The 144,179-nt window shown below is 36.3% G+C and overlaps 2 long non-coding RNA genes and 2 pseudogenes across 5 annotated transcripts; 2 read left to right on the forward strand and 2 right to left on the reverse strand.

Moving 5' to 3' along the window:
• The first annotated feature begins 3,887 nt into the window (after nt 1–3,887).
• Nucleotides 3,888–112,393, forward strand: LOC112653831 (uncharacterized). Of its 4 annotated transcripts, XR_007409692.1 has the most exons (8): nt 3,903–3,968; nt 45,987–46,201; nt 96,348–96,449; nt 97,432–97,530; nt 99,990–100,144; nt 101,642–101,792; nt 109,999–110,076; nt 110,790–112,393. It is a non-coding gene; the product is annotated as an uncharacterized LOC112653831 (long non-coding RNA). The 4 variants fall into 4 exon arrangements; XR_003132562.2 differs by lacking the exon at nt 45,987–46,201 and having other exon boundaries at nt 3,888–3,968; XR_003132563.2 differs by lacking the exons at nt 3,903–3,968; nt 45,987–46,201 and adding an exon at nt 85,648–85,864.
• On the forward strand, nt 52,654–59,095 carry LOC125754827 (uncharacterized). Its single transcript, XR_007409693.1, has 3 exons — nt 52,654–53,127; nt 58,074–58,115; nt 58,296–59,095. It is a non-coding gene; the product is annotated as an uncharacterized LOC125754827 (long non-coding RNA).
• LOC112654188 (U6 spliceosomal RNA) lies at nt 77,675–77,772 on the reverse strand (annotated as a pseudogene).
• Nucleotides 112,394–113,325: 932 nt separating the features above from the next.
• On the reverse strand, nt 113,326–113,480 carry LOC112654232 (U4 spliceosomal RNA; annotated as a pseudogene).
• Nucleotides 113,481–144,179: the final 30,699 nt, after the last annotated feature.

The following is a 144,179-nucleotide window of genomic DNA, read 5'->3' on the forward strand; positions in this document are numbered from 1 at the left end:
ATGGACTACTGGGACATCATCAAGATAAGAAGCTTTTGCACAGCAAAGGATACAGTCAACAAAGCTACAAGACAACCTACAGAATGGGAGAAGATATTTGCAAATGACGTATCAGATAAAGGGCCTAGTTCCAAGATCTATAAAGAACTTATTAAACTCAACACCAAAGAAACAAACAATCCAATCATGAAATGGGCAAAAGACATGAACAGAAATCTCACAGAGGAAGACATAGACGCGGCCAACACGCACATGAGAAAATCCTCTGCATCACTTGCCATCAGGGAAATACAAATCAAAACCACAATGAGATACCACCTCACACCAGTGAGAATGGGGCAAATTAACAAGGCAGGAAACCACAAATGTTGGAGAGGATGTGGAGAAAAGGGAACCCTCTTACACTGTTGGGGGGAATGTGAGCTGGTGCAGCCACTCTGGAAAACTGTGTGGAGGTTCCTCAAAGAGTTAAAAATAGACCTGCCCTATGACCCAGCAATTGCACTGTTGGGGATTTACCCCAAAGATACAGATGCAATGAAACGCCGGGACACCTGCACCCCGATGTTTATAGCAGCAATGGCCACGATAGCCAAACTGTGGAAGGAGCCTTGGTGTCCATCGAAAGATGAATGGATAAAGAAGCTGTGGTTTATGTATACAATGGAATATTACTCAGCTATTAGAAATGACAAATACCCACCATTTGCTTCAATGTGGATGGAACTGGAGGGTATTATGCTGAGTGAAATAAGTCAATCGGAGAAGGACATTTTATGTTCTCATTCATTTGGGGAATATAAATAATAGTGAAAGGGAATAGAAGGGAAGGGAGAAGAAATGGGTAGGAAATACCAGAAAGGGAGACAGAACATGAAGATTCCTAACTCTGGGAAACGAACTAGGGGTGGTAGAAGGGGAGGAGGGTGGGGGGTGGGGGTGAATGGGTGACAGGCACTGAGGGGGGCACTTGACGGGATGAGCACTGGGTGTTCTATATGTTGGCAAATTGAACACCAATAAAAAATTTATTATAAAAAAATTGCGTGCATTTTTTAAATAAAAAAATGACTTTTCTGCAACCAGTATTAGAAAAGTCTTGGCCAGGAGCTTTTGCAATAAATAGAACACATAAACAGGAAGTATAAAGTTGTTTGAACTATTATATAGGGTCTGTTCTGGAATTGCCTTGAGACTAAAATCTCAGATAATGGGAAAAATTTGGAAGCCCTATAGCTTGGCAAATGTACTCTGAATCAGAAAAAAGCAGTCAAGCAAAAAACGGTACCTTACTGTACAAAAATATTAAACTCTGCCTTTTTACCCAAAAAATCAAGCAAATTTAGTTGAAAGGCCAAGATTAATCCAAATATTTTTATGAGAATTGGATAAATGTATCCTAAGGATACTGCTTATTATACTGCCTAACTAAGGATACTGCTAATTTATCTTTTTAAGCCATGTTAATGATAATGTGTATGAATCTATGCTAATTTTCAAAGTAATTGGCGATAAGTCACATTTTTGAGAAAGAACATTTATTTGTGAGAACAGTCCTGATTATTAGGGAAAAATTGCAAATTGGCAGGATAGAGGAGCTTAACCTCAAGGTCACTGAGCACCATCTATGCGACCACTGGCACCAGATATTTAGCAATATTTCAAAAAGTTTCATAATGGCTTTTTTGGAATTCTCATGAGTTGTAAAATGCTAAATTAATTTTTAAAATTATGTTTGAATATACAATTTTTATAAATATCTAATGAGATATGCATTAGTAAGCTTACTTTATTGAACAGATAAAGTCTGTTTTAGGGAAATTGCTATTCAGAATTTTATGAACCAAATAAATTGCTTGTTTTAAAATTTTTCATATAGGTACAAATGATATGACAAACTGAAAATTTTGACGCAGTGAATAAGGGCAGTCATCTTTTTAATGATAAAAAATGACCTATGAAGTGACTCAATTTTCATAGGTATTTTCAAGGCTAGACACACGTGAGTGTCAACTGCAATGCAAGACTAAGTATTTCAATGTCTCATGACAAGGTTGTTTTAGAGAAAATAAAATCTAAGGGCTATTTAAAAAGAGGACAGATATACCTCTTTTTAGAAACATAGGTCATTGATATTAGGAAAATGACAGTATCATGGTTAAAAAATATTAATATCAGGTACCTGATTCATGAAAGAATTTATCAAAATGCATGCAAAGAGGGACAGGTGAATCAGCAACATTTCAGTATTCCACAAGATACAAAATAACTTGATCTCTCAACACAAATAAGATTCAAAATTTCCACAAATCAGTATGGAAGCGTTGAATTAAAACTCCATTTTTAATAGTGTCTTCTGGCCTTTTGCTCCTTGTCTGCTCTGAAATAGGCCATCCATGTGATAAGTATAGAACTATTGATGCATGTGGATACACTTGCCCTTTGTATACATGATCCTGTTTTGGAAAACACTATGACATGGAGGAAAAATAAGATCCTGAACTAAGCTAGTATCTTTGTTGCTCCTCAGTTCAGTACAGATTTCTAGAAATTGAGAAACTAAGTTTTTACTCTCCTAGAGAGTGATAATAGAAGAATTATCACTAAAAGGCATGCATTTGGAGTAGAATGTGAAACCTCTTTGAACTTGTAAAATGAACCCTAATCTCGAAAAGAAATTCGAGCTTCTGAAAAGATGCTTGGGGTAATGCTTTTAGGCTTTGGAAGGCAAGTTTGTGCTCTCTTCTGCCGGGAAGATGAATCTCCTCGGAAAGTAGGAGAGATGCATGAAGTCCAGACATCTTACAGTCTCTTAGCTTTTTGATTGTGTAATTAGTAATGAGATTTATTTGGTGGGACTTATTTAAGTAGAGACTAGATCGCTATTTTGATAAGGTACTATAGGGAGAAATCAAGTAGATTTTTATCTGAATTCAGTAGGATTGGAATTCTCTCCAGCTTCCAAAATTAAATAAAACTAGGTCATCTTCCTGTCACTCCTTTAAAGAAATGAAATGTTACATGCATTTTCAGTACTTGGATCTTGGTTTTCTTTTATTCCCTTACCTGACAACCAAAAATCCTTAAAACTTCCATTTTTCACATTAGTATTTCAGAATTTAGCATGGAAAAGTAACTTCTTTTTTTTTTTTTAAGTTTTGTAAGTGTTGATGAAATTCCTTTAATACTAATACGTATATGGATAATGATACAGACACATTTATATACATATAACAGACATATGTACACTGATTTTCTTTTTCATTTCAGCAATATATTTTGAAAAGCAAATAACAGTAGGTTTCATGGTAGCGGTAGTTCTATAATTTCTGCAGTGTTTGAATTTATTAACCATAGCATAAAATTCATTAAATTAAAAACTGATTTTCTAACATATTTTACTGATAGAGAAAAACTAGCTGTTTTTCTTTTCTATCTTTTTCATAGATTCTTCCGTATTTGTGAGGAATAGAAAAGTGTATGTGTAGTATAACCTGCAATTAAAGATATGTGAATGCCTATCACCTCTTACACTCTCTCAGGTAATACATATTCAGAGTTGCATGTAGAGTGTTTAGGGGCTCCAGGATCCTTTTGAATGCTTTGAGCCTTCTGATCACTGGAAATTAGTCATTAATAGCTCAGTTGTCCTCTAACAAGTATTTTTAAAAAGCTGAGAATAAACAGAAATCTCAATGGAAACAATGATTGTTTCCAACATTTAGGGAACCTGACATCTTTGAATTGTGGCCATTACTGATTATTAAAACCCTTTTTGTCTAGTTCTCCTGCTGTGCGTGGCATCTTACTGTGAAAAGCAGGTCCAGTGTGGCACAGCTGGAAACCACACATAACAGGATTCCAGAACCCAAAGCCTCAGAATTTAGAAAACTTTTGTTCCACAGAATTTAAAGTGCAGTGGTGAGTCTGGTTGTGTAGGTAAATTCTCTCACTGATTGGAGTTGAAGGTATGTTAACTATTTCAGGACATGAGTCATTTTTCTTAACAGGAAAATGCAGGCTATGCTAAGATCTCAGGTCTCAGACTGTACCTTATGTCTTCAAGTTTCTGAATTTATAGGTCCTTTTGTGATTGTTAACAGAAAATATTTCTTACTTTGTCTTATTTGAAAACCATAAATATTGAGTTCCTGTCTCTTCACTATTTGGTTTCCTCTAGAATAAGATAGTAAAAGCAGGCTCATTATTTATTTGGGGTCTTTAATATATTCAGAACTTACTGTAAGTATCTGATGTGGTATAAGTATGAAGGGAGTTAAAAATACATTGGGCCATACTGAAAATATTTGTCAGTGCGTGGAAAGAATATGTAAAATGCCAAGGTTATTGCTGTGCCTCTTCTATTTTGGAAATGATTATGTTAAAATAATGAAATTTATAATTTATTTTAAAATTTTTGAAGTCATGAATTTTTTTTTTCAGGGGATATGGGGTGCAAACTAGTAAAACTTAAACCTTAGGAAAAAATTTGACCCACTTTTTACAAACTAAGACACTAGATACTAGATCTAATCCCCCTGAGGCTATAAAAAAGAACATACCTAAACCAATTAATGCTAAAACCTATGCTAATTAAATGAACAATCAATCTCATGCAACATGGACAGAGAATTGTGAAGATGTGGGATACAGAAATGGACAAAAACATAAATAACTCCTGATCATTAAATTATTATTAGGAAATAATAAAATGTTTGAGAACGCTCAATAGCTTTACATAGCATACTGCTACTAACAATAACGATTTTATCTAATGCTCTTAAGCACCTATTTTGTGTTGGGCACAATGTTTTAAATATTTTAGGAAAAAATTTACATAAAACCCAGTGAGAAAGACACTATTTCTGTCTCCATTATACAAAGATAAAGTGAAGCACGAGAGAGTAGGTGATTTGCACTTTGTTTCACAGTTGGAAAATGGCAAGAGCTTCAGGGACGTACGAGTGGGAAACATTTATAAGCTGCAGAGGCTAGTTGGGAAGCCATTTTTGTTACTGAATCTATTGCTGCACTAAATTTAGAAGTCACTATTTGTCCCATCTTAGCTTAAAAGCCTAGTCCTGTTGGCCATCCCTTGCTTTTTAATATAAAATTAGCTTTTTAAAAAAAAATTTACCTTGGGCAAGATAGGTTTGTTTTGTTTTGTTTTACATTAAAGGGAAGATTGTTCAGCTTCCATGGAAGGTCAGAGAAAAGACAGCATCTATTGTTTGTTTCTAAACTATGGTTAAAACCATGGAACTTCAGCTTTTAAGGAAGTATATTGGGTTTGCTAAGTGAGGTTCCTTTGGAGACTTGATTGTTTTGAATTATATGGGATCCCATCATGGCTTTTTTCTGTCTGTCTCCCTTTCCCTCTCTCTGGCCATCTCTCAGTTTCTCTCCACATATATACATACACACACACATACACACACATGAGGTTAATTTCATCTGAATCTTTTACAATTCTGCTTATCTCTAAAGAATGGAGTGAAAACATGGTGCAAACCATGACCAAATCTGAATAGAATATTCTAACTAGTGATTGGGGTATTTCTCGGTTAAGGTACAGAATACACCAGGGATCAATCTATACACCAAGGAGCAGCTGTCAGCAACTTTTAAATAGAAAATAGAAGACTGATGGATCATATTTGGTTCTTGTTTGTAGTCTTAGTTTCTGTTATTGAAACTGGTCATGCACACTTGTTTTGCCTACCTAATTAGAAGGGTATAAAATACTTTTCTGAGGATGACACTTATTTTTTTATTGAGATCAATGTATCTCACTCAGATCTTGTTGGTTTGTGGACTGAAGATGTAGTGCTTCCCGTGGGATGGAGGCAAGACTCTGAAAACTATTGGGCGGTATGAGACTTCTCCAATGTTTTCTTGTGGTTTCTTCAATTGTATTTTTTAACTTTTAAATTTTGGCAAGGATGTGGAGAAAAGGGAACCCCTGTGTACTGTTGATGGTAATGTGCATGGTATAGCCACTATGGAAAACAGTAGAGGTTCTCCAAAACAGTAAAAAAAAAAAAAAAAAAAAAAAAAAAATAGAACTGTCATATCATTCATCAATCCCACTCCTGCGTATTACCTGAAGGAAATGAAATCACAATCTCTAAGAGATATCATCTGCACTCTGTGTTCATTGCAGCATTTTTTCTCAATAACCAAGGCATGGAAATGACTACGTATCCATTGACAGATATATGGATAAAGAAAATGAAGTATATACACACGGTGGAATATTATTCAGCCATAAAAAGGGAAATCTGCCATTTGTGACAATATGGATGGACGTTAAGGCCATCATGTTAAATAAGTCAGAGAAAGACAGATACTCTATGATCTTATATGTGAAATCTAAAAACAAAACTCAGAAACAGAGACTAGAATCATGGTTGTCTGGGGACTGAGGGAAATGGGGACTTGTTGGTCAAAGAATACGAACTTGAAGTTATAAGATGGTTAAGTTCTGGGCATATAATGTACAGCATGGTGATTACCTTTAATAATACTGTATTATATTCTTGAAAGATAATCTTAAATGTTATCACCACATAAAATATTATGTGAGGTGATAGATGTGTCAACTAACTTTATTGTGTTAAATTTTTCACGATACATACGTGAAATCATCATGTTGTACATCATGAACTTACACAATGTTATGTGTCAATTTTATCTCAACAAACCTTGGGGGAAAGTTTTAGGAGTTTTTTAAAAGACCAGAATTGGCATAATTAACACAACTATGATATATAAAGATATGCATATATATGCATATATACACATGCTCATATGTATACATAGTCACAAACATATCTGCTTCATTTTATTATATAATTAGTGAGATATTAAATTCAATATTGAAAAAACGGTGCAACACAAGCAAAATGTGATTCTGCCCTGAGATACTCAAACTTTTTTTTTTTTTTTTTTTAGTATTTTAAAGTAAACTGATAATTATGATATCATGTGATTAGTTTTTTTGGTGACTCAAAAAAAAAAAGTCCACATATTTAGAATAGGGTTATAAAGAAAAATAAATATGATTTGGTCACATAATAATTGAATATAATAAAATGATCCTTCATAACTTACCATCAGATGGTTGAACCAAGGTTTGTTTTTATGCTGTGTTTTCACCCCAGCGGTTTGCAAGTTCTGAGTCCAACCACTTGCTGTGCCTAATCTCACTGTACATTAGGCTTCAACCATTTCCTTCTACAATAATGATCCTCAAAGCCATTTCTCTCATCTTAATCTCTTTTGAAGCTCCATAGTGAAAATTTTCAGATATTGACTGATTTAAGCCAATTGGTCACAACTATTTAAACTAGGGGAGGGTCCCAACAACCCTACTGTCAGGTTACAGTAAAAGTTATTTCCAGACCAACACATAGAGAAATATTATCAAGCAAGTACAAAGTAGTTCATATGATCCATTGTCTATCCTAGAAGTTTTGATTCTCTAGCATTTAAGATGATCTGACTCCTCCTTCCAGTGAAAAGGTCCTTGTAGGCAGGTGTTTTTCAACATATTTGTGGTAAGAGAGCATTCTGTTTGTATTTCTAATTTATCCCAGACAAATGCTCTTGCAAAATATATCAGTGTTTTTACAGGGTAAAAATATATACTATTGATTTGTAACAATGAGTGTCCTTTTATTCAGACAACTACTGGTCTAATTCAAGGATTTACTTTCATCAATGAAAACACATTTCTAAGATTTATTATTCAAATACCAAACCAGCCACTCACTGAAAGAGAGAGAAGATGCTGAAGCATCTGTAGTAGCCTCTAGGACAGCTCTTTCTGTTGAAAAATATTTGACTATCCCTGAAGAATGAATCATAAGTCATGATCAATGACTAGCCTAGCTTGTTAGCCAAAACATAATACTATCTAACATGAACTGTTTAGAAGTAAATTGTAGTTACCATCATCCATGGTCTAATACCTGAAACTTAGTCTTATACTCAATTCTTCATATCTTATAAATTTTGTCCTCTTTCTGTATTTTGTGTATATAGCTCTAAGCTCATGTATAGTATTATTGACTAGTCATGTATTGACTATACTCTCCTCTGTTGCCTGTCCTTGACCTGTTTATTCCATTTTGAAAACACAGAATGAGGTGAAAATAAAGCAAGCTGACCTTAGCTTCTAAGTATGTATTTGGTCCTCATACCTAAATCTCTAAAAATATTCTTGGGTTGAGTCTCCAGTAAACAGATGTAGATTTCTAGCTCAGAAATGAATTAAACCATGTTCTGAGTTGATCAGAATTTTGGTTTGTTTGTTGATTCCTGCCCCCCCACCCAACTTGCACCAAGTCAATTGGTTCTTTTTTTTTTTATCTACTTCTTGACTTTTTTTTTAAATTTATTTTTTATTGGTGTTCAATTTACCAACATACAGAATGACCCCCAGTGCCCATCACCCATTCACTCCCACCCCCCGCCCTCCTCCCCTTCTACCACCCTTAGTTCATTTCCCAGAGTTAGCAGTCTTTATGTTCTGTCTCCCTTTCTGATATTTCCCACACATTTCTTCTCCCTTCCCTTATATTCGCTTTCACTATTATTTATATTCCCCAAATGAATGAGAACATATAATGTTTGTCCTTCTCCGACTGACTTACTTCACTCAGCATAATACCCTCCAGTTCCATCCACGTTGAAGCAAATGGTGGGTATTGGTCATTTCTAATGGCTGAGTAATATTCCATTGTATACATAAACCACATCTTCTTTATCCACTCATCTTTCGATGGACACCGAGGCTCCTTCCACAGCTTGGTTATCGTGGCCATTGCTGCTAGAAACATCGGGGTGCAGGTGTCCCTGCGTTTCATTGCATCTGTATCTTTGGGGTAAATCCCCAACAGTGCAATTGCTGGGTTGTAGGGCAGGTCTATTTTTAACTCTTTGAGGAACCTCCACACAATTTTCCAGAGTGGCTGCACCAGTTCACATTCCCACCAACAGTGTAAGAGGGTCCCCTTTTCTCCGCATCCTCTCCAACATTTGTGGTTTCCTGCCTTGTTAATTTTCCCCATTCTCACTGGTGTGAGGTGGGATCTCATTGTGGTTTTGATTTGTATTTCCCTGATGGCAAGTGATGCGGAGCATTTTCTCATGTGCATGTTGGCCATGTCTATGTCTTCCTCTGTGAGATTTCTCTTCATGTCTTTTGCCCATTTCATGATTGGATTGTTTGTTTCTTTGGTGTTGAGTTTAATAAGTTCTTTATAGATCTTGGAATCTGGCCCTTTATCTGATATGTCATTTGCAAATATCTTCTCCCATTCTGTAGGTTGTCAATTGGTTCTTAATGGGATTTTGATTACTCTCACTATGCCAAATGGCTATAGGTGTTAAAAAAGCTCAAGATTCAATTGCTATTTCTGTCCGGGCTGTCCAATGAAAATGCTAGTGAATATGGAGAGATATTTAGGGGAGAATTCATCTGTGTGTTAGAGATCGGACATCTCTACCTTCTGATGTCTGTTAATAACTCTAGGTTACTGATAACACTGCACTTCACTTCCCTAATGCAAAAATTATGCTACCTTCTACTCATCTCTGGACATTTGCTAATTTATCTACTGCATGGACTAAAAACCCATGTTAAGTCCTTTCCTGATCTGCTTTCAGACATAAATTGTGTTGTTAAGCTTACCAGTATTTGACATTCTTTCCATCTATATAAACACTACTAGTTTGATTACTATTAAAAATGGTACTTGTCTTGGCTTTTATCTTGTTTAGGGTTTAAACTGAATGTTCAGTGCATTAGTTCCTATTTATTGATTAAAATAGTTAAAAGCTATACGTTTCATTCAGAGTATACCTTTCTGAAGTAGTATATATAAAGATATAAAGTATATATAAAGTAGTATATATAAAGTTAGTATATGTATATAATGAAGTATAAAGACACCATAAGAAATCATGTATTAAATACATATTAAACACTGTATTAAGGTAAGCACATGTATATACTTACAAATAGTCATTAATGTCTAAGTGGTCTCCATTCAATTTATTATTTTTTAAAAGATTTTATTCATGAGTGACACAGAGGGGCAGAGACACAGGCAGAGGGAGAAGCTGTCTCCCTGTGGGGAGCTCTATGCAGAGCTCGATCCCAGGACCCCAGGATCATGACCTGAGCCAAAGGCAGATGCTCAACTACTGAGGTACCCAGATGTCCCAGTCTCCGTTCAATTTAGATGGAGTTAATTTGTGTGTCATTTAGCACTTTTAAAACATTTTCAATGTTTTGGATTATTTGAGGTTGATTTTATTTGACTAGGATGCAATTAAGATTTTTTTCCCAATGTGTTTACTCTTGTATTATGTTTTTCTTTGGGTGTTTATGGAGATTTTATAGATTTTATTTTAAAGAGAGAAAATGCATGAGGCCACATAGGTGGAAGGATGGAGGCAGGGGCAGGGAGGCAGGCAGAAAGAGAATCTCAAGCAGACTGCACCTTGAGCACAGAGCCAGAGGGCAGAGTTCGATCTCAAGACCTTGAGCCTGACTGACTGAGCCACCCAGGCACCGCTGAGACTTTCTTTACATACCAATGTAGAAACAATTTTAGTAAATAGTTCTTGAACATTAGGAAAAAAAAAGATCTCTTTATTTGTAGGTCACAAAACTAAATAAACATAAATACACAAATATATACACAAACATTTAAAATCAGCCTCTGTAATACAGCAGTCCTCAATAGATGGCCCATGGCCACCTGTGGGACCTAACACTCTTCCAAGAAGTTCACAAGGTCAAGATTATTTTCATTATTACCAAATCTCATCAGAAAAGTCCTTAAGCATTAGGAAACTCAAGCTCTGGGTAACAGGTTCAAGTTTTCCCAATTCCAGCTTTCCCCTGAAAAATAAAAATTTGATTTTTGACTATAATACTGTCAGTTATTTTCTCTTTTAGTAACAGGCTCACTTTATTCTCCTTGGAAATCATATTTACAGCTTCAACAAAACATTCTTAATGGACTTTTTTTTTTAAAACCATGTGTGATGGTAAAGATTATATAAACCTCAGCACTTATGACATTTGGTGGTGATATTAACAAATGTAATTTTTGATGGTACTAAAAGTGCTTAATTGTCATCACAAATGTTAATTATGTGATACTTTATATTAACTATTGAAAGAAAATAGCTTACTCTGATTTATGAAACAATAGTAGGCAAATATGAACAAACATTATAAGATATTTAAAATATTATAAAAACTAGTGAATATACAAGTATCATTGTCACAATATATTCTTTAACAAATTTACATGTATATAATGTGCAAATAAATCTGTGATGGAACTAATTTTCTAAACAAAATGCACAGTTCAATGAACAGTTTTGTTTTCCTTTGGGAAAACTCTAGATAGGTTATAGATGAAAATGAAAAGAGTCAATCTATCAAGGATGACATTATAATTATGGCAAATGTCTTAGTAGAAAACATCAATTGATTCTTATACTTAGGATCTATTTTCCCTTTGGTACAATTTATCAGCTTGGCAAGTGTGAATAACCTTCATGGCTTTTTAGTTTTGTTACCTCTTTAAACAAGAAGAAATTTTATATTTTATTTTTTTGAACAAGACATTTAGCAAATCCATTCCAGGAAGTGAAGAAGGCCACAAATATAAACAAAATAGTATACATTAAAGCTATCTTTCCAAGGGATGTCAAACTTTGAGCCAACTTTCCACAGTAAGACGATGATTAAATAATCAAATCTGTTCACACTTATACCTGGCTCTTCAGGTGAAATACATAAATAGTGATACTCATGTGTTACTTGAATTGCACACTTATTCTCTACTAGATGCCAACGTGGTTAACTTTAGGTGTGGTAATTATATTTACCAAGCATGTGTGTACGTGTAATTGAGCCTCATGTTCTCAAATTTCAAATTCAGATAACTGTGGGTGATCATGTGTGCCACGGACATGTAGATTTGTGTCTTCAGAAAAATTTCTAAAGAGCCTCCCACTGTCCCATAGGCTGGATAACATATAACAAAAATTGAATGGATACACGTGTCTCAGTACTAGATGAAGTAAAATAAACATATTTATTGCATAGCACATGGTAATCCTTACTTAGGGTTGCAAATGGGAGACTCCATGCAAGACTCAAGGAGGGATACAAAATATATATATGGCGCAGTTCATGCTCCCTAAATTTACAACTTAGTTGAGAAAGATCTTGTCTTTGAAACTTCTGTATAACAATGATTAGGTGTCAGTCCAAGTGTTACCAGGAAAAAAACCCAATGAGCATGTGGTGAACATGCTAAAGAAAACCTAGCTCCTAAGAAATGATTCTTAGCTAAGTAATAAACTCAGCTAAGTTCAACAGACTTTTCCAAATGCTACTGTGAGTATTCCTGAAGGTGACTACAGGAGACATTTTATACAGTTGCTTTTAGAAGATTTTATTAAGGCCACCTTTAACAATTTGTCCTACTCAGAAATCTCAAAAAATAGTACTGAGTAGTAACATATTTTTGTCCTTTTAATCAACACCATAGGTATCACTGTATGTGCCAAATTTGTTGATATTTCTTTTTTCCCCTCAAGTTTTTATTTAAATTCCAGCTAACACAGTGTAATATTAGCCTCAGGTGTTGAATTCAGTGATTTGACACCTACATACAACACCCAGTGCTCATGACAAGTACCCTCCTTAATCCCCACACCCATTCAGCTCGTTTCATAAGGTCCTGAAATCTACCATAGGACACACATATTATACTTGCTAACTCTGTGAAAATGACTGCTGCTTATTTTATACACCTTTATATAAATTATAAGACATCCTCTCAAAATGTTTATTAGTTGAGGGAGGTAGAGTAATGCCCTCCCCCCACAAGGTGTCTATGTTCTAAACCCAGGAACTTGTGAATATTACCTTACATGGCAAAAAGGACTTTGCAGATGTGATTAGGGTACTGACCTGGAGATGGAGGAGATAATCTTGGATTATATAGGTGGTCCCAGTTAAATCACTTAAACCCTTAAAGCAGAGAGCATCTTTCCTGATGGATACGTTACAGAGATGAGAGGGGAAAAGGAAGAGAATTTTCAAGCATGAGAGACTTGATCTGCCATTATGAGCTTTGAAAATGTAAAAGGGAATCATCAGCTAAAAAACACGGGCAGTTTCTTAAAGCTGGGAAGTCCCTCAACTAGTAACTAGCAAGGAAAGGAGGATCTCAGTCCTATAACTTCAAGGGACTAGATTCTATAAATGGCCCAAATGAACAGGAAGTGGATCCTCCTCTAGGATCTCTAGAAAGGGACACAGCCCTGCCAAGAACTTGATATTGCTCCATGAGACCCACATCGGATTTTTGACCTGCAGAACTGTAAGATAATAAATTCCCGTTGCTTTAGCCTCTAAGTTTGTTGCAATTTGATACAACAGCAATAGAGCACTACTACCTTTTACTGCCCCGGTACTCCTGAGGGACATGAGCCTGTCTCATCAGTCGTAGTTTGCTATAGAACTGCTGCCATCACTTGTGCAGCTTAATGTTTTTCATCTTTGCCCAGATGTGTGAAAAGCTAACTAAACCATCTCAATTTTTAATGATTAAGTATGAGTTGTCATTTAAAAAGTTGTCATTGTTCTTATATTTCAGCCATGCCTGGTGGCTTACCAAAGTCCCAACCTTGTTCACATTCATTCACACAGTTAAGTGATTGCAGTCAAGATTTACACTACGGTCATTGCCTTTTGATATCTTTGCTCGTACTAGAAAAAAAACATGTGTTCTGAAGATTTGGTGTTTTGTTTTGTTTTGTTTTGTTTTGTTTTGTTTTTCTCTCCCAAAGGTTCTCATGAAGGTTCTGGACTTTGCATTAAAAAGTTTGTCTTGTCAGGTAAAGTCCTTACTTGGTTGAGCACAGTAGAGTCTTAAATAGTACTTTTTATTAAAAGAAAATACAATGAATTTGAATTATAGGCATATCAAAATTCCAGACATAATACTTTACGTGCACAGTTATGCTGATAAGTCTTTGAAGAGACCTTCTCCACTCATAAATGTGGACAATTACAATAATCACTATTGTGAAAACAACCCATTGTTATTGCCATAAATAAGACATGTGAAAAATAGTTTTCTAATTTGTCTAATATTCTAGCAGTATATTTTATTATTTTAATCAGTAATAAAAAGATACAAAAAAGAAACTTATGAAAAAAAAGAAAGTCTATATTTTAAATGAAATATCTGGTCTTAAGAAACAATTTTTAGAACTCTATGTGGCCTGTGTCTTCCTCTTGATTTCAGCTCAGGTCATGTTCTCAGAGTCTTGAGATTAGACCCCACTTTGGGCTCCACTGTCAATGCATTCTACTTGAGATTCTTTCCCCCTTTCTCTGCCTGCACTTGTGTGCACACACTCTCTCAAATAAATAAGACCTTTAAAATACAACAATAAAAGTACAATTTTTCTCCCATCTGGAAGGTGGTAAAGATCTATCTTTAATTGTAGATAACACGTATAACTAATTTTGTACTATCAGAGGAATTCATTTGTAAGGAGTGTGTTCAATGGCCCCTGCTAATTCTCAATTTTTACACTTTTTAAGTTACATCATGAAAACATAGACCATTAGTATCATGGGTCTTTCTTTGCCATTTTCTATTTCTTAAAAAATGCATTATAAACACATGATGAGAACATGCATGCTTTTTCATTTGGTAGTTTACTGGATTCCAAGAATATACAGTAACATCTGTGATCTATGGTTTGGTTCTTCTGCTTATCTCTTAAGATTGTGCCAACTACTCTTTTCTCTTGTGAATAACATTCCCTGGTATGATTTGGTTGGGATTTAGTATAATTAATTTGAATTTAATAAGTTGACTACTTATTGACATTATGAAATGAGCAAAGTGATGTGGGATGCAGAGTACTGAACAGTATGAGTTTTGAGCATATATGACCTCAAAAAATGTCCAGTGATACTAGCTCTACAGGTGATGGTCATGGTGGTGGTAAATATTTTGGATAGCTAATTGTTTTTTTTCTTTTTAGTAAGAGTTATTGCAAAAGGTATATTCAGTATGTAGAATGCTACTCACGTTTTTGAGAGTGTTTTTATAACCTCTTGATGCTAAGAAAGGCACTATGATGGTCATCATATACCACAAGAAATGATGGCCCTTTTCTTTGCTATTGTTTTTAAATCTACCCTTATGTATCCTTACCTCCAACTTTTTATTTGTATTAGTAACCCAAATACGTTATAATTGCCACAAAAACCAACAAAATGGATTATTTTTCTGTCTTAATGAATCTTCACCATACACAGATCTTGTAGTGATCATAATCCCGCAGGAATGTTTTCCCAAGTCATTTTAAATGCTTTAGGAGTCGAGCATCTAGCTTTCAAATGTCTTTATACAAGTGTATACAGCTCCTGTTTCTGCTTAGGAAAATGCCTTTTTGAATGTATAGATGAGGTTTCCTGTATTTTTCAGTATACGTGCAATAGTCTTGGGATGCCAGGGTGGCCCAGGGGTTGGGTGTCTTCCTTCAGCTCAGGGCGTGATTCAGGGATCCTGGATCAAGTCCCACATCGGGCTCCCAGTGAAGAGCCTGCTTCTCCCTCTGCCTGTCTCTATCTCTCTCTCTGTGTCTGTCTCTCATGAATAAATAAATAAATCTTTTTAAAAAGTGTAATAGTTTTGTATAATAGAGTCATGTCACTTTCACTTCCATCTTCCCACTAATTGAGAGTTGCTAGGTAAAAATACAGGACAACCAGTCAAATTTAAATTTCAGTTAAACAATGATTTTAGTATATTTCACACAATATTTGGGTATATTCTTTTATTAAAAATGCTTTATCTGAAACTCAAATTTGACTTGGATAAATCATACCCTAATTGCTATTTCTAAGTGAGTGATGGAATACTTTACCTTTCGTTCACTTCAGGATAAAGTGGTTAATTTTGTCACACTGTATAATTAATTTTTTAATAAAATGTTAGAGAAATAATTGAACATTAGGAGATAACATGGCATAATTGTTAGCTTTTTTACTTGACATGCAAGCCATATAATAAACCTATTATGTTCTGCAGGAAGTTTCTAAAATACTTTTAGAACCACCACTACCACTAGTCATCCTGGACTTCATCCCATTTCACTGAGTTTGCGTGTGTGTATGTGTATGTTAGGAGGGTTGTGTCTAAGTTGGGAAGGAACTGAAGAAAGTGCTGGAGTATGGAAAGTATGTCATGCTTGTGGATGATTTTACCAAGTGAAGAACTAGACTCTGAGAAACTATAAATCTCACTAAAAGTTGATCAACATGTCAACAACGTTGAGCAATGGGTCTTGGGGATGAGGGGTGCCAACTCAACTGGATATTAAGTATTCTGTGGGCAAGGGCTCAGATCTGTGAGGCTCTGGATTGTGAGAAAATACTCCTTATTTTGGACATCTGTTTCAAAACTGGGATTTCTTTCCAGTTTGAGGTACAGTTGGCATACCGCACTGTTTTAGTTGAAGCTGTACAGCCTGTGACTTACAAATATGGTGAATGGTTACCACAATAAGTTGAGCTAACAACCATCATCTTATATAGATAAAAAAAAGAGAAATTAGAAAAAAAGTTCACCTCTAAGATTTTATTACCTGAGAGAATAAGCATAGCATTAAGGCGTAGGATTTAAGCAGATGCCCTCCATCATCTGACTCATATTTTTTGGTCGTTGGACTGTCAAAAATCATGCATCAATTCTATAAAGTTATAATTTACAGAATTTGGGGGAAATTCAGTGGTGAATTTTTACAATCATTTAATTTTCTAAAAGACTAGTACTTTGGCTTGAATTTTATTACACCTTTGATTTTTATGGCCTGATATTTTTTTTTATTCGTGTCTTCATACCTAATGGTTTTCTCTGGCTTTTGCTCTAACTTATAAATGATTCCATGAGTTCTAAAGTTTTTATTTAATTTTAAAAAGTGACATACATGTATTTTTAATAGCACATTTTAATGTTGCTGCATGCCAAGTTTGTTGACTTCGGTGATTAAAATATGGAGATGGTATTAGAGGCCTGGATTTGGATACCTCAAGAGTCTGGGATGTGCACTGGTGGCAGGAAGGGCAATGCTAGGAGGTGCCAGCCCTCTTTAGAGACAGATAATGAGTTTTTAAAAGGTCATGAGTTTATATTGAGATCTGTTATTTTAACCTAAATTATAGTGTTCCCATCCTCTGCGGTTACAAACTTCAATCCATTTCTCCTTTTTTGAGGTACCAGCTCTCTCCTCTGTTTATAACTTTGCTTTACAAACAGTAACAGATCATGCTTTTCTTTGTGTATCAAGCTACATTTTTCCAATAATAGTTCATTTTCCTATGTTCTATCAAGACTCCGATGCCTAAACACATGTGAAATATTGAGTACCAATAATTGAATTTCTAACATATATTTTGAAGTATAGGAAATAACTTATTAATCAGCCACCTCCTTTTAAAAAACAGATGCTAAAATACAGCCTGAATGTAAGCCTTTGATTTACTGCTCCAACTTAAGTCTATTAGCACAAAGCTGCAGGGAGGCACTGTGACCTCAGGCAGCTCAACTTCTTGAAGGGGCAGGCTAGCAATAGAGCCGGGCAACTCTTGCTCTGTGAAATACATGGTTGAGTCACAACTACCAGAAGCAGATGGCTGGGGAAGTTCTATTTTAAGCAATGATGAATAGTCCATTTCTCTCCCTAATCATAAGGTGAAGGAAAGGAGCAGAGGCATGAAAAATAAATAGATAAAATGAAGGACCCTAGTGGAGTACAAGGACCTTTGAAACAAATGGAAGGGAGATGGATTAAAAGTAATTCACACATTTGTGTGCGGATAGCTCTTGGTACAAGCATTCGGGAGCACTAGAAAGTATAATAACAGACTAGGTATTAACCAGAGAAGGATGCATGCTGAATGATGAGGAGGCTCCTCTCTCAACATTGATTCAGTCAAGAATGAATGAATCAGTGATTAAATGAACAAAGGAACGCTTTAATGAATCACCGAAATGATTTTAATTGACTTGAATACTGTCAAGATTTAAAATAGTGGAGGTGTAGCCGAGAAGTCACAGGTGATTCAGTCATGGATATGGATATGCTAGGCCTTACAATTATGCTGAACGTTTAATCTTAAGCTGTATCCTTTTTGTCCAGCAACAGGAGTGACGACAGGTGTGACAATGAAAATGCAACACCATGTACTTCTCAAGCACTTTTTTTCCTTTTTTCTTTTCCTGTCCAGAATTCATGGTTATTTAAAAGCAGAGCAATATATGACCTAAGTAATGGATTAGACCTATGTGCTAACGCCCTGAAGCTACCTCTGCATGGTATACAAGAATTAGTCTATAAAATTTTTTTTTTCAAAAAAAAATCTGATTTGATTTTAGCAAGTGCCAGGACACCATACTAGGTGGTAGAAAACCTTGGTGAATCTAGGATACATGATTTTTACATCTTAGAATTTACATGTTAATGAGAATTACAGTCAGCACATAAGTTAATAGAAAAGAAAATGCAATAATTAGTAATAGCTGATATGAAGAAAAAAAAAGTTACCATATTAGAAAACAACAGGTACGTGTTGTATGTGAGCACTTGATGACTTGGTCAGAGAGGTTTATGGCAAGCTGAGTTTAGACAGAAATCTTTCGTTCTCATATCTATAGATCCCTGATCAAAATGAACTCAGATATCCCAGAAAAAGTTTACTGAAGAGGACATGGCAATTCTAGTTCAATAACAAATGATCATAACATACTTGGATATCTTGCATGTTTTTGCTGTGCTGAGACCAAACTGAGTCATGATAACAATTCATAGGAAATGCCAAGTAATAATATTAATAAATTATTTTATGTTGGGTTTATCTAATGGTTTGACATGCCATAAATTTCAAGTGCAAAATCATCAGATTTTTTCAGTGCATGGTAAGAATGTAAAGCAAGGTATCTAATTTCCTAGAGGAACATAAATCTTTGCTTTTAAATGACCTGATTTCTTTGTTATTATTTACTTATTTATTACAAGTTGCTCTGCGAAGTGGCTGCTTAGTTTTAAAATGGCAGTGTGTAATTTTCTTGGTAGGGTTTAGACTTTGTCCCCAGGAAATGGTTGGAAATATTTCCATTAATTTTAAGCTTTGCATTTGCTTCATCAGTTTTCAATTCCATGTCAGCAATAACCTTGTCTCTGTGCTACATGAAAGAGGGAAACAGCTATTAAAAGACTTGATTATGTCCCAGAATTGCTGCAAATATAGAAAAGTCTTTTACTGATTGATAGCAAGCTTTATATCAATGCAAGAAGCTGTCATTTGTAGGCTTAATATCATTATTGATAACAACATGCAGTTTGAGTTAAAGAAAAACATCAGAAGTGATTCTAGATACATACAAAAACGTTGGTAGCTTTGTAGGCTAAAGAAAATGTCATCTTTGAAGACAATCTGCAAAAAATAGGAGTAAACATGTTACCAAAAAGCAGAAGTTGGCAGCACAAGCATAGGCCTAAAACACTGTTTACTTTCGACTATAAAATTATGTATATTTTAATGGAAAAAAGTGCCAACCTCAAGAAGAGATAAAAATCACCCTTGAGAATAAAACACAAAAAAAGCATCTTTTCTTAAATTTTGTTGGTAAGGAGCCTGCATTTATGGAAAATATATTTTTTAAAGATTTTATTTATTTGAGAGAGAGTGTGTAAGCGGGGGTATGGGAAAGAATATCAAGCCAACTTTGTGCTGAGCCTGGAGCCTGACATGGGACTGATCCCAAGGCTCTGATTTCATGACCTGAACTAAAACCAAGAATCAAATGCTTAACTGACTGAGCCACCCAAGTCCCCTATGAGAAGAATCTTTAAATGCATTACAAATATCAGTAGCAATAGCATGTGTTGTGCAGGGACAACATGGCAAATTCATGCTAATCACTTTACACACATCCTTTACCATGAGACAACCGACCCCTAGGCAGGATAGGTAAGTTGACTTAACGTCATTAAGCTATTATGTGCTGACCTCTCTAAGTAGTGTTGCGTGCTTTCCCTGTGTACATGATATCCGTAAAATGTGTTTGGTTTTGCTATTAGGATGGCCAAAATGCATCCTCTTTGCTCATAGACACACTTATTTGACGTAAGCATATGCTCTAATTATCCTACAGAATCTGGTTCTCGCAATTGCCTTCCTATGTTAAGAGCCATTGGTGAATCTTCTCTGATATGCATTAATATTATTCATTAAGCTTTCTACCCTGGGAGGTATTATGCTAATGCTTAATTAGTTGTTTTTCCCCAGCTTTACAGAGATACAATTGAAATAAAATGTTGTGTAAGTTTTTAAGGGGAACGAAGTGACTATTCGATATATATATATATATATTGGAAATGAATACAATAAGGTTATTTAACACATCCTTCACCTTGCATAAACCTCTAATAGCAGCACCTTAATCCCATCCCCCTCTTCGATGGTCTCCTGAGTCCTTCCAGGCAGCAGTGAGTCTATACCCACATTTATTTGTTCAGAGCCTGTCACTTTGCCCTTTCATTCCATCTTGTCTCTCTACAACTGAGAGTATTTGCAAAGCATTCGGGCATGCACACAACAAAATAACTTAAAGATCTTTTGTTTTTTTTTCTGAGTATAATTTTTGGAAAATTAATTTTGAATTGCAAAATCAGTAATGGAAAAAGTCTTTTATTTTTTTTCCCCTCCCAGAAAATGAAACATTATGGAGAAGACTAGGTTTACTTTTGTTGCCCTTTCCCCAAGCCCAATCCACTGTCTCCTGAGTGGTCTAGAGAGAGATCAATTTGTCATACATCCTTTCAGACCTTTCATGTGTGTGTGTGTGTGTGTGTAAAATTCATTACAGTTTAATATAACTATATATATATATATATATATATATATATATATATATATATATATATATAGTCAATTGCTTTTTACTCAGTGCGCCTTAGGGTTCCTTCTTTCTGAGTGGCTAACATGGTATAGTTTACTGGGCTCACCCCTCTGGGGACATTTATATAAACATTTACGAATATGACCAGTAGTGCTGAAGTTGCCTTTCAGAGTCTACACCAAAGCCTTGAGGGGTGCGATAGGCCTAGTGATCCTTATTTCCTCTTTTTTGATGGCTACATCATACTCCATCATTTGCATGTGCCATAATTTATCTAAACATTTCCCCCATTGATGGGTGTTTATATAGTTTTGGGCCTTTGGCTACAATAAACATTGTGTACTGAGCATTTGAGCTGTCAAGTGCCCTGACTTCTGCTGACATGCAGCCGTCTCTCCAGGACAAATCCCTGCAGTAGTGCTGCTAAATCAAAGACTATTCAAATTTGCGATTTAACAGCTTTTGGCAAATTGACTCCTACAAACAGATTTTAAGAGTGCCATTTTCCTCGTATCCTCACTGACAGTATGTAATATGGAACTTAAAAAGTTTGCCAGTCTAATCGGTGAAATATAATCTGTTATCTTGATGCATATCACCTTAAGTGTGGCTAAATTCATGCACTCTTTTCACCTGTTGCTCAGTCATGCGTATTTCTTTTACTGTAAAGTGTCAATTGGTATAATTTGTCCTTTTCACTTTTTTCTTAGTGATTTGTAAGAACTCTTTAAATGTAAAGAAAATTAGCTCTTTTTCTGTTAAGCAAAAAAAAAAAAAAAAAAAAAATCTTCCCAGATTCTTTTTATTCCCCCAGTTTTAATGCTAAATATTTTACATATACTATTTTATCACATAAACTCTGCAGAGTTAATGTAATTTCCAGTTTGAGATGAAGAAACTGAAGCATGAGTGAGTTCCTTACTCAAAGTTAAAGAATAATTAGGTGGTAGAGAGGCTGAAAAGTGAAAATCAGCCATCACATGTTAAAAGTCTCATGTGTTGACATATAATGATGATGGTGTTCTGGTGGCCAAATCAGTCCACTAGTATTCTTCTCACCTGGGAAAGAAAAGCAATATAGAAATAAAAGGCAATAATAATATTTCCTGGAACAAAGCTACATCTTGTCAAATATATAACATTCATCAAGTGGCATCCATCAATACAATAATTATGTCAAGCAAGAAAAATCTTGATGCTGTAATTGTGGTTGAATATTTAATGATGAAGAGATCGTATATACAATTATAAAATATCTCCTACCAATTACGTATCAATTACAAAGAGGGAAACAGTAAATTTATGGTGAATAGATTGGGGAACCACCAATCTTTGGACAAACTAACAGTCCTACCTGTCTCCTGATAAAACCTGCTGACAAGGATGCACATTACCTCTCTGTTTTCCTGCCAAATACACAATCTCAGTCTCAGTAAGAGGAAATAGCACTCATGTCCAAATCGAGGGACACTTAATAAAATGGTTAGTTTTTACTTTAAAAAAATAGTAAGGTCATTAACTATAAAAAATAAATAAGAAACCATTCTAGATAAAGCAGACTAAAGAAATAGGATAACTACATTGAATGCATAATCCAGGGAGAAAATAGTTATAATACACATTTTTTTGCAACATCTATGAAAATTTTATGTGGACTGAGGATTAGATAATAGCATTGTATCAATGTTAAATTTTCTGATTTTGGTTATTACACTAGGGTTGTAATGTAATGTAAAGAGTATCATCATTCTTTTTTTTTTTTTTTTGAGTATCATCATTCTTAAAACACACAAGTATTTAAAGGTATGATGATATGATACCTGTAATGTGTTTTGAAATAGTTACAAAAGTATCTATGTAATTGACTTGTTATGTGTACATTTTGGGTACATTTATTTATATAAATATACATATATATATAAATATATATATATACACACACACACACACATACATACATACATACATGATGCCCTGTGGCTTATTGGTCATTTGATTAGATAAGAAATTATTTATACTTATTTAACAATACTATATTTATTAGTTAAAATATACTCACTACAATTATCTCAATAAATATTTGTTTTCATTTTCACATAATAGTGTTAATCAACTTTTAAGTTAATATGTTTCTGTATTCACCTAAAGGATATTTTATAGTACTATGTATGCATTTTGCCTCAAAAGCTTTCTAGAAGATCCAGTTGACTTTACATCTGTATATTTTTTGCCTAGACTGCTCAGTGTTTACTACACATTAGAATCCTTAGGAACTTATTAAAGTGAAGGTCTTGATTGAGAAAGTCAGAGTTGGAGCCTAGGATTCCTCATTTCTTCGGAGCTCGGTCATTATGCCTTTGTAAAGACCTTTCTCTCTAGACTTTACAGATTTCCTTCCTCTGAATGAACCCTCTTTAGTCCTCCTAACAAGTTGCATGAGAAAATGTGATAGAGCCCAACATAGGCACAACTAGATTTACTTCAGAAAATATTAACTAGGGAATAATTTCCTTTGGAGTAAGTTTGGATGAGGAAAATGACTGGATTAGAATGGAAGAGCAAAATGAAGTTGCTGAATAGAATTGTAGGAAAGTTTGGAGAAGAAACTTGTCTGTTTAGCAACTACAGTGATAAAATGTGTGCAGAAATTTCTCAGGGAATGTGACCCAGATTGTTGCACTCCAGTAGCCAGAAACTTAATTTCTTGCTTATGAGAGGTCTTTGCAGGGTTCCAAACCTCAAAGAAAAGCATCCAGTGTCCAGCAGTTCCTGAGGAATTATAGCACGTTCAAGAAAATCTTTTTGTCTAAAAGTCGCCTTTGGGGGGCACCTGGGTGGCTCAGTCAGTTAGGTGTTGGCGTTGCCTTTGGCTCAGGTCATGCGGGGATCGAGCCCTGCATCGGGCTCCCTGGAGTCTGCTTCTCCCTCTCCCACTCCCCCTTCTTGTGCACACATGCACACATGTTCTGTCAAATGAAATACATAAAATCTTAAAGTAAAAATTGCCCTTATTTAATTGGACTTTCCTTATATTGACCTGCTGCATTTGCAACTCTATAGTTATTTGCTACCTAAGTGCATAGGATTCTTTGGTTTACTTAATTTTCTCTTTATCTCATATTTAGAAAAGAAGTAAACCCTGGGTTATCTGTGGTTTGTTGGCTAACTTGGAAATATAACAGTGGGATCTGTGTTCCAGCATATAGTGTGCAGAAGATAAAAGCTGAAGACACAAATAGACACCTTAGGTACTTCATAAAACTGTCTAGAAGTTTGTTTTGCATTATGGATATTTTTGTCAGTCATTTGTGTTCGGTTGATTTGGAGTCTTGACTCCTTTGTGATATTGCTGATGACAGGCTACTCTTAACAACAGAAAAATAATTGAATTCCATTCTGCTCTTCAGGTTCTCCTTTCTTCCCTTGGATATTTATAGGTGTGTTATTTACAGCACCATTTCATCTATTAGTTATTTGTGTGGCTTCAGATCTCCACCAGACAAAAGCAGTACACCATGAAAATATCTAGATTACATGAGATACATATCACTTGATAAATTAGAATGTTTCTTCCTTTTTGTTTTGACAAGGCCACAGATATTTTATCATGAATTCCTCCTAATAGTGAAAACACCTATAAAATGACTCTGGTAAAACTGGAGGTAAATATATGTCTTTTGATACATCTAATAAAATAATGAATAAAATCGCCACTAGTGCCTTCAGGATACCATATCATCCTTATTAAAATGAGAGCTTTTAAAGTACTTTTGCTACTATCAAATTGATTGCTGATTTTAGGAGAATGTGTTTTGAAGTCACTTGAATGTTTAGACATTTGCATAATATGTTTCGTAATATTAAATTTCACCTCACTGATTTATCTCAGTATGTGCAGTTTAATTAAATTAATAGGTGCACGATTCCATTTCAGAGAATAAAAACTAATGTTCTGCTTAATAAAAAAATTAAATAGAACATCTCAGGTTTTTGGACACGTATATCATGAGAAGAACAACTGTTGTTGGGGGTGCTGCTAAGATATTTATCTGGCCAAAGAAAGAGAAAATATTGAATGTCAAAAAGAACCAAGACATAATAATAATAAATTAATGTTAAGCTAAGAAAGGGGAAAAAAAACAGGCATAGTTAACTATAAATTAGGCAAGAGATGTAAAATAACTTTGGTTCCTGACTACCAATTCTGTAGGGCTCCACTGATTGCAGTGAGTTTTCTAGAACTCTGGAGAGGACCCAACCCTGACCTCACCCTGTGCTTTCCCATACAGCTTGTGGTATGAAATAGGAGAAACACACATTCACTCATCTTCTCAGAGACTTTTTTTTTCCTAATGAGTTAAGCTAGCCCATTAATGAGTCTTTTGTCAGAATATCATGTCGAGTAAAAATTTCGCATGCAAGTTGATCGTAGAACTGATGGAATTTCAGGGAGGGGGAAAGGGAGAGAGATGTAGCATGGGAGAAAATTAAGTTGGAAAGAAGAGTTTTTATCTACTTCAAATAAATGCTTGTTTGGGGAAAGAATTTATTGACCTTAGATGATAAATGAATTGGAAGAGAAAAAATCATAATGTCAATAGCAATTGAAGGATCTCTTGATTTTTCCTGCAGCTACTTAATTAATTTCTCTTTTCCCTTATACAGAAATTAAAAAAAAACACACAAAACACACACACACACACATTGCAGCATCTTGTATTCTAGGATTTGAAAGCTTGAAGAATGATTACAATGCAAAATTATTTTTTTTATTATTTGAGCAAATTGAGAAAAATTTTCTCCTGTTTGAGACTTAAGGTGATATTGAAAAACTACAGATTGTTATATTTAATAATCAAGATACTATTTTAGAAGTTTATTTTTTTATCAATCTGTTTAAGTTTTATTGTGCTGTTTATTAATTTTCATATCACTGAAGTCAGTTGTTGCAAGTGTACAACCTCCTGATTACAGTAAATTAACACTGAAAGTACCACATCCCAGGAAACACTTTCATCTGAGGCAAATCCAAGTGGTTGTTTCCTCTTTACACTTCCATCATCCTGAATGGCGCCCCCTCTCTGTTTACAGTTAATCACTCCCATTCTCAGCCTTACAAAGCTACTCCTCGGTATTTATTTCTGTAAATTTGCCTTTTCTAAGCATTTCATTCAAAAAGAAACCTATAATACATGTTCTTTTGTATATTTTCAGCTCTTTCACTTAGAATAATATTTTTGAGACGCATCCATGTTGTAGCATTGATCAGTATTTCTTGGAATTATTGAATATTATTCCATTTTGTGAATTATACTCCCTTTTATTTTTCTCTAAATCATTACTAGAGGTTTTTAGATGGTTTCCTGCTTGGTCTCTTATGAGTGATTAATATTGCTGTGAATCTGCATACATGTCTTTGTGGACTTAGAAAAATTTTTCTTGGATAGAGTCCTAGAAATAAAAATTTCTGGCTTTATGATCCTTTCTGAATTAAGTTTTGTATATGGTATGCATAGGGGTCTTTTTCCTTCCTTTTCCTCCTCTTTTTTTTCTCTTGCAAGTGTACATCCAACTGTCCCAGCACCATTTATTAAAAAAAATACACTTCCCTTATTAAATTGTACTGACATCTTTGTCGAAAATAATTTACCTTAAAGTGAGGATCTTTTTAAGAACTCCCAACTCTCTGGGATGCATGGGTGGCTCAGTGGTTGAGCACCTCCCTTTGGTCCAGGGAATGATCCTGGAGTCCCGGGATTGAGTCCCATATCCGGCTCCCTGAATGGAGCCTGCTTCTCTCTGCCTGTGTCTCTGCCTCTCTCTATGTGTCTTCATGAATTAATAAATAAAATCAAAAAAAAAAAAAGAATTCCCAATTCTGGTCCATTTACCTATATGCTTATCAGTGCTCTGACTGTCCTCTGTCTTCATTACTTTAAAGTAAATTGAAAACAAATACTATAATCCACCAAATGTGTCCCCCCCCCCTTTTTCTTTCAATGTGTCCTAGGTATGCTCGTTCCTTTGTTTTTCTATATAAATTTTGGAATAAACTTTTCAATTTCTATAAATTAGCCTGCTGAGATTTTGATAAAGATTGTATTGAATTTATAGATCAATTTGGTGGTAATTGCCATTGTGACAATATTGAGCCTTCCAATCAATGAACATAAAACATCTCTCCACTTATTTAGATCTTAAATTTTCTTAACGTTTTGTTGTTTTCAGTATATAAGACTTATGCTTCTTTTGTTAAATTCATTGCAAAGTAGTTTACTCTTTCTGATGCATTGTGTATAAAACTGTTTTCTAATTTTCTTTCAGATTGCTGCTAGTATGTAGAGATAAATAGCAGTTGAATATCCAACTTGTATTCTGTGAGTTTGTGAACTCATTTATTAGTTCTAGTCATTTTTTCCCCTTAGGATTTTCTACATATAGGATCATGTCTCCTGCAAATGAAAACACTTTTACTTTTCCTTTCTGATCTGTATGCCTCTGGTATATTAATTTCTTTCAAAAAAATCTTCTGCTATCTAAGACCTTTAATACAGTGTTTATAGAAGTTGACAAAATGGATATCCTTGCTTTGCTCCAGAAACTAGAGGGAAAGCATCCCAGTGTCTTTGTGCCTACACTCTCTCTTGTGGGATTTCGGCCATTTCTTATGCAAGGTCAACCATTTATCTTATTGATGCTCCATAAATTGGTCCATTAAACATACATTTTCAAATTTTTTGGCATCATGTTTTTGTATTTTCACAATAGAAAAATGAATCCTGAAACAGCTTAGGCTTGAAAATAAGCAAGTTTGAATAAGATATAACGAATTTACATTTTAAGAGAAAAGATGATATGAGGGAGAAAGAAGGATTAATACAAAGGGTAGCAAGTTTAGGACAATTAAGCATTACAAAAGCCAGAGAGATGGCAGGGATGCAGAATAAAATTTAATACTGAAAGTTGTAAATTCAGTTATAAGGATAGGGCAGGTACATTAGGTATGTGGTACATTAGGAAAAAGAAAGTGATCTTTTGAATGTCTGAAAATATATGCCTTATTTCATAGAAATTAATTAGGGGCTTGAATAAGAAAGACTGTGTGTGTGTGTATAAATTATAAATTAAGCCAAATATAGTATTTTAAGCCAAATAAAATATTTTTGGTTAAGGACATAAACTGTTGATACTGAAGGCATTAAAAGTTAAAATTCTTTGATTTTTGTTTCATTTTAAAACTTTATATCTTATGCATATGAAGTCTAGAACATGTATATCATATATGTGATATATATAATTATACATGTTACGTGTATCCTTTATGTAAATTACACCTTTGAATGTCTAAATGTCTACCATTTGATATATTCTAGAACCCAGCATCTCCAAGTGTGGGTGAGGACCAGCAGTAGCATCATCACCTGAGCTCTTATGAAAAATGCAGAATCTGAAACTTAACCAAGAATCTGCATTTTCAAAGATCCCTATGTGATCTGTGTTGACATTAAAGTTTGAGAAGTCCTGATTTAAAATAATATGCTTTCTGGGGACACCTGGGTGGCTCAGTGGTTGAGCATCTGACTTTAGCTCAGGTCATGCCCCCGGGTGCTGGGATGGAGTCCCACATCAGGCTCCTGCATGGAGGAGCCTGCTTCTCCCTCTGCCTAGGTCTCTGCCTCTTTCTCTGTGTCTCTAATGAATGAATAAATAAAATCTTTTAAAAAAAATAAAACTGTATGCTTTCAACTAGCAATTACATCATCTTCCTGAGATGATATATATGCCATGCTAGACACAGTGAGTATTAAATTATTCCTTCGTGGAGGAGTCTCACAGTCTAGTAGGAAACCAGGCACGCACGCATAGTGATAGAGGGCTAAGGAAACACGACTCCTTTGTGATTGTCAGAGAAGATAGAAAGATCGACATTTTAACTGGGCTTTCAAAGATGGGAGTTTTCCCCAAGCCTTCAACTCTTCATCAGCAGAGGGTATGTGGGAATTCTGCTTGAGAAAGACCAGCTTTTTTTTTTTTTTTTTTTTTTTTTTTTTTTTGAGAAAGACCAGCTTCTGACAAAGCTTTCAGTTCCAACTATACAGTCCTAGCCATTGTCTGCACAGCCTCTGACAAGATCTTTATTCTTGCATGTTGGGATCCTCACTGCTTCACATCCTGCAGGGACCACATTTTTGCTAAAACTGTAGAACTTGATTCCACCAGGATTGAACTCAGGTTATTTCTGTAGTTGCCACAGGAAGCCTCAGGGTTTCTCATTCCTCCTGAGTGGTCTCCTGCTTATCATTTAACCCTGAAAAAGCCAATCCCCTTCTCACCATCTCTCTTTTGAATTTATCAGTAGCAAAATCTCCTATATTGTCAACTTCCTTTTTTTGAGCATTTACTTTACCATTTTACTTTGAAAGAAACCTGAATCTCCACTGATGATATCCTTTCTCCTGAAGCTCTTCCAAAGACCACTCATTTTTCTCACACCCCAATACCCTCTGGGCTTAAAAGTGGAGTACTTTTTCTTTGGTTCCTCATTGAATTCCATTTCCCTCTCCTTCTATTTTCCTTACAACCATCTTAATATTTTTTAAATTATTACAATTCATCACTACTATTCCCCATAGTGTTAACATCTACAAGTATCTGAGCATTTGCTTCATCTCTCAATGCTTTTTCACCCTTTCACCATTATGGTGGTTTCCTCCAAACCTACTGATGTCTTATTTCTTAGTGATTTGAATATATGAAGAGAGGATCCTGCTAATTCTGGCCTCTCAGCTTCTTTAATCCCCTGCAAAGAGTGTAGCCATCACTTACCACAGCCAGTCATTCCTTTGGTTATACCCTAGGCCACATCAATCCCTACACCTGCGACCTTTCCATATCTCATTTTTATATAGCTAGTTATTGATTATTCCTTCCTCCCTTCCAGTTCATTCCTCTAGAATTGTATGCCCAACAAGCTTTTGTTTTACTGCAACTTCTTGTCCACTGAGCCTACCAGTTTCATTGCTGAACCTTCCTCTTCTTTTCATCACCACTTGTGCCTTTTTTTCCTCTATCTACCCTTATTCCCTTGGTGATCTCATTTCATCTCATGCATTTAAATATGATCTCTATGTTGATGATACCCAAATTCATATCTCCAGCCTATATTTTTCTGTTGAGCTCCTAATGTGCTCCTTGGAGGCAATTATTTTTGCTTTCATTTTGTTAATTTGTATATCTCACCTGCTAGAACAGTGTCTGGAACATGGTAGGCCTTCAATAGATCCATGAACATATTTTTTTTTGGCCAACTACAGCAAAGAACTTAGAATATATGGTTTACTGAAATAACTTTGGGCAGGTAGTCTTTGGCTGAAATGAAAAGTGCCTGTGTGTGTATAGGGATGAGGAGTTTGCACTTGACCGTTCAGAGAGAGCAAGATGTCAGATGACTTTGTGTCTGAGTTTTCTATCTTCTGTCAGTGAATAGATGGTGACACTGTCAACACAGATGGTAACAGAGTAGGTGAGGTAATGTTTGTCAGGTGAGAAGAATGTACTTGTTATAACTTGAATTTGAGATTTCTATGAGATGACCAAAAGATGAGCCAGGGTGTCAGCTGTAGATCAAACTGGGCAAGGAAGATTCAGATTTACATTTTGTGAATAATTTTCACTAGAGTATGAATTTTCTTCTCATAGAGTGTATCTTTCTATCCATTTACTCATGTGATTCACTGAAACACTTTTCTTCTGAATAGATATCAAACAAAAGTAGAGTTTTATGGCAAGTGTAACAAATCTTTGAAAGTATGCAAAATTAATTTATTTTTAAGAAAATCAACTATGGCTATAAAATAAGATCCTTTGTTCTTGGCTAGTTTGAGTTCATTGAACAAAATTATTCAATTGTTTTTAATGGATATGTAAATGTAGATAGACATGGACACCCATTCATCGACTCCTACCCCCCATATTTTTGTATGTATGTGTGTATATATATATATATATTCAGACCATGTCTATATTTGTTCACATTCATAAGGGTTTCATGAATCAAAAGAGTAAGCCTCTTACTTAGATCATAGTATTTTAGGGTTTTATAGACTCATAGAGTCATACATCATCTTCAGAAGAGAATTCATAGCCTGAATTCTGCATGATCTCTGGTTATCAGGCATGTCATGTGTATCTCTGTGAATTTAGTAAGCAAATAACCTGACAGACTATAACTGCAAAAAGCAATATAGTAGGCAACAAATACATGGAAAGATATAAAATGTGCATGGACAGATGTATATAAAATGAGTATCATCTTTTAATTATTATAAAAATTTTAAATTATTGGCAGGAGAAAATTCACATTTGTGTGTGCTTCAAGGGAAGCACTTCCTAGATTTTAAAAAGTATATCATACTTTATGCAGTTTTATTCCAGTATGAAAATGTTCCCCTATGGCTCTAATGAATGGCCCATTTTGTTACCAAGTAGAGATGAATGTGCAACAATTGAGCAGGTTTTATTGTCAGAACCCCATGTTTTCTGGTTTAGAACATCATCATAATACCACCCTGAACTGCCATTTCCCTTCCTAACAGTGTATCCACAGAAATTATAATTGCCCATAGGTGGGGGGGGTAATTAATAAAATTTCTTGGATGTGGGCTACAGGTAGAGAGCTGTGCCTCACTGAAGCAGGCATATCTGTCTTTACACATCCCAGCACTTGGTGCACAGTCAATAGAGCAGCAGAATTATGTTGATCAGATTTCAATTTTTATCCGGTTCCTCTTAAAAATATGTGTCTAGATATTACTAACTGCAGAGTATCCTTGGAAAAGTAGTTAATGGTTAGTCTGTGAATATCGTGTTCTTTTATATACAAACTCACTGTGTTTATTACATGTGTGTTCGCTTTCTACTACCAGACTACTTTAAAAATGTTCCAGTACGTTTCTTGTTTAATGTAATTTCAGTTAATATACTAAGTGGAATTATAATTCTTTTGTTTATAGTTAAAATAACACCATTCTTTGAAAATGGAGACAGAATAAATCCTCATAGTCATATCACCAATATCATAAAGGGATATTCTCATCATCTTTATGCAAAAATTGACAATGATGAAAAGGACAGAAATAAATGATAAAACCTTATCTTCTATCTAGAGGGGGCTCTGACTGCACCAGTCTTTGAGTCTGGATTGGTCACGTGATTGATTAGGTCAATGGAACTTTAGTCAAAGTGGCAGATGCAGGTGCTTGAAATATGCTGGACATTGAAGCTCTTTTGCTGTTGTTTCCACAAGTAGAAATCTTAGCCACCAGGTGAATAATCTGGGTCCTGTGAGAGGATGGGAGGATGTGCAGAGGGAATCCAGAAGGATTCCAGCACATGTATGGAGACAGTTTGCCAACCTCCATACATGTGAATGAGGACATCCTAGATCATCCAGCCACCTCAGGGCTGGGGAGCTGACAACAGAAACACGAGAGGGCTATAATAGAACCCTCCCACAACCATCTAGATTGTAAAAATCACACAGTTAAATTCAGAATTATGAGATAACTTAAATATTTATTTTAAACCACTGAGTTTTGAGATGATTTGGTGTGAAGAAATAGCTAACTGACAAAGCAATGTATTTTTCTTATTTGATACTCTCTTTACTATAAAAATAAGAAAAAAAAGAATTGTTCTTTGCTTGTAAATTATTGTCACAGGCCGATTTAATTAATATACTGATATAACATCCTTTCCCCATTTCCAGCTGGAAGATGAGGGAGCTGAAATGGAGGTGGAATGAGGTTCTAGATGTAGGGTTAAGGATCAAAAGAATGAAAATGCAAACCACATTTTTTACTAATTCAGCAAGAAATAGAAAGACATCACCGATCTTTATGTATAAAATTACCCAGTTGGAACTGTGTTTAAGAATGTGTTTAGGATGAAAAAAAAAAAAAAGAATGTGTTTAGGATGAACATGCACGTGTAGAGAGAGATTAGTAGAGGGAGAAGGGATAGAGACTGTATATGGGGATGTAGTAAAGGGGATATAAAGGTTGGAGGACAAGTCATAAGGCCCTTGCACTAATGTGAGCAAGAAAATAATGCATTATTCTAAAGGAAAGTCTGCATTAAAATGGACAAGGAGAATTAGAGGTCCATGACTGCTTCAAAAAGGTTGTGTATGGACTATGAGCTTATCAAAAAATTGCTATAAGGGCACCTGGGTTGCTTAGTGGTCAAGTGTCTGCTTTCGGCTCAGGGCGTGATCCTGGAGTCCTGGGATCAAATCCCACATCGGGATTCCCGCAGGGAGCCTGCTTCTCTCTCTCTCCCTATGTCTCTGCTTCTCTCTCTGTGTCTCATGAATAAATAAATACAATCTTTAAAAAAATTGCTGTAACTCAGAATCTGGTATTACCAGTGGTGAGCTGAATGAAGCAAATTTTTTTTCTGGGAGAAAATAGCAAAGATTAAAATTAAAATTAAAATTAAATTAAATCTAGAAAAATAATTTTCATACATATTAAAAGCTATAACTGTACATTTTATATTAGCTTATATTTATATTAAACTCCATTAAAATCATACATCTAAGTAGTTGTAATAGCATTTGTTTTATCAATATATTTTTTCTTTACTTCTTGGGTCTCCTGTTACTTTCCCTTTACTACCTCTTTTTCCTCCTCCTCCTTATTTTTATTTTGCATAATTTTTGGTTGTAATGTGGACTTGCCCCCATCTGTTTGCACTAAGCTGTGGGATACAGTGACCATAGTGGTGAAGAGAATGGACCCAGTGTTCATGCCTACATCCAACACCTACTAATTTGGTAAACTTGGACATGTGACTGAAGTTCTCTGCAGCTATTTCCTTTCTCTTTTTCAAATTTTTATTTAAATTCCAGTTAACATAATGTGCAGGGTTGATTTCAGGAGTAGAATTCAGTGATTCATCACTTACCTACAACACTCGGTTTTGTATATGTTTTCTTATTCATATATATGGAGTATTATTGGAGCTCACTTTGCTATGTTATATTAAATATTATGTAAGTTAGTACATCTAAAGCACTATATGTAATGTTCTTGGGGCTGTAATCACTCAATGTTATTGATTAATTGGCTCTATCACTATACTTCATGGAAAGTGCTGGAATAAATGATAGAACTTCATCAGTGTCTGCCAAACAAATATACTCAGAACCATAAAAACATTGTTAAGTATTTTATTTCAGTTTTCAAGTACCACACCAAAACAACAATGAAAAAAACCAAAATCCACTTAAATTCTACCATCCTGACTCATCACATATCTTCAGTTTTTCCAAATTTGTTTTCATTTTTTCTATAGCCATACAATTACATATTTTGCTTAATTCTGACTTATTTACTCTAAAGGAGCTCTGTATGTTCCATTAAGTTTTCATGATTATGATTTTAATAAATAGGCTTTATCCAATAGTCATAATTTACTTGACTCTATTTAATTTTTTCATAATTTTAAATGTGTAAATGAAGATATTTATGCTGAGCTTTTTTAAAATACTGAGCAGATTTTTTTTTTTACTAAGTTTACACCTACAATAAGAATTGTCCCTTCCAAAAAAAAAAAAAATTACAAAATGAACGGCAACACATTTAGCTGAACAACCTATGTTGGAAGCAGCAAATTCAAATAGAAATATATGCCAATAATAAAATTTTATCATAATTTGTTTCATAAAAGAAGAAATATTAGAATACTAAATAATGGATGCATCATTAAAATGAAACAATCTAACTTAAATTTGAGTACTTGGATCTGGTTAAATATTTTTAAGACAGAATGGTAATTCATCACCTAAAATATAATAGAAATACCTCCAATCTCATGCAGGGAAGAACACCAGTACTTACTAACATTTAATTTTCCTCTCCTTCTGGATCTATCGGGAAGACTATAAACCAGAGATAGATAATTAATTCTGTCCAATTGGCTGTGAGAAGTGTGATGAGTTTTGCCTCTGGGATAAAGCTTTTGCTTTATAAGATTTGTTTCCTTTTGGTGAAATAAAGAAGGTGAATTCATGATCTAGATAAAAAATAATAACAAAAGACAGCATAGCTTCCATTAGCCTTGGTCTCTTGTGTTTGTGAAAGGCAGAGCCATCTAAGACATGCATTACATGGGTAGGGTAAATGCAAAATAAACAAATGTTTACATAACCCTCTGTTGTTTGGAAGTTTTTGGAACTTTTACAGGTTCCAGGCTCTCATTGGTTGAGCAATACAATACAATATCTGATGTGTTTACGTATTTAATCAAATAATTCTCTCTCAGAATTTTCTCCATTTTCCTTCAAGCCTAAATTACTTAGTTTAATCCTCTTTGAATTAATATTATGTAGTAATAGTTTATGCTCCCTTTCCTGGTACTCTTTGAATATGTGATCTTTTCTCAGTTTAGTTCCTTAACATTTTCCTATTTGAAAATGTTACACATAATAAAAATTACACAGCTTTACAAAAAAACACACAAGATTTTCAATAATAGAATAACTTTACAATATTATGATTCCAGATTGATGGAGTGAATGATCCCCCTTTTTAGACATTTCTGAATATTTATATTAATTGCATAATAAGGATTATTCCTATCCATGAGAAAGTGTGATAACATATTTAATTAGTTTATCCATAAAATATTTTCCTTTTAGTAAAAAAAAAGAAAAATTTCCTTGCACCTTGCAGCAAAGTAACGGGTTAAACCTGTGACACACTCTAAAGTTTGAAATGGACGTGTTGTTGAACTACAGATTATGAAAATATTTCAGAGCAAGAATATATTCCCATAACTTGATAAAAATTGCAAGCCAATTACCTGCAAAAATAAGAAAGGGATTAAGTTTGATAATTTAGAAATATAAATGTCAGGAAATATGTAATTGTTTTCAATTTCATCTCTCATAACCATATAGACTCAATGATAGTTTTCCATTATAGAAGACTAATTAGTTTTGCAAAAACTGGCATGTTTGCAATGCAAGGTATCATAATTAGGATTTCATGTTTTAACTTATAAGTGTGTATCATTGATTTACTGCTGTGTGCTGTCTTCTTTTAGATACATCTTTTGAACAGCTATTTCTGAAATAGTCATTTTTGCTCTTTCCTTGAACCATATTTGTGTTTAATCAGAAAGCAAAGGTGCTATTTTTCAGAGGAATATTTAAAAATTCAAAAATAAAGAAAATCTTCGAAGATCAAGAACAATTTTAAAAATTCCATCCTATATATTTTCAGTCATTTGTGCTGTTTTTTATTGTCCCAGAAACCTTCCTACTAAATTACAATTTCATCTCCATTTTGAAGAAAGATTATTAGAAAATAAAACATATAAAACAAGAGAAATGAATGAAATAAAACACATGGCATTGCAGAATGAGTGAAGAGGAAGATAATGTGTTGATGAATGTTTCATTAGGCAATATCTTACCTCCCAAATTGCTGCATTGCTAAATTGGATATTATTAATGTGAGTAAAGTGTGTCTAATGGGATATTAAAGCATACAAATACTTTCTTGAATTGACATAGGTTTAAATCTAGTTTAGAAGAGGATGAGGAGATAAGAAAACAGCTAGTAAATGTAAGCAGTAACTGATAATGCTACTATAAGAAAGAAGCCATCAGTAGAGGGAGAAATAATTGTGATATGAACTGGGTTAGTTCGTGTATGCCCTTTTCCTGCAGCTGATGAAAAAAAATTAGCTCTTTCATAAATAATCAGGAATTTAAGTGTCAATATAAATATCCTTTTTTCTGAATCTGGATATTTGATGCTTGTGTGTAAGAGTCAATGTATGCTCATGGTAAATGGATATGATATTTGACCTAAGATAGGTTCAATTTTGGAGTGTCTGGGTGGCGTGGTTGGTTGTGCATCTGACTCCTCATTTGGCTCAGGTCATGACATGAGAGGCTCCATGCTCAGCAGGGAGTCCACTTGAGGATTCTCTCCCCCTCCTCCCTTTACCCCCTCCTACTCACACCCTCTTTTGCACTCCTCTCTTTCTCTAAAATAAATACATCTCTAAAAAATATATAGGTTCACCTTTTCTAAGATAATATACACCTGAAAACACTTAGTTTTATACTGTAATTAAATCTCTTGGAGTATTCCTTTCTGAATAAATTAATCAGAACACATATATAAGAATTAGTGTAATGTCATCAGAGCTTAACTTTGTGCTAATGAAACTGAACTTAGTGTTTCTAATCATTTGAACCTAACTCAGCAGTTTAAGTTTAGGGCAAGTATCACATTCTCACAGAGTGAAAACAAAATATCAAAAACAATAATCTTAACAGTGAGAAAATAAAGCTCCAAGATTAAAAAGATAGCAAATACTTGAATATAATTTCTAAAACATTGAAAAATATATCTTGGATTTTAAATACTACTCTGCTGAATTTACACTGCAACAGTGGTGGTTTATTTGATTTTTAATTTTTAAAATTTATATTGAAAATGGCAAGAAAATAGGCCATTGTTAAGAAGATCTTCTAGTGCATGTTTTGTGGAAATTAACAGTAACCTAGATAAAAAAAAGAAAGAGAAAGGAAAAAAAGGGACTCCTGGGTGGCTCAGTGCTTGAGCGTCTGCTTTTGGCTCAAATCATGATCCTGGGGTCCTGGGATAGAGTCCCACAGTGGGGTCCCTGCAGGGAGCCTGCTTCTCCCTCTGCCTATGTCTCTGCCTCTCTCCTGTCTCTCATGAATTAATAAATAAAATATTTTAAAAATAGGTAAAAATAGTTTGAGTTTTTAACACACAGCTGGCTACATAACACAACTGTTTACTTTGGATTGTTTACTGTTCAAAAGCTAATATTTTATATTTTCTATACAATTTGAAAGAAAATTAGAATCTAAAGTTTTTTTGCTTCTGGCTACTATTTTCAGAACTGCACAAGAAGCAGATCTTCAATAGAACGGGGGAAATTCTGGGCAGCAAGGATTGCATATATGTGATCAGTTCAGTTAGATCAGTTTAGTTTGATTAGTAGCCAAATGTGAAAGGAAATAAAACCATGGATCTTATTTGACTGATTTGACCATATGATTCTTTTGAAATGCTTAATCTGGAGTTCCCACAAGTAAAAAAGAAAAAAAGAAACCCAGTATGTTTCCATAATGATATTTTCTTAAACTTTATCTGGGTCAACTTAATTATTTTCAGAATTTAGGAGAATCCTTTCAGTTCCTAATCTCAGTTGTGAAGTTGTCTTCCATTTAACAATGGAAGTATCCTTCCCTTGATTATCTTTCAAAAATGCATGAATATATATTCTTAGATATTCTATATTATATAAGAATATATAATATAGTAAAAGGCGAAAGATTTATTCGATCTGAAGAGATAGCCAAACTGTGGAAGGAGCCTCGGTGTCCAACGAAAGATGAATGGATAAAGAAGATGTGGTCTATGTATACAATGGAATATTACTCAGCTATTAGAAATGACAAATACCCACCATTTGCTTCAACGTGGATGGAACTGGAGGGTATTATGCTGAGTGAAGTAAGTCAGTCGGAGAAGGACAAACATTATATGTTCTCATTCATTTGGGGAATATAAATAATAGTGAAAGGGAAAATAAGGGAAGGGAGAAGAAATGTGTGGGAAATATCAGAAAGGGAGACAGAACGTAAAGACTCCTAACTCTGGGAAACGAACTAGGGGTGGTGGAAGGGGAGGAGGGCGGAGGGTGGGGGTGACTGGGTGACGGGCACTGGGTGTTATTCTGTATGTTAGTAAATTGAACACCAATAAAATATATAAAAAAAAAAAAGAATATATAATATATAAAAAGGCATTTTTTTTCAAAAAATTAATATATTTCTAATGATTGTCAATAAACTCATTCCTATCATAACAGAAATGTATTTCCTCAATATAAGTAGTTTTATTTTGGTCAGTAGATCATCATTTCTGTTCTTGATAGTCGTGGAATCACAGTGTTTTGAACTATGCATTTTATAAATCATATTTATTTATTTATATAAAATGTCCTTGGGAAATTAATCTTTCCTTGTTATTCTCATGTAGTACTTCACCTTAAAAGGGCTTTTATTTTCCCTTTCTTGAGAATTACTAGAAAATGGATTTTTCCCCTAGAATTCTTGCATACTTCTAACATGGCACATCAGTGGAACTTATAGCATGCCCAGTCCTTCTGTTTAAAATTCTTTGTACATAAAGTTGCCACTGGGTTGCATTTTTGTATGTAAAACATAAATGATGGGGAGAGACTACTGATTTGACATTATAATATAGTATAGCATGATATGTTTTTGTGGAACATAAAAACCTCCCTTTTGTTTTTGTGATGTAGAGTCACATGTGCCAACTCTAGGGATAAAAGTCGCATGATTGGTAGACCAATGGAATCCATGAGTGCCAAAGTCCTTCACAGCTAAGAAATCTATGATAATTTGTAATTTAAGATAATGGACATTCTTTGTAACTTTTTAGCACGTTGTTCTATTTTCTTTTCCTGGAATGCCCTCTTTAATGCCATGGAAGTTTCTTCAGAACCTATCCTTCAAATCCAAGGTCAGTTCCCTTTTCCCAGAAAACTTCATTGTCCTCCAGTGAAAATTTGTCTCTATAGTCCTTATGCTTCTCTAATCAAAATTGTAATCAAAATTGGCTATATCATGAAATGTTTGCATAATTGAATTGTGGAGAGAGGAAACCAGGAATAGATCAAAATCAAAACTTTGATTAAAGTCCTTGTTACTGGAAGAATCAGGTGACACGAAGAGTACAGAAAGAAGGCTTTAACATCCACTAAATTTGCTCTGTGTTACACATTTTAATCACCAAATCCTTCACGAACAGTTGGCCTTCGAAACCCCTGTTGTCAGTAACAAACTCTACTTGATGTTATACCATTTATGTCATACTTTATTTTTTTGGTAGTAGAAAAAATACATCAGATGGCTTTTTAATGTAGTACTTCAAGTTTCATGGACTGCTCCAAGTCAGATGACATCTTAGGCCTCAAAGAAAGAAGCAGCAAAGACTTCACTGCAGAGAGGTGCCTTTCTGCATTAAGCCATCGGCTTTATCAAGAAAATACATGCCTCAGCAATGTGAATTGGAATGAAGGTCTAAATCTTTACAACATCTTATTTTATCTGTTTACTTCTTGCTACCAGATAGCCTTGGACATTTGAACATGCTTTAATTCCTTGGGCTTATTTGTCTAAAATCTGTATTATAAAGAAATTCTGCCTAAAGGAAACCCGGAATTTGCCTGAGGGCTCTGTGATATGGTAGGAAAAAGATATGCTAGCCGAGTCCAGAAATGCATTTTTTATTCAGCTGCATTACAGTAAGGAAAGTAAGAAAACTATTAACATGGGGCAACACAATTGATGTGCTTACCTCATGAAACAAGCATGATATCACAGTTACATCTATCTTGAATACTCATTGTGTTTTGGCATGGTAAATATCAATACGGTGTGGACATAAAAGACTTCCAAATGTTGAGTAGATAAATCCCAACCTGATTTATCTTTAAGGAATCTAACAATGCTAGCAAGTAAATAGTGGAGATTTCCATTAAAGATAATGGAGGACTTGCAATTTAGCACAAAAAGAGTATTTTTTCTTATTAGAGAAAAAGGGATATGTATCGCATTCATGGATTTATGTTGTTTTATATGTTTATCAAGATTGAAAGGGAAATGGTTTTGCTCTGGGGAAGAGGGTTCCACGTTTTAAAAATAATATCTCTCAATTATTCATCCACACATGCTGAAATAAAAAAATGGTTGTCTCTGAGTCAATCATATAAAAAACAAACTTACTATAAGACTTAAACCTGTAAGAGCCAATAACAAAATATAGAAGCAAATCTTATGACTTTGGCATGTAAGATTCCTCAAATAGAACTCCAAAAACAGAATTCATAAGAAAGAGTTGATAAGCTGAACTATAGCAAAATTAAAAACTTCTGTTCTTCAAAAGACACTGTAAGAGAGAAAGTGGTTGCAAAACACGTATCTATTCAAGGACTTGTTTTCAGAATAGAAGAGTAAACAAACACAATCTCTCCAGAAAGTCTCATGATGCAATAGTAAACAACACCAAATCAATATTGGGCAAAAGATTTGAACACACATATTAACAAAGGAGTTTTAATTTGTATTTCCCTAATGCCTAGTGCTGTGGAACACCTTTTCATGTGCTTATTGTTCATCTGTGTGTCCTCTTTGGTGAAACATCTGTTCACATCTTTTGCTCCTTTTCTAATTGAATTGATTGTTTTTTAAATGTGAGTTTTGAGAGGTCTTTATATACTCCAGATGCTAGTTCTTTATTGGATATGTGGTTTGTAAACTTTTTCCACCAGTTTGTAGCTTGTCTTTTCATCTTCTTCAGCCAAAGTTTTAACTTCTTTAAGTCCATTGGATCATTTTTTTTTCCATTAATGGACTGTGCTTTTTTTTTTTTTTTTTTTTTGTCAAGCCCTGGATCTTGAAGATTTTCTTTTATTAGAGACACAGACTGCTAGAGTAGGGTAGGTATTGTCAAAAAGGTTGTTTTTGTTTTTTGTTTTTTGGCGTGAAGGAACAGGGTTTTCCTATGGGTTTTCTTTCTATGCCTTATGGCTGTTCCAGGTTTGATGTCACGCACATGCTCTGGCTGGTGCATATGGGAGGCAATAAGAAAAGCGAAGGGATTCAACACCATCAAGTCTTTCCTTAAGTCCTGTAGTCCCTCAGCAGCCCACTCCTACTTCCTACCTTTGGGAGACTTTGTATGGGATTCCTTGAGTCCTTGAGGGCCTTCTATGACATTTGCCTGGAGCAGCCATTAGCCATTCTATTGGAAAATCTGAATCTAAACTTTCCTCTCATTCTCAATAGACTTTTTAATAGTGCAATTTTTATTCTCATTAAAGCATCATATGTTGAAGATCTGTGGGTATGCAATGTGTGTCAGTATCTCGAGGGTGGATGGATGCCCAGTATACCATAACATAGCTTGGGCTGTCAAACTGTATTTTTTACGTAATAGCTCAAGAGAAACTTTAATTTCTAAGACCTCTACTTTGTTGAAAGAAATCATGATTACCTCTACTCATTTCTTAATTAATATATCTCAGCCAAATTTCCTTTCAAATTGCCCTTTCAGTCTCCTTATTAGTGGGATTGTTATTCCAAACTCCCTTCAATTTGTCTCTGACCTAATGTACAGACATACTCAAATAATAATCTAATGCATCTTAATTGCACTCTGCAGGATAGGGCACCTTTTACAAGGCTCTGTAGACAAGACATGCCCAGTATCTGCATCACAATTCACGGTTCTCGGAGAGCCATCAAACACGGATGGATACTAGGATCTGCACTAAACACATGAAAGCACCATTTAATGATTATATACAGTGATGCAATTAACGTAGCAATGACCTTAAATACACTTGAGTATTTCTTGAATGTTAAAAAAAAAAAAAAAGGTAACCGATAATATATCATTTAAAAATAAGTTTCAGAGGGTAGGACTTTCGGTGATGACCAAGTGATAAATATTCTCTCAGTAAATACTCTATGAAAGCAACTATCAACTTTTACCAAATGAACAGTAACAATTAGGTCAATACACTAGAATTTGACTAGATATGTAGAAAAACCTGAGGAGGTTTGTCTTTGAAGATATGCTGAACATTAGAGTACAATAGGGAAGCCGATGACAAAGCAGAACTGTGCTTTACAGAGGAGTATGACAAAATCAGAGCAACTTTTTGGCTTGAGAACAATATCTACATAATTCTACATCTCAAGCTACGCAAGGTTAACAGCAACTGAAAAGCACAATCCACTTATGATAGTATTGATGGCAAAGTTTTCTTCTTCCCAAATCAAGGGGAACCCAGTTACCTGTGTGTGCATATGCAGTAAATACAGGGTTGGAAACATGATAGAAATATTTATAGAAACAAAAAGGCCCAGAAGAAGAAAACGTATATTTTCTAGGAAGCCTCAAGAATGGGAAGAAAGACTTCCTGGACATGATACTTGTAAAAATCCTGAAGTGGGGAAGGTGGATGGCTGTGGTGATATGTGTGGGCTCTTTCAGGTAAAGAGCCACAAGAGCAAGAGGGTGGGGTATACAAGTAGCTGGAGGGGAGTTGTCCTGAATTTTAGAGGCAGTCAGGCACTAGATCAGGATGGTTTTTAAACCTTGTCACCAACCTGGAGTTTTCCCCTACAGGGATAGAAAGCCATTATTGAAAGGTTGCTTACTGGGAAGTGTTGTATCAGATGCGTGCATTAGAGATACCAATCTGGTCGCTGGCTGCATGGGTTAGAATTAGGGAGACCACTTGAGGAGTTTGTTAGCATAGTCAGTTGGTGTAGGAGGAAAGGATGGACTTAGAGCAACCCTTCTGAAGCTGTTTGGTCTTGGACCCCACTACACTATTAAGAATTATTGTGGGCAAAGAACTTTTGCTTTTTTTCCTTCAAATTGCCATAGCAGAAAGTAATACCGATTTTTAAATTACTATTTTAATTATCGGTTACGAAACCACTACAGAGATGTTCTTTTTTATGGAAACATAAAACGTTACAAAAAAAATAATTCCAAATTAAAAATCTGTGAAAAGAGTGATATTATTTTATAGTTTTAAAAAACTCTTCAGCGTCAGACTTAGTAAAACAACTGGGTTCTCATATCTGCTTCTGCATTCAGAGCAATCTTATTTTAGTTGATGTATATTAAAAAATGTGATCTTAGACATGAGATGGAAGAGGAAGGAATGCTTTAATAACCTTTTCAGATAACTTTGGATATTCTTCTTTAATACTCCATTAAAATTTAACTAAAGGTAGTTTATAAACTTGAGCTCCAGTGTAAAATCGGAAACTATATCAATAAATTTACACGTGTTGTTACATTAAAATCCCTCTGGTGTCTTGCACTTTGAATGGATCTTCTCCCCGTGAATGATCTTGTAAAAAAAAAAAAAAAATTGTTTGGAAAATACTGGCTCATACCACATTAGTCATAACTTTCAAATTTTGACACATTTTATCGTATGGTATTTTAGGAAATCATACTTGTTATTACCTCTGATCTCATCAGAATATCCTTTAAAGAATCTAGAAGCAGTCAAGCTAATAGCAATAAATACTAGTTTTCCCAAATTCTAATTTTCAGTTGAAGGAAAGCTCAAATGTTATCAAGAGCAGTATATATTGTCATTTGGCTTACTTGAAGTTATAGGCTCACATTGTATATTTTTGAGAAAATGATTGACAAATACTCAAGTCTGAATGACTGTTGTTTTGTCATTCTAACAAATAGGCATCTTGTTCTATGAAAAGTGACTCAAAACTCAATCACAGAGAGGTTTTCTTCTAGATAACCATTGTACTGAAGTATACGACAGACATGTCTTGTGTGTATTTTCCATCTTCTCACACAGAAGATTGGAAAGAAATGTACTCATTGTTAAGATTTAATTAAATTTTACTCTTTTATCAAGGACAGTCAAGGCATGAAAGTGACGAATGAAATGATTGCTAATGTGCTTGGGTGTTACCAACCGCATCATTTATAAGCAGTCGGCATCTTAACCACTGCTGCTTTTGCACCATTAGTTAAAATACCAATATGGTGGGAAAAGCACATAACATCATAAAATTACTGAGAATGTTTTTTTGGTCTTCGTAATCCCTGGAAATGTATCAGAGATTCCTAGGAGACCATAGACAATACTTTGAAAACCGCTGACTTAAAAAAGATCAGAAAAAAATCAGGGTAGAATGGATGTAAGAGATTTGGATAAATAAAATGTGTAAGAATTGTCTTTTTAAAAAAATCTCTCTCAAAATGCCTATGCAGTGTATTAGAATAACACAGTGCAGCCTTTTTTGTGTGTGTGGTTTTGTCTTGTCTTCTTTTCAGGTGACTTTTCTGTATCATTTGTCTAACTGATCAACTTAATGCTTTGTGAAACTGTACCTGCCTTTTCTATACTCACTCAGGATCTCCTGAGATATTATTACCATGTAATAATTAAGCACACAATCAATAAGACTCGATTAGTGGATTGGTTTCTAGCTTTTGAAACAGACTGAAAAAAAAATGGGCAGTAGACCTGCACTCTTCTGCAACCTAACATTATTATATTAAGCACAACTCATATTATTTTTAAATTAGTCTAAAATTGAGATGTATTCAAATACTAAAGTTATTGGCATCCTAATTCCTTTTCCACTTAATTATAATAAAATACCACAGAACAAATGGGAGGGTTTGCACAGTAAACAAAGCCTGGAGGGATAATATCTGCCTCACCTTTTCAGTTATTACCTTAAACATCTGTCTCTATGTTTGTGACCTACTTAGGGTTATAGGTTTTGCATAGTACTATATTTTGAGCCAACTTGGAAGATGGTAAGAACATAACAAAAGACATAATTGCTGATAGGCATAAGGCTTTATTCTACCACAATTTATTAAAAAGAGGAAAAGGCCATTTATCTCTGTTCTAGGTATAGTTTTGTTCTGATCTTGAGTCCATGACTGTGGACATATCAGTTAGTTGCTATGTGCTTTAACTGACTCATCTATAAAAAAGGTAAAGCTAGATAATTTGCCAACCCCTCTCTTCTTTATTATTTAAATGAGCTACAATCATCAATCTCTGACCATAGTGACCAAAATGATTACTTTATTATGTATTGAAGAACAGTCCATGAGCTGTTACAAAATGGAAAAAAAATGAATCAGTTTGGTCACCTCTGTAATGCTGTGGTAATCTTTAAATTTCTTCCAGATTTTTAATATGTGCGATTCAATCCTACATGAAATTATTAGATGTATCTATTTTATCTCTTTTTAGCAAATGTAAATTTTCAGACTACATTTCTTTCCTTATCCCTATTAGAAAATGGTGGCTTTATTTCTACGCTTGTCCGTCACTGTTGATTGAGCTGCATAAATACAAAATTGATTTTGTAAAGGAATAAATGAAGCTTATTGAGTCAACATATGATGTTTTGGAACCCCACACTGTCCTCCAAACTTAATTCTTTGAGCCCTTAATTATACAGTGTTGACTAAAATTTAGAGTTGGAATACAGCAACAACAAAAAATAACAGGTAAGTATAAATAACTAAGAAAATAAAAAGTCATAGTCTCTATTTCTGCATAAGGAAGGGCCTACCTTAGTGGCTCTGGATGATAATTAGATAAATTAACTAACTCTCCTTCTAGAGTGGTTAAAGGGTCTTCCAGGAGCACGGAGAATAACTTTTAGAATAGGTTGGTAGACCTGCTCTGAGTTACTTGATGATTTAATTCTGTTTTATAATCTTCTTTTTAAGTGTGTGATTTGTGACCAAAAAACCATGAGAGTGGTGAGCACAGGGGAGGAGCCCCTCTCTCTTTCCTGTCTCCTTCCCTTCTCCCTCTCCGTCCCCTGCTGCTTCCACCGATCCTTAACCATTTGGCTTCTATTACAATAGGCAGCTGTGTGTGGTAAAAATTAGGCTCTCTTTCCAAACATAAAGCAAACCAATGCTAGAGACATTCAAAATAGGCATTTCTCATCCTGATCAAAACGGAACATTGTGAACCACACAATAAAGCTTACCTGCACTTGCTTATAAAGTGACCCCCATCAAGTTACTTTATCACTAATAGCATAGGAATTGAATGTATAGCACTTTTTGAAATAGCAGTGAGTAGTTACTGTTTCCTCTTTGTCACACAAAGAAATCCTGATTTTATTTTGAAGGAGCCACCTTTCCTACTCTGAGCCCAGTGTCACTGGTAGAGTTGACTCTATCCAGCATCATTGTGTGTTGCCACCAGAACCCAACCAACTGGTGCATCTCCTAGGCAGAGTGATTGTTTCAGAGAGGGTTTCTCACCTACTTTGGGCCAGCTTCCCCCAAAGCCCTACTTTGTTTTTAAATTTAAGTTCAATTAATTAATATATCATATATTAGTTTCAGAGTAGAGGTCAGTGATTCATCAGTCATATATAACTCCCAGTGCTCATTACATCACATGCCCTGCTTAATGCCCATCACCCAGTTACCCCTTCCCCCTACCCCCCTCTCCTCCAGCAATCCTGTTTGTTTCCTATGATTAAGAGTCTCTTACGGTTTGTGTCTCTCTCTCTAATAACATCTTGTTTTATTTTTCCTTCCCTTCCTCTCTGCTCCTCTGTTTTGTCTTAAATACCACATATGAGTGAGATCATATGATTGTCTTTCTCTGATTGACAAAGCCCTACTTCTTATACTTGCTTTGAAGACAGCATCTCTCCTGCTGTGATTATAACTGAGAGAGACAGAATCCTTGAGCTACGTAGTAGACATCTTTTCCTATAGGGGAGCCAGCCTGTAATGTTTGATGGATGGGAGGAACAGTATAAAATAGTTCAGTCATAACAGAACTCACAACGAAAAGTAAAATTTTCTTTAAGCCACTTCAAGTAGGGCATCTTATTTTACATTTGAAATTTCTGCTCTAATAAACATAACATCCTACAACTCTGTGTTTTATTTACCTTTGTATTTCTTTGTGCATTACCTTAATAGGATTTTTTTTTTACTTCTATTAAAAGTAAAATTTGTCCAGTGTCCCTATGAACTGAGGACACACAAAATATTTATATACATAAAACAGATCACAAAAAGTCACTGTGGGTCTCTTGAATAATTCATTTAGTTACAAACACAGCCAAAAGAAATCGAATAGTTTATTTTTAGTCTATGATAGAAATTTGGTCTTTTAGAAGATTTTAGCTGTATGTTATCAAATTCTAATTGTAATATTGAGTTTCAAGGAGTATTCTGTATGCAATTATTTTTAATTTTTTTTCCGCATAGCTCATACTCTAAATGAATAGTTTTAAAAAGTGAATTTAAAAAATGGTAAAGACTTAGTATGCACACAGAAGTCCCATGAGGAGAATTTAATTTGGTCTTTTCTCCTGTCTTGAAAAATAATTTTTGATTATAATAAATGTAGCTTATGTAATAGCTAATAGAGTAAAAGCTAATTATATCAAAACTTCTAGCTATGTGGAACCTTTACTTAACGTTGACCTTGAAATAGTTTTTCTAGACTTTGCCAAGAGAAGATCTACCCATACTTTAAGTGCTGTAGCTTTCTGAACCTTGAAGGTTTGAAACAAACCCTCTGAAACCTCCATTATGCTATTTTCCTTGGAATGGAGCAATATTTTCTGACAGAGTAATTCAAGTTGTAGTTATGTGTTGATACTGAATAGCCTGAGGCTTAAAAGTTAGTGCTAGGCAAATTCTTATTATCTGCACTCACCAAAAAATAGGTATGACAGCAAAAAATTAATCTTATGCCTTATATCAGGAAGATGAAGGAAGCAAAAATGAAGAAGTTGAACCTTCTTATTTCAGATTTGGGAACAAAAGTTAAAACCTTCCCATCATGTCAATATGCTTGACTTTACAGAAAGGTGGGAAAATAGTGCGTGGAGAAAATGTATGTATTTCTAAAACAAAAGATGAGCTGACAGTCCTGTGAGCGTACCGTGATGATTTTTTTCACTTAGACAAGCATTTCTCAACATGGTTCTCAGACCAATTACACCAGAATCACCTAAGGAGCTTGTTCAAAAGACTGCTTTTTGAACTATTCTTGAGCTGCTAGATTTTCTGGGTTGGGAGTGAAGGGTCTGAAGTTTTAATAGGAATCTCCAGGGTATTGTAAACTGCTGGCTGAGAGTTTGGGGATGCCTGGGCCACAGTTATCTTTATATCATGATAGGAGTTTTGTTCCCCAATTTTGCACCTTCTTTGAGATAGGATTTTATACAGTTCACACTCACATATTTACTATTCTATAAAACTTCCTTTGTGCACCAGACTTGGACTTACCTATATCAGCCGGTAAAATCCATTATATTAGAATTGCCTTTCAGCCAACAGTTCTGCTTCACCAGAGTCACTTGCTTTGTCTTGACAGCGTTGCTGGCGTCCTTACAGGAGTATTACTGCCTTCATCCCATATGTAGCAAAAAGAATGTAAAACAAAAAAAGATTAAAAGTGAGGATTCTCAGAGGAGTAATGCCTATGAGGAAAAAAAGATTATTACAAGTACTTTAAATAATGACTTTTAATATTATCCTGACATAAATGTACTCTATTAAATTTGCAGGAAAAAATAAAATGAAGTATGTATATGACCTGTTAGAAATACATTTTTCAAAATAGTGTCTAAGAGACACCTTGTAATTAGAGATTTTTAAAGAACATTTTTTTCTCTTTGGGATTGGACTCTGCCTACCTACCTGTCGTGCATATATACATATGTGTCATTCTAACTGCATCTCTTGCGGGAAGTTATTATGCATGAAATTAAGAGATTGCCTCTGTAAGCATTGGGTTTTTATTTAACAAATATTCCTCAAGCACCTATTATATTGCAGGCAATATTCTAGAAGCAGTATATAATGTAGGGAAAAACCCGGAAGTAATAAGCCTGAGGCCTTCTAATGTAGAAGAGCAAGTGTAGAAATAGAAATATTGTTCCAGGCTTTTAGAATAGTCTCAGTTAAAGGGAATATTGTCTTGGTCCAGGGCAGTTGCAGCGGAAGTAGGGGGAAATGGCTGGCTTCCAGTTATATTTTTTAAACATGTGATTTGCTGTTAAATAAACTGGGAATGCAAGAGAAGGGGAAAAGAGGACTCAAAAGTTCTTGTTCTGCAAGATTGGGGTTGTTCCTTGCTGAAGTGAGGAAGACAGAGGAACATATGAGGTTTGGAGAGGGGAATGTGGGATAAACTGTTTCATTTGGAACATGGCAAGCTTAAGGTGCCTGTTGGTCAAAAAGTGGAAATACCAGGTAGGCTGATGGTTATATAGGACTGGAGTTCAGGGGAAAGGTCGGCTAAGGATATAAATTTGGAGTGATCAAATATAAAGTCTAGTCAAAGCCAAACAACTGCTGTGACCACCTAAGGGGCACCTTTAGACAGAGAACATACCCAAGAACTGAGCCCCCCTCCCCGCCCCAGCATACTTCAATGTTTAGAGATGCAGGAGATGAAATCCATAAAAGAAATCTGGAAGAAACCAAGAGTGTAGGGGAGCAAAACAGATAGTAAGACACCTGAGCAGACAAATGCATGGTTGATAAGGAAGGACTGAAAGCCTGAGGTTGCCAAGGTGGTTTGTCAGTGTTCAAAAAGCCAGTCAGGGAAGTATGTAAAAGTGGATTAAGAGAGGGTGATTTTACCAACCATTCCTGAAAAATGAAATTCAAATGCTATCACTACCTTGAGGTGCACAAAATGTGTTAATTGCACATGCCAATGTAATCTAACAGAGAATAGCCATTGTTTATACAAAACAAATTGCTGAAAACCCAAATATCAGTAGCTGATGTGTGATGTAATTTATGATAGCTTTTCATTATAATTCTTGGGGCAGATAGATAATAAATAGTAGTATACTGGTTAATATTATAAAGATATTTGTTTTCCTGTTTTGAAGAATCCAGTACTCTGGTTTTCTGTCTCATCGTCTGGCCTTCTCATTTTTGTATGTGTTGTACAAAGGTAAATAAGGTTAGTACTGTTTTTCCATTCCAGGTTAGAATGCCTTTTGTACAGGTTGTCATATGGATAAAAGGAGGTGAAATGAAGTAAATATTCGAATTTTTAAAATATGGGTTATTTAAAGGATAAAACAAATCTATAAATTCTTAATATATGTTTTGAAATTTGTATTTTGACAGAGGCTGATGAATTTGATTGATAACCAGCTCATATGCTTCACTGTCCTCTATTAGACTGTGACTGATCTGTTGGGGTAATTAGTAGGTTCAGCTCTACTCCAGTATGTAATATTGACATTCTGAGGAGGGTAAATTTAGGTCAGGAAATCTCTGGATAGAGATGTCATGTTCCCCTCAGGCTTCTCCTCATAGGCACAGAACACCAGGGATTTCCAAATTTTTCACTTAGCAAATTTAAAAATGTGCTTGTATGCCTTCTTATAATTTCCAAATTTATAAGAATTTCATTTAGGATGGTCAGGCTTTTGTGCTTTCCACAGAGGAATAAAAATTCTCGCAAAAAACACCAAGTTAGAATTCCTAATTCCCTCTTGGCTAGAGATGGCATTTTTGCAAACCCAGGCCTCTGAGAGTTGCCCAACACCATGCATTTTCAAAACACGTGGTAATGCTTTCTAGATTAACATCTTAATTGAGCCTTGGGAAAACAGTATAATTAATGAGCTCTTTAATTATTTAGGCTTTAAAAAAATCACCCATTCATTCTTGGTCCCCACTTACAGTAAACAATAAATTAATTGGATCTCGTGGAATTTCATACGGACAGAGTAGGAATGTGATAGTTCAGAATGCTTCCTGAAAATCAGAACTATGAGAAGGTAAAGTGATAGTGTCGTCCTGTAAAACACACAATATTTGTTGTAATAATTACTCGTATACTTTTGTGTTACTGGGCATTTTCTCTTCTTTTTTAGAATAAATACATCTTTATACCATGCCAGAATAGATCGGTCTTTTTATAGGAAATAGGTTCTCTTTTTATTTGCTTAATTACACTTATTTATACATCACTCTTGAAGATTTACATTTAAAGCTAAGTCAGAAATTTTAGCATAAAGAATATAAAATTATAGTGTAATTTTTAGGCCATTTACCTGGCCATAACTGGATCATAACTTTTAATATGGCTTTTGGTAGACTAATTTTCTCATTATATTTCTGTTTAAGAATATCGTCTTACCAAGTGGACTTTTTCCATTCTGTAGGGTAGGTGATGAAAGCAGTGAAATCAGTGACCTTATCATTTAAGAAACTGGGACAGCCTTCCCTGACTACCTGGGTAATAGCAAATTATTTTTTGTAGCTGTTAGCTACAGTTCATGTTATTTCACCCAAAAAATAAATTCCAAACAGATATCCCACAATTGGCTTTGCTTTTAAAATCCTGTATGTCACTATATATTCATGTATCTTCCTTCCCCAGCTACCTCCTACAAACATTAGAAACGGTGACTTAAGGAAATACCTCCTCACTTATACTAGCATGTTGTTTATCAACTTTCCAGATATAAGTTAAGAGGGAGAATATAGTTGGTCTACAAGGGATTAAAAAAAGAAAGGTGGTGGTACAGACATGGCCCCAGGTTGGAGCAGAGTCACTTTGAGCCTCAGCCCATGGAGTGAGCAAGTGTTCAGAGAGGACCCAACCTCAGGGTCCTGTGGTGTGTCTTTCCCTGGTGGAAGGTTCCTCAGTCCCTAGCTGTGTCCAAGAAGAGAAGAGACACATTCCTAAGTCACTTCTGATTCGTCCCTCTCCCACACCCATATATATTTTCTTTTATTTTGTTTGGTTACCTTTGAAGGATGAACCATTACAGCCACTGAATTATGCGAGGGTACTGAAAGATGTGGTAGATTCTTTTTTTTTTTTTTTAGTTTTTATTTATTTATGATAGTCACAGAGAGAGAGAGAGAGAGAGGCAGAGACACAGGCAGAGGGAGAAGCAGGCTCCATGCAGGGAGCCCGACGTGGGATTCGATCTCGGGTCTCCAGGATCGCGCCCTGGACCAAAGGCAGGCGCCAAACCGCTGCGCCACCCAGGGATCCCAGATGTGGTAGATTCTAACAAATAATTACAGCAACTGCCTGGCATTGCTGTAAATTTTTCCTTCCACTTAAATTATGGCAAAAGAAGGAGAATCAGGTGGCAAACCTGGAGAAACAAGTATTTAAGGAAAAATAAGACTCATCGTAGCTTTAAGCAATTGTTTCCAAACCTTCATTTTCAGCCTCAGAAATCTTTGTAGATGTGAACTTCTTGCAGAAATTCGTTATGTGTCTCATAGTGGCGCATGTGGGTAGCCCACCCAACATTCCTCTTTCCTGACAAGTCTGCTTTGTGTGAATATAGCAGCCAAAGAACCTGCGACACATTTTAAAAAGCAGTGCCTTATGGTGTTAAATTTTTAATATCCATTTTGACGATGATGATTATGAAATCTTTCTAACACAAGTAAGTATTTTGTTCACTTCAATTTAACAGGTGTTATTGTCCGCTCACTATGTTTTAGGCCTGTTGCTGTGGCCCTAAGAGTACTCTTCTTCTAGTATTACCATTTTTTTACAAAAGTGTTGCATTGTATGGAAGTTTGCAGCTCTAAAAGCTTTTAATTGAACTTCTTGGTTTACTCCTCCAGATTAATGGGTTGTTTCTTCTGTTATTCTCCTTGTGATTTTTATGTGGGCTTGTGAAAGAGATCACAGTTGTCTTAGCTCAGGCTGTGGTAACAAATTCCCAGACACTGGGTGGCTTGAGCAACAAATATTTATTTCTCACAATTCTGGAAGCTGGAAGCCTGAGGTCAGGGTGCCAGCAGAGTGGGGCTCTTGGTGAGTGCCTGTTGCAGGTTTATAGATGGCTATCTTAATTGCTGTGTCCTCAGAGAGTAGAAAGAGAACTAGCTAGCTCTCTGGCCTCTTTAGGAGGGCTAACCTGGTTCGGGAAGGCTCCACTCTCAAGACCTAATTACCTCCCAGCCTCGAAATAAATACCATCACTTTGGGATTAGGGTTTTAATACATGAATTGTGGGACACGTATTCAGTCCACTGCAATAATGTTTTGAGTGCTTTGAATAATTTGAATGATGAACTGGTTGCAGACCGGAGGAGACGAAAGGTGTACACAACATTGATGTGTGCAAAAATTCCCCCAATTTAGCTAAACATGGAAACATAATCTCTTCAGTGGCCTGTTTATCAGTGGTGTGAATCCTGGCATTAGAAGATAAGAATTCAAGTCCCAGCTCTAAGCTGGACTTCCAGTCCTTCAGCCCACCCTTTCCCTAGTCTTCACAAGTCAGTGGGCAAACCCAGCCTCCCAGCTGCTCAGTTTCTAGCAGCAACCTTAATTACTCTTGCTTGCACCTCCCACCCTGTGCCACCTATCCACATTCCTATTGACTCTCAAGCCAAATCACATCTTCGTTGCTCATCATTGCTGCCATCGTCATCCAAGACTGGAGCACATTCCTCTGAGCCTACTGCAGTGAGGTCTCAATTGCTTTCTGCATTTGTTACTCTTGCTCTTGTACAATCTGTTCCCTGCAACACAGTGATTTTTAAAGATCATTGTATCACATCCGCACCATAGCATCCCTCTCAACCTTTACAATTCACATGAAATCTCAGCCTTTACCCCCAATTTTTTTTATAAAGATTTTCATTTATTTATTCATAAGAGACACAGAGAGAAAGAGAGGCAGAGACAAAGGCAGAGGGAGAAGCAAGCTCCATGCAGGGAGCCCGATGTGGGATTCGATCCTAGGTCTCCAGGATCATGCCCTGGGCCAAAGGCAGGCGCTAAACCGCTGAGCCAACTAGGGCTACACCTACCCCAAATTTTTAAGCCCTAAATGACTAGTCCATCTACTGCTCTATCCTCTTCCCATTCCTTCCTTCCCTTTGCCACTCCAGCCACGCCGGCCTTTCTTCTCTTCATCCAAGGTGGCAGTCCTGCCTCCCAGCCTTTTCCTTTGCTCATTTCTCCCTCTGGAATGTAAGTTCTCCTGATCTCAGCAGATCTTACTTTATCTAGTCAATCACATACCAGTTAAAAAGCCACTTGTTCGAAGAAATCTCACTCTTTGGTCAATTAGGTTAATTGCATAGTTTGATTCTTTGTATAGTACTCGTGCTATGACTTTGTTAAATTAAACTTATTAAGTAGAGCCCCATGGTACCGGAGGGGGAGCAACCATTCAACAGAAGACCATCAGAGAAACAGAGATAGAGAGGTTTATTACTCACAGGTCCTGGAGGAAATATACCACCCCACCCCTCTGGATACCTGGGTGGCTCAGCGGTTGAGCACCTGCCTTTGGCCCAGGTGTGATCCTGGAGTCCCGGGATCAAGTGCCACATCGGGGTCCCTGCATGGAGCCTGCTTCTCCCTCTGCCTGTGTCTCTATCTCTGTGTGTGTGTGTCTCTCATGAATAAATAAATAAAATCTTTAAAAAAATTTCCATTTACTTGTGACTGTGGGTTGTCATTTAGGGCATGTGCTTGGACGAGGGGGCTGGTCTTAGTTTAAAGGTTCTGCAGGCCAAACACAACGAATGCTGAGCAACAGCAACATGGACTAGCTTAGCTAAACTCTCTACAACTTGACTTAATTTGTTATTTGATTTCTTGGCTTGCATATTTGCTTATTTATATTATCTGTCCTCCCTACTAAAAAATAAGCTTCATGAAAGGAAGTTGTGCATCTTAATCACTGTAGGATCTCTAGCCTTCTAAAAGAGTCCATAGTAGTCTGTCAATTATTATTTACTATGAAAAGGAAGAAATTCCTCACATACAAAAAGGCCAACACAGTGTATTTATAGTTTTAGGGATCTCATTGGTATTCTATGATAGCCTTATAGACTTCAGCAAAACCTGGCAAATATGAGGAGGTTAGAAAAAGTTAGCATCGTTATTGTGTCGTTATCAAATGGATCAAGAGTTCTAGGGCTAGTTGGTCACTTCCTGGAACCGGGTTTCTCTAGGTTAGTTCTTTCTAAAATGACCTGATGGCTACACAGAACTACCATTGATCATTCTAATGCTCTGGAAAACCAGTTTCAATACATAATTTACAGCTTTAAAAAAAGAGCTTCATGGGTGACGGGCACTGGGTGTTATTCTGTATGTTAGTAAATTGAACACCAATAAAAAATAAATTAAAAAAAAAAAGAGCTTCAAAAAAATAAAAAAATAAAAGAGCTTCATTTTCAATGGTCCCTCAAAATTTCAGTGGAAATGTCAGCCTTTTGTAAGTTTTTCAGAAGGCTTCTGTACTGCACTTTATTCACAGGTCTTTATTCACAACCTCCCCCCCCGCCCCCACTACCACCAATTCCATTTCTTGAGGAAATGAAATACAGGGTCATAATTTTAAAGGGATTTGCATTAGCATCCTGTCAGCCTTCTCAGTGTTTGCAAGTTAGGATTACTTTTCTAGAACTCTGTTTCTTGAGGCCAATGCCCTTTGAACTCCATCATTCTTAAAATCAGTGACACTAAGTTTTTTTTTTTCATCATTGTAGTTTTATTTATTTATTTATTTTTTTTTAATTTATTTTTTATTGGTGTTCAATTTACTAACATACAGAATAACCCCCAGTGCCCGTCACCCATTCACTCCCACCCCCCGCCCTTCTCCCCTTCCACCACCCCTAGTTCGTTTCCCAGAGTTAGCAGTCTTTACGTTCTGTCTCCCTTTCTGATATTTCCCACACATTTCTTCTCCCTTCCCTTATATTCCCTTTCACTATTATTTATATTCCCCAAATGAATGAGAACATATAAAACTGTGTGGAGGTTCCTCAAAGAGTTAAAAATAGACCTGCCCTACGACCCCGCAATTGCACTGTTGGGGATTTACCCCAAAGATACAGATGCAATGAAACGCTGGGACACCTGCACCCCGATGTTTATAGCAGCAATGGCCACGATAGCCAAACTGTGGAAGGAGCCTCGGTGTCCATCGAAAGATGAATGGATAAAGAAGATGTGGTTTATGTATACAATGGAATATTCCTCAGCCATTAGAAATGACAAATACCCACCATTTGCTTCTAAGTATATTTTTTTTAATGATTGCCTTTTAAGTCAATGGCTTCAGGAGATAGTTGTTGAACAGTCCATAAGGTGCGCCTGCCAGTCATTTGACTGAGCTTTGAGCACAGATCTTCATGCCAGTACTTCTAAGGCGATGGGGTTAGTGGGTGGATGTGGCCATAGTTTACCAAAGAAATAAAAAAGAAAATGAGATCTTGTTCATAGAAGAAGCTGAAATTAATCAGGGTAAATAAGGCTGGAATACATAAGTAAATACTGTGAGATCAAAAACTTTGTGATGAAGAAGATTCACTAAGAAAAAAACATAGTTTAGGAAACTCACTTAAAATACATGCAAAGAATTAATTTGATATCATTAAGCTTCAAAAGTAGTATAACTTAGCTATGTATATGCAAATGTCAAGCGATCATTTTATTTTATTTTATTTTTTATTATTATTTTATTTATTTTATTTTATTTATTTTTTTTAATTTTATTTTATTTATTTTATTTTATTTTAATTATTTTATTTTATTTTATGATAGTCACACAGAGAGAGAGGCAGAGACATAGGCAGAGGGAGAAGCAGGTTCCATGCACCGGGAGCCCGTCGTGGGATTCCATCCCGGGTCTCCAGGATCGCGCCCTGGGCCAAAGGCACGCGCCATACTGCTGCGCCACCCAGGGATCCCATAACTAGAAATTTCTAATAGGACTTTCCCAGTGGCCCTTGTGATTAAAAAAAAAAAAAAAAAAAAAAAAGTCTCTCCTGCCTTCCAGCCTTCTACCTATGGGTTCCCTTGCATATGACCACCACAGAGTTTACCAAAAACTTGCTCTCTGTGGCTTGAATTAGCCTATCCAGTGTTAGCCCAGGACTCCAAAAACATTGCATCTAGGACCCTAATAAAGGCATGTGCCCCAGCTCCTACCTCTCTATGCCTACATTCTGCTTCTACCTCCCCATTTATTTATTTATTTTTTTCTACCTCCCCATTTAGTAGAGTGACGCAGTGCCGAATTTCATGTCCATGTTCCTATTATAAAACGTTATTAAAAATGTCTCATTTTGGGGGTGCCTGGGTGGCTCCTTTGGTTAAGCATCCGACTCATGATTTTGGCTCTGGTCATATTCTCAGGGTCATGAGATCGAACCCCGTGTCAGGCTCTGCACTGGGCGTGAAGCCTTCTATTGAGATTCTCTTTCTCCTTCTCCCTCTGCTTGCATTCTCTCTCTCTTAAAAAAAATCTCATCTGAACACTCTCTTCCTCATGTTTGGTACCCCAAATGCTGGTGAGGGATTGGCTCTTAGATCCACGATCTGGATCCATTTAATTTCTTCTCTGATTCTTAGGGCTTTGTGATGAAAGAACCCAGAAGAATTAAATGTGCAGAGGTAGGTGCCAGGCATCCCTTAGCACATTAGTGTTTGGTGGGGCAAAGAGGCAGATAAACAACCAACCTCAACCCACTCTATGCTATCTTTGCACTTGATATTTATAAAAAAGTAGCAAATGAACCTCGAAATTCCTGCTTTGTCTTTAGTGCTCACCAATATTCTTGGCCTTTGTCTTAGCTCACCAGTATCACCTCCAGGATGCCTGAGCTTATGGCTCCCTCCACACTCCCTAATGGCACCCTGAAGAACTGCCTGGACCCCAGGACTCATGGATTCCCAAATCTGTGTCTGCTACATAAACTGAAGGCTCTGTCAGGAATGTTAACTGAAGGCTCTGTTCAGTTCAATACTATTCTTATTTGTTGGGTACCTAGTACATACCAAACTGTCCCCTAAAGGAGAGTTCAGGTAAAAACACCACATAAGAAAACACTTCTTCTTTGAAAGAGTTTACAACCAAGTGGAGGCCAATACGCACACAAACACATGGTTTCAAATTGAAGTAAAAGGGATAATCCAGAGCAGTTGTTTTTAATTTTGTCTACATTTTGGAATCCCTAGAGAGCTTTTAAAAATACCAATATCCAGGCTTCATACTTACCAATTAAATAAAAATCTTTAGTGCTTTCAAACACCCCCCATCTTCCCGTGATTCCAGGTGTATCTAAGACTGAGAAGTATATCCAGTTGCTAGTAGGAACATGAGAAAAATATGGAAGGCTTTTATTTTTTCATTTTTTATTTTTTTAAGGTCATGTTGGAACTAACTCTCATGGAATGGGTGAGAGTTATGCGAGACTGGGAAGGTGAAATGCTGGAGTGTACACTCCCAGGAGAGAAAATGGCATGAAAAACTGCCACAAACCCACTGGCTTACTTGAAATCTTGATATTTGTGTGAATGAACTTTGTAGACCTCTTTCATTCTAGCTCTTATTAGTGTTTCTCCAGCCTGGGTACCTGGATATATTACATAAGTTTGGGGAAGATAAAACACAAATATTTCTGAAAATATGAATATTTCATATTTTTCATATTTTTCAAAATATTCTGAAAAAAAAACTATGAAATCTGAAGATCTTTAACCTATTGCTTTAAGAAAGTTTCACTCTGTTGACATATACCTAACTTACCTAGACTTCACAAAATAGGTATTGTTAACTTTAAATCCAATTTATAAAATGAATAATCTTATCCAAGTTTTTATTGTGGGCCTATGTGTAAAATACGATAATTTTTTACTATGAATATAGTTTTTCCATTTATACATATGGTTGGGTAGCTGATACCTAAGCCAGGCTGTTTTGCTAGCGTGAACTAAAAACCAAGTAATTACAGAGTTGAATTTGTTTTCTTTGTAAATGTAGCCAGATTTCCTATAAAATGAAATTTTTTTCTGATTTTCCTTTCTTTTTTTCTTCTTATCCCTCTTTGTAATATAAATTGACCAAAATGGGTACTTTTCCTGAATGGAGTTCTCTGTATGAGATATAATTCTATTTATTTTGCATATAAACTTGTTTTATATATAGTGGTCATATTCTTACAAAGTTTAAAACAAGTGCCATAATTAGTCCTTTATAACAAATAATCATATTTTTAAACTATTAAAAGCACTTTTTTGTTTTTTTTTTTTCATTTAAGTTTCATCTGCTGTCATATAACACCCAGTGTACATTTTAATACAAATCTCTCAAATACACAACTTATGCACACACACAAAACAGATTTTCACTCCAAGGTTTATAACTGGAATGTTGTATCCTACCAAAATCTGTCATTTTTTTTTTTTTTAATTGGAAATTGAGCAAGAGTATGGATTGTTTGAATTTGAAATATGACCACTAGATGGTGCTCCGTATCATGAATATCTGAGAAATGACTGGCTTTAAAAGAACAAAAGTCTTGAACCTAGTGTTACCAAGGCAACCTGTGCAGCTTGGTCTGGTAGCTTTCCCTTGTGTTCCCCCCCACCCACCCCACCTTCTCTCCCTCCTCTATCCATGGATTTTCCTTATGCCTGCTAGGAAAAAAAAAAAATGCATGATATACCATTTTGGAGTAACCACTATGCGCTATTTGATTTGAGGATAATCCAATGGAAGTTTTGGGCACAATCTCAAGTAGCTTGTAAGCTTATTTAGGATATAAATCGTAAAGGAAAAAAATACAGAAGCATAAAATATCCTGTTACGGTTTGCTTAAGGAGGCATCATATCATGAATTAGCAGAAAACCCATATGGAACTCTAATATCAGTAACACGGGACAATTTACTTAATCTCCCTAGCGTTCATTTTCTCAGATGTCTGGGTTAAACTAGGTGACCCCTATGACTCCATCCAACATGATACGACATTTCTAATCTCTAGAATTATATGAAAGGTTATGTTGGGCCACAGTCATCAAAAAAACCTGTGAATGGATAGAAAGTTACAGCACATATTTCAAAAGGCAAAGTCTGAAGAAGAGGATTGAGAGGAATCTGATATTGACTAATACCCGGACATGTGTAGACCTGAAGTGTGTTTGTTCAGCTGAGAGGTTTCAGGTGCTCACATAGGAAAGTGTACTGTGTACACTGGGGAGATTTATGCTCCCTCCCAAGTACTTGGAGATGAAGCATGACCTTAAGATTTACAGCAATAAAATAAAAATATAAATGTTTAGATGAACTTTCCACTAAAGTCCTTTAAAATTGTGGTGTCTGCTAAACTAAAATGGCAAAAGTGTAATTATGGTGTATATTCAGATGAAAAAGGGTAGAACTCGTCTTTATCAATGTGGTTTCTGACGATGCCCTGCATCAGAATCACCTGTGTGGTTTGTGGAAACGGTATATACTCAAAACCTACTAAATTAGAACCTCTGGGCGAGTTCTGAAAATTTTCTTTTTTGACGAGGTCTTTAGAAAATTCTCAGGGGCATCATAAATTGAGAAGCACCTGCTGTTACATACAAGAAGGCATTAATAATTTGAATAAAAAATGTATAATGGGTAGAAGAAGGGTCTGAAAACAGGATGTTCTGTTTCTAAAGAGAAGATAGAGCCTTGAAAAGACCATCCACTGAGACAATAAGACAAAGGACTCATGGCTCTTTTGTCTCTATATGTCATTAAATTTCAGAAAAGTAGAATTTGATTAAATTTTTGTCCTCCAGTATGTGGCCCAAATCAGTATTGTATCCTGTTTAGGCTATTGTTTAGTAAGTATTTAAATGACTTAATGAAGAAGGAGAAATGTACTACACAGAATTTATAACAAAAAAAGAAGGGAACCTCATGGGAAGCCATTATAATAGCTCACTTTAAGTTCAAATGTCACATTCTCAGATAGTAACCTCCTCTATAACAATCTACACTCCAGCCTTCCCTCGTATATCTGTTACTTTAAAAAAAAAAACAAAACTTATTTACTCATGAGAGACACAAAAAGAGAGGCAGAGACACAGGCAAAGGGAGGAGCAGGCTCCATGCAGGGAGCCGGAAGTGGGACGCGATCCGGGATCCTGGGATCACACCCTGAGCCGAAGGCAGACACTCAATTGCTGAACCACCCAGGTGTCCCGATAGATGCAAATTTCTAATAAAATTTTAGCAAGTCAGGTCTAACAAAAGAAGGGCACCTGGGTGGCTCAGTGGGTTAAGGCTCTGCTTTGGGCTCAGGTCATGATCTCAGGGCCCTGGGTTGGAGCTCTGCATCAGGCTCCTGGCTCAGGGGGAGGCTGCTTCTCCCTCTCCCTTCCCCTGCTTTTCGCTCTCTCTCCTCTTGCTCATTTTCTCAAATAAATTTAAAAAATCAAAAAAAAAAAAAAAAAGAAAAGAAAAGAAAAAATATCTAACAAAAGAATAGGATATGATGATGGCAAATAGGATTTATCTTTGGGAAACCAGATTGATTTAACATTTAAAAAAATCAATGTAAACTTCAGGGTGCCTGGCTTGCTCAGTCCAAAGACCATGTGACTTGATCTTGGGGTGGTGTTTCAACCCTACTTTGGAAGTAGAGCTCACACACAAACATACACACACGCAGTATCGATGTAAATTATTATGTCAAAATGCCAAAAAAGAAAAATCGTATGTTTGACTTAATAGAACCAAAAAAAAGAAAAAAAAGCACTTGATCAAATAGAACATCCTTACCTGACAAAAATTGTTAGCAAATGAGGAATAAAAGGAAACCTTTCCATCTTAATAAAGAACATCTGCAAAATCCTAGAACTACCATCTCACTGATGAGTAAAAGATGAATGTTTTCTTCCAAAGATCAGAAAAGAGAAAAAGGTGTCTGTTTGCACTATTTATTTTAAACATTGTATTGAAGCTTTTGTCCAGTGCAACAAGGCAAGGAAACAAAAAGTCATCTAGGTTGGAAAGTAAGAAAAAATGATTTTTTTTCTATTTTTCCATTTTTTGTATATTCATCTATATACAAAAGCAATTTTTCCAAAAAGAAAAGACAAAACAACCTAAGTGTTCAGTAAGTTTATTAGCAAGTTTTCAGCTTCAGTATACAAACACCAAATGTGTTTCTGTATGCTAGGAAGGAATAACGAGAAATTGAAACAAAAAGTCTTAAAATAGCATCAGGAAATAAGAGATAAATCTACAAAAAATAAACTTGTATCCTGAATACTATAAAACATTGCTGAAAGAATTAAAGATTTAATTGATTGATTTATATACCATTTTCTTAGGTCAGAAGACTTCCAGCAAAGCCCTAGAGATCTAGTGTATGGCAAATACACTACAGTTACCCAGACTATATTATATACATCATTTTTTTTAATTTTTTTTAATTTATTTATGATAGTCACAGAGAGAGAGAGAGAGAGAGAGAGGGGCAGAGACACAGGTAGAGGGAGAAGCAGGCTCCATGCACCGGGAGCCCAACGTGGCACTTGATCCTGGGTCTCCAGGATCGCACCCTGGGCCAAAGGCAGGCGCTAAACCACTGCGCCACCCAGGGATCCCATATACATCATTTTTTTTTTTTAAAGATTTTATTTATTTATTCATGAGAGACATACAGGGGGGCGGGGGAAGAGTCACAGGCAGAGGGAGAAGCAGGCTCCGTGCAGGAAGCCCAACGTGGGACTTGATCCTGGGATTCCAGGATCACACTCTGGGCCGAAGGCAGGCGCTAAACCATTGAGCCACCCAGGAATCTCCATATATATTCATTTTTAAATCACTTTTATTTTTAGAAGAGTTTTAGCAAGATATAAAAATTGAGATGATACCGAGTTCTGATACACCCACACTCAGACTTTCTTCTTGTTAACGTGTTATAGTATATATATATATATATAACCTAAAATGAGCCAATACTGATAAATTATTAACTAAAATCCATACATTATTCAGGTTTCCTTAGTTTTTACCTAACAACATTCAAAATGACAATTCCATCCAGGATGTCACGTTACTGTTAGTACTTGTGTCTCGTCTCCTTGGTCTCCTCTAGATTGAAAGCTTTTAGACTTGCCTTGTTTTTGATGACATTGGCAGTTTTGAGGAGTACCGGCCAGATAATGTAGGAAGCCTTCCCTAGGGATTTGTCAATGTCTTTTTAGGATTAGACTGAGTTTATGGGTTTTTATGAGAAAGATTACAGAAGCATAGTGCCGTTTTCAATCCTATCATAAGAAGAGCACATCCTAATAACATGCTTTATCACTGTTGATGTTAGCATTCATTATCTAGCCGGGATAATGTGTGTCATGTTTCTCCAATGTAAGTTTACTCAGCTCCTTCTCCTTTATCACTGTAATCTTTGGGGGAAAAAAAAAAAAAACAAAGTCACTGTGTTCAGGCTCCACTTAAGGAATAAGGAGTTGTGTTTCCACTTCCTTCAGGGATAAGTAACTGCATAAATTATTTGGAATTCCATGCAAAGTTCTCTTCTCTCCACTTACTTGTTTATGCAATCATTTATTTTGGTTTTGACTCATGGCTATATGTTCTATACATGGGGTCATAATTTAACACTACTTCATTAATTTTGTTGCACAAATTGTTTTGGCTTTGGCTACTGGGAGCTCTTTCATTTGGACCCGGCCTCCTTTGATACTCCCTCATTATTGCAGCATTTACTTTCTTTTTTTTTTTTTTTTTTGGCACTTCCATATTTTATGCTGCTGGAAGATGTTCAGGCTTTATCTTATATATTCTCTGTCTCAGTCCTAGACTGAGCCATTTCTCCAATAACCATGGTTTCTTTTCGTGGAGAATAGTATTAGAAACCAAGATATAAACATTAGGTACACTTAGTGCTACTTGTATATCATTACTTCTATACCTTGCAGCTCACAGAGCAAAGAAATAAATGCATATTTTAACCTGTACATGTATTTCTACATGTATTCATTTGTTTCTACATTAAGTTAAACATGAGTTCATATTGATGTTTCTAACTCTATCAGCGCCATTTGGACTATTCTTTCCTTTTTCTCTTGTCTGTAACTTCCCATTGTAGTGGGAACCTGGTTCCCACCATCCTCTAAGTTAGATTTCAATTCATATACATGTATAGTACTTTCACAATTGTTAAACCATAGTGCAGGGGAAACAACTTTATAAACTGCAGGACATTGCTTTTATACAGTTCCTTTGTCTTTGGTCTTGCAGTCACCAATAATTCCCAAAGTTTCTTTAGAAACCCATCCCTTCAGTGAGGCTGTTGCCTAGACTTGTAATATCGTTAGATTTTATTGTCACAGTCTGAATTTCATCCTGAGGTTCTCCAACCTTCTAAATGATTTTTAAAATTTGCATAATTTGGGTTCATTTTTTAAAATTAATTTATGTTTTTAATTTGTTTTTTGAAGTAAAGTTCCATGGGTTTTCACAAATACAGTGTCATGCATCCATCATTAGAGTAGCATACAGAAAGTTTTGCTACTTCAGAAAGTCCCCTTTCATCTACTCAACCTCCCCTCTCTCAAAACCCCTGGTAAAAACTATTTACTATTACTATAGTTTTAGCTTTTCCAGGATGTCATACAAATGGAATTATATAACATAGAACCTTTAACTTCTTTCACTTAGCAATATGCATTTAAGATTTATATATGTTTCGGCATTTGATAGTTCATTAACTTTAATAATAATATTTCATTGTTTATTTTCTCACTTATTGAAGGATATCTTGGTTGTTTCCAATTTGAGAGGATTATGAATAAAGTTAAATGTAATTTTGCAATGCATGTTATTCTGTAGACATAAATTTTCAAAAAGTTGGGTAAATATCTGAAAGCACAATTGCTGGATTACATGTTAAGATTATGTCTATCTTTGTCAGAAACTGCTAAACTGTCTTCGAGTGCCTACACCATTTTGTATTCCAACTAGCAAATAATGAGAATTTCTATTGCCCCATTGTTTTTTTTTTTTTTTTTTTTTGGATTTTAGTTACACCTACAGGTGTGTAGTGGTATTCATAATGTCTCTAATTTGATATTTTCCTGATGAAAAAGAACCATAAGTATCTTTTCATATACCTACTTGCCATCTATATATCTTTTATGGTGAACGGTCTTTTCAGTTCTCTTGTCCATTTTTTTTTTCTTTTTTTTTTTCTTGTCCATTTTTTAATTAGGTTTTTGTTATTGTTGAGTTTCAAGCACTCTGCATATTTTGGATACAAATCATTACTCTAATAGATGATTTGCATGTATCTTTCCCCCAGAGTGTGGCTTATCTTTGCCTTCTCTTAACAGTGTCTTTTTGTATAACAATTTCTTCTTAAAGTTTTCATAAAGTTCAACTTGTCAGTGTTTCCTTTCATGGATGAAGGTCTGGCTAGGAGTTAGGCAGTGTTTAATGTTCATTTTAGTTATAGATACCAGAGTCTTCAAATTGCTTGAATGTCCTTGTTTTGGCTTCCTCTATTTTCTTTGAGACTTTGCTATGTACTGTTAGTGAAAAAGACCACATCTTACAACTCTTTCATTTGTAATACACTGTTGTTTTACTGGAGGCTTGTTGGCACAGTGGTAGGACATAGGCGAGGTTGAACATTCTAAAGTATTCTGGTTTGGTGGGTCTGTGTGTTGGGGCTGTAGCCTTCACAAATGTTTCTGTTACTTCTCCAGGGATAAATAACTTTTCTCTCCTATCATGTTCCAAATGCAGTTTTTGGAAGGCCTGTTCTCTTTTTGGTTTTTATTTTATTTTATTTTATTTTATTTTATTTTATTTTATTTTTTATTTTATTTTATTTTATTAGTTAATTAATTTATTTATTTATTGCCCTTTTAAGTAAGACATGAAGTCTGGAAGGGGCTGGAGTGAGGAAGAATTATCATCCTATACCTGGGATGGTTTTCAGAAATCTGTTCCCATGAAGTCCTTTTGTTATGGACAAGTCTGCTTGTGCTTCACAGTAGTCACTCTTGAATCCTTGAATCCTAACTGTGAAACCATGGTGAGGTCCTAAACGGAAAGCCCAGGTTAAGTGTGGACACATCTTCTCACCCCCAGTAAGAATGGAGACCCTAGAAATGTTTCACTCTCGTTGAGTTCTGGTAACTTTCCAAAATCATTATTTAAATATCCCTAGCAGTTCAAGGCCTAAGTGGCTTCTGCTGAGTGGATCTTGGTTAGATGTGCATCTTTCTGGCTGTCCACGTCCCTCTGGATAGAGGTGGCCTTAGGCTCTATGATCTGTTTTCTGATGGATCCACAAAGCCATTGATTTTCAGCTTCTGCAGCTTTTTTTGATTTAAGGATGAGACTAATAATTCCAAACTCTTTACAGTTGGAGCTGAAACTGGAACTTCTCCTTTTATTCCTTTTTCAATAAATATTTTTTTAAAACCTTTTTTGTGCATAAAACTCTTAAGCACTGAGAATACAAAGGCAAACAATTGTACTTTCATAGACCCTGGTTAAAAAAAAAAGTCACACGTATCTAATCTTTATATTTATAATAATAAATAACAAAGATAAATATAATGAAGGAAAGACAAGGGATGCTTTGAAAATGCATATTAAGGTAACCTGCATAACAGCTATGCTATAGTATCAAGAAATTCAATCAAATTGTTACTGAATTGCCATAATTATAAGATACATACATGTATCTAAGAATTTTTTTTTAGCAGCAATTAGGTGAGAGAAGAAAGGATTTGATATCTGTATTTATTCAAGATAATTTCTTTAATGAGTATTAGGCTCATTAAATTCTTGCAATTTTTGGAATATAAAATAATATAGGAGAACAATGTCAAATGCTCAGTTAAAAACATCTAATTTACTGTAAAGAGTATATCAGCTTAATTCTTTTTAAGGAATCAAAATGAACATTTTTGAGTTGAGAACTGCTAATGGAGATGAGGTAAAACGTGTTTTCTTTAAGGACAAAGCAGTTTTATGTAAACAGGTTTTAGCAGTAGCTTTTAAAAAGCCTGTTATGCATTAGAAAAGTAAATTGCATTATTCAAAAATGTTAGGCATTTCCCAGAACAACTGAGCACAAAACCATAATCAACAATTTCATCTACAATTATTCATAAAAATAGATTTTAATAGATGGCAGGATTCTTGGGTGGGTCTGGATATAGAATGCTCTATTTAAAGGTTAAACTGGAATTTTTAAAGCAGCATTTGGTCCTTGACTATTAAGCTACTGACAATGGAGCCAGCATTTCTTCACTAGGTTTACAAGTATTTACTGAGTCCTCACTATTTGCTTAGCCCCAAGGTGGTCATTTTGGCATATACCAGAAAACAAGTTTATGGTTCCTATGTTCTAATAAAAGACTGTATTTGGAGAAAATATGTACAATTCAGGAAATTCAGTAATAAATACTTAAATGCTAAATTGTTGGAGATAATAAGTTCAAAATGAGTTTAGAGAATAATTAATGAAGGATGGCTTCAAGACTAGAATTGTCAAAAAGGTTTGATTGAGGAGGGAGGACGTGTGCCCATTTCACTTGAAATTGCTTGGATCACCAGAAGAGAAGAAAAGACGTTATTTAAGGCAAGGATCCATTCTGTCTGGATGTTGAGCTAAGATAAATGATCTCTGAAACCATTAGGCTAGGACCTGGGAGGGCCTGAATGGTCTGCATCACGGAACAGGGAATCACTCCAAGGCTTTATTTTGTTTCCCAGGCTAGAAACTACTCCGAGGAGACATGTGTAGACTCATTGATCATTTTGACTCTAGCAGATAAGTCTAATCCAAAACATTGCCAAGAACAGTGACCCGGCTGGTTGATGACATTTACTTGGGTGATTTAGTTTCTTATGTTTAAGTAAATAGACATTTCAATAAATAAAATGTTTGTAATCCCAGAGGCAAGGAATCTTTATCTCATCTTTAATTAGATCACATAGCCCTACTTTTGTTTGTTTTTTACTCTTTTGGTGGCCCCCCAAAATGGAGTATCAAAACAAGTTATTGACTGAATTTTAGCATGGGAATTATTATTTTTTTTTTGTAGATTTATGTTTTATTGTTGTTCAATTTGCCAACATATAGAATAACACCCAGTGCTCATCCCATCAAGTGCCCCCTTCAGTGCCTGTTACCCAGTCACCCCACCCCCCGCCCACCTCCCCTTCTCCCACCCCTAGTTCCTTTCCCAGAGTTAGGAGTAGCATGGGAATTATAAGGAAGGGCACTGGTTCTCATAAACCCCTTAGGCAAATTATTGGTAAATAATTCGTAAAATGTTTAGTCTGTGCCAGCCTTTGTGAGAGAATGGCAGTGTTCTGGTAGATTATGTGAAGTAAGAGCCTCTTTTTTATTCCCTCCAGAGTGCTACAGACCTGTGTGAACCACAGGCATTTAAGCACACTATATGTTAACCACAAAAGAACACACATCCCTACAGAAATGCAATTTAGGTTTGAAAACTAACACAAATATCCAGCTCAAACTCTCCATGGAGTCCTTTTCTGGTTTTTGGTACAAAGTCTCTGAGTACAGAATGAAACAGAAAGCCATGCTGAGAGGGGGACCGGAAGATCAAGCTGCCAGCAGAAAAGGATATTTGAGCACCTCATGGAAGGGAGAAGATTAAAACTCCAGCTTTCTCATGGGTGACAAGGGTGCACATTGCTGCCTCACCCACCGCTCAGTGTTGTTGGGGGCTGATAACAAGGCAGGATAAAGCCAATGTAATAAAGCCTTTTCTCCAAGTTGCTCACAAAACCAGCTGGGCCCAAAGAGCTGGCCACAGAGCTGTGCTACTTAGGGCTTGTTTCCTTTTGTTGCTTTTCTTTAAATTTCAGTTGTCAGCGAAGCAGACCTTTGACCTTTGGCCCTGCAAGCCATCCCGGAGAATGCAGGAATGGGCATGGACCAGTGGGCTCCTCTTCCTTAATCTTAAGCATAATACATATGTCCTCACTAGAGGTGACATAAAAATACCACGTAACTCTTCCAGAGGCCTCATATCAAGGAGCAGAATTGACATTACACATGAATCAGATTTTCCTGGTGTCACCTGGTTCCCTGCAAAATGGAGTCTACGATTCTTTTTTAAAAACTAGGATTCATGTGTAAAGTTCCTGTAATTGATATGATACTTTGCGGGCATTCAAATGAAGCAGCTCTCCTTATCCTGGAATATAGTAGTACTTTCTGAGATTTACTAAGTAAGCAAAGATACAGAACAGAACTCCTAGTGATCCGGGCCAGGTCCAGGGACCTGGAGAGGAATCCCAAGGCGGTTCTTGGTTTCATGCAGAAAGGAAATCAAATGTGAGCTAGTAGGGAGGTGAAAACAGAATTTATTGAAAATAGAGATACAGACTTGGAAAGGAACAGGAGTCTTGTCTTTGGGGGTGGTGGTGGTGGTGGTGGGGTTTATTGAGGACAGTAGTCTGATGTACCTGTCCCCTCTGGCATCCAGGAACCAGTTAGAACAAACACAGGGCCCACGTGTTATTCTTTGGAGCCAGAGGGCCTTGGTCTGGAATACTCCAAGGTGATAGCTTCCTCAGGTCATTCTCACCTGGTCCATCCTTATATGAGATTCTAGAGAAATCATTAACTCCTTATCCTTTACTAGGAAGACCTATGCTATTTGCATTACAAAGCACGTGTAAAGTGGGGTGGAGTACAGCTCCTAGCAAGAATCCAAGCAGAAAAAGGAGCAAAAGCAAAACCTTCAGGTTCCCTGTCTCAATAGTAAGGAATATTTGTGTGGCAAAATGATAGATAATGCACGTATCTTATCTATATCTGGAATGATAATAAAAGTGATTCTCTACTATGTTCTGGTACAGGCAGACAGGGGAACCAAAAAGTGTGTGGGCAAGATGCTCAGCTCGCAGTTCTGTGAGTCCCGACTTTGAACAGTGGCATCAAGAATTTTCATATATAAATTTCTTAAATGCTAATTTTTTTTTTACAATGTGACACATGCATATGGAAAAACTTCAGGGAATACCAGGGAAATATAATACAAATATTAACATTTAATTAATTATCTAAATTGCAAATGCCGAGGCTGATTTTTCTCCTGTCTATATTTATAAAATGGTACCGTACTCTACATAAGCTCCTAGGGAAGTTCATGAATCATCATGAAGTTTCAAGAAAAGCAAACATCATGTCCTTAAAATTTCACATATGTTATAGGAGTCAACATTATTTGTTCAGGAGGAGTTCATGGACTCCAATATATGCAAAACAGAAAAATAATAAATACTGAGAGAAGGAAGATATAATGCTAGGTAGATATCGATGGCTGTAGGTTTATTGTGTTTTTTTTTTTTTTTACTTCTGTCCTCTGTAATACCTCCTTAAACTCTCTTCCCATTTTAAATTCCCCCCTTTCCTTCCCCAAAAGCATAGAAGTTAGGAGTATGGTACTGTTTAATCATATGTAGTCTTCTGTGTGCTGCTGATAGTGAATATGAAAGTCATATTTAAGATAGGTTGAATATTTCATGATCACCTACTACTAGTTGATACTAGCAAATATCTCTACCTTCAGATCGTAACTGTTTTCTTTCCTCTTGCTGCCTTTAAAATTCTCTTGATCACTGCTTTTTGCCATTTTAATTACTGTGTGACTTGGTGTGGACCTCCTTGGGTTGATTTTGTTGGGGGTTATCTGCCTCCTGGACCTGGTTTGTTTCCTTCCCTGGATTAAGGGAGTGTCCGGCTATTATTTCAAGTAAATTTTCTGCCCCCTTTTCCCCTTCTGGAATGTCTACAGTGTGAATGTTATTAGGCTTGATGGTGTTGCTGAGTTGCCTTCATCTGTTCTGTTTTTCTCATTCTTTTATTTTTCTCCTGGTCAGTGTGAACGCTCTCCATCACTCTGTCCTCCAAGTTGCTGGTCTCTTCTGCTTCCTCTAAACTGGAGATTCCCTCTAGTGTATATTTTATTTCAGTTACTGAGTTCTTCATCTCTGTTTGGTTCTTTTTTACCTCCTCTATCTCTTTGTTGAAGGTCTCACTGAGGTCCTCCACTTTTTTTCTCAAGTGCAATGAGTATCTTTATGACCATCACTTTAAATTCTCTATCAGGCATATTGAACTTAAAAATATTTTGTTTTTTTGCTTAAACCAGGTCATACAGCCATAACCTTAGTAGCTGACAAAATAGTATTGTTATCCAAGAGGTGACTTCTCTGACTTTGCAAATAATGGAATAAGAGACAGTATAATTTAACTTGAATTTTTTTTACCTATTTGTATTTCTTTACTGTTTGCCTTATATAAGAATAATAGCTTTTCAAAAAGAGAAAATAGTTCTGAATTTATACTTGCTATATCTACAGTTGTCTTTGATCTTGCAGGTAAATCTATATAAAACCCTGTAAAGAGAAAAATAACTTTTGGTTTTAATGAGCCTAAAATATAACTCATATATTAAAATAACACATGAATGATTATAAATGTTATTTATTTAAGAATGTTTATGGTTTTGTCTATTTCATCCTGGATTAATAATAAAATCTGGTTGGACTGATACTACTTTTCTCCGTATAATTGTGAGGTTTCTGTATTAGTGCTTTCAGTATACAAAAGAAAATACTTAACAACCAGAGTCTAAGTTGTAGGCCACAGGAGCTACTCTAGAGCTTTTAAATAGAAACAGATTTAGCAGAGGGAGAATTAATGTCTTACAAAATTATTGGAGGGGCTGTGTGAATGGCTCTGGATACCAGGAATGTCTTTTTAAACAAGATCACTGAAGTGCTTACGGTAAAAATGCTGCCTCTGGTAAGGTGGAGAATCAGGGGATTGCCTTGGAAATTGTTAGATCCAAGAAGTCACTGTCTTAGTTTCGATCTAGGATGGGAACTCATCTCCCAACCCTGCCCTCTCCACTGCATCTGCTTCTTGAAACTCACGATGCCCACGTAGAAACAACTATCTGTCATTACAAACCACTGGACTGCCTCCGCAATATCACCTGGGAGCAGCAATCACCAGAGAGAAAAAGATGGTCTCTGCTCAATTCTGCCTTCTAAATGGAGCTGCAAGGAAGTGCGGACGTTTAGTTTTTAGCCTTACAGATTCTTTAGTACAGGAAAATGCACTAGAGGAAATTGAAATGGTTGTTGAATGCCCTGCCATACCCACGGCTTACATATTTGCCAGTCTCTGCTAACATTTTAATATGTTAGGGCCTCCAAGAGAGCACATAGTAATAAGGTCAAACTGTTATTCTGATGCAGTGTGAATTCCTTAAGCGAAGTGATTTTATGTTGTTTGTGGAGCCTTAGAATGTCCAGTGGGACTTGGTAGCGTAATGGCAAATACAAATTAAAAATAGAAGGGTTAGTTTTCCTTTTGGAAAATAAAGAGAGGGTGCCTGAGTCATTGAAGCATCCAACTCTGGATTTTGGCTCAGGTCATCATCTCAGGGTTGTGAGGTCAGGCCCTGCATTGCCCTCCATGCTGGGCGTGGAGCCTGGTTACGATGCTCTCTCTTCCTCTCCCTTTGCTCCTCCCCCACTCTAAAAAAAAAGAAAAAAAGAAAAGAATGGGAAGGACTTCTCTTTCCTCCCTTTTCCCAGAGCATTTACTTTAAAAAACCTGTAATTTTAAGTTCTTTTTCTGTCTCTTCAAAATGTATATATATTTTTTCAAAAGCAAAATAAGCTCCTTGTCAGTTTAATAATACAAAAATGTATTTTTCAAGGACCTGAGAACTAGCTCTTTAGAAAGTAAACACTTAAGAAAGATAGCACCTCTATCTCTTAGTTTCTGTGGGAATATATTTTTTTAATTTAGTTGTACATTCTTCATATAGTACTCCCAATACGTTTTCTTATAAATTGTGTTTGTTCCGTGAGCATTTAAATAGTAATCCCCAAGCTCTGTTCAAATTAATTTAATTCAAATCACTCCATTTTATTTCACTTTTACCTTACTTTTACTAATTGGTTGCACATTTTGTTATTTCCATGCCATGCCCCTTACCCTAAGTATTAAAGTTAAATTTCCTGAACCTGAATCCCTACCTGGTTAACAATTCTCCACTCATCTCAAGGCAATCTCACTAACTAAAACTATTTGCTTTCCTGTATTTATGTATGTATGATTGTTCCCAGGGGTCATCACATAATACTTTCTAACCCCATAGATTCACCTTTTGTGTGTTGTATGCTTTTGAAAAAGATGTCAGATCTAAGACTAGTATGTTCACGAATTGGTTTTGGTCAAGCTGATGATATTGCTAAAGAACCAACCAATGAAGGGCTCCTGGGTGGCTCAGTCCAGTAAGCCTCTGCCTTCAGCTCAGGTCATGATCCTGGGGGTCCTGGGATCCAGCTCCATGTTGGGAATCCTTGCTCACCAGGAAGTCTGCTTCTCCCTCACCCTTTGCCCCTCCACCCACTTGTGTGTGCTCTCTCTTTCAAATAAATAAAATCTTAAAAAAAAAAAAAAAAAAGAAATATAGTCAGTTCACTAGAAATTATGGTTTGGATCCTGGAAAGATCATTGACTTTAAAAAGAAAATATCAGTTTCTCAAGGAAATAGGAGATCAAACTGTGTTCTGACAAAGGGTCTAGGGAGGATTAGCAAATAGGTCAGGGATGGAACCAGTAACACGAAGAGGTGAGACTGTTCTAGAGACATTTCTAGCTTTTGGTAAGAAAGGTTCTTAAAAGTATTTGCTTTCTTTTTGATCCACAGATAGTGTAGGTCTTCCATAATTAGTTCCATTCCCAGAGTTATATTCTTAGGAAAACTTTATGAATTACATTCTTCCCGAGTCTCCTTGATAGAGATGAATGCAATTTCTGTGAGATTGAGAAGGTCAAACCCCTGTGGTAAGACTGTTTAGAAGGTTAAGAAGGTCCAACACTACCCTAGTCCCCTCCAGGTGCTGGGTAGAACTGGGAGCATTTTCACATTAGAAACGAAGCTACTCTGGAAAACTGTGTGGAGGTTCCTCAAAGAGTTAAAAATAGAGCTCCCCTATGACCCAGCAATTGCACTGCTGGGGATTTACCCCAAAGATACAGGTGCAGTGAAATCCCGGGACACCTGCACCCCAATGTTGACAGCAGCAATGTCCACAATAGCCAAACTGTGGAAGGAGCCTCGGTGTCCATCGACAGATGAAGGGATAAAGAAGATGTGGTCTATGTATACAATGGAATATTCCTCAGCCATTAGAAACAACACATACCCACCATTTGCTTCGACATGAATGGAACTGGAGAGTATTATGCTGAGTGAAGTAAGTCAATCGGAGAAGGACAATCATCCTATGGTTTCACTCACACGGGAAATATAAGAAAGGGTGAAAGGGATTATAGGGGAAAGGAGAGAAAATGAGTGGGAAAAATCAGAGTAACAAAACATGAGAGATTCCTAACTCTGGGAAACGAAAAGAGGGAGGTGGGCAGGAGGATGTGGTGACTGGGTGATGGGCTCTGAGGGGGGGCACTTGATGGGATAAGCACTGGGTGTTATAATACTATGTGTTGGCAACTAGAACTCCAAAAAAAAAATATATATATATATATACACACACACACACACACAAAAACCCAAAACACTGGAAATCAAGGAAGTCCTTTGTGGAATATAGCCTGGAAATTGGTTTCTCTTGGTCTTCTTAAGGCTGCAGAGTACTTTTATTTTTAATACAGCAAGAATATCTTGACGGTGAAATATGAACTAGTGTCTCATGGGAAGAGAAAGACAAAGAGAAGGAAGGGAAATAAGAAATACAGACAAGTTGCTCCTGAGGCCCTGCCAATCTTTGCGTTCAGTGTTTGACTAACTCAAGACTCCATCACAGAACAGGATCTATACACTCTGAGGCAGGTAGTGGTTCTTTTTTGTGGGTTTGTGTGTGTGTGTGTGTTTTAACAATTCTCTTGTCTGCATTTAATTTGTAAGCATTCTAGTATGTCTGATCATTACCAAGGAAATCAGGAGAAAGTATTTTGCATCCAATTTGGGTTAGAGTATGAAAGAATGACACTGTTTGGGTTCTTACAATTTGCATGAAAGGGTGTGATGCTAAGTTTAATCAGGCTAAGTAGATATGTAAAGACTTTAATCCATTTTGAGTTTATTTTTGTGTGTGTGTGTATGGTGTGAGATAAGTGTCCAGTTTCCCAATAGCATTTATTGAAGAAAGTGTCCTTTCACCATTTTATTTTTTGTCTCCTTTGTCCTCAGTTAATTGATCATATATATGTGGGTTTATTCATGGGACTCTGTTCTGTTAATATATGCATTTTTTAAATAAATTACACATGTATAGTATTTGTATAGTCATATATATGACTGGCATTGTGGTAATATTTATGACATTACATAATAATGGTATAATAATCTATATTCATTATAGTGTGTGTTATATCTCTATGGCTTATTTGCTACTCATTATGTTTATACCTTTAAACACTATCAATCTTATCTCTCCAGTCTCCGTCTTCTGGTAACCATAATTTTACTCTATTTTTTGAAGGTTTTATTTTTTTTCAGATTCCATATATGAGTGATATCACACAGTACTTCCTTTTCTCTGACTTACCTTAACAATGTGATCAAGGCAAATGGCAAGATACCCACCTTTCTTATGGCTGAGTAATATTCCATTGTGTGTGTGTTGTGTGTGTATATATAAATGTATACACACACATATTTTTGATGCACTGATGGGTTATTTTCATATCTCAGCTGGGAATAATGCTGTAATAAACATGAAGGTGCAAATATCTTTTTGAAATCCTGTTTTCATTTTTTTTAGCTATATACCCAAAAGTGGAATTGCCAGATCATATGGTAGACTTACTTTTATTTTTTTGAAGAATGTGCATATTGTTTTCCATGGTGTTTAGGTCAATTTACATTCCCACTAATATGTGTAAGCCTTGCTTTTCACCATTTCCTCACCAGCACCGGTTGTTCTTGACTTCTTGATGATAGACGCTCTAACTGGTGTGAGGTGAAAATCTCATTATGGTATTGATTGACATTTTCCTGATGATTAGAGATAGTGAGCATCTGTTCATATGTCTTTTGGCCTTTTAGAGGTCCTCTTTGGGAAAATGTTTTGTTTTTTTTGCCTATTTTTCTTTTTTTTTTTAAGATTTTACTTATTTATTTCAGAGACACAGAGTGAGAGAGAGAGAGAGAGTGCATAAGCCAGGGGGACAGGAAGAGGGAAAAGCAGACTCCCCTCTGATCACAGAGCCCAATGTCCCAATGTAATATGGGGACTTGATCCCAGGATGCTGGAATCAGGATCACAACTTGAGCTGAAGGCACTTAACTGAGCCACTCAGGTGCCCTGTCTGCTGCCATTTTTTTATTTTTCTGCCATTTTAAAAATCAGATGCCTTTTAAGTTCCATGAGTTTTCCACATATTTTGGACATTAACCCCTTATGTGATATATCATTTGGGAAAATTTTCTTTTATTTGGTAGGTTATCTTCCCCGCCAAATTGTTTTTCTGTGCAGAAGTTTTTGAGTTTGATGTATTCCCAATTTGTTGATTTTTTTTTGCTTTCATTATTTGTACTTTTGGTGTCATGTCCAAAAAGAATCATTGCTGAGACCAGTACTGATGAGCTTTTTTCTTTTCTTTTCTCCTAGGAGTTTTATCATTTTTTATGTTACCTTTTTGATCCATTTTAAGTTAATATTTATGAGTGGTCTGAGATGGGGTCCAATTTCATTGTTCTGTATGTGTTTCTTCTGTTTTCTCAGAACCATTTGTAGGAGAGATTATCCTTTCATCCTTGGGTCCCTAATCACTTAATAGTTGACCTCATGTGCTACAATTTAATTCTGGGCTTCTGTTCTGTTAATCTATAGGTCTATTCTTGTGCCAGGACCTTATAACTATGTTTTTGTAACTATGACTTTGTAATGTAGCTTGAGATCAGGAACTGTGATACCTCCAGCTTTGTTCTTTTTTCTTAGGATTGTATTTACTCTTCAGGGTCGTCTCTAGTTCCATACAAATTTTAGAATTGTTTCTTCGATTTCTATAAAGAATGACTTTGACATTTTGATGGGGATTGTATTGAATCTGCAGATGGCTTTGGGTAGTATGGCCATTTTTACAAATGGATTCTTATTGTCATGAACAAAGGATGTAAAAATACGGAATTTTCCACAAATTTGCATGTCCTTCTTGCACATGCTAATTTCTCTGTATCATTCCAATTTTATGTATGTGCTGCCAAAGCAAGCACTGGGGATCTTATATAAAGCATACTTCTTATAGTATGTCCAGTAATGGAGGCTCTAAAAATTACGGCTGTCGTTAGTCCATAAGGAATCTTTATCCGAATTTAACAAAGCTCATGGACAAGGCCCTAAGCCAAGATGCCTGGTTCTGCATGTGGAAAGTGAGCTGTATTTTACATTTACATATTCATTTTTCCAGGTAGTTGAGTACAATGCATAACCTAAAAAATGCCAGGTATAATCCTTACTAATTCTTCTATTTTTATTCAACTCCAGGCCAAATATAAAAGGTTGGCAATATAATTTTAACAGAATGGGCTATAGATACACTCCTTTTGGTATTGTCCCAAAATCTTGCCTTGTTTAAAAATCATGGCTCATTTGCATAAGGAAAAATAATTCATAGGAAAATCATAACCTTTGTTGTAATCTGCACACCTTCAAAAGCAATAAAAATAAGTTGCTATGAAACAGGATAAGTGGAAGCTCTAAGAGAGAAGTATTAAGGCTTTTGTATATTTCTTACATACCTACTTAATAATTACTCTCTTGAACTGGAATGATGTATGTAATTTCCTGCTTACTCCCAAACACTATCTTAAAAGGCAAGGAAAATATGTTTCATCCTTGAATTCCAAGCAAAAAAACACAGCGCCACATAGTTGGCATTTAATGAATGCATAATGCTTATTCTTCACTGTTTTACTTCCTTTAGGAATACAAGTACAAAGGATCTGAGATAAAAATTTTGAAATAGCAACATGTTGATTCTTTCTAATGAGACAAACATAGAAGGATGGTTTTCTGTATTTATCCATTTCTTTCTAAGACTGCTATAGCTTGGTAGCATACCTTTATAAAAAATTACACCTTACAATACTGGTATTAACTATTTTAACTAATAATTCAATTTTAAAACCCAAGCTCTTTTGCTTTACGTTTTTTCCTATTATACTCCTAGACTTTGAAGAAATATTGTCAAGTTTTGTCAGTCATTACTAATTACAGTTGATCCTTGAACAACACGATGGTTAGGGGCTTTGACCCCCCTGAGAGGTCATGTATACCTTTGACTTCTCAAAAACTTATAATAGCTTATGTTGACCAGAAGCCTTACCTATAACATAAATAGTTGATTGACATGTATTTTGTATATGTATAACATCCTGTTTTCCTTCAATAAGGTTAGTGAGAGAATAGAAAATGTTATTAAGAAAATCATAAGGAGAAAATACATTTACAGTACTGTACTATATTAAAAACAAGCTGAGTGTAACTGGGCCCATGCAGTTCAAACCCATGTTGTTCAAGGGTCAACCGTATATGATATTAATTTGGTACTTAAGGACTCTGAGCTTAGATTTGTATTTCTTTATGTTGGAAATATAGGAGAATATACTTTGACTTGCAATTGCATTGCACTTGTTGATCTTCTACATAAATGCAATGCATAATTATTCGTTGTACTAGTATTCACTAAATATCTCTGGTAACCTAGCTCTAAGATAAAATACAACCTGACAAGTTGTAGCTTGGTTTGGAAATAGGAAAATGGACTTGAAATTGTCTAGCATAGAATTAAACATTGGAAGAAACAGACCGTATTCAAAGTATGATTGTATTCAGCACATATTTCACATAATTGCACTTTGTCCAGTGTTGCCCTTAACATTTACATAATGTAGGTGGTGGTCATTTGTTTTCCTTTTGAATTCATTAAAATATTCTTCTGTGAACTACCTCATAGGAACTTTAAAAAAAAATACAATATAGTAAAAATAGACTGTAAAATGCTTAATCTTATTTTATTCCAGAAGTACCATGATCTCAAGGCAACAATTTGAAGTGATCCAATAAAATAAAACTCATTCCTCCTCTTCTATTTAGGTTTAGTGCCTATAATAGGAAGACACTTTTTGTAGCATTGCCATTGAAATCTACCGGGTTTAGATTCTTTCTACTTGCAAGAGAGCTTCGTTGTGGGTGATAAAGAATCAAGTAGAAAATACGGAGGCTTGGATAAGAAGCTCTCTGGTGATTTAGCACAAGTGAGCATTTTTGTTTTGGGACTGAAGTAAACTCCTTTTATCAATTTTGAAGAAATGCTTATAGTGTAAATAGGTCATTCGCAATTCTTCAAACATGAGCTTTCCAAAATGAGCTTGGAAATGGTCTATATTTAAATCTAAAAAGAACCCATGACGAAATGATACTAACTATAGAGTTTCCAATGTTTTATGTCATTTATAAAGAAAAATATAAAGCTGTCCCTGACTTCCTCTGGTAATTAGTGCCTCTTTTATGGTAGCATAAAATGCTCTAATGGTAATGTTGTGTGAAGTCATTTGGTTTTTATCAACTACTGAAATTAAATGTTGTCACTAAAAATAGTGAGATATATAGGTGTGTCAGACTTTCAGGGTGCAGCAGTTTGGCATATGACTGCCTGAACCAGGCTTTCTTTTGAGGTTCAGACTGAAGGCCTGCCCTGGTAGTTTCATCCCTCATACTACGGGAAAGTTATTGACTGCTATTCATTCAGTTGCTTTTGCGGAGGTAACAGAGAATGTCTGAAAGAAAGGAGATCAAAGTCAAGGAATGAGGAAGGGAGTAGGGAGACACTTGAATATTTTTTATTTATTCTACATTACTTTTACCTTGCAACAAAGATTAATCTAGTACATTTTTCCTAAATGTAATAGCTGAATCCATCCTTTTAATAAGCTTTTCCTAAGGAAGAGAATTTTCAATTCTATTTTTACATGATGGTGAAAAAGACCAATGCCAGAAAAGAACAACAAAGCAAACTAAAGGACAAGAGGGAAAGAAAAGAGAAATAGAGTGAAGAGTTTTCTTCAAGCTTCTGTGTTGTTGGAGACGGTGAGGTTCTCTCTGCTGTTTTTCAGCACAGGTTGTCTGTTAACTTCTTTTACTGCCACTGTTCTTGTCTTTGTTCATTCCTATCTTTTCACTTGCCTTTTTAAACTTTCATGATTGCAAAGGCCCTCATGTTACACTTTACAATTATAATGATGACTGATAGAACTTTTCCCTTTATTCCTGTTTCCATTGGACAATTATGGCTAATGAATCTGTGGACACCATTCCCTTTCTACATCTGGACATGGCAGCCCTGCCCAAAGAAAAGGAGTTTCCTAGAGTTCTTGCCTGAGAGCAAATATTGAAGTCGAGCTAAATGTCACATGATGATGGCCAGTTAGCTAATCTATTTCTGGGAACAGTTAAAACTTTGCCATTGTCCCATGATTATTCAGTGGGTGACATGTAGAGAAAGTACTCCAGATAAAAGTCTGAGATGGTTTGCAAATAGGAGCCCTAAGAGTAAGTTCATAGAAATGAAAATGATTTCAAAGGAAACATTTTATTCATTTAGTAGAGGCAGTTCTAACTGTTCAATGGACTATTCTCATTTTCTGGGAAGAAAGGATGACAACATGCGTAAGCCTAATTCAGAGTGGAGGACTGGGGGGACTGTGCTCTGGCAAATGAGAATGTGAGAGGAAGTGATGTGTCACATCCAGTCTGAGCATTTAAGGGTTAGTGTGTTTCTTCTTTCTTCTCTCTCTTGCCCTGCCTCATCAATCCTGGAAACCATAAATAGCAGACATCAGGAAATGGAGGGAAATCCCTGACTTACTACAAAGAATTTTTCATAAATGAGAAATTTTTATAGTAGTAAGGCTTTGATATTTTAGGATTTAAGATAGCAGAACCTATCTGCTCCTGACAATTACTTTTAATACAGTTCTGTGGCACCTAGTGTCCATTAAATGATAATTATCATTATTATTATAGTAGTACGGGAACCTAGTTGGAGATTAAATTAGTAACTCTTTCACTGATCATGATCTGTTGAAATGAATTAAGACATATTGGCCAAATATCATGGAATACACAGTAAGTTCTTTTGGCTCATTCTGTGGTATATTTAAGGATGAGAGCAATGGAATCATTTTCATTTAAGTATACTATGCCTTTTTATTTATGCAATCTTACGTAAGCAGCAATATCTATAGTATAATTTTCTGAACTATGACCTAAATAGTTAAGAAAAATAGTTTTAGAAGAAAGGGGAGAGAAATAGGAAAAAAAAATAATAGAAGAAAAAAGAAAAAAAAAAAACTTTCTGTGTAATTATATCCCCTACCTCAAAAGACTAGTATGGTACAAATGTATGTTTTCAAAACTACTAACTAGGAGAGCCCAAATCACTGAAATCACTGAGTATATTAAATGACTCAAGTAATAAAGAAGCTAAATAGTGAATCACACACTTTTAAGAGTTGGGGTCATTAATCATGGTTTGGCCACCTATATTGCTGGAGCTATAGGAGAAGATCTAGGAAAAATGACTGCACACAGGCCCTAGAATTAAACAGATATGTCCGTAAACAGATAATTTAAAGTTTAAGTATGACTTCAGTTTTCTTAAGTGAACTTCATGCAGTATACATTTACTATGATCTCAATACCCCAGCCATACACTTTGTTGACACCCTCAAGGTACACTCCACTTAGAAAAATATAGCAGTGTGCTTTAGCAGTGAATGTAAACCCTAGTTTCCCTTAAAATGTTCATGATTAGCTTGACATCTGGAAAATTGCTCTTTAACACAGAGAGAATAGTTTAAAACTTTTTAATACAAGATACCTAGTTAGATCTTTTTGAAACTTTTTATTATGCTTTTCATGTCACCCTGACAGAAAAATGGCACTTTGAAAAGTCAGAAAGAGTTCATGTATCTGTTAGTCGAGTTTGGCTGTGGCAACACCTATTTTTTGCCCTTGGATTGGATAATCAATCTTTGCCTTGGCTGAGATTGGCTAGGCTTGCATTCAGGGTTGCTTTATATGGTCTCATTCTAAAACTTCAGTAAAAGGAATAGCAGTCACTGGGGGGTCTGCTCTTGTCATGGAGGGTGGTAGGAAGGCAGGAGTGGCGGCAAATGGAAACACGTGATGCCTTTCAAAGTCTCTCTGCTTGACCTTGCACCATTTTGTATCTTCTCAGGTTACTTTGGCCAAAGCAAGCCTTATGGGCAACACCCAAAGTCAGTGGAGTAGAGGTGTATAGTCTTACTCTACTGAGAGGTCTCAAAAAGTTTTTGACCTTTAATTCCATTATTGGGAGAGAAGGTAATAGCAATGAACAGAAGCCATTCAATCACACTCGCCAACCCTGCATATGATTGTGGATTCTAGACACACTAACATCTAAATATAAAAGGCAAAAATAGAAAGTTAGTTTAGGAGACCATCTAGCATAGTAGAAAGAACTTCTTAAAAATGTAAAAATACAAATGAAAAGAAAGAGAATTAATACATTTGGTTACAGCAAGATAGGTTTCTTTTTAATAAAGGGCACTGTGTACAAAATTAGTAAATAGATAATTATTGATTTAGATTTATAAGTATCTTCTCCCAATCTAAGAATCAATGCCTGGAATAGTATAAACTCTTATGAAAAGAACAATTCTTATACAAATATATGTAAAAGATGTGAAAAGGGATTTTGAAAAGATTAAAGGGAAAAAGTACCAAACACAAATAAGGGGAAGTCACAGAATTATTAGTAATCAAAAAATATGTTAGAACCATTAGACTGGCTAAAACTAGAGTGCTAAATAATACTAATAATACGACAATGTAATAGGAAACTTCATGCACATCTCCTGCAGGGTAGATTGTTGTGGACATTTGGACCGTAGTGTAGTACCAGCGAGTCAGTTGACGTATACGTAACTCCATGATATGGCAATTCTTACATGGAGTATCTAATCCCAAACCATCCTCACATAAAGTCAGAAGGAGAAATACTGTGTGTGTTCTCTTAGGAAAATTTGGTTGAGGACTAAAATGAAGTAAGGGAGGCAGCTTGGGTGCAAAACTTAGGGTAGACACTCACTCTCAAGGTCACATAAGACATGAGAACAGGGTGGTGTACTTGCTCTGAGAGTGAGAGTCTCCTGAAAATTCGTACTATAGTTGCCTTGCTTGCCTCACCCTAATCTCTTTGTACCCGGATCTCTCTAGGGAGGCACATTGGAGTCGAAGTAAGGGTCTATCCTTTGGACAGTAGGTAGACGACATGAGGTAACTGCATAGGATGGATGGAGAATCACACATCATTTCAAAACAATGGTTTTGTGGTAAACACAACTATAAGAGTGAATTTGAAGTTGTTTAATCATAGGAAACATTCACCGGTTGCTGTGATTTTGAAAATGAATGATCATGGCATTTTATTTTAAAAGCAAATATTAATTAAAACAAAGCAAAATAAATATACCAAAAGGAAAATTAAAATAGTATAACCTATTTAAAAATGTTTATAAAGCAATATCTTTAAAATTGTAACACTAAAATGTGTATCTTTAGGATCATAAAATGAAAACATTTTACGGATCAGGATCTTTTAAATATCCAGGGAAAAGGTTTATGTTGTTACATAAAACAGCAGCATATATCTTTAGATGCTCCCCCAGAGAAATGTCACATCTATTTCTCAGTCCAATTTAAAGCTAAAACACTGTAAACCTGATGAGAGGGCTCACTATCATCTATTTTGCCCAAAGACTTTGCTGAAGTTTTGGTGAAGATTTTGAATGGTTTAAAATAACACTATAAATTTGATTTAAATATGGATGATTTGGAGACCTATTAGCAGAATTAGGAGTTGGAGTTCAATGTTGTGGTCTATTTTAAATCCGACTTTTAATAGCTTTGTTAAGTTTCCCTACCCTACCCTGGATGAGAATAGTAACTAAAGATGGGAACCTGACAATTGCCAGATATCCACAAAGAAATACTGAATGTTTGGAAGTCTCTGAGTGATCCCAAAACAGACAATCTGGTCCATCATTTGCTACAATCCAGATGTTTCCTTGTCCTCATTGCCATTCTTCATTATGTACATTTACACAATATACTCAAATGTGCCATATATCTCCGAGGAAGTTGTTGGCATAACTGGAATTAATAAATTGATATGAAACTGTTTTTAAAAATGTTTATATTCCATATTTAATGATACCAAGGGTTGAAATAGATTAGGTTGCAATATGTTCTCAAATAGAACAGAAAAATAAAATCATAATCTAAATTCTCTTGCAAAAGAGATAGTAACTCTCAACATGAGTTTTAGTCCTAATTTGGAAACTAGCTTATTTGCATACCTATAGCAGCAACCTTCCCTACCCAGAATAAAGAATGACATAATGTCAGATTTAAAAAAATATATATTTATTTATTCATGAGAGACACAGAGAGAGGCAAAGACCTAGGCAGAGGGAGAAGCAGGCTCCATGCAGGAGCCCGATGTGGGACTCGATCCCGAGACTCCAGGATCATACCCTGGGCCGAAGGCAGATGCTCAACTGCTGAGCCACCCAGGCATCCCCATAATGTCATATTTTAAACTACTTTGTTTTCCAAGTACTACAGCATTGTTATCTCCTTCTTTAGGTGTTTGTATTTTTATTTTATTTTTATTTTTTAAAGATTTTATTTATTCATGAGAGACACACCAAAAGAGGCAGAGACATAAATAGAGAAGCGGGCTCCCTGTGGGGAACCCCATGCGGGAGACTCGACCCCAGGATCCCTGGGTCAACCCTGAGCCTAAGGCAGATGCTCAACCACTGAGCCCCTCAGGCACCCCGATAGGTGTTTTTAATTGTAAGGATTGGTGAGACTAGGCCACTGACCAACCTACATTAAATTTACAAGATTTAAACATTCCAAGATTTATAGTTCATAAATTACACTATTTACAAGATTTACAGACATCAGGTAACGTCCTGTGCAGAGTAAAACATGGTAGGTGCCACACTCATTTCCTTTTCCTTCTGCACAGATCTCATGTTCATTAGATTATTGTGATGGCTATATTCTAATTTGGGACAAATGGAACAGACTTCACGCCGGTCTTGTGGACGATAAGTCACTTGGCTGGAGCAGTGCTGCTTCCTGAGAATGCCACAGAGAAGATTCTAGATCTAGCCTGCATACCGTTTCTCTTCTTCAACAGGCACAAGACTCGTAAATGTGAGGGAAAAAAAAATCAGGGGTTACAAAGTAAGCCTCATCTTTCCTTGTTGCAAATAATGACAACTGACTATAACCACTACTAATACCGAATACTTATTTTTAAAAAGATTTACATGGATATTATATTTATAAAGATTATGTGAATTATACTAGGGCTATTTTACAGGTGAAAAAATTAAGTTTGGAGAGGTGAGGTGATTTACTCAGTGTCATACTTTCAGGGTTAAACAAGGAGCATTCTGATTTATGAATTCACATTCTTGGAAAATTATAATGAGGCTATTTGCACCTTTAACATTTATTTAAAGATTTTTTTTTATTTCACTACAATTATGTACTTGTTTCATAATACTATCCCGGAGATTAACCAGATACTAGAAAATACTGTGCACTGTTTCCATGTATATACTATATCCATTTCCTATTAAAGTTGTACTATAACTCATGATTCTATATTTCATTTGATGATGCTTTTTAAAAATGAAATATTTTCTAACTGTAAGCTATAATATTTAGTCAGTCATATAGCTAATTAACATAGATGTCACTATTATTTATGTCACATTAGATAATCGCATGTATCTTATTTCACATTTCCAACGCTAAGAAAAAGTGAGTTAATATGATAAGCTATATTTCATTTAATATTGTTAGAGAATAAGGTGCTATTCTATTAGGTGAAAATTCTAAATTATTATTTAAATGCACTCATTTGCAAAGTTAATTATCTGCCTTCATTAAAGTTACACTTACCTACAATGATTGACTTGATGAAGAATATTATGATTGAGTTATAGTTAGGCAAATCCCATTTAAATTTATTTTCATGAATTATAACCTCATAATCACAGTAAAGTTACTTAAAATATAGTGTCTTGTAAAAATACAACATAAGAGTCTATGTAGATTTTTGTATCTATTTCAGTATCGTTTATGACTAGAACTTACTAATTTCTCTAATAACAAGTAATATCTTTTATGAGAGTGATGAGTACTGGAGTTTCACTATGGTTGGAAGTATATACGGTGTTTTACAAAATATTACAAGACTAAGTGCACCATCTATGTAGTCTATGGTCTGTACAAGCTTTCCCAACATAAAGAGAAATGCAAAGCCCCTGAGGTAGGACCCTGCCAGGATCGACAGACCTGATGAGTAGAGGAGTGGTGGGAGAGAAGCTTAGGGAGGCAACTTGCTCCCAATCACATGACCTAGATGGTAAATGGCCAAAGCAAGGATTTGTAATTTTTTAAAATATTTATTTATTCATGAAAGACACACACAGGCAGAGACACAGGTAGAGGGAGAAGCAGGCTCCATGCAGGGAGCCCAATGTAAGACTTGATCCCAGGACTCCAGGATCACACCCTGAGCTGAAGGCAGACCTCTACCACTGAGCCACCCAGGGATCCCCTAGGGATTTGTAATTTTAAGAGATAAATGACAGGCAGGCAATCAGATTAATGAATAAAGCAATGGATGGCTGAATGACTTAAGTAGATGGAAAATTTGATTAATAGATAGCCAATTATTTAGTTAGTCCTTCCAAGAACCTTGTTCAGTCTACTTTGATGTCTAAGACAGTGGGTACTTCTAACAGGAGAAAGAAACCGAGTAACCACGTATAAAGCTGCCCAATATTACAGCAAGTGTTCACATCTGAGTTAGATACAGAACCGCGATTGGAAGGAATTATACCCCGGAATTTGATAGTCCCAAGATACGAATATAAACAGTAGGATACTTTTACATTATACTCTAATAACGACAGTGGCCTTTAAAGCACATATGGGTTTTTATATTTATAGTCTGGCAGCGTCTTACTGTAGATCTGATGCCTTTTTATAGTTCAGGAATCTTTGATTTTATAAAGAACCATGACAGCTTCTATAGAACAGCCTGTTCTGTACCAGTACTGCTCATAGATGATAAACAGAGAAGTCAAACACAGGGCGCTAAACAGCAAGAAGCAAGCTAGAGGGGACAGTAGGACATAGTAATTGGGCAGATCCTGGCCAAGGGGATGAGAGAAATGGAAATCCTCCCTTATATTACCTGAAACTATGGTATTTGTTAATATGGAGCAGTAAAAAGGTGAGCACTAAGAAGCTAGGTCACGTCCTGCAAGAACTAGTATGCTGGTCAAAGGACATTTTTCCCAAGTGTAGGTCGTTTGCAGAATTTACCCATAAGATCTCAAATGGAAAGGTTCTCTATTTTTGTAATGCTAGTTTCTTCGTTGCTGTCAAGGACTTTTAGCCAAAAGTGGCCAGAGAGACGTTGGAAGTGAACAAGGTGTGTTCTCACCTCAGGGAGGGAGGGCATGCACACCATCGAGGAACGGGGAGTGTCTCCGAAGAGGGTGTTCGAATCCATTTCACCATTTAGCTTTGGTCGAAGGAAGAGTGAGCTCTCTGAGATGGACACTCGGAAAGCAGGGACAATTCTAGGATTAGGAGTGGGGAGAAAAGATACTCTTTTTTTTTTTTTTTTTTTTTTTTTTTTTTTTTTTTTTTACACTAAAAGCGTTCATTCTCTTGTAAATGGTACGATGACCTTGTTTTTTTATTTGCACTTAGAATCATGAACTGGCCTTTCCGTTTCTCATTTGTGTCTCAAAGTGACCTTGGCCTAAGTTGGTAAATTGTGAGATTGTTTATCAAATGGGAGAATAAATGGCCCTCGGGCACCAGACCAGCTTCCGAACATGAGGAGCTCTTGTCTCTCATTTTCTCACATTTCTCAGAACTTTCTAAGGAAAATTAGCCTACATATTGCAGACACGAGTAATTTTGGTAAACTATGTAAATTCTATGCAGAACTCTAAAATTATCCCACTTCCTCAATATACAGAAGAAATAAAAGTGATTTATGTCGTAGAGTTTTCAGTGGACTTACCTTGAAAGTGTTTTTTTTCCTCCATGTACTGAGATATGATTTTTATCCTTAATTTTGTTAATTTGGCTTATTACATTGAGAATTTGTGGATGTTGAGCCATCCTTTTAGTTCTGCAGTAAATCCTATTGCATCATGGGGTCTGAATCCATTCTTTGGTTTGCTGGTATTTCATTGAGAATTTATGTTCATCAGGATATTGCTCTGTAAGTTTCTTAGGGCATCTTTTCAGGTTATGGTCTCAGGGTAATACTGGTCTCACAAAATGAGTAGGGAGTGGTCACTGTTCTTTTACTTCCAAGAATTTGAGAAAGAGTAGAATTCATTAGTGCAGTGGTTTGGTCCTGCAGTTTGGTTTTTTTGAGAGTTTTTTGATGATAGACTCAGTCTCCTGACCATTAATTGGTCTCCTCAGATTTTCTATTTTAGGTTTTTTTCAGTCTTAGAAGGTTTTGTTTCTAAGGGTTTATCCATTTCTTCCAGGTTGTCCACTTTGTTAGTATACTCTTACAGTCCTTTGTATTTCTGTGGTATTATGATTTTATTGTATTTTATTTCTGACAGTACTGGGGTTTTCCTTTGTGAGTCTAGCTAAGGGTCAATTTTATTTGTTTTCAAAGAACTCAGTTTCATTGACTTTGTACTTTTTTTTTTTTTTTTTTTTTAGTATCGATTTCATTGGTTTCTGCTCTGACCTTCATTTTCTCCTTTCTACTAACTTTGGGCTTCCTTTGTTATTTTTCTAGCTCCTTGAGGTATAAACTTAGGTTGAGATTTTTATTTCTAGAAGTAGGCCTTCATAACTATGACATTTTCTCTTAGAACTAGGTTTGCTGCATTCTAGAAACCTAGCTATTTTTTACTTTCAAATATTTTTTTGATTTCTTCTTTGCTTCATTTGCAATTTAATCTCCTCACCTATGAATTCTCCAGTTTTCTTCTCATAATTGACTTCTAGCCTCATACCACGGTGGTCATAAAGGATGCTTTTAATCTTAAATATGTTAATGTTTGTCTTGAGACCTAATGTATGATCTATCCTGGAGAATGTTGCATGTGCTCTTGAGAAGAAAGTTGCTTTGGGATAGAATGTTCTGCATACATCTATTACGTCCATCTGGTCTAACATGTCATTTAAGGACAAGGTTTCTTTATTGATTTTCTATCTGGATGATCTATTCATTGGAGCAGAGTACTAAGGTCTCCTACTACTAAGGTATAGCTATTTCTCCCTTTAGGTCTTCTAATATTGCTTTGTATATTTGGTTGCTTTTCTATTGGGTTCATAAATATTTATGTTCTGTCCTTTTCTTAGATTGACATTTAAAAAAAAAAAAAAGATTTATTCATGAGAGACACACAGAGAGGCAGAGACACAGGAAGAGGGAGAAGCAGGCTCCCTGCTGGGAGCCCGACACAGGAATCCATCCTAGGATCCCTCCAGGATCATGACCTGAGCCAAAGGCAGACGCTCAACCACTGAGCCACCCAGGTACCCCGTAGATTGACATTTTCATCAATATGGAAAGCCTTTTATTATTGTTATAATTTTGTTGTAAAGTCCCTTTTGTCTCATACTACCTTTTGTCTCATAGCTACCTCAGCTTTCTTCTGATTTCTATTTTCATGAAATAGCTCTTTTCCGTCCCTGCAGTTTCACTTGGTATATCCATATATCTCCTTATATAGTATGGACAACATATACCTGTATTGTTTTAAATCCATTCAGCCTATGTCTTTTGATTGGAGAATTTAGGTATGTACTTACTGCCTTTTGTGTAGTTCCTCTTTCTTTTTCTCTTATTCTCTGATTTTGTGGTTTGATGATTTTCTTTGGTGGCATGCTTAGAATCCTTTCTCTTTTGCGCATCTGTTGTAGGTGTTCCTTTGTGATTACCATAAGGCTTATGTAAAAATGTTATTTATAGCACTATATTTTAATTTGATAAAAACAAGTTCACATACATTTTGGAACTATTTTTTCCTTTCACAACATTTTGTTTTGGTATCACCTTTTACCACTTTTTAATTTTTTTTTTTATCTATTCATGAGAGAGAGAGAGAAGCAGGCTCCATGCAGGAAGCCTGACATGGGACTCGATCCTGGGTCTCCAGGATCACACCCTGGGCTGAAGGCGGCGCTAAACCGCTGAGTCACCTAAGGATCCCTTTTACTACTTTTTATCTCCTTTCTACCTTAATATAGTTATTTTTACCACTTTTATTTTAATTAGCACCCTTTCTTTACAGCTTAAACAATTTTCTGTAACATTTTTTAAAGGCTGATTTAATGATGAACTTCTTTAGCTTTTGCTTGTCTGGAAAAGTTTGTCTTAATTCTGAATGGTAGCTTTGCTAGGCTTAGTATTCTTGATTGGAAGTTCTCTTCTTTCAATATTCTGAATATATCATGACTTTCCCTTCTGGCCTACAGTTTCTCCTGAAAAATCGGGTAGTTTATTGAGTTCCCTTATATGTAACAAGTTTTTTTCCTTTTTAGATTCCTGCCTTTTCTCTAATTATAAATGTGTCTGGGTTTGCGTCTTTTGAGGTTCATATTGTTTGGAATCTGAGCTCCCAGGAACTGTAGGTCTGTTTCTTTCTCCAGGTTAGGGAAGTTTTCAGCCATTCTTTTTTTTCCCTTTAACTGGCCTTACCCCTTTGTCCTGTTAGCCATCTGAAACCTCAGTCACTCTGCTGTGGTAGCAGAAACTCCAGGCTCAGCCATGCCATCTGGAGCAGCACCTACCCTGCTCTGAATGTCCCTCATCCCCCACTTGTCTCCCAACCCAAATGCTGTCATTTTTTTTATATTCTGACTTTGGTATATTTGCTGCTCCAACTCCCTGCACATACAGCCAAAGGACAGATCCTGGCATTCACTGCTGTGAGGTGTGCACAGCAGCCCCCTGGGTCCTGTCCTTATGGTGTCCACTTCAGCCATTGTTACTTCAAATACGTTTTCCTCTCATCTCTCTCATCTCACTGCCATTACAGTGTTAATCTGCTTGACGTCCTTTATCTTCACTTTTTTCCATTCTTTTTTTGCTGCTCTTGTGGGAGTTTCTCTGCCTGTCTTAAAGTTGACTGGGACACTTCCTTCTGCTTCATCAAATCTGTTGTCGAACCCCTTCTAGGGTTATTGTATTCTTCAGCTCAGTGATTTCTTTACAATAATATAAAACACAGTCCCTTGCAGACCTAGTTCAGATGCTTTTTTTTAAAGATTTTTTATTTATTGAGAGAGGGTACATGCAAGTGGGGAGAGGGGCAGAGATAGAGTGGGGAAAGAGAATTTCAAGCAGACTCTCCATGCTGACCATGGAGCCTGACTTTGCGCTCAATCTCATGACCCTGAGATCATGACCTGAGCCCAAATCAAGAGCAGGCTGCTTAACTAACTGAGCCACACTGGCACCTCACCTGGTACAGATTTTAAAATACTAAATACATTTTTATTTTTCTACATTAGTGTCCAGAAGTTACTTTTATTTAAAATGAAGCTACTTTACTTTTGTACAGTAGTAACTGAATACCAGGAAAACCAAGATAAACAGAAATAAATATAGTTTTCCAAAAGTTGCAGCCTAAAAAGTTGATCCTATATACATGAATGGGTTTCTTTGCTGGAAAGTCCAAAGGATATGAGGAATATAAAAAGGTTTCTTAAGGCAAAAGAGGAAGATAACCCTTTATGCATTCAGTTTTCTGTCCCTTTGCCACATTCATATTCTTTCCCTGCCGTCTGTTGTCCACTTGTTGTCTCTAAGCAACTAATGAGAATGCTGTCTCTGTAGGAGCTTTCACTCAGAATATCAGCTATCAGGTTCTGCAATGGCCTCATCAGAAGTCATTTTAGCTAGTGTGCAGGCAAGGTCTAGGTTATTAAGGATCTTAAAGACAAGTTAAGAGCCAGCCCCAGGCAGATTGTATGTCAATTGCATCTCTATTTTGTTTTTTAACAAAAGCCATTGAGTATGCTCTTTGGAAACTATCATTTGTTTTTGATCATCACCATTTGGAACTTCAACAAAGTGAACCAGAAGTAATCCCCTTTCATTTTCAGAGAGGGCACATTACTCTCTGGATTAGTTATATTGGCTTCAACTACTTATCCAACAATTCCAACACCATGATGCACATGGACTCCAGTTTAGACTCCACTTTGTCCTGACAGTCTTTAATCAGCTGCAACTCTTTGTAGGAGGACCTGTTTTCTGATCAGTGTTGGAGAGATAGCACTGAACAGACCCTTCTACCCCTGACCATTTTCTTGTAGGCCACTGAGAGCATGTTGCACCCCCTGTTGGACAGCTTGGTGCCTTATTTCATCACTGCCTTCAAGGACGTGTCTGTACCATTGTAGTGTTCTGCCTCCTTGGCAGCCTCACCTTCTGTAACTGCTCTATCTTTTCCTTGGGAATACGGAAAGAAGAGCAAGGGCAGATAATGTAGAGGCATGCAGAGGGCATTCATGTGCCCTGTCGGCAGCTCAAGTCCCACCAATTAGATCTGCTTTTGGCTTTACCTGAGGATCCCTCCAGTCTCATCCTTCCCTGGAGCCAAGGGGTGGGCCACCACCAGAGGGAAGCTTTTAAAGTATCCAAATATAGAAGGCAGTCCAAGATGGCAGTGGAGATGAACCCTGAATTCACCTCCTCCCACAGACACACACCATCTACATCTACATTTGAAGCAGTTCCCCTTGAAGAAGAACTGAGATTTGTCTATGCAACAAACCAGAGGCGGACCACATAGAAAAGAGGAGAGACAGAGACACGGTAACAACAGAGACCCCATCTCCAGTGCAGAAATGTGCAGTAGGAGGGTTATCTGTGAAGGGCCCACACCCAGACTCACCTGCCCTGGCACACCACAAAGAACCAATAGCTTAAAGAGCAACTAAACTGTAACTGAAGGAAATCTATGTACTAATCCAAGAGTGTCTGCCAAATTGGCTGGAACTGTTGGAACTCAATACTGTCAACTGAGGCAGGATCTAGGCACTCTAGCCAGCATACTAGGGCTAGACCAGTGTACCCGGAGACCCTAGCTCACATCAGGTGGCCCCAGCTCGTGTCTGCTTGAGCTCCAGCCAGATGCTGAGGCAACCCCAATGCAGCACGCCCTGGCAAGCCTGCCAAAGCTGCACAAGCCGTGGCCCCGACCCAAGACTACTACTTCAAGACAGGGAGAGGTAGAGAGCTGTTCTGCCTAATTCAAACACAAAAAGTCAAACCAAAGAAGTAGACAGAAGATTGACTTTTTCATTGATTTAGAAGTTAAACTCCAGGTTGGGGGGGGGGGGGTGGGATCTAACAAAACGGAAGTATTTTATCCGACAAAGAGTTGAAGGTAATGGTCACAAAGGTGCTCACTGTAAGAAAGAGCCAATCAGAGCTGAAGAATACAGTAAATGAAATGAATAGACTAGTGGGAATCAAGAGCAGGTTAGATGAAAGACAACAGTGGTAATCACCTAAGAGAATAGCAAAACAAAAACAAAACAAAACATTAAAGGCTATCTATGTATAGATAGAGATCATTTTTAAAAACTTTAAATTCTTTTTAAGAGGCTTGTGGCACAACACCAGGCATAGTAACATTAGACTTCCTTTCCCAAAACAGGCCCCTTCCTGCCACATGTTTCTATCCAGACTTTTTGTCAGTGCTGAGGTAGGAGAATTCTTTACAAGGTCCAGTCCAGGATAGTCTCAGCAGGGGAATAGGATTTTTTTTTTTCCTGGAACCTAGTAATTGTACCATATATATGGATATTACAAAAGGAGATGTGTCCCAGAAATAAAAATATTCTAGAGCTGCAATGCATTTGTTTTATTTACATTTGTTCACAGTTTTAGTTACAAACAAAAACAGTAAATGTGTTGTGCAGTGGGCTTATCTGCTATTCTTGTATATGACAATGTCCATCCTGATGCCTGAAGACACAGGGGCTCAACGATCTCATCTATTAATTGAAAGCTAAGTACTCTCCAGCTACTTGACTCTCTAGTGTTGCTAGGGTTCAAAAATGAATGGTTTCTGGAGTACCTGAGTGGCTTAGGGGTTCAATGTCTGCTTTCAGCTCAGGGTGTGATCCGGGGCCCAGGGACCGAGTCCCACATAGGGATCCCCGCCAGGAACCTGATTCTCCCTCTGCTTCTCTGTGTCTCTCATGAATAAATAAGCAAAAATCTTTAAAAAACAAACATAAAAGAGTGGTTTCTGTTATCTACAACATTAATCTGAATCAAAATATATAGCAAAAACTGTACAGAAAGAATATAATTTGGGTTATAATGGAACACATTGTCAGTGTCCAAAAATTAGACATTATCTTTTGAAACAGGCTTTTTTTTTCTTTTTTGAAACACTAGGAAGATTAAGTTTGTTGGCACTGTTTTCTCACTTTTTCTTGCGACATGAATGTAGATGGAGGCTTTTAAAACTGAAGACTATTGGTGGTGCTGCGAGTTCAGAAAGGATGAACTTGGATTGTTATGAGAAAGTTGATGATTCATTACTTTATCAATGCAGGCGTTGAGAAAATGCACTTATAGAAATATTCTGATTTTTGTGTCAGAGTGATAGAAAATACAGTAATATTCCTAGCATTAAAATGAGTCTATTTGAAGGAGTTTGCTGAGCTTTCTTAAACTGAATCCTTTATAAAAACCCTTTTGGCAAGAAACTTAACTTAGAATAAGTGTATCACTTATTTATGAACATGTATATAGCAAAAAAATTTACTTCAGCTACCTGTTTGGTTCTTCAAAGGTACTTAGCTTTTTGTTTCTTTCTTTCTTTATATTTTGTGGCCACTCTAGATAATTCTTAAACTGCTCTGGCAGGCAGTATTTGCACTTGTGTATATTTAATGGTAGTTTTCAAGTAAATGGAATCGTCGTTGGATTCCTTTCATAGTACTTCTGCTCCCCTTTAGATATATTAGTTTTTGAACTTATAATTATTACTAATAAACTAAAAGCTTTGAAGGTAGAGATTTGCCTTGCTTTTTCATTAACTGCGACACTGGGGATATTTCATTGCTTATTGTAATAATGCAAAAAAATTGGCTAAAGTTTAGTCAAATTTGGTAGGGCACAGAAATAAGATTTAATAGTAGCTAAATCCCGTTTCCTACACGGATCCTGGCAGAGGGAAGCTAGGTAACTCTCAACAGTTACCAGCTAATTTTCACTCCTAGGAAGGAAGCCACTCAAGCCGGTGGTTCCTTGGCACAAGCATTACCGTGGTCTTGTCCTGCCTAGTTTGGGTAGCTTTATTTTTTTAGCTGCACATTGTCCTTTTCCTAAATTCAGAGATTAAATTCTGTCCCTGAGAACTGCCTAAGTTTGAAAAATTACATGAAGTCCTCCTTCTTTCTATTCAATATGGCCAATTCTTGGTGAAATTTCAGTGTTCTATTATGTTCCTTTCCAGAGGGCTTTTCTGTTTATTCTTTGGTTGTGTGTTAGAGTGTTTATTTTTTAGTAGAGCTCTCCGATGGCTTTCTCAAATTCCAGTTTTTACAGTGTATAGGAAGTTGGCTGGCAGTTGAGTAGTGGGTCTTGTCCATAGCGTATCTAGTTGCCTTTTTTCTGTGATTTCAGCTGTGCCAACGCATTGCTGTATCTCAAGAATTTCCCATTCAGCTGTGTGATGGCTGATTAAAGCAAGAGTCACAGGGAGCCACAATTAAATGTGGGATCCAAGTAAGTAATAACTAAGACTACTTCTGACAATGTATAAAAAATATGTTTCAATTATAATGTGGCTTTTCAGAGGACATTCTCGGACATAAATATTGGGAACCACGGAACCTAAAATTGTGTGATAAACCAAAAAGGCCTAATGAACCCAAGGGGAAAAAAAGTTTCATAACCAGAGATTCCAGTCTAATGGATACTGTTCATGTACATAGAGATTATTGAGGTCATTTGTGAAAAAGGTAGACTATTTTTGTTTTGTGTTTTTCCCCCTCTCACTAGCTGTGTGTGTAGGGGATGGAGGGAGTGTGTCCCTGGATTTGGCGTAAGCTGTCATACAAAGCTGTATGCCTGTGTATATACCAGGAGGGGTATTAATCACAGATAAGTTCTAAAAATCTTATGCCTTTTTTCCTCCCATCAGCCCTTAGCAAAGGCTAAACAAAATTAAAAAAAAAAAATAGAGCTAGAGAGTTACACTCTACTTTAAGCGTGACTTAAATGTTTGCCAGCCTCCATTCTGCTGCTGATGCTTACCTGTCCTTCCTGAGTAGTGAGCCACCTGCGCGCACACACACACACACACACACACACACACACACAAAAAAAAACCCTGGAATAGTCCACATTGAAAAAAGGCAGCTAAGGCTCTCTGTATAATTTAACACATGGGGGTGAAATTCTTTCCATTTTTTTTTCTTTCATTTCCTCCCTTATATTGAGGTGATTGTGCAAATTAATCTGTAAATCCCTTCAGGAGAAAGCATTCTAATTTTCTTTTAAGAAACTCTATTGTTCCACAAGAATATCTCATTAAGCTTTACTTTTCCAAGGGAACACGAAGGCAGCAGGTGATGATAAAAGAAAGAAAAAGATTTTTTTAAAGTTAGGCTTTTTACCAATGAAAATTAAAAGGTGTTAAATACACTTTTAAATTAAGCATTTTCTTAAATTCAGGAATTGAGCATCTGTTTGACTTTCTTTCTAGGAGCTTTTATGGCAATTTCTTCTCTATCAGGTGGCAACGTGAAAAGCTTTGACATTATTAAACCTCCTAAAGCTTATTCCCAAGTTTAGGACTTATCTGGTAAGCTGACTAAAGAATAGTTTCCCTTTTGATTAGACTCCGTTATATAGAAACTTCTCATCTGACTTTTAATATCTTACATTTATCATTTTTATTCAAGTCTAAAGTAGAATGTTTTTGTAGCCTCGAGGCAGAGATTATAAGCGAGATGAGCAGTAAAGTCAAATTCTTATTGTATATTAAAAGCCTAACACGTTTGAAAATCCTTTATCATACAAACTGGTATTCCTGAATGAAACAACAGTGGAGGTGAAGTTTGCATTCCTTTAAATTCTAATTTGTTATTTTCAAACGAAACTTGTCTTTTGCACTTAAACAAACATGCTTGCCCTATCACGTATCACATATTTTTACAATATATTGCTAAAACGTTGACTGATTCTTAGGATTTTGCAGGTGGTATACAGTCATGCAGTATGTATGATTTTCTTTATCTCCTGAGATTAGATACCTCTTATCATTCTAACTTCTAAAAAAAAAAAAAAATCAATTCAAGAAAGAGTTATAATGGATTGACAGTGATTATATGAAATACATTTTCCCACTTAGTGTGTTACAGGATGGTAAACGGGTATTTAAAATATATTGACCAAGTTTTGAATACAATCACACACATAGCTATAGAGAAGTTCAGTAAAACTATAAGTGATCATTGATGAAAAAACCTTGTTTTGTGATAAGTGTGATTTTCTTTATAAATGGAATCAGACCATATGAATTTTCTATGATTTTTAATAGGACCACAACTGCCCTGATGCACAAAAAACCCCTGACTATTTAAAAGAACAGCGAGCATATAAAAGAGCCAGTTCTAGAACTCTATCAAACCAAGAGCTGCTGAAACTCTCTCCTAGGGGAGGGGCTGACAGTCTCCACTGCTCTCCCTTGAAAGCATAGACCAATGCACAGTCCAGGCACCATAACCAGCCTGCCACCTCAGTGATTCCAGGGCCCTTCGCCCACAGCAACCCCGGCTACCCCAAAGCTGCCATAGGACCATGGACACTGAGACAGTCCTGGTTAGAATTCACCATAGCTCTAGACGACTTTTTTGCCAAGGTGACATAGGTAAAAAGCACACTAGAACACTCCAGGCCCTCACCGTTTTGGATTTAGGCGGATTGCTAAGGCATCCCTGGTGCTGAGTGCTCTGGTACCTTCTGGCTGATGTCTTCTTTCATTCCAGCCATCAGAGTGCCCCCTGCATAGAGTACCCTAGAAACCCCTGGCCCATGCCTGCAACAGTTCTAGCCACCCCATCAGGAACCCTCAACGTGACTCCACTTTAACTGCAGCTAGCCAGCCAGAGTGCTTTCAGCATAGAGAATCCTGGGACCCCCTAGCTTGTACCTGCTTCAGCCTAAGCTGTTGTTCCAGGGTGCCCAGTGTGTATGAAGCTCCAGGAACCCCAGCCCGGGACAGCCGCAGCTCCAAACAGCCAGTGAATTCACCAAGTATCTACAGTCTAAGTAGAGAACAACCATCCATGAGACCATTCCTTCAGGATTAGGAGAAGTAGCTCTTCCACAAATCCATAGAAACACACAGAGAATGTTCCAAAAAAGAATAAGACAAAGCCTCAGAAAAAGAACAAAATGAAATGGAGATAGGCACTATACCGGATAAAAAATTTAAAGTAATAATTGTAAAGATGCTCACTAAGCTGGAGAGAAGAGAAAAAGAACTCCGTGTGACAGGGCGACAGAGAGAGAGAGGCAGAGACACAGGCAGAGAGGGAGAAGCAGGCTCCATGCACCAGGAGCCCGACGTGGGACTCGATCCCGGGTCTCCAGGATCAGGCCCTGGGCTGAAGGTGGTGCTAAACTGCTGAGCCACCTGGGCTGCCCTTATTTTATTTCATATTTTTTGAGAAAAGAATTTTTAAACAATAAAATAGGTTAAGGGATTTCTTTAACATCAATGTGGTTCACCTAATGTTTTAGGGATCCCATTAAAGGAATAGAGAAAGAGGCATATAGCTTACTTTAAGAAATAATAGCTGAAAACTTCCCTAATCCAGGGGAAGAACTAAATTTCCAGGTTGAAGAAGCACTGAGCATTCCAAACAAGATAAACACGAGGAGGTCCACACTGCCACACATGATTCAAGTGTCAAAGGGTCAATAGAATTTTAAAAATAGCAAGAGAAAAGTAAAATAAAATATTATGTTTACCCTTGTACCCTTGAAGACTACTGCTTTTTCAGCAGAAAATTTGTAGGCCAGGAAGGTGTAGCATGCGTATCATTTAAAATTGAAGGAGACAAAAGTTTAAAGACTTTTTCACCACTAAACCAGATTTACAACAAATGTTAAAGGTACATCTTAAGTGGAAAAGAATGCCATCATCAGATGTAAAAACAAGAGAGAAAAGATGACAGTATACATATAAAAGGGAAGTAAAAAGAAAACTTAAAATGTATTTGAACTTCAACTTAATAGAGACTATCATATACCTAGGGTGTTGTATATAAACCTCATGGCAACCACAAATCTAAAATCTTAAGAGATACACAAAAAAGGGAAGAAAGCCAAACACTACAGAAACTCATCAATCACAAAGAGGAGAAGAGAAAAATAAAGGAAAAGGGAGCTACCCGCACAACAACCAGAAGGTAGGTTAACAGTGTGGCACTAAGTACGTACCTATCAGTAATTTCTTTAAATGGAAATGGACCAAACACTTCATTCAAAAGGCACAGGGTAGCAGAATGGATGAAAAACCAGAACCATCTATATGCTGCTTATGAGAAATTCACCTCAGATAGAGAGACGTAGCTTACAGAACTTAAGTGAAAGGGTGGAAAACCATTCACCATATACATGGAAACGAAAAAAAAAAAAAGAAAAAAGAAAAAAAAAGGGTAGCAATACTTCTATCAGACAAAATAGACTTTAAAATAGATTGTAGCAAGAGGCATGGGAGGGCAGTGCATAATGATCAAGGGATTGAATCAAGGAAAAAAGATTTGGCAAAGAAATCGAAAACAATATTTTAGTAGTGGGGGATTTTAACATCCACTTTTATCAACGGAGAGACCATCCGGGCAGGAAAATCAGCCGTGAAACCGTGTCCTTGAGGGACACACACGGGTTCCGAGAGGAAGCGCTTGCGGGAAGTGCTCAGGGGCACAATCGGGGTGGGTGTGGGCTGCGGCCTTTCCTAGGACTTGCCCCCATACCTGTGAAAGCAGAGACAGAGGCGACCTTTCAGTGTCTTTCTCGGGGACCGCGTTTTCCCTGGACACAGACCTTGCGGGGGCGTTTTCGAGCTGAGAGTGCAGCAGCCCCAGAAAGTACGGCCAAGGGGAGAGCCAGGTTTGCGGGCAGCAAAAAGGAAAGCAGCTTAGGGGCTCGGGGAGGGGCTCGGGGAGGGGCCTGTCCAGGTGAGGCCACGGTTAACCTGCTCGACCTCGGCCGGAGGGGCCTCGCCCCCGGGGCCCCCCGCTGCCCCCCGGACTGCAGCCTGGCGCCACTCGGACAAGGGGTTCGCCTCTCACGAGGTAGGAGGGCGGGGAGGGGTGGGCGGAGGGGGCTGAGCCCGGATCCCTGGAGACGGGGTCTGCGGGAGGAGGAGACTAAGCCCCGATCCCTGGGGTGGGGGAGGGCTCCGGGCAGAGGGGCTGAGCCCCGATCCTTTGGGGGGGGGGGGGGGGGGAGAGCTCCTGGCAGAGGAGGCTGAGCCCCATCCCTGGAGACGGGGTCTGCAGGAGGAGGGGGCTGAGCCCTGATCCCTGGGAGGAGGCAGCCCCAAGTGGGTCCAGCAGCATAGGGCCCGGATCCCAGAGCACCTGTGGGGACACAGCCAGGATTCTCCTCCCTGCCAGGGAGGGCAGTGGGGGTGGGGGGAGGGTGAGGACCCCCCTGCTGGGGGGCAGGGACTCAGGCAGAGAGGACCCTCCATGTGCCGGGCACCCAGCCATGAACAGCACTCCGGCCCCAGCACCCAGGCCAGTGTGTTACTGGCGGGGAGCTGACCCTGGAGCTGGAGACCTGGCCCCGGTGTGGTCGCTCCTCCATGTTCCACGGGGAGGGGGTGGGGGTGGGGGAGGGCAGGGTCCCAGGGGACAGGGCCTCCCGCATCCACAGCTCACCTGAGCTGCACCCGGCAGGGACGAGGCATCTCCCCAGGTGCACACACCTGAGACCAGCGGCAGCCCCTCCCCCAGAGACCCGCTGGGAGGTCGGGGAGGAGCAAGTTCCCAACGCAGCAGCGCTGAGAAGCTCCAGGGAAAGTAGAGGGATTTACACTATATAGAACCGGTGAGTACCCCTCCTTTACCCCCCGGTTTTCCAGGATAACTCGTTTTATTATCAGACTATAAATTTCCGTATTTTTCCTCTTTTCCCCCTTTAACTACAATATTTTACCAGCTCTTGGTTTTTAAGATTCTTCCTTCTTGGCTTTTGTATTTCTACAATTTCAGGTCCTAGATATATTTTCCATTTCTAAAATTCCCTTCAACATACTCAACCTAATTTTGGGAGATATACAAGATACTTTTGTGGTTTTTGTTTTCTCTGCTCACTTTGTTCTATGATGGGGGGGAAGTTAATTCCTTCTAAAACATGACCAGCAGCACCCACAACCAAGGGGTATACCGTGCAGGTTCATTCTGTGAGGTTATATTCTCTCTTCCTTCCCATCCTGCCCCTCTTTTATCTCCTGTATGTTCTGATGGTCAGTGGTGGGGCTCTCTACAAGTATTGCTGGTTTATATAAATCTGGGACTGATCATCGCCTAACATACAGAACTGAATACACTCAGAACCAAGAGGATCGCCCTCTAGGACCCCTCAGGTAGACTACTCTCTCCCTCCACTATAACTTCCTCACCACCACCATCTCCCAGTACCCCCTGCCATTCTTCTTGTGTTTTTCCCTCTTTTCTTTTCTTCTCCCTTTTTTTCCTCTTCTTCTTTGCGATTCTTTTTTTTTTTTCTACTTTATTTTAAAATTAATTTTTCACTTTAGTGGTCCTTTTGTATTATTTCGTTCTGGTCTCTGACCTCGTCAAAATCATCTAGGGTGAAATTTACTTAGATTGTGGTTGGTAGTCTTGATTCAGCCCACTCATATAGCCACTCTGCACAGAGCAAAATGACTAGAAGGAAGAACTCACCACAAAAGAATCAGAAACAATACTCTCTGCCACAGAGTTACAGAATTTGGATTACAATACGATGTCAGAAAGCTTCAGAAGCACATTTATAAAGCTACTGATAGCTCTGGAAAAAAGCATCAAGGCTTCTAGAGACTTCATGACTGCAGAATTTAGATCTAATCAGGCCGAAATTAAAAATCAGTTAAATGAGATGCAATCCAAACTGGAGGTCCTAATGACAGGGGTTAATGAAGTAGAAGAAACAGTGACATAGAAGACAAGTTGATGGCAAGGAAGTTGAGGGGAAAAAACAAAACAAAACAAAACAAAACAAAAAACCAGTTAAGAGACCATGAGGAAAGGTTGAAGGAAATAAATGATAGCCAGAGAAGGAAAAATCTATGTATAATTGGGGTTCCAGAGAACACCAAGAGGGACACAGGCTCAGAAAACATATTTGAACAAATCATAGCTGAGAACTACCCTAATTTGGGAGGGAAACAGGAATTCAGATCCAGGAGATAAAGAGGTTCCCCCCCCCCAAAAAAAAAAAAATCAATAAAAAGCATTCAACACCTCGACATTTAGTAGTGAAACTTGCAAATTACAAAGATAAAGAGAAAATCCTTAAAGCAGCAAGAGACAAGAAATCCCTAACCTTTATGGGGAGAAGTAATAGGCTAACAGCAGACCTTTCCACAGAGACCTGGCAGGCCAGAAAGGGCTGTCAGGATATATTCAGGGTCCTAAATAAGATGAACCTGCAGCCAAGAATACTCTATCCAGCAAGGCTCTCATTTAGAATAGAAGGAGAGATAGTTTCCAAGACAGGCAGAAACTGAAAGAATATGTGACCACCAAACCAGCTCTGCAAGAAACATTAAGGGGGACCCTGTAAAAGAAAGACAAAGTCCAAAGAAATAAGCCACAAAAACAGGGACTGAATAGGTATTAGGAGGACACTAAATTTGCATCTTTCTATAGTAACTCTGAGCATGAATAGGCTAAATGATCCCATCAAAAGACGCAGGGTATTGGATTGGATACGAAAGCAAGACCCATCTATTTGCTGTCTACAAGAGACACATTTTAGACCTAGGAACACCTCCAGCCTGAAAATGAAAGGGTGGAGAACTATTTACCATTCAAATGGTCCTCAGAAGAAAGCAGGGGTAGCAATCCTCCTATCAGATAAACTAAAGTTTATCCCAAAGACTGTAGTAAGAGATGAAGAGGGATACTGTATCATACTTAAAGTATCTATCTAACAAGAGGACCTAACAATCATGAATATTTATGCCCCTAATGTGGAAGTTGCCAAGTATATCAATTAATGACCAAAGTAAAGACATACTTAGATAATAATACTTAAGTGTAGGAGACTTCAACATGGCATATTCTGCAAATGACAGATCTTCTCGGTAAAATGTCATCAAAGAAACAAGAGCTTTAAATGATACACTGGACCAGGTGGATTTCACAAATACATACAGAATTTTGCATCCGAACACAACTGAATATACATTCTTCTTAAGTGCACATGGAACTTTCTCAACAATACACCACATACTGGGTCAGAAATCAGGTCTCAACTGATACCAAAGAGTTGGGATTGTCCCCTGCATATTTTCAGACCACAATGCTTTAAATTAGAACTCAATCACAAGAAATTTGCAAGAAACTCAAACATATGGAGGTGAAAGAGCATCCTGCTAAAAGATGAATGAGTCAACCAGGAAATTAGAGAAGAATTAAAAAGATTCATGGAAACTAATAAAAGTGAAGACACAACCGTTCAAAATCTTTGGGAGGGAAATACATGGCAATACAAGCCTCCCTCAAAAAAATTGGAAAAAACTCAAATACACAAGCTAACCTCCCACCTAAAGGAACTGGAGAAAGAACAGCAAGTATAACCTACACCAAGCAGAAGAAGAGAGTTAATAAAGATAGAGACCAGAAGAACTGTAGAACAGGTCAATAAAACCAGGAGTTGGTTCTTTGAAAGAATTAATAACATAAAGAAGGCGGGTTAATGGCATATCTTTTCTTTTTTTTTTATTTATGGTAGTCACACAGAGAGAGAGAGAGAGAGAGAGGCAGAGACATAGGCAGAGGGAGAAGCAGGCTCCATGCCAGGAGCCTGACGTGGGATTCGATCCCGGGTCTCCAGGATCGCGCCCTGGTCCAAAGGCAGGCGCTAAACCGCTGTGCCACCCAGGGATCCCATTAACCCGCCTTCTTAAAGAGAAAGACAAATTAATAAAATCATTAATGAAAGAGGAGAGATCACAACCAATACCAAGGAAATACAAATGATTCTAAAAACGTATTATGAGCAGCTATATGCCAATAAACTAGGCAATCTAGGAGACATGGATACATTTCTGGAGATTCACAAATTACCGAAACTGGAACAGGAAGAAATAGAAAACCTGAACAGGCTGATAACCAGGGAGGAAATCGAAGCAGTCACCAAAAACCTCCTGACACACAAAAGTCCAGGGCCAGATGGCTTCTCAGGGGAATTCTATCAAACATTTATTTATTTATTTATTTATTTTTAATTTTTTTTTTAATTTTTATTTATTTATGATAGTCACAGAGAGAGAGAGAGAGGCAGAGACACAGGCAGAGGGAGAAGCAGGCTCCATGCACCGGGAGCCTGACGTGGGATTCGATCCCAGGTCTCCAGGATCGCGCCCTGGGCCAAAGGCAGGCGCTAAACCACTGCGCCACCCAGGGATCCCTCTATCAAACATTTAAAGAAGAAACAATACCTATTCTACTAAAGCTACTCCAAAAGACAGAAAGAGATGAAATATTCCAAACTGGTGTTATGAGGCCAACATCACCTTAATTCCAAAACCAGACAAAGACCCCTCCAAAAAGGAGAATTATAGACCAATATCCCTGATGAACACAGGTGCAATAATTCTCAACAAGATACTAGCCAATAGGATCCAACAGTACATTAAGAAGATCATTCACCATGACCAAGTGGGATTTATTCCTGGGATTCCAGGCTGGTTCAACACTTGTAAAACAGCGTGATAGATCACATCAACAAGAGAAAAAAAACAAGAACCATGTGATCCTCTCAATAGATGCAGAGAAAGCATTTGGCAAAATACATCATCCATTTCTGATCAAAACTCTTCAGAATGTAGGATAGAGGAACATTCCTCAGCATCTTCAAAGCCATCTATGAAAAGCCCATAGCAAATATAATTCTCAATAGGGAAACAATGGGAGCCTTTCCCCTAAGATCAGGAACACGAAGGATTGTCCACTCTGACCACTGCTATTCAACATAGTACTAGAAGTCCTAGCCTCAGCAATCAGGCAACAAAAATAAATAAAAGGCATTCACATTGGCAAAGAAGAAAAACTCTTCCTCTTCTCAGATGACATGATACTGTACATAGAAAACCCAAAAGACTCCACCCCAAAATTGCTAAAACTCATACAACAATTCGGCAGTGTGGCAGGTTAATCAATGCCCAGAAAACAGTGGCATTTCTATACACTAATGATGAGACTGAAAAAGAGAAGTTAAGGAATCAATCCCATTTACAATTGTACCAAAAGCCTAAGAAACCTAGGAATAAACCTAACCAATGGAGTAAAGGATCCATACCCTAAAAACTACAGAAAGCTTCTGAAAGAAATTGAGGAAGACACAAAGAGCTGGAAGAATATTCCAGGCTCATGGATTGGCAGAATTAATATTGTGAAAATGTCTATGCTACCCAGGGCAATTTACACACTCAATGCAATCCCTATCAAAATACCACAGACTTTCTTCACAAAACTGGAACGAATAATCTCAAGATTTGTGTGGAATCAGAGAAGACCCTGAATAGCTAGGGGAATATTGAAAAAGAAAACCAGAGCCGGGGGCATCACAATGCCGGATTTCAGGTTGTACTACAAAGCTGTGATCATCAAGACAGTGTGGTACTGGCACAAAAAAAACAGACACATAGATCAATGGAACAGAAAAGAGAACCCAGTAATAGGCCCTCAACGCTATGGTCAACTAATATTTGACAAAGCAGGAAAGATTATCCACTGGAAAAAGGACGGTCTCTTCAATAAATGGTGATGGGAAAATTGGACATCCACATGCAGAAGAATGAAGCTAGACCATTCTCTTACACCACACACAAAGATAAACTTGGATGAAAGATCTAAATGCGAGACAAGAATCCATCAAAATCCTAGAGGAGAACACAGGCAACAGCCTTTTTGAACTTGGCCACAGCAACTTCTTTCAATTCACATCTATGAAGACAAGGGAAACAAGTAAAAATGAACTATTGGAACTTCATCAGGATAAAAAGCTTCTGCACAGTGAGGGAAACAGTCAACAACACTAAAAGACAACCTACAGAATGGGAGAAGATATTTGCAAATGACCTGACAAAGGGCTAGCATCCAAGATCTATAAAGAACTTATTAAACTCAACAGCAAAGAAACAAACAATCCAATCATGAAATGGGCAAAAGACATGAACAGACATTTCACCAGAGAAGACCTACACATGGCCAGCAAGCATGTAAGAAAATGCTCCGCATCACTGGCCATCAGGGAAATACAAACCAAAACCACAATGAGATCCCACCTCACACCAGTGAGAATGGTGAAAACTAATAAGGCAGGAAACAACAAATGTCAGAGAGGATGTGGAGAAAGGGGAACCCTCTTGCACTGTTGGTGGGAATGTGAACTGGTGCAGCCACTCTGGAAAACTTTGTGGAGGTTCCTCAAAGAGTTAAAAATAGACCTGCCCTACGACCCAGCAATTGCACTGTTGGGGATTTACCCCAAAGATATAGATGCAGTGAAACGGTAGGACACTTGCACCCCGATGTTTCTAGCAGCAATGTCCACAATAGCCAAACTGTGGAAGGAGCCTCTGTGTCCATCGACAGATGAACGGATAAGGAAGAAGTGATCTATGTATACAATGGAATGTTAGCCACGAAAAATGACGAATACCCACCATTTGCTTTGATGTGGTTGGAACTGGAGGGTATTATGCTGAGTAAAGTCAGTCAATCAGAGGAGGACAATCATCACATGGTTTCACTCATATGGGGAATATAATAAACAGTGAAAGGGATTAAAGGGAAAGGAGAGAAAATGAGTGGGATATATCAGAGAGGGTGACAAACCATGAGAGGCTCCTAATTCTGGGAAATGAACAAGGGGTAGTGGAAGGGGAGGAGAGCGGGGGATGGGGTGACTGGGTGATGGGCAGGGGACAGGATGACCACTGGGTATTATACTAATGTTGCCAAATCCAATTCCAATTAAAAAACATACAAAGAAATGATGGATACAGAATATTCTATCCAAAGCCTACAGAATACACATGGTTTTCAATGCACACAGAACAACCTCCAGAATAGAGCACATGTCAGGCCACACACCTAAGTTTAAGAAAGCTGAAATAATAAACTCATGCTTATCAATTAATCTATGACATAGGAGTTAAGAATATATAATGGCAAAAAGACAGTATCTTCCACAAATGGTGCTGAGAATACTGGACAAATGAAACAGGACTATTTTCTTATGCCATACACATAAAAATAAACTCAAAATGGATTAAAGGCCTAAATGTAAAGCCTGAAACCACGAAAACCATATAAGGGAACATAGGCAGTAATTTCTGACACATGGACTCTAGAAACATTTTTCTACGTGTGTCTCCCACAGCAAGGGAAACAAAAGCAAAAATAAAGTATTGAGACTATGTCAAAACAAAAACATTCTGTACAGCATAAAAAAACAATGAAACAAAGAAGCAGCCTATTAAATGGGAGAACATATATGCAAAGGATGTATATCATAAGGGGTTGATTTCCAAAGTACATGCAGAACTTCCACACTCAACACACACACACACACACACACACACACACACACACACACACACACGAATCCCATCTGATTAAAAAATGGACAGAGGACCTGAATGGATATTTTCCCAAAGACGACACCCAGATGGCCAATAGACACGCGAAAAGATGCTCAACATCACTCATCCTCAGGGAAATGCAAATCAAAACCAAAAGGAAACCTCACATTACACCTGTGAGAATGGCTAACATCAAAGACAAACCGGTTTTGGCGAGGATATGGAGAAAATGGAGCCCTCATGTACTTACTGTTGATGGGATTGCAAAGTGATACAACCATTATGATAAATAGTTTGGGGTTTTCTCAAAAAATGATAAATGGAAATACCATAGGATCCAGTAATTTTGCTACTGGACATTTACCCAAAGAAAATGTAAGCACTAATTCAAAAAGATGCACGCACTCCTGGTTATTTCAGCAGTATACACTGTAGCCCAGAAAAGGAAGCAACTTAAGTGTCCATCAATTGATTAACAGATAAGGAAGATGTGATATGTAGGTCGTGGATAATCACACAGCCATAGAAAGGACGAGACTGTGCCATTTGTGACAATATGGGTGGACCTAGATTTTATTACACTAAGTGAATTAAGTCAGGCTGAGAAAGACATACCATATGATTTCAATCACATGTGAGATCTAAGGAACAGATAAACAGAATTATCCACATAAATTGAAAAAACTGATGATTGTCAGGGGAAGGAGGTGACGGGCAAAATGGGTAAAGGGGAGGGTAGATACAGGCTTCCACTTTAGCCAGTTCTTAGAATTACCAAATATTTTAAACCTATCTTTTTCTTCATTTTTCCTTTATTGTGTGATTGAGGAAGAAATTTTCTTTTTATTTCCCTGATAGCATGTGAGGTTAAATATTTGCTTATATTTAAAAGTAATTTTAATACATTTTTAATGGTTTGTTTAAAACTTTTCCAATTATTGGGTCATTTTTTCATTCCATTTTTTAAATAATTTTTTCTCACATGGGTCTTAAATATTTTCCTCAGTTTATTACTACTTTGGAAAAAAAAACTTGTTCTTGATATACTTTTATAAAAGTTTAATATTATGTAATTAAATTTTTGTCCAATAGTTGTTCTTATAGGATGCCTTCATATTTTAGCTTGTTAAATGGGTTTTTATCCTTTAAGTTTTGAACATTTAATTTTCTAATATTTTTAGGGTTTTATATTTTATGTTTAGTATCTGTAATTTATATTATGAGGCAAAAAGTAAATTTCCAACCCATTTTTCTTCTAGCAGTTTGATAGCTTAACTCCAATCTTTTGGTCTATGATCCATTCGGAATAAAGTTCATTTGTATTTTGTATGTGATAAAGTTTTTGTTTTGTTTTGCTTTTTGGTGTATGTTTATCTAGTTTTTCTAACATAATTTATTGAAAATATTTCCTTTCTTCACTGGCAACTGTGTCAGAAAAAGATGGAAGAAGGAGAGGAGCAAGAACAGGACAAGATGATGCCTGTGGGGAGCCCGAGGGGTAGCACAATAGAGGTAAACCTCTTCTGCTGGTCACACAAATGTACACATGTGAAAACTGCACAGAATATACATACACACAGAATGCATGTAAAGATTGTGAAACCTGAATAGAATTGATGTAATTGGTGGATTTTAGCTGTAATATACTGTACTTATACAATATGTGACCATTAGAAGGAATTGGCAAATGGTGTATGGGATTTACTTTTTATTTTGTAATAATACTGACCAACATTATCTGTGAAAACACTAAAATAAAAGGTAATACTTTTAACAACAGTAACTTTGACAATTATCGAATCCTTGAAGTTAAAACCAGGAAATATTGAACAAAAAATGTGTTTATTAACGACCAGAGGAGCTACAAATTTTCAAGTCAAGAAGTATTACATAAACAAGCAACTATTTGAGGAAAAATTGTTACTAACCTACTCAGTGATCTCATTTGCTAGAATAAGCTTTTTTATCTCAGTAAAATGGTCCAAAAGGTACAATACAGGGTGAAGAGTTCAATGGAAGTAGTTGACTTTCATAAAACATTTGTGTATCTAAATGGAATGGATCAAAATGCAGTTGCAATAACAAATTAAATGGGTTTCTATTTCCACTGCAAATTTAAAAATTTATCTTTTTTGAGCAATATCTGTCTTCAGAACATATATAAAAATGCCTTCGATAATGATTGTACAACTTCCTAGGATAATTTTTTTTTTTTTTAATTTTAGAGAGAGCACTCGTGTGAGTAGGCCGAGGGGCAGAAGGAGGAGATGATCTCAACATTGAGTGCAGAACCCAACGTGGGCTCCACCTCAGGATCATGAGATCATGACCTGAACCAAAACCAAGAGTTAAATGCTTGACTGTACCACCCAGGGGCCCCTCCCATGACATTGTTAAAAATATGTTATCACCACATCCAAGGGGATGCAACAGGAAGACAGATGCCCATTCAACATAAAATAAATGTTTTATCATTCAGACAGGATTACACATGAAGCTAACAGCTTTGAAGGTAGTAGGCTCTCTTTTCTGAATGTGTTCATTCACAGATGCAAATGTTCAATCATAGCAGCAACAAATTTGGACTGGAAGTACTGCAAATAGCTTTAAAAATGTAGATTATATAAAAAAATGGTCCTCATTCATGTATTTTAAAAAGAACTTCACAGCTGGATGGATTGCCTAATTATCTATTAATTCCAGTCCCAAACTACATTTGAAAACGAGAAGAGGCCCAGATATACTAGTGGTGTAGCTCAGAATAAAGCCCTACCTCTTTTTATAAATGAGGTTATACTTTGCAGAACGCTTTCACTAGGTTACCTCATTTGATTATACTGCTTAGAAAAAGGAGACATACGTAGAATTAGTGATGTATAGAAGTTGTCACAAGGTGTCCGTGAGATACTAGCGGAGCCAGAGCTTAGATCCAGCGCTTTTTCCCTGTACAACACTCTAGGGTACTGTTTTGTTTTCCATAATAAGCAGTGCGATGAGCTTGTGGTAGGCAGAGTAATGGTATCCCAAAGGTGACCACTTCTGATCTTTAGATCTGTGAATGTTATCTTGCGTGGCAAAAAAGTTATTTATTTTTTTAATTTGATTGCATTTAGGATCTTGAGATGGGATACTATCCTGGATTATCTAACCTTAGTGCCATCACCAGGGTTCTTCTAAGAAAGAGAAGAGTCACAATCAGATTCATCTAATGGAAACATATTTGTCTGATGTGGGGCTACAACCCAGCAATACAGGGCAGGCCTCTAGAAGTTGAAAAAGATAAGCAAATGGATTCTTCCTTGGAGCCTTCAGAAAAAATAGATACCAAATGACATTGTTATTTTAGCCTTGTGTAAACCATTTCAGAATTCTGACTTCCAGAACTACCAGAGAATTAATTTATGGTAATCTGTTACAGCACTAATAGGAAACCAACACAGAGCTCTTGAGGTAATACTTCTTATTGATAAATACCTTGGTAATTTTGTTGTAGGTTTAATATTCTGACTAGGAATTTGCTTTGTAATAGAAAAATCATTTTAAAAAAGATTTTGATTTACTGCTCTTGTGTTTTTCTTTCGATTTTTTTCACTACTCAATGAAAAAAAAAGTTTTGATTTCTCATACCTAAGGATGTGTTTTCCACATTGTGAATACTCTTTCAGCCTGTTGATTACTTCTGGGTTATTTTACAGAAAAAAAAAAAAAAAAGTTACCCTTTCATGGTTGTATGACTTGTTGGTGAATTGTGTGTGGTCCCAGTAACTTAGTATCAGCAGAGACCTATATGGCATGGGATTCTTAGAACCTTATTTGAGTTCTCTGTAAGATGAGGAGTATTAATTTCATATTTATACACATGTATAATAAAAATGTTTCATTTTAAATTATTAAGATTAGTTTTCCATATGGGGCCTCCATTATATTTTGCCTGATTTTTTTAAATGATTTTATTTATTTATTCATGAGAGACACAGAGAAATAGGCAGAGGGAGAAGCAGGCAGGGAGCCTGATGCCAGACTCCATCCCAGGACCCTGGGATCACAACCTGAGCCAAAGGTAGATGTTCAACCACTGAGCCACCCAGCTGCCCCATGCCTATGCTTTAATTAAACTAGTCAACTGAAGAGAATTCTGGCCATATCTATTTATATACTGTTAATACAAGGTTCATTATCATGAATTTGTGCCATACCACCTTTGCTTCTGATATGCATGAAGGTACCAGTAGTGCTTATGCAGGGTCCTAGATTCAAATATAGGCATTTTTTTTCCCTCAGGTCAACAACTGCTGAATTATAAACCAGCCACTCAATCTATGATTAAGGGTCTATAGAGTCATTTCTAAGAGAGAAGAGCCTTTACTGGAGTTATCCTATCCCAATAGGAGGCACTGTTTGCTGGGGAAATAAATGGTGGTCTGAATAAGCCCTGGAGCCCCTCTGGATATTTCTGGATCCATTTACTGTAGATTACAAGTGAACTTTTAAAATTTTCCTTAAGGATTTGAGGAAGAATAACCATAGGACATTCAAATCCTCACTAACTGACCTTATTCATGCATTCAAAAGTAGTAATGCTCAACTTTTTCCTCATTCAGTCACTATGAAACCATGCTTAATTTCTTAAAGCCTTAAGAAGGCTTTCTTTTTTTTAACAAGAAAATAGTATGTATAGGTTATTTAGTTTCTCATCTATTAAATATTCAGCTATAAAATTATAAATTATGATCCTTAACTCACAAATATTGTGTCACACAAAACAACAGTTATGACAAAAACATGTCATGTCTTTATCTGGAGTAGAAATTACAGAAGGAATGAAAAAGACCAAAAGTAGGATCTCTATTTTCAATTAGCAATAATCACGCCTCAGGTAAACCTCATTGGCTATGATACTGCCACAGTGCAAAGCTAGTAGGATCTCTATTTGAAAAAAAAAAAAATTTACTCTTGTTCTCATGTATATATGAAATATATTTGAGAAAATTTATTAACTTATTATTTATTAACTTTAATTCATCAGACCATTTAATAGACCAGCTGGCTTGGACTTGAGAAGTATTAGCCAACTCAGCATTCATTCATACCTTTGAAAAAAGCTGTCCATATTTAATGTATACAACTCAATGAGTTTGAAGATAAATACCCACCTGTGAAACCATCACCACAGTCTATGCATTAACATATCCATCACCTCTAAAAGTTTCCTCCTGCCATTTTTATTCTTGGTCATTGTGGTAACAACACTTAATATTGTATATTGAAAAGTTTGCTAGAAGAGTAGCTCTTATGTTGACTAGAGGTGCTATTCTGTACAGATCTCTAGGACTTATTCATCTTGTCTAACTGTAGTCTTTGACTAATTCTTCCTCCTTTTCCTGAGGCAGTGTTGATTCTTTACCCATACGCTGTATATATCCTTCAAGCATCAAAAGAATAACCCAGTGTTAAATTACCATATCTCTTTCCTGCTATTTACCTTCAGTTGTCTTCTGTGCTTTTATGAGCTCACTGACTACTCTAAATCAATGCACTTAAATAGTCTTATAAATATCCTCTTGCCTACTCATCCAGAACTCATTATTATTTATGTTGAAAGAATAATGAAGCTCTGGTTCATCGACATTATGATTTATATCACTTTGAGGAAGGAAGGAGATTACAATAACTTAAACTCACTGCTGTATAGTTTTTTTTTTTCAATATAGACTTCAACATTTTTTGTAGGTAATGCTTTATTTTTTTTTCTAGCAAAGCTTTGGAAATTTGCAGGAAATGAATATATGACAATTTTTGGTTTACTGAGCCCATGTTTTTATTTTTACACTCCTAGATTACAAAGATTAGATTTTATGATTTTCAATTAACTCCACATGCATGGGACTCCGGTCAATAATGCTGATGATATGGGCAAAATATTTGTACTTTAGGATCAAGGCTACATAATGTACTAATTCTTATTGGGGTAAAAAAACTTTCAATAGTTTCAAACATACAGCAAATCAAGTAATACTTTAAAAAATGTTGCAAATGCCATCAAAGGAAAGACAGTGATTAAATCATACAGTATTAGGCAAATATAAGTCCAATAGTTTTACTGTATTCATAATGAAACGATTATGATAAGAAGGGTTGTCTCTAAATTGAATATGGCACAGGAATCCATGTATTCCATAAAGGTATCTATTGAGTATATAATACTGTACCCATTTTTACCTTATTAACTCACAAGTTGTTTCAATACACATTTTCCTTTGTCAGAGTAATCTGTGTGCAAAAAAGTAATCTCAGTTAACTAGAATATGCCCAATAGCATGTTCTCTGGCAGTGTCCATCCAAACTAAGGTTGGAGTTTTCATTTTATTTTTCAAAGGAGAACACAGCTCAAAAAAAGTTTATCTATTAATATAAGCTGCTCACTCCAAATGCCATGTTTGGGAAATTTTATAACCTGGTTATTCACATATAAGCAAACAACTTTTACCCCTGCAAAAGATTTGACTACTCTTTAGCTGAAATTTTAGTCATACACACAAGGCAACACACACATTTATATTCTAAGTGTTTTCAATTGTTGTATGTAGTGCACTTAATTTTGCAACCTCTCATCTAGTTGTAAAATATGGGACACAAGCAAGTAATTAAGTCACTATTTTAGATGGCATTCAGAGAAGTAGAAATATAAAATTCAATAGGATGTACAATTCTCTTGGAAGAGGTAACCCAGCAGTCAGGAGATAACATCTGTAAATATTTATGCACTCAACATAAGAGCACCTAAATATATAAAGCAGATATTAACAGACCTGAAGCAAGACCTAGCAATACTATAAGAGTAGAGGACTTTAATACCATAGTTTCATTAATGCTGATATCATCCAGACAGAAAATCAACATGGAAACATCAACTTTAAATGACATATCAGGCCAGAGGACTTAACATATGGAGAATTTACTATCCAGAAGCCACAAAATACACATTCTTCTCAAGTGCTCTTGGAACACTCTCCAGGATAGATCATATGTTAGGCCACAAAACCATATTAGAAAATTTAAGATTAAAATAATATGAAGCATCTTTTCTCAACACATTGGTATGAAGCTAGAAATAAATTACAAGAAAAAAATAGAAAATTCACCAATACATTTCTATTAAGGAACAGGTTTGAACAGCCAATGAGTTAAAGAAAAAAAAAAATCAAAAGTTAAATTTTAAAATACTTGAGACAAAGATAAATAGAGATAAGATATAGCAAAATTTATGGAATACAGTAAAAGCAGTTCTAAAAGGATGTTCATTGTGTTAAAGCTTACCTTAAAAATAATAGAAAAATCTCAAGTAAAGAACACAAGAAGAATAAAGCCCAAAGTTAGTAGAAGGAAAGAGACAACGGAAAAGTTAAAAAAAAAAAAAAAGTTCTTAGTTTTATTTAAAATTTTATTATTTGATTAAGAGAGAGAGCAAGCACAAGCAGGAGAAGTGGCAGAGGGAAAGTAGATTCCTGGCTGAGCAGGAGCCCAATCTAAGGCTCAATCCCAGAACCCTGGGATTATGAACTGAGTTAAAGGCAGACACTTAACTGGCTGAGCTGCCCAGGTACCTCCAAAAGCTTGTTCTTTGAAAAGATAAATAAAACTGAAAACCATTAGTCAGACTCATAAAAAATAATTCAGAAATGAAAACAACTAATACTACAGAATTACAAAGATCATAACAAAGTGCCACAATTATATAGTCAACAAATTGGAACAACCTAGAAGAAAAGTATAAATTCCTGAAAACATAGGACCTCCACGACTGAATCATGAGAAAGTAGAAAATCTGAACAGTTCAAAAACTGGTAATCCGTAATCAACAAATTCCCAACAAATAAAATTTCAGGATCTGATGCTTTAATAGTCCATTCTTTCCAATAGTCAAAGAATAATTAACACCAGTTCTTCTCACATTAGAGGTATTCCCTCCTCTTATATTTTTTTGAAACAAATTCATTTTTTATGAGGCCAGAATTACCCTGATAACAAAAGCAGGTATGAACACAAGAAAGTAATAGATCAGTATCCCTGGTGAACATAAATGCAAATTTTTTTCATAGAACTAGAACATACATTTCTAAAATTTAATGGAACCACAGAAGACCCCTTAGAGCCAATGCAATCTTGAGAAATAATAAAGCTGAAGCATCACATTGCCTGATTTTAAATTATATTACAAAACTGTAGGAATCCGCACACTATGGGATTGGCATTAAAACAGACAAAATGGGGATCCCTGGGTGGCGCAGCGGTTTAGCGCCTGCCTTTGGCCCAGGGCGCGATCCTGGAGACCCGGGATCGAATCCCATGTCGGGCTCCCAGTGCATGGAGCCTGCTTCTCTCTCTGCCTGTGTCTCTGCCTCTCTCTCTCTCTCTCTCTCTCTCTCTCTCTCTCTCTCTCTCTCGCTGTGTGACTATCATAAGTAAATAAAAATTAAAAAAAAATACCCATCTATTAAAAAAACAAAACAAAACAAAACAAAAAAAAACAAAACAGACAAAATGATCAAAATTACAGCCCAGGAATAAACCCATGAAAACATGGTCAATTAGTTTACAATGAAAGCAGCAAGAAAATACAATGGGAATGGCATAGTCTTTTCAATAAATGGTACTGGGAACACTGGACAACCACATGCCAAAGAATGATACTCCTTACTACCTTACCCTACACATACAAATAAATTCATGGTGGCTTAAAGAATTTAAGACCCGAAACGCTAAAATGTCTATAAGATAGTAATAGCAGTAAGCTCCTTGGCAATCAGTGTTGCGGGTAACTCTTTGAGTAAAACACTAAAAGCAAAGGCAAGACAAGCATAAATAATTGGGATTCCATGGAATTAAAAATCTTCTGTACAGCCAAGGAAACCATCAACAAAACATAAAGGCCAGCTATAGGATGGAAGGAAATTTTTGCACATCTTATGTAATAAGGGCCTAATATCCAAAATAAAGAGCTCCTACAACTTAATAGCATAAAATTATCTAATTAAAAATGGATAGAAGATCTGAATAGACATCTTCAAATTGAGCCATATACATGTCCAACAGGTGCACAAGATGTTCAACATCAATAACCATCAGGGAAATACAAGTTACAGTTGAGAGGAGTTATTACTTTAAACCTGCTAGAATAACAATTACAAAACAAACAAAACACCCAAAAAAACAAAACCAAAATCAGAAACCCAATCTAATAAAACCAACTAATAAACACAAAAAACACCCAATGAAACAACTGATAGGGACAAAAATGGAACCTCACGTACGGTCAGTAGGAATGTAAAATGGTGTAGTTACTAGAGAAAACAGTATGGAGTGTCCTCAAAAAATTAAAAATTCAACTACCATGTGATCTAGTCATGTCACTTATGGAAATTTAAAGAAAATGAAAACACTAGCAAATAGATCTTTTCAGAATTCTGTACAATAGCAAAGACATAAAAATACCCGAATATCTATCAACAGATGAAGGGATAAAGAAAATGTAGTACATAGACACAAGGAAGTTTTATACAGCTATTAACAATATGTATGGACCTTGGAAGTATTATGCTAAGTGAAATAAGTCATTCAGAAAAAGACATGCCATATCATCTCCCATAAATGTAGGATCTGGGAAAATGAATCAAAACCTCAGCTCATGGATATAAAGGACAGATTGGTGGTTGCCCGAAGCAAGGGGTACAGAGTGAGTAAAATGGTAAAGAGGGTCAAAAGATTCAAGTTTCCAGTTAGAAGATGGTAACTCATGGGGATTTAAGAGACAGTAAGGGGACTACAGTTAATACCGGATTATCTATATTGAGTGTACCATGTGCATAACTAGGTGTGGTGATGGATATTAACTAGACTTATTATGGTGATATTTTGCTAATATACCAATGTCAAATCATTACATTGCATATCTGAGAGTAATAGGTCAGTTAAATTTAAAAAGTTCACAACTGAGTACCAAAAAAAAAGGGGGGGGGGAGGGGCAAAGAGTGAAAGAAAACTTTCCTGTCTCTTTTTATAAAGACACTAATCCTATCTTATCAGGGCCCCACTCTTATAACCTCATTTAATGTTAAATTAGCTCTTACAGGACCTATTTTCAAATATAGTTATATTGACAGTTAAGGTTTCAACATAGGAATTGGGGAAGGGGGGATCGCAAATCAAGATGAAGCACCAAGTACACAATTTTATGTGGTTATTTTCTTTCATGCCATTATTTTGTGGGATTAATTTAAGCAGAAAAAATATGAGAGTTTTGTTGACCTCTTAAAATTTTTATTTTTTCTTTTTTCAAGTCAGAAGCAGCAGAAAAGTTGGCTTGTTGTCATTGTGTTTTCTGTATTTGGTTTTTCTTTATCTTTCAGTGATTTAGCTAATGAGTTGGTTGATTTATCTTCCAAAAGGCACATCTCTGGTCTAAGTTCCATCAGTAAGAATGGGGGGTAGGCACTCCTTTCTCCGTATGATGGAGTTTGTTACTTTGTTCCAGCAAAGAGTATAAAATGCATGTTGACACCTATAGGGCTTCTGTTGGACTAAATCAGCAATTTTGGTTCACATCACTTTTAGAGCCACTAATAGGTTTTTTAAATTCATAATTATTTATTCTTTTACATCTTTTGCTAAGAAAAGTTAGTGTATCTTATGTTGCAGGCCCCTCACATAAGACAGTGGAATTCTCACTTGTTCTCCTATAAACTGAGACTTGACTTCCAAGACCCACTTGCAGACTCAGAAGAAAATAAGAAATCCAATAACGCACATCAAGGAGCCCATCTACTCCATCTTGTTTGCATTTATTATATCTTAGTTTTACACAGAGTTATAAGCCTAACAATTCTATCCATAGTTTTATAGTTGAATTTACATGACAAACATTTTGACAAAATAATTTAGGCCTATTCTGTGGAGAAGGAAAAGTGGGAGATCCATGGATATTCTGTGGTTATAAACTGGGTCTATTTCTATTCCAACCTCCCGAGTTCTGTATATTAGCTACTAAATTTGAGGAGACAGCACATCTTAGGGATCTCCTGTAATCTGCAGAAACACATAGAAGACTTTATTTCATCCAGTCAGTCAGGGGCTGGGTTGCTCTCAAAAGTTTTTCAACTTGTACAGTAAGCTTTTGTTGAGTGCTATATGCATAGTAAACATGCTACTGTGCTAAGTACTGGTTATCTGTAATCATAAATAGGCTACCTGACTTTGAGAGATTTACAGCTTATAAAGTGTAGCAGGCATGTAAAGAAAGCATGCAGAAGGGGTGCCTGGGTGGCTCAGTTGGTTAGGCATCTGCCTTTGGCTCAGGTCATGATCTCAGGGTCCTGGGATTGAGCTGGGAGCTTGCTTCTCCTTCTCTCTGCCTGCCCCTTGCTTGTGCGCTCTCTCTCTTCCTCTCTCAAATAAGTGAATAAAATCTTAAAAGCAAGCATGCAACAAGATTAGAAATTTCACAATAAAAGCAGGTAGATTGAACAGTAAGAGTACAAAGAAGAATGAGATTGCAAGTGAAATTTGAAAATTACATATGAAATTGGTGGTAATATGATGAGAAAGGCCTATGAAATACACACCTGTAAAACTTCCTTGGATAGCAAAAGAGTATCTTTAGGATTCATGGGCAGCAGGACTTGTGGAGATATGAAGAACATTCCCGGAGTAGGAAGTCCAGGATTAGTTCTCTAGAGTAGTTAAGGTCTGGATGTAGGCATATTTAAAGAATTATAGTTCATTTTATCAAATACATGGTGAGAAGTCACTATTCACGTCACTGGACAGAACTGGCAAAGTGAAGTAGCAGCTTGGTTTTCAAAACCATACTCCTATAAAAATTTAGTCTTATTTTTGGCACATTTCTGGCCTTAATTTTTTTTTTTATTGGTGTTCAATTTACTAACATACAGAATAACCCCCAGTGCCCGTCACCCATTCACTCCCACCCCCCGCCCTCCTCCCCTTCCACCACCCCTAGTTCGTTTCCCAGAGTTAGCAGTCTTTACGTTCTGTCTCCCTTTCTGATATTTCCCACACATTTCTTCTCCCTTCCCTTATATTCCCTTTCACTATTATTTATATTCCCCAAATGAATGAGAACATATAATGTTTGTCCTTCTCTGACTGGCTTACTTCACTCAGCATAATACCCTCCAGTTCCATCCACGTTGAAGCAAATGGTGGGTATTTGTCATTTCTAATAGCTGAGTAATATTCCATTGTATACATAAACCTTATTTTTTTAACAAAATTTCTATAATCTCTGACGCCTGGTCAAAAATGATCCAGTGTCAACTACAATGTCAGTCTCAGACTGGAGTATTTCCCCCCCCCAAAGATATTTGAATAGTATATACATTCACAAATATTGGGCTGTTCTAAAACTTTACAGTTTTTGACAAAGGGGGAGTAAACTCCCCATGCAGGAATTTATCATTCATTGTGATAGGGAAGCTGGCTTATTTGATACCAAAGAGAAATTGCAGAATTCTGGTAAACACTCTTAAGTATAGTGAGGTGTGATTTCGGTTCATTTTACAACTAATTTTTCGTCAAGTGTCCCTGATGCTGTGTTATCATGAAGAGAATATTCCAGAGTCTTTTAAAGTATTGCAAACAAATGAGAAATGCCCACATGACCATTGATACTCATGATTAAATCTCAAATAATTGAACTCCCATCATACTATTTCCCCAAATATTGCCTGAAGAAATTCCAGATAGAATCAGATATTGGTAATTAACTAGATCTAAGAAATGTACCAAATACCTTAGTGTAGATATTCTATATATATTTACCCTTTATTTATTTTAAAAATAATTTTGCTTATGATTTTTGAGAGAGAACGTGAGTACACATGGGGGTGGGGAGAGGAAATGGAAGGGGAGAGGGACAGTTTCAAGCAGACTCCCCACTAAGCACGGATCTCAACGGTCTTGATCCCATGACCCTGAGATCAGATTATGACCTGAGCTGAAATCGAGAGCTGGCCACTCAACTGACTTACCCATCCATTCAACCCTTACACCAATTTAAAATAAATAAATAAATAAACATCCATTATATCTCAATAAGGTTGAAATTAACACTTTAAGTTTAAAGTGTACAACAGGATGATTTGATACACATGTATAGTGAGAGATTACCCTAAATAATGTATTTGCAGTTAAGTTTTTAAATCGTCTTTGTGTCAAAAAATAAAATGGTAGAATAAAAATTTATCAGTTCAGCCAAGATGGTTAGATATTCACTTTCATTATCATTAACTTCAGCTCCCAAATAAAATACTTTTAAAAACTGGTGACTTTAGGAGCACCTGGGTGGCTCAGTTGGTTGAACATCTGGCTCTGGATTTCAGCTCAGGTCATGGTCTTGAGGTCCTGGGCAGGCTCCACACTCTGCTGGGAGTCCAATCAAGGATTCTCTCCTTCTCCCTTGGCTCCTCCCCACATCTCTCACACATGATATTCTCTCTCTCTCTCTCTCTCAGATAAAACTTAAAAAAAAAAAAACTGGTGAATTTGTTCCCACTTAATAATCACCTGGCAAGTCTGATAGTTTCAGATTTGAACACGTGAAGTAACTCTCCATCTTACATACAGAGTAATTGCACTTTGAATATGTTTCTAATACAGAACTCGAGTAATTAAAAACTTTGTTTTTGAAACACTGCTTTCTAGTGTTTTTTTACCTTTAAAGCATAATGAAAATAAAATGAAGTAACTTTCAGGTTTTTTTCTGGAATAGTTTGTAACAATTTACCGAGTACAGGACACACAGTGTAACCAGAATACTCATGCTGTTTTAATGCACTAAAGACACAATTCTACTTACTGCATTTTGTATCTCTGTAGAAAAATTATTACTGTTTACGTAAAAATGTCATCTAACACTCAAAGCTTTATTAGGTATTCTTCAAGCACATCTTAGATTTAGGCTGATATTGCTGTATCCATTTTATCAAGTTGTTCACAATCTCTTTCTTTAGGTCTCCCCTGACATCAAGAAATTTTGTTTTGGGAATGACTATGGCAGTCAATGAGTGAGCCAAACTAGCTGAGACAAAATAAGTCTATGTCTGGTCTAAGCAACACATCTCATGGGATTTCTCAGACAGGGGTAGTGCCCTCTGAGTTGTCATACTTACAGGTATAGCTCTGAAAAAAGATTCCAGAAGTAATGACTTGCCTTCATATGCAATGCCCTAATATACTTTATTATCTGCTCTATACATGCCTGTTGGAAAAAAATTACAATAATCCAATAAATGAGTATAATTTAATGTACTATTTCTTGGATTCATGAAAGTTCTAGTTTTTTGTTTGTTCGTTTTTTTTCTCCTGTAAGAGGGGATAGTTTGCTGGGTTAGGTTGTTCAGTATTCTCTCACCTATCCTTATTCTACATTCATTCAACCTTGCTACTCCTCATTAACTTAGATAAAAGAAATGAGGAAAGGAGTATCTATTTGTAAACTTTATAAACCTAACCCATTGGGTCTAACTGTGGAGTGGTGTTTACTTCAAGTAGACATTATCTACAACTCTACACTGGTTTTGCCATAGATCCGTGTATTTTAATATATTTTTGAAACCAAAGAGTGTCGTTTTAGGGATAGCTTTTTAAAAGGTAGTAAGAGACAGTCTTTTAGTTAGGATGTAGATTATCTAGTAAGTTCTTTACATAAGAAAGTGAATGAACTAGAACAGCTCTTCTGGACAGAAGGGTATTTGACAAAGTACCTCATATTGTATTCAGAAAGAGAAAGCCGTTATCAGATACTGCTTCTGCTGAGGAGATCACTGTTTTTGAATAGCTTTAAAAGTCTGGACACCCCTACCCCTAATTAGGATACATATCCAAGTCTGATCCTTATTCTAGTCCTTATTCCACTATGTGGCATACATTTTTTTTTTTTTTTTTTATACCCAAGGCCATCCACAGTAATTCAAGTGCAGTGTGGCCTCACTGTGCTAGGCATCCTCAGGTAGTTTTCCAGTCTGTATTCACAGAGGGACTGAGTGTTGCCATACAGCAAGTAGCCAAGCCTGGGCCTTTCAGAGTATTGTGCTAGTGTTCCATCGTCTAGGAAACCAAGTATGCAATCCATAAAACTTACTAAAAACTCCTTTTAGCAACCCATACATTCTTTATCTACTTCCCAAATCTTAAGGATTTTCACTACCCAAACTCGGGAAGCCCATCATCACCAATGTCCTCACGGCCATCTTCGTGCTTCAGCCTTAGCACAGCGCACCTTGTCCTCCCTCACCTGCCTATATACCTGGAATTTATAGTGCTGCTTTTGCTTTTACAATCAAGATTATTTTTGTTGTTTCTATGCCTCTACTTTTCCTCAATGGTACATCAAAGATTTCTAGCACTGGGACACTTCTCAGAAGCTTACAGTGAGAATGCACTACCTGAAAGAAGACAGAACTCCCCTTCAGATGGAAAATGAAGGGAAATGAGTGGCAAAAAAAAGTACATGTTAAATTATGTGTTATTAATTTATTTTTTTCTTCTTGTTCAATACAGCTCAACTTGAATAAAATGGGGATGGTTATTTGGTGACTTGTGGTTAAGTAAAGAGCCCTGAAATCAACTGCTCTTTGGAGTCCAGTAGGTATATATTCACCAAGGACAATTACTGAGTTATTGACTTCATGAAAATTATCGTAACTTAATACCCATTAACACATGAAACCAAAGCAGACTAATCATATAAGACCAATTGGGATGCCTGGGTGGCTCAGCAGTTCAGTGCCTGCCTTCGGCCCAGGGCGTGATCCTAGGGTCCCAGGATCAAGTCCCACATTAGGCTCCCTGCATGGAGCCTGCTTCTCCCTCTGCTTGTGTCTCTGCCTCTTTCTGTATCTCTCATGAATAAATAAATAAAATCTTATAAAAATAAGATCGATTAATTCATTGTTCCTGACATTAAGTCTTCTAGTGGCAACATGGCACAAAAGGAAAAACCATGGCTTTGGGACCATAACGACTCAGTTCTGAATCTGGTTTCTTCCAAATCTTTAGTCATTTAGCTCAGCCAAGTTTCTCTGAATGTCTGCGTTGCATCTATGAAGGGATAACACTGTATAACAGCTTTTAGTTTTGAAGATGGCACATATTCAGCATCTAGCCATATGGCTAGCAAAAAAATGATGGCACCATTTTTTTATTTTTGTTAGTTGTCTATGCATTCATGTACCTGTTTATTCATTTTTATTCAAAAAGATATATTTTTTCTGCTATAAAACATAGGTACAACAATAAAGAACCCATTTATTTTAGATTTTGAGTTATAAAGCATCATCTTAAAGGAAATCCCAGGGGACTGAAACATTAAAACTGAATCAAAGAAGGAGGGCAGCTGTTGCTGTTAAAGATAACTAATCACCAATATCACAACTCTCACTTCTGGAGTAGAACTGTAAATACTTAGAAGCTAACGATGGGGCATCTTAAACTTAAAAGATAAATGTAACTAAGGCAATGAATATTTTAAAACCATTAATTAAGTCTGCTATTTGGGACCATATGATCAAATTTTTATTTAATGAATTCCAAAGGTTAAAAGCTTTCAAATCAGTCAACTAGAAATTTCTAAGCAGGTGAACATATGAGCAGTTCAAAGTCAATTGAGCAATGAATATAAAATTAGACTTCATATTTATACACAGGTTTTTTTTTTATTAAACATGCATTTACTCCAATTATGGGAAATTATTGAATGATTTAAGTTAAATCAAAAGAGCAGTTGCTGCTTGAAGTAAAGGAAACCTGCTGACATTTTAGTGGCCTAACTGCTGTTTTCCTGAACTTCAAATAGCCTAGGATATAAATTGTCCATATGTACACCCTTGCTTCAGATTAACAACATACTGCAATTCAGTTCCTTAGGCTCTATGTTCAGTTAATGAACATCTCCAACTTCTAAACATGTGTATCTAATCAGCCAGAAAAAATACTGATCTTGTACTTTAAAGTAGTTCTGAATTTTACAATTATAGTTTTTTAAGTGATGCTTAAAGAAAAATTTTTCCATTACGTTCTCAAATTTTATTTTAGCTTTTATGTTTTTCCCCCAAGAATGTCCATTCTGTAGTGTTATATGCTCATTTTTAAAGCTACTATTTCTCAACAACTAGAGTATAAGAAATTTTAGTTGAAAAATCCAATACTGCTTAGTCAATTGGTTAAATTAATGAATTGTCTTTCACACAATTTCTTCCCCAATTTCAACCCCAACTTGATCCCCCAACTTCAGGCTCAATGGTCTCCTTTCTTTCATCTCCCTTATGAAGCTCATTCTGTTGTCTGGCACTTTGCATTTGCCAACTATTACCTGTGTTTCTAATGTTCTTCCTGGAAATATTCATACAAGTGATTCCCTTTCACCCTGAGGTCACAGCTCAAATATCATATCCTCAAAAGCTTTCCTTTTGGGAAGCTCACACCTACTTAATTTTAAGTAGCCACCCACCACCTGACACTACTCTCCTGTATCACTTTGTTTTCCCTTTAAAGCTTTTAGAGGGATCCCTGGGTGGCGCAGCGGTTTGGCGCCTGCCTTTGGCCCAGGGCGTGATCCTGGAGACCCGGGATCGAATCCCACATCGGGCTCCCGGTGCATGGAGCCTGCTTCTCCCTCTGCCTGTGTCTCTGCCTCTCTCTCTCTGTGTGACTATCATAAATAAATAAAAAATTAAAAAAAAATAAATAAAGCTTTTAGAAATATGCAAAACCAAACAAAAAGTCTTCACATAGTTAATTTGCCTGTTTTTTTTTTTTTTTTCTTTTCAAGCTTTTATTTATTTGATAGCACGAATGCTGGGGAGGGGGGAGAAAGCAGAGGGAGAAGCAGACTCCTCACTGAGCAGGGACCCTGACGCAAGCTCAATCCAAGGACACCAAGGTCATGACCTGAGCCAAATGCAGACCCTTAACCAACTGAACCACCTAGGAGCTCCTGTTGCCTGCTTCTATTGTACTTTAGTAAGAGCAAAGACCATATTGGACTTATTGAATGTGTATCTCAGCACCTGAAACAGAGAGTGAAGAACTCAGATGGTTGATAAACAAGTTAGGCACCCTTGAAAATCACATATTCAACAATTCTTTTCTGAATCACTATTTGGTTTGTACAATTATGTAAAATAAAGCAAATGACTTGATTTCTGTGTTAGATCATCAAATCAACCATGATCTCTAAAATTTTGATCACTTATATTCGCCCAAAGTTCTGTAACCACATAGAGGTTTGTTTATTAATACCATAATGGTATCAATATTAGTTTTTGAAATATAACACAGTAGGGGGTACTTCTAAAAGATATTGAATGAATTTTATTTTAGTCAAAGCTATGTAAGATTGTTAAATTTGGGTTAACTTGATCATTTGTGCCTGAGACAGGCTAACATTTTGCATCCTAAAGGCTTAAAACTTTAAGTTTTAAAGACACTTGCCTCGTGGCCTTCTACTGCCCTCTTTGTCCCCACTGGAAGGTATTCACCTGTCTCAAATTTATGCAAGTAACCCTTGAGAAACATCCCACATGATTAAGGATAATGACATCCATATATATTACAGATGCTATCATTTGAATTGAGATAATATGTGTATACACATTTATAATATACAATAACCTTTATCAATTAGAATTCAGATACACACATGAACTACCACTACAATCAAGAGTCAGAGCATTTCCATCCTTTCTGCAAATCACCATGAGAAGATTTTTGTAAAGATAGAATGCAAACCATAGGCAACCACCGAGTGGCTTGTTGTCATTATAGTTCTACATTCTCTGGAGTTTTATAACTCTAGAATAATAGAATATTATATTATATATATTAAATATAAATAATATATATTTAAATAGAATAATAAAGTAAATATTTGAGTATGGTTTCTTTTGCTCAGAATACTGATTTTTCTGTCAATCCATGCTGCAGTTTTCAGTAGGTATATTTTAAATTACTCAACAGTTTTGTTATGAAGCTATACCACATTAAGTTTGAGAGGTATCTAGAGGCCCCCCTTTTTTCTCACTGTGAATAAAGGTGCTATGAGCTTTTGTTTACAAATCTGTTTTTATTTCTTTTTAATACCTATGACTCTTAAGATATAGGAGGAAAAATTGACAAAAATCCAGAGTACAAAATAATAAAGAGTTAAACTTTTTGATACTCCATTTTCAATAGTTGACAGAACCACAGACTATCAGAAGGGTGTAACAAACGTTATTAGTAACACTATCAAACCACTTGACTTAATTGACATTTAAGGCAAATGAATGTAGGATTTGTTTTTAAATCACAAAGGAACATTTTCTTAGATCCTCTGGCTCTAAAGCATATCTACAATTTAGAAATATGGCAATCACACACGGTATGTTCTCTGACCACAGGGAATTGTTAGAAATTACTAACATAAGGAAACTTGGGACATTCTCAATCATTTGGCAAACTGCACAGCTCTAAATAATCCATGGGTCCAAGGAGAATTAGTAAGAAAAAGTAGAATATTCTGAACTGAATTTGAAAATATATCAAAACTTGTGGAATTCAGGTAAAGCAGTGCCTAATGGAAAGCTTATAGTTTTAAACTTTCATATTCAAATGTCTCCAATTAGCAAACAAAGCTCCAGTTTTAAACATGTAAACAAAATTAAAAAAAAAATAAGTAGATCAAATTAACCAAAAGCAGAGAGGCAGAAGGAAGTCCTAAAAGGAGTGGAAATAAAACAGAAAATAAAGGAAAACAGAGGAAAAAAATTTAAAAAATAATAAAGGAAAACAGGGATGCCTGGGTGGCTCAGTGGTTGAGTGCCTCCCTTCAGCCCAGGGCGTGATCCTGGAGTCCCAGGATCGAGTCCCACATTGGGCTCCCTGCATGGAGCCTGCTCCTCTCTCTGCCTGTGTCTCTGCCTCTCTGTGCCTCTCATGAATAATTTTTTTAAAGGAAAACAATAGAGAAAAGAAACCAATAGTTGATTGGTAAGCAGCATCAAAATTGATATATCAAAAAAAAAAAATCCACCAAATCTGCTAAATCTTTAGCTAAATTGGCCCAGGAACAACATAGAGGGGGGCAGGAGCAGGGGGAGAGAAAGAAAAAAAAAAAAAAAAAAAAACACACAAGGAGTCAAAAGAGGATCTATCACAACTCAACTACAGAATTTTTAAGAATTTTATCAGAATTATGAATTTGGCTTTCTGCAAAAACTAGACAACTTATATAAAACAGACAAATAATTAGGTTCTTATTTACCAAAATAGAGTCAAGAAACTAATGGACAATCTAAATGAAACAATTACCAGTGAAAACATTTAATTAAAAATTTTCCCTCAAAATGAAGTCTAAGATTAGGAAAGATTTTTTTAATAGCTTTATTGAGATATAATTGAGTTATAAAAAATGCACATATTTAATGTCTAAAATATGATGAACTTGGGCAAGGGAAAACATGAAATATCACCACAACTAAGGTAAATATGCACTTTGCCTCCACAAGTTTCCACACGTTTTTTTTGTTGTTGCTGTTCCTTCTTTTTGTGTTAAGGGTGCTCAACATGAGATCTACTCTTTCAAGTTTTTTTTTTTTCTTTTCTTAAAAAAAGTACCAATCCTACAAAACTTTCTCCCAAAAATAAAGAAGATATGCCCTCCAATTCTTTCTAAACCTCTAATATTACCCCAACAATAAAGTCAGAAGAAAAAGAAACCTCAAAAAAGAGAACTTTATACCAAGATCCCTCATGAACCTAAAAACTCTTAAATGTTAGCACACCACATCAAGCAACATTAAAAAAAAAAAATGAGCATATATCAAGACCACATATTTAGCATAGGATTTCAAGATTGGTTTAGCATCTGAAAATAGAGTATTTAATATACATTAATATAACACAAAAATCATATTGCTATCTTCATACAGAAAACATACATTTAAACATACATTCATGATGAATACTCTTTCAACATGATGAAGAGCACCAACAAAGCAAATACAGCTATGATTATATGTAACTGCTAAAAAATCCGAACATTTATAAGATCAAGAACTAAACAAGGAGTCAAGTTCTATCACATTTAGTCAATAATGTACTGGAAATCCTAGCCACTGGAGTAAGGAAAAAAAATAAATGCTTGCTGGAAAGGAGGAATATTGTTTTTACTCAGACAATGTAATCTTTGTTAGAGAAAATATTAAGGAGGGATGCCTGGTTGACTCTGTTGGTTAAATGAATGACCCCTGATTTTTGCTCCTCATGGTCTCATGAGTTGTAAGATTGGGTCCCACATAGGGGCCTATGTTCAGCAGGGACTCGCTTGAAGTTTCTCTTCCTCTGCCCATCCCCACCTCCCTCCCTCAAATAAATATATCTTTAAAAAAAATCTTAAGGATACTTAAAAAAAAAATCACTATATATTAGAAATTGTTTTATCAACATCTTAAGATTCATCGTCAGTGTTCAATAGTCAATTTTTAATACATGAGCAACAATCTGAAAAGAATGTGCTTTCATTCTCTGTAGTATTGAAAATGATACTTATGAATAAATTTAACAAAAAAGTACAGTCTGTAAACTTATGTGTGCAAAAACCATGCTGGTAAAAATTAAAACCTAAATAAATGGAGACATACCTTATCCATGTATTAGAAAACCAAATATTATATACGGCAATTATCTCCTAACATGTAGATTTAATAAAAATCTCCATCTAAGCTTAACAGATTTATAAAAATTCTTAAGTGGGTCATAAAATGTATTCATATAGGGAACATTTCTCGTATAGCCAAGCAATATCAAAAACCACCCCCCCCACCAACCAAAACAGGGCACTTTCACTTCATTTCAAACCTTATTGTGAAGCTGAAGTATTCAAGACAGCATATTAATTGCATAAGGATAAACATTTATTTATTTTTAAAGATTTTATTTATTCATGAAAGACACAGAGACACACACACAGAAAGAGAGACAGAGAGAGAAAGAGAGGCAGAGACACAGGCAGAGGGAGAAGCAGGCCCTATGCAGGAGCCTGATGCGGGACTCGATACCAACTCCAGGATCATGCCCTAGGCTGAAGGCAGGTGCTAAACCTCTGACCCACCCGGGGATCCCCAAGGATAAACATTTAGATCAGTGGAATAATATAAGGTATCCAGAAATAGAGCTTTACCTATACACTCAATTTATTTTGACAAGACAATGTGACTGAATGAAGGAAGAAACTGGTATTTTCCAAAATGGTCTTGGAAAAAAATAAGCTATTGATATAAGATTATTAATCTCATCCCTTAGCTCATACTATACAAAAATAAAGTTGAAATGGATATAGACCCAAAACCATGAATTCAACTTAGAAAGCATAGGAGAAATTTTTAGTCCTTTTTAATCAAACCAAGTGTTCTTAAATAGGACTCAAAGTATGATCAATAAATAAAAAGTACATTTTATTAAACTCAAAATGTTTGCTCTTCAAACCCATCATTTAGAAAATGGTGAACATATTTTTAAAGCATGTATCTAATAAAAGGCTTTCGTCTAGAATTTGTAAAGCACTCTAACAATAAAATTGCCAAACGTCATTAGAGCAAAATATTTGAATAGGCACTTCAGTAAAGATGATCTATAAAAGACTCATCATTAAACCCTAGGGAAACATATATTAATGCTACCATGAGACAACATTACAGGACTGTAAAGTAAAACCAAATGATATACTGTTAGAATGGATAAAATCTGAGAGGCTAATAGCAAATGTTGGCAAGAGTGTTGAGAAACTCAAACACTCATACATTGCTGGTAGAAATTTAATATCCTTTTTACAGTAGTTTGGTTCTTTCTTAAAAAGTTAAGCATTTAGTTAAATGATCAAACTCTGATGTGACTAGCCACATATGGGAGAGACTTGATAAGCAGGTAGAAATGGGAGGATCAGACTCCACACCAAGAACCCCTAGCATTGGGGGCCTTCATTGAGAAAAAGTACCTTATATTGTCTGGCTTTGAAAGCCAGGGGAAGAGCTCTGAAAAACAGTGGGGCTTCCCTCTGGGACAAGTGGTTGATAGGAAAATGAATCTCCACTTTTCAAGAGCCAGCCTACTTTGTCAGAGACATGGCACAGAAGGGACAGTTTGGAGAGCACCTGGGATATATGTGAACATTTCTTGACTCATCTTAGAAGATGTGCTGGAGGCGCAAAGATCTTCATATTTCCCCAGGAACACAAGTTCTGGGAAGACACCATTTCTCTTCCTGTATCCCAGCCTAGATAGTTGGACACTTCTGAGAACCAGTGCTAACACTATCCATTGACCTTGCTAGAACTGTGTGCTATAGCCCAGCATTTTCTTGCAGACCCACCCTATCCAAATCCCTACCTTGGAAGGCATTCCTTAAAGACCTTCCTATCCTACCACACCCAGCAGGCAGCCTTAGATAGGACCTGTAGGACTTCAAAGTGACTCCTGTGCTGGCAGGGGGTGGGCAGGTTGGGGGGTGAAAGGGGAGGCAGGCCCAAACACCAATATGCCAAATTATGAAGCCACTTATCTGGCTGAGCAGGGAGCAAACCCCGACCTTCTATTCTCCAGCAGCAGTGGCAAGGAGCCTAACTTCTAGGCTGACTGCCAACCCCACCCACCAACAAGCCCATAGATGCCACAGGCCTCTCAAGGGTGCAGGTATCAGACTCTATCCAGGGTTTCCACAACAAGCAAAGCCTCAATAGGAAGGCACACACAGCACACATAGGGCATCTTACAGCTCTTGGTTCTGGGGTCCAGGGATATTGAGCAATATGATGCTACAGGACATCTTCTACACAAGGCCACTACTTTCAAGACCAAGAGACATAGCTCACCTCCTTTATAGAAACAAACATAGTTAGACAAAATAAAGAGATAGAGGACTTTGTCCCAAATAAAAGACAAAAATCACAGAAGATCTAAATGAAAGAGAGATAATCAGTATGACTGATAAAGAATTCAAATAATGGTCATAAAGATATCATCATTAACACTAAACTAGCCTCATAAGAAATGTTAAGGGGAATTCTTTAAGTGGAAAGTAAAGGCCATAAATAAAAGTTTTTTTAAAAATTGTGAAAGGAAAATAATTCAGAGGTTAAAGCAAATACTAGTTGACTAAAGCCATCGGAGGTTAACACACAGAAGTACTAAAATAAGTTCTATTTACAAAAATTTGCCAAGAGGTACAAAAAATAAAAAAGATAGAAAATTTGACATCACATGCATAAAGGTGGAGGAAGAAGTAAAAATTTAGTGCAATTAGAATGTGTTTGAACTTAAGTGACCATCAACTTAATATAGACTACTCAATGAATAAGATGTTATATATGAACCCAGTGGTAACTACAAATCAGAAAATTTTGAGATACCCAAATAAAATAAAGGTATCCGAGCATTACACTAAAGAATGCTATCCAATCACCAAGAGAGTAAAATAAAAATAAAATAAAATAAAAAAAAAAACAGAAAAAGTACAAAACAACCAGAAAACAATTAATAAAATGGCAATAAGTACATAACGGTTAATAGTAATTGTAAATGTAAATGGACTAAATGCTCCAATCAAAAGACACAGGATGACTAGATAAAAAACAAACAAACAAACAAGGTGTGTCTATTCATTGCCTATAGAAGACTCATTTGAGCCCTAAAGACACATGCAAACTCAAAGTAAATGTATAGACAAATATACACCATGTAAACGTAAGCCAAACCAAACAAGTGCCAGGATAGCAATACCAGGATGAAATAAACTTTGAAACAATCCTGGTAGCAATAACAGGATCAATCCAAGAAGAGGATATAGTAATTTTAAATATTTATGCACCTTATGTAGGAGCACCTCAATACATAATGCAAACATTAGTAGGCATGAGGGGAGTCTGACAGTGATACATGAATAGGAGAATTTAAAGCCCCACTTATATCAATGGATACATCACCCAAATAGAAAAATCAATATGCAAACAGTGGCTTTGTATGGCACCTTAGACCAGATGGACCTAACAGATACATAAAGAACATTCCATCCAAAAAACAGCAGAATATACATTCTTTTTAAGTAAAAATGGAACTTCTCCAGGAGAAATCACATGTGAGGCCACAAAACAAGTTTCAATAAATTTAAGACTGAAATCACATCAAGCCTATTTTCTGATCAGGATGGTATGAAACCAGAAATAAAGAACAAGAAAATACATTGGAAAAAAACATTAATACATGGAGGCTAAACAACATGTTACCAAGCAACCAATGGTCCAATGAATTAATCAAGGAAGAAATTTAAAAAATACAGAGCAACAAATGAAAATGAATATACCATGGTGCAAAATATTTGGGACCCAGCAAGAACAGTTTTAAGATGCAAGCTTAAAGCAATACAGGCCTACCTCAACAAAGAAAAACTCAATCTACCATTACATATAAAGGAACTAGAAAAAAGAACAAAGCCAAAGCTAGTAAAGGAAATATTATAGAAGGGAAATAAATTAGAGAATAAAGAGAAAATAGAAAATATCCATGAAACTGCTGGTTTTACAAAAAAAAAAAAAACAACAAAAAACACAACAAAAAACAACAACAAAAAAAGCAAAACAAACACACACACACACACACACACACACACACACACACACAAAATAGACTAAACTTTAACCATACTCAGCCAGAAAAAAAAGGGACACAAAATCAGAAACATTAGCAAAGTAGCAACCAATATCACAAGAATATAAATTACAGGAGACGATTATGAAAAATTATATGACAATAAATTGGACAACTTAAGAGAAATGGATAAATTCCTAGAAAGCCACAACCTTACAAAAGTCAATCAAGAAAAAATAGAAAATTTGAACAGACTGATTACTAGTAATGAAATTGAATCACCAATCAAAACACTCCTAATAAATGGGGACCAGATGGGTTCACAGGTGAATTCTACCAAACCTTTAAAGAAGGGTTACCTATTTATTTGAAACTATTCTGAAAATAAAAAAGGAAAACTTTCAAATATATTATATAAGGCCAGAATTACACTAATAACAAAGCCAAAGATACTACAAAAAAAGAGATGAAGAGAGGGACAGAGAGAGAGAAAACTATATAGACCACTATCTCTGATCAACATAGATGCAAAAATCCTCCATAAAATATTTGTAAATCTTATTCAATAATAAAGAGCTCCTTCACCAGGATCAAGTGGGATTTTTTCCAGATATACAAGGGTGGTTCAATATTTCAAGTTAATCTATGTGATATATCACATTAGTAAAGGAAGGATAAAAATCATATGATCATCTCAACAGATGCATAAAAAGCATTCGACAAAATACAAGATCTACTTATGATAAAAACTCACCAAAAATGAGGTCATAGGGAACAAAGCTCAACACAATAAAGACAATATATGGAAAAATCCACATCTAACACCTATTAAATGTTGAAAAACTGAAAGTTTTACCTCTAAGATCAGGAAAAAGACAGATGTCTACTTTCATCAGTTTTATTAAACATTACTGGAAGCCCAAGCCATAGCAATCAGACCAGAAGTAAAAGCCACTGTATTGTTAAGGAAAAAGTAAACTGCTACTATTTGCAGATGACATAATATTTTGCATAGGAAATCCTAAAGACTCCATCAAAAAACAATTAGAAGTAGTAAATCAATTTGATAAAGTTGCACAACATAGAATTTACAGGAATCTATTGCATTTCTATATATTAAAAATGAAGTAGCAGAAAGACAAATTAAGAAAACAATCCCATTTACAATTGCACCAAAAAGGGTGAAATACATAGGCATACATTCACCCAAGAAAGTCAGAAACCTATGCACTGAAAACTATAAGCCACTGATGAGAGAAATTTAAGGTGATACAAATAGGAAGACATATCCATGCTCATAAATTAGGAGAGTATCATTAAGATTTCCATATTATCCAAAGCCATCTACAGATTCAATGCAATTCCTATCAAAACACCAATAGAATTTTTCACAAAATTAGAATAAATGATCCGAAATTGTATATGGAATCCCAAAAGACTTCAATTAGCAAAGAGAGTCTTAAAAAGGAACAAAGCTAGAGGTATCACAATGCCAGATTAAGATAAACTACAAAGCTACAGTAATAAAAACATTATGGTAGTGGCATAAAAACAGACACATAGATTAATGGAACAGGACAGAAAGCCTAGAAATAAGCCCAAACCTATATGGTCAATTAATCTACACTAAAGAAAGCAAGAATATACAATGGGGGAAAAGACAATCCTTTTAATAAATGGTAGTATAAAAATTGGACAGCTATGTATAGAAGAATCTAACTAGAGCATTTTCCAACACATATACAAAAACAAAGTTAAAATACAACAAAAACCTAAATTTGAAACTTGAGATCATTAACTACTGAATGGGAGAGGATATTTGTAAATGCAAAAAAATCCCAAATATATACAAAACTTCTACAACTCAGCACCAAAAAACAAACAGTCTGATTAAAAAAGGGTGCAGAGGTCCTGAACAGAAATTTTTCCAAAGAAGACATACAAATGGCCAATTGACATATGAAAAAATTGCTAGTCATCAGGCAAATGCAAATCAAAAACTGAGTTATTGCCTCAGACCTGTCATAATGGCTAAAATCTATAAAAGAAGAAATAATAAGTGCGGTGAGGGAGGATGTGGAGAAAAGGGAACCCTTGTGCACTGTTGGGGGGAATGTAAATTGATACAACCACTATGGAAAACAGTATGGCATTTCCTCAAAAATTTTTGATTAGAGATACCATGTGATTCTGTAATTCCACTACTGGGTATTTTCCCAAAGAAAATGGAAACACTTGTTTGAAAGATATATACAATCCCAATGTTTATTTCAGCATTGTTTACAATAGCCAACCTATGGAAGCAACCCAAGTGTCCATCCATAGATGAATTAAAAAAATGTGTATACATACAATAGATTATTCCTCAGCCATAAATAGAATGAACTTTAGCCACTTGGGACAATATTAACAGGACATAGAGGATACTAGGCTAAGTGAAATACATCAGACATTGAGACAAATACTATATAATTTCATTTATATGTACAGTTTAAAAAAAAAACCAATAAATAAACCAATTAAAAAGAAAAAAATACCCTTAAATACAGAGAACCAGTAGTTGTCAGAGGAGAGGTGGAGGGGACAGTGGGTGAAATAGGTAAAGGGGATTAAGAGATACAAATATCTAATTATAAAATAAGTCATGGAGATGAAAAGTACAGCATAGGAAGTAGAGGCAATAATGATGTGGTAACTTTGTATGATGACATTAATTACACTCACCATGGTGAACACTGGGGAATGTACTCAATTATGAGATCAATACATTAAACACTTAAAACTAATATAATGTTATATGTAAGTTTCATATCAATAAAAACCCTTAGAGACATGCAGCAGCATGGATAAATATTAAAGATGCTAAAATAAAAGAAACCGGACAAAAAAGACCATAATTTGTTATATAAAGTTTCTAGGAAAGACGAATGCGGCTTTCCTAGAAAATCCAAGACGGGTAGTACAACAGTATTTCTGAGTGTGTCTGTGAGAGCGCGTCTGGAAAGTTAGCATTTGAATTGGTAAACTGAGTAAAGCAGATGACCTTTCCCAACGTAGATGGGCATCATCCAATCCACTGAGGTCCTATAAAGAACAGAAAGGCCTATGAGGGGCTGATTTACTTTCTCTGTGTGAGGGCAGACCTGTCTTCCACTCTTGAACCCTGGAGCTCCTAGTTTTCAGGCTTGCAGGGTCAGCCCAGGTTCGCACCATCGTCCCTCTATGCTCAGACTTACAGTGAATTGCACCACTGGCTTTCCATGGTCTCCAGCTTGTAGATGGCAGATGGCGGAAGTTCTCAGCATGAGCCAGTTCCTATAATAAGTCTCCTCTTATATATTGGTTTTCTTTCTCTGGAGAACCCTGACTAATAAAACTGCAAACCATCCCAAAGAAACACTTGGTGTGATTACAGAGCCCTAAAATTGGATTGTGGTAATTGTTGAACAATTGTAAAAAGTACTAAAAATCCTCTCCTTCTGCACTTAAAATTAGTGGATTTTATCATATGGAGGTATTGAGAAGGACCATCTGTGTTGAGTTATAGTAGAAGTTGGAAAACCCATGCTTTGCCTCAGATACCAAACTAAAAAGGGTGAAGAATGTGTCCTGTAGATGAGCCATGAAAATTAGAATACTGGGTTAAAGTGTTTATGAAGAAATAAAATGTGAGGATTAACCACTCCAGTGTAGTAGGAGCTGATGCTAATACAAGATTAGGTTGATAATTTAGGAAACATCTCCAAAATAATTTTATTGAAATTGAATGTTCCATCGACTGAACTGTCCAGCTTTTCTACAGTCGTTTTTGGCAATTAAAAAACTAATCGTTACTAAATGTACTTTATAGATATACTTACATACAAGTATTTGTTTTCATATATATATTCTTAAACCTTTATTGAGTGCTTCCAGTTAGAGGAGATTAAAATGTGTATTTACTAGGAATTTCTAGGAAGGTTGTAAGACTATAAAACAGTAAAAGATTATTTGGTTTTTAGCTACTTTTAATCTATCTTGATTTTTGTGAAGCATCAATTTATATAGTAAAATTCTATACAAGTTTATTAGTCCATATACTTTGTTTTTCAAAGTCCCCTAGGACATGACCTCTATATACTTACTGAGTAAAAAAAAAGAAAAAAAAAAGGTGAATAATAAAATTTTAACTTCCTTCCTAGAAAACCGTCAAGGGAATTCATGGGATACAACCAAAAGTAGATAGAAGGCAGTGAACCATTGAAACTACATTGTGCAATTTGCACAGAGCTGTCAAGTGAACTCACTCAGGAGTACAGATGGTAGGGAGAAAAAGCCTTTATTTCATGGTTTAAAAAACAAAACAAAAAAGAACTGTTTTTAAATAATTGAAATGGAGGGGTAAAAACGGACTTAACTATATGAAAATCATGGTTAGTAAGTAGTGGTCCCCAGTATTTTTAGGATATAGAAAACCAATACTTGGTCAGTATTCCAAGGGAAATATCACTAGTAGTGTATAAAAAGTTAATTTTAAAGAACAAGCTCTATATGAACTTGGAGATATGCACTGTCCTCACTGTGGCAGGTCACCTCAGAAGTCCCAAGACACTGGAGTAAGCTTCAATAACACTATTATTGGTTGCGATTAGGATATAGTAACTTCTGAATCAAAATTCGTTTGGTTTTCATAGGAGTTTATCCAAACATCTCCCGACCAAGTGTTAGCTGCACAACTGCTGAAATCATGGCTTCTACATCTCCTCTCCTGGTTGAGTTCCAGGTCTATTTCAAACAAATTAAAGGTCTCAGGCAAGTATTAAGAGTAGTGTTCTACTGAGCATGTTCTCTCAAAGTGGGGACTTTCAACAACCATTTTTGGGCAGTTGGTTGGTTAGCCTGTTAATTTCTAAGAGCAGTTTGAAAAGATGTAGGGTAAGCAACGTGCAGGCAAAACGGAGATGTAACAGGTAGTCATTTTATGTGTCACTTTATGGGACACTCCCCCAATTGGCCCTGGGCCATCTCATTTCTCTAGCTTGTTTTCCTGATGCCTCTGTAATAACAAGTGCATTATGGAGTGTTCTGTCCAGTTTAGACTTTTTCTTTTAATTTTGCCAGACAGAAGAAAATAAATCACAAAACAATTCTGGAAAGAACCTTAAAAATATTTTATGCCAGCGTTTTGATGTTATAAAAGTGAACATTTGAGTCCAGGTAGGACACATGACTTATCTTAGCGTCAGAAAGAGGTACAAGCAAAATCTCCTAAATCATGCCCTGAGGTTTTAATTTTTTTTTCTGTTGTTCTTTGAATTTTCAACTATAATGCTACAAGAAGTCGTTTTTCTTAAAAAAAAAAAAAAAAAGCATATAGCTGAGGAGATCTAGAATAATGTATTGTTTATATTAAATATGTGAAGTTGTTAGTTTAGACAGTTCAATTGGTGTCTCCTTCCATTTCTTCAAAATTATCTTGAGCTTAAATATCCACAAATGTGGCAAATATTTATATGCCTATAGTACTAAATTTTACTTTTTACCACAGATATCTGAATTATATACTTAAGTGAATTTAACACTGTAATATATAATGTAGATGGAATAATCATTTTTAGAGGAAATTTCAGGTTCAGATTGCATTTAAAGAGATTCACTTACAAAAATCACAAAACTTTAGTATTACATAACATTAAAAGCACGACAAAAGTATCAATTGGTTACAATTGTAGAGTTATAAGAAAACTCTAGGGTATTTGTTTTAGTTCTGATTTGGTCCAGTTGATTTTCAGTCCCATTCAGAGAAAGTTTTTTTTTTTTTTTAATTTTATTGATTTATTCATGAGAGACACAGAGACATAGGCAGAGGGAAGCAGGCTCCCTACAGGGAGCTCCATGTGGGACTCAACCCCAGGACCCTGAGGTCATGACCTGAGCCAAAGGCAGATGCCCAACCACTGAGCCACCCAGGTGCCCCAAAAGTGGTTATTTCTGTTAGATAAAAATTACCTTTGTAAACATAGAAGAATAAACCAGATCTTTGAATCTCCCTCTTCAAAAAGAGTAGAGGATTATGTAGAAGTATGACTAAAGCCTTTAATTTTCAAGTGCTTCTGTTTATTGGCTGAGTGTTTAACAGGCCCGAGCAGAGATTATGTGAGATTTTTATCCTATTGGATAAATGTAATAATATAGATATATGTTGTTTAATGTTCTTATCTGAAAAGGTTTTAAAAATCTTGTCAAATTGTTAACCACTTATCAGCATTATGAAAGTAATTAAGGTGTACAGTTAAGAATGTTTGCCAATTATTTCTGCAAAAATGCAGAATATAAAATGAACACATAGATTATTTCCTGTACGACTATGCAAATGTGTGATAACTAGGTTATCCTTATTTTAACAGGGCCAGACTATCACAAGTTTTCAGAAAGTGACCCAAGTCCATTAATAATACTTAAGGATATGGTTAGTGCAAAATATTAGGATTCTTTAATACCCTCTTATCGAAGCCCTTTAGAGAATTGGTTCATGGAGTTACTGTTCTGGAAAGGACCTAGAACGGTTTCTCATCCCAGTTGCCAAGAGGACCACCTTCTAACCAATTACCTCCTCTAATAACTCCACAGAACCAAATTTAAATTCCCTTTACTTAAAAGAAAGGAACATTTTTAGAAGGGAAGGGATACAAGAGCAGGACAATGAGAGAATGCTGCAGAGTCCCAAAGGAAGGATGTGACAAGCCAAGACGCAAGGTAGTGACCGACGGCAGGAATCCTTAGGGACGCAGCCCAGGACCATACCCACTAGGGAAGATCACTGTGCTGGGTGACAGGGTTTCTAGTTACTTACTCTTAGAACTCTCTCAGGTTTTCAGAAAGGCTGAAAAGGAGAACCAGTCTCCTCAGGAAATAGTTAATCCTACAGGAAGGCATAAACAGAGAAAAGTCCGTTCCTGATGTGGAGATTTCAGAGTAGACTTTGGAGGTTATGGCAGGGAAAAGCACCCTTTGTTGTTGTTTTGGTCATGGTCCTCCCTTCCCGCTCCCTCCCTCCCACCTCTGTCAAGATTAGCTTTGTAGCATCTTGAGAAAAATTTCTCAAAGTCCCAGGCATAGAGCTTATGGAGAAATGAAACCATTTGGCATGATGCTGAAAACTGTACAAGTCACTTTTTTTGTGTGTTAGAGAATGAGTAAAATGGTTCCATCAGAAGAGAAAAACAAATCAAGGGAACATGATTTAGCTGGGTAACCCTGAGAAAACAGTCCCTGACCACTGCGCTCCCTCACACCCCACCCCTCTCAGATCCCGTCCTGGGAACAGGGCATCCAGAGATGAAGACACCCATAGTAGACATCCACAGGTTCAAACACTTTTCTTACATTCAGGTTTGCTTACCACCTACACACAAGCCTGGCAACACAAGTAACTAGACAACTCTACACAGAAAGTGTGATCACCTAACTAGTCAAAGTGTTTAGAAGTATGCTCTGAAGAATCTTCTAGTCTAGAGAGAACAAAACATGCAAACGTGGCTCAGGCTGATGAGTTCCCAAGCTTCTGAATTGGCCCCTCTAATCACAAAGTTCTCCTCTTTCCCACCGTGATGATGCATCGGTGCCAAACTTCTCTTTCTGGAAAGGGAACAAAGTCATTCTTCACTTGGAACATCTTTAGGAAGTCCTAGGACATCAGGTTATGATTCAAACTGTTTAGCTTACAGAACTTTACCAGCAGACCTCATCTGTATTAGTTGAATCTGGCTTCATTTTCTCCTCTGTCCAAGTGTACGACATGTCCCGGTCATAACAAACATCTTATTTGGGGAGTGTGTGAGATTATTTAAGGTCTCCCTTGCACAGTTTTCTTCTTTTGCTATTTATCCTGACTTTCTATTCCCCTTTCAAACAATTACGCAGTTCAAATATCCATTTTTCTGTTATGTCCTCCCCTAACTTCCTGGAAAGTAATTGGCATTTTCTACCCTGTTTAATCATAAAATTGTGTGTACTTCTTTATTAAACCCTTATTCAATTTTATTTTTACTTATCCCTCTATAAGCCTCCGATATGGTACAGTATTCAAGAACAGGGAGTATGTATTATCTAGATCTTAGGATCAACCATGCACTCAATTCACACCAGTAATTCAGACTAGGGCGTGTATATGTGTATAGGTCTGTGTGCTTCATTATATAAATAACTGAGTTTTATATCTGAAATCACTTATACATCAGAAGTTAGAGCCATAAGTTTCTATCCACACAAAGGTAATAACCTTACAGAAATAGAAACCCTACAGCTATGACTTTCATGATGAGGAAAGGGCTGTCAGGACTCTTCAGAGAAAGAAAAAGAAGGAAGGGAGGAAAGGAAGGAGGGCTCTATCTATCAAAGGAACTGGTTCACATGATTGCATGTGACTGAGAAGTTTCATGATCTGTGTCTGGAGAACCAGCAAAGCTAGGGTGTAATTCAGGCTCAGTGTGAAATCTGAGAATGGGGGTGGGTGGGTAAGGGATGCTGGTGGTATAAATCCTGATCTGGACATGAAAGCCTGAGAACTAGAAGAACCAATGATGTCTGAGGGCTGAAGACGGGTCTCTGCTCAGGCAGAGTGCAAATTAGCTTTTTCTCTGTTTTTTGTTCCCTTTGGGCCCTCAGTGGCTGAACGCGGCACAGTCCCCTTTTGGGAGGGCTATGTGCTTTACTCAGTTCACTAATTCAAATGCCAAGCTGTCCTAGAAACACTTTGACAGATACGCGCAGAAATGGTTTACCAGAGATCTGTGAACTTCTTAGCCTAGTCAGACTTACACGTAAAATTAACCACCATGCTCAGAATATTTCATATTATTTTGGAAATTTATGTGTATGCTTTTTAGGAATGCTTGGGAATATAGGAAAATTGAATGAAAAGTAGATAGAACCACCACAATCCCAACAAAAGTCACATCCATCACTAACATGCTTTCTCTCTATCACTTCTTCCTATGTAATCCAATCAATTCTAGTTTTTTTGTCCTCCCCCCCCCCCCTGCCAATTCTACTTCTGTAAGAATTCTTCTTTTGGGTATTTAAGCATATAATCTTGATTTTGTGGAGTGTTTAACAAAAAATTAATGATATTACAAGTTCCATTTTTCTGGAAAAAAAAAATCAAATCCTCCAGTGTGTAATAGATTTTTAAACCTTTATCCTTAATAATTTTTAAACCCTTCATGTTTGTGTCCCAGGAAACATTTACTAATTTCCACGATAGATAACAAGGTTAGGTGGGAAAATTGCCTACCCTCGATTATAGCGTAGTGTTATAGCACGTAGCACCATAGTATCAAGCAATGAACAGGACTCAAATAATGTTAAAAAAAATGAGTAAACATTACTATGCTGGGATACTTTTTTTCACCTAACAAAATGATCATCACATATGAAAGAAGACTTTTAAAAATATTAGCCTAGATTAACAATGACTATTGAGTACACATGTGCTTCTAAACTATAAATTTCAGAATTTTTATAATTCAATTCTCATAGTATTTCAGGATAATTAGAAAACAGCCAAAAGGAAAAACATATTATTGATATTACCTCCCAGAGAGCCTCCTTATTGTTCATATTTGGCATGCATATTTCAGTGTTTCTACTATAGGTTAGGTATATAGGAAAAATATGTATACTTTGTTTTTCCTAACTATATAATTGCACATATACTTGAAATAATACATATTAAACCTCTGACTCTATACCATAATATATATAATTATATATATATATATATATATATATATATATATTCCATGTAAACGATACTGAATTTCTCACCTCCTTTTTTGTAGCTTCTGCTATCCTATTTCAGATGCTCATAATTTTATTTTTTAATTTATTCCCACATAACACAAAACTCCTTGCCAGATTTGGCAACTTATACTTCATCTCTG

The sequence above is a fragment of the Canis lupus genome, chromosome 3, assembly GCF_003254725.2.
Source record: "Canis lupus dingo isolate Sandy chromosome 3, ASM325472v2, whole genome shotgun sequence".
NCBI lineage: Eukaryota > Metazoa > Chordata > Mammalia > Carnivora > Canidae > Canis > Canis lupus.